Here is a 144,179-nt window from a genome sequence, read left to right as displayed (position 1 = left end):
AATGACAGACACAATAGAATAATCTTGCAACTCTAAAATCTGTACTTTAAGCAAATACTGAAATAATATGCCATACTAATACAATGCTCAATACCCAAAACACAGCCTATCATTTGTCAAACTAGTACAACTGAAGTCTATTCTATACTTTTGTGGACTACGCTTCAAGAAAAAACGAAAGGTGTTTCTGTAGTGCCTACAAGTAGGCTAATCATTACCTGAAACACATGCTGTTTTGATAGCAAAGCGGATTTTGGGTATCCTTGCACACACCTTACTTCAAAAAGGCTGGCTTACATTGTTGAATATGCTCCATTAAAATGTTTGGTTTGCAAGTTGAACCAGGCATGCACTGGATAAATGCTAACTGACTACTTACAGGCAATGACGTCCTTGTTCAATGCCAGATACACAATAGATCAAATAAACATGTGTCCTCTGCCTTATGTTTGTGTTTTATACTGACCAGAACAACACGCAATCACAACATCTTCATAGCTACAAAGAGTGGTGGAATTACCAACTAAGCTTTCTCAATGCACTGTTGAGAGGAAGTTTGCAAAGTAAGCATTTCATTGTACAATTTACAATCTGTATCCTGTGCATATGACCAAGAAACTTTGACTTGACAATGTGCAGTTGTTGCATTGTTAACATGGATATGCTGAAACTGTATATGCTGAATACAACCAAAACCAATTAAGTAAGTAATTGGTTAACTACTTCTTAAAGTTACATAACGGAGACAGGATTTTTTTTTCCATTGGCAGCACCTGAGTGAGTTAGATGCAACTGACATCACCAAATACCCCCACAAACACCGCAAACAAAAAAGGAAAGGGGGGTGGGTAGAGGGACACCTTCAATTTCAGATGTGTACCTCCAACAATGGACACCCTCCGGCATCCTGTGCAGGTGTGACCTGGATTTGATAAAAAAAAAGAAGAAAAAAAACGTAACTTCTTACCCAGTGTAAATAACGCCAAAGCTGCCCAGGTGCACCTTTTGTTTGTGTGTGACTTTTGGCAGCGGAGTGACTTTCGCAACAGGGCCGGGGAAGAAAAAGCACAATGCAGGCCAGGCAGAAGGCTTTAGAAGCTCAGCTGATGAGAAAGATAATGCAAGGCTCAGGAGTTGTTCAAACAGCCCAAAGGCCGGGTGTTCAATAAAAAAAAAAGAAAAAGAAAAACAGTTAACTTGAGTGGAGTTATTATTTTGCTCCCAATTTGGAAGGCATGCGGCCTCTGGCCTCCCTTCAGTTCCCGGGCCAGCCAGTTTCGCCCTGCCTCTGTCCTGGGGGGTAGAATAAGAGGGGCTGGGGGTTAGACTGCACACAAAGGGAAGATGGGCCGTTCATTAGGACCCATGTCTACTATCAATCTTTGTAATGTCTTTTGTGGAGGGACAGAACGATGGAGTCACCAGAACGTGTATTAACTGACAGGTGTAATTTCAACCCCTCACTTCAAAGGTTGAGCGTGGCATAAAAGAAAGATAAAAGGGTGACCCCCCCCTGATGAATGGGGAAGATGATGACATACAATATACATTTTTGCTCTATTATGCGTCCGTTTGAAAGACTATAAATCACCCCCAATGTTTTCTTTTTCCCCTCTTTTCCTGTTTTTTTTTTTGAACATCTCAAAATGGTTTGAATAGTACTGTATCATTACTTTCACAACAGTGATGAATGCCTCATGATGAATTAGCTTAGTAATGTCTGTAAAGTTTGCACTGTTTGGGGCGAGTTCACAGTAATGATAGGAGACTATTCAAACATGGCTGGACAAAATGTGAAAATTAGAGCCTTAAGGGCCAACAACTTGACGTGAAATAGAAATACTGAGAAGGCGTTACATATCTGATTACTCTATGATCTTGTTTGCCTAAGATTTGGATTCCGGGAACATACAGGGTTTCACAAAACAGTGAATGTGTGAACACTGTAGGTACAATATAGACATTGGCCTGGATTCAATCTAGCTAACATGGCAGTGGCTTTCCAATTGGAGAGAAAAAGAGCACAAGATAAATGCTCCACACACTATTTCTATATAGTGGTCACTGAGAACATTCAATAGAATAATGAATTGAGCAACCGCGTTCTAATGACATACTACTTGACATCTTTCAGGGGGTTAGGCTAGCCTATATGCATTCCGTAAAAAAGTAATAAATTGCACTTTGGGGGATGCTTTGCGATGCTGTGGTTACTTATGTCATCCAGCCTGATAAAAACATCCTGCAAGTCTGTGTGACAGATCCTGTGAGAGCAGACAACGCAATTTGCATAGGAATGATGACCAACCGAGGAGTTGTCCTTTCAGGGTGATTTCACATGCCAGCACAGACATGCTGTATGGATCTGACTCAATGGAGACAACAGCTAATGTCGCCTAAATGTGAGTAAATCACTGTTTCATGTATATCTGTCATTACAATGTGTTGTTATTCTGCAAAAAAAAAGAAGTATGCATGTCAGAGTCAATGACTTGACAATTGCCAGTCTATGGAGCGCTGTGTTTAAAATTCTACTTTTCGTTTTCCTCCCAGATTCTAATGCTGCTGCAGTATACCTTAGAGTAACCCAGATAGAAAGTATACAAAAAATGAATAACAAGTGTAAAATGAGAGCTGTTTTCCTTCGAGTGTGCGGGAAAGCCTGGTAATTGGCAGAGGGGACGTGAGGACCTGGAATGTGTTACTGGGGCTGATCCTCAGGCCTAAGGAGCAGGGCGAAGTTCCTCCCATTGCACTCCTAGAGCCATGTGTTTCAACAGCTCATCAGGAGAGCTCAAAGGGAGTGCTGTGCAGTATACCTTACACCACTGGGTGGTCTTATTATTGAACCTTATCAAAGATTAAGGTTTGTAATGGGACTCTTTCATGAAGTGGATTTCAGGCCTACATGAGAAAGAAGGGCTACATGAAGTAAAAAAACAAACCGTGTTTTGTTGAAACCGAGAGACGTAACTTCAGTTCCGTTGCCGCTGACTCTTGGTTCATACAACTCTTTGGATCTGAGCATTTCAGTTGGGCTAGAATCAAAGGCTTGAATATCTAATCGTGAAAAAAAACAGAAAAGAACTCCTCTGTGTTGGACAAACTACTTTTTGTCAAAGCAACAAAAGCCTGTCAAACAACAGTTTTTCATCCCTTTATGCTATGCCATTTCTCCCACATGCAGGGAAGGGGAAAATACACAGAGGAATTAAGATATTGGTTGTATATGAACAACCGTGATACTGTAGGTGGTCTCGTCAAATGGTGCTTACTCTCTCTATACCATGTGACACCATGAGAAATTCCACGTGTAAGACCAGATGAATAGCTAGTCTAGGTACTTATCGGGGTGACTATTGTAGCCATTCTATTTCCATCACATTAACAGCCCACTATTAGCCATTGTAATGTCAAGCCTTTATACAGCCAGCTGCTTGTTTAAGGCACACATTCATGTGTATATTCAGCATAGTGGAAATAAGCACAGGTCATTGCAGAAAATAACTGGGGGCACCATTTAGACTCAAACAGAGTAGTCAATAGAGCATTTAATGTCGAGTGTAAGCCTATTTAATGTTACCACATTTCAAATCCACAAGTCAATGCCAGGAAGAGGTTTACACCTGATATGGTTCGTTGGTCATTATATTCAGTGAAATGGTGTAAATTCTATTCATACCAGGAGTATTTGACAGGTATAATAAGAGGCCTATTTTTATAATGACTCAGGGAGTAGTTAAACCAAAACTGTGGACGTTTGATATACTCTCTTACCTGTGTAAGAGCTGCTGATGTCTATTAACCATTTAGTAGCCAAATACTATGAACTTGTATTCAAACATGCGACTAATTTTTTTTTATTATAAAAAGTTGTAAGCATAAACACATATTGCCATTAAAAAACACATTACGTTTTCCAAGGCTGGTAAAAAATGATAATAATCCATAATGTGAATGTATGGGCCTTTATAAAGAAACAGACAGTATATCTTGCATATGCCCACACATGGGTAAATGTTGGCTGGAATACATTTAAGTAACATAAACATACCGAAGAGGTCAAGCTTCGTCAAACTGTATTAAGATTACCTGTTACTCAAACAGTTTCCAAGAGAAGAGGTATTAAGTGCTCAAATGTGGGTTCGATTTTAAACAGAGAGGGGGGGTGGAGGAAAATAAACATTTTCCCAGCACAATTTTTCATCAGAGGAAGCACTTTAGTGGGGGAAAAAATAGAAAGGAGGGAAAAGATCATGTCAGCATAATATTGTTGGTGATACACAACACTATATTTTGTTCCGTCGTTTTTTTTCTCTCTCTTTTCTAAACACAGGAAGAGGTATATTAGACACTGCTTGATTCACAGCTTTTTTTTTTTCGGAGTCAGCTACAGTGGTTTCTTTGAATATCTGTGAAAGGAACAAGCTGTAACTGAGTCTTTATGCCGGCTTCAGTAACGCAGGTCTGAAAAGCCAGAAAGGGGGCTTCTGCATGTGACTGTTTACACAGTCAACATCCAGTGGGAAAAAAATCTGTGTCTGGTGGTTCTGCCTCTGCTCCCTCGTTGCACCTCATGTGATCTTATAATTGCAAATCCCACAGGGGCAGGTAAAGGGAGGTCAAAAAATGAAACCCCTCCTTTTTTTTTTTTCGGCACTCTTACCGGGGTCCGGGGGTGATTCGTTCCGAACCTATTGCCGCCGCTAGCCGACCCTGCGAAACAATGCCTCGCACAGTCCCTCCCTTTTACCCCTCGCTTTTTTGGGGACTGTGATTTCACATTTCATTTCTCGAAAAGCGCTCGTATTCTAACCATGTGGAGTGGCCGGAGCATGGCTGATGTGAAACATAATGCTAGCAGTCATAATAAACAGTTAGCCTGACATTAGAGGTTATCCTCTCCCAGGTTCCCTTTTCATCCTGGTTGCATTACAGAGAGCAGGGTTCCCCTAGAAGGGAAGCTCATCTATCACTGCGGCTAACAGGTTCCCCTGCTGCCTTTCAGGCCCACTCAAACAGCTGGGCCTGACTAAAGCCACCACACTGCTACAGCAGCGAGCAGCAACAGCAGGACGACATACTGTTGAACAGCCCCTTACAGATCTTACCAACTTGGGAGCCTCTTGCTTTTAGTATAACCAAACAGCCTGGACTCGGATAATGAAAATTCATACATCAGATTTGTACTACTTAGTGTACTATAGGAATAGTAGGAATAGCAATCTTGGGGCCGGATTCAATCAAACAGGTTTGCCTTACAACAGGCTTAACACAGTAGCTTTGTTACAGATGTAAGCCTATGTTAAATACTTTTCTGTGTACATCTTGCACTGTGGGTTTGTACTGCATAACATTAGCAGTTAAGAGTTAAATCATATCCTGTAACACAAAAGGATTACCTCAATCGCTTATTTTCTTATTGACAATGCTTTGTGGCATGCAATTAAAACAGCCATAAGTAACAGCTAGCACTGGTGAATATGTGAGTGGAGAATAGGTGCTGTTTTTTAAGGATAGGGGTACAATGATACATATCTTTAGATATCTTTGTTTTTATACACATTTTTCCCCATCTGATTTATGTATGTAACTGCAAAGACAACATTGGAACGACGTATGGAGCACCAAGGCATTTGACAATTGTCTATTTTTACAATATCTTGACCCTTTGATGTGTTAATGCATTAGTATCAAGGATTAATGTCTGAACAGAACTGTAAATAAACCTTGTGACAAGGTTCATGGGCAGTGGAGGTGATAAGTAAACCCAGTGGTAAAGACATAAATAAATACATTCCCATATATACAGTATACAATAGCAAACGTACACTTGTAATTCTAAGCTGTTGGAGGACCCTGAGGAAACAGACAGACTAAATGAAGACATGAACTGGATGTTCAATTCACCCAGTTGCGATATGATTGCTGTGTTGCAGGGTTAAGATAGTGAAACAATAACAACGTAAAGCATCGCTCTGTTTGTTTTAAGCTTGCTATACTGAAGCTCGCCAGGGAGGTACAGGTAGTTGGCGTTGGCGTTGGCACTCAGTAGAGCTAACTGGGTGGTGGATGGAACCAGGGCAGGCGGCTGGCTCCATAGGAATTGGGAGGGGGCATTTCCACTCAACCTGACACAGTGTAGATTTTGTTCCCGTCCTAATGGAATTGCAGAAATATTTGGGGGGAATCCCATTACGTAGCAATTGGAGTGCTGTAATAATGTACTCACAGTCATTTTCCCACTGCGGTTGGCCTCCTCTCGCTCTGCCAGGGCTTTCAGGAAGTTATCTTTGAGTTCTTTTCCTACACTTGCCAGTGTCCTGGAAAAGACAACATTGAAATAGTTTGAAATGTTTCTTTAAATCCAAAAATGTTTCGTAGAGCCTTAAAGGTTCTTTACTGACGTTTTTTACAATCTTGCATAGCTGCATGCTGCTTTCTCCATCTCTACAGTCATTATTAATAATTAGGCTACCACTATTCTGCATTAAGCTTAACTGGGTGAAACTTGGCAAACAGTATATATGAAATGTGTCTACACTTTTCCATGGGCCTCTATAAGTCAGTGCTTTGAACCAGATTTTTTACCTTTTTTCTTTCCACAGCAAGCAGTAAAAGACTAAAGTACAAAACAATTTAAATTTAAATAAAGTACATAAGAAATTAGGTATACATTCTTCAATCAGATAGTGAAATAGAGCAATAGATCCATAATGGAATGCTGTAGCTGTTTGTTTTAATCAATTGTCCAACTTGAATATGAATGAACTCACACACTGTTTCATTATAGACATTTGATATTTATTTATACAAGTTGTATTCTTTTTTTATTCTGGAAATCCAGCAAACACACAGGCCCTGTCAAATGTGTTCCCTGAGTTTTGTTAATCAATCACACTGACCGTTTGGAGAACTGCCGGGGCTATAAGATTAATTATTTCAAGGATTAGTCTAAATTATTTTGTATCATATTATGACAGCTTTTTACACTGTAGTTGGCCGGTTTCCATGGAAACAACGTTTTGGCATACATTGAAGCCTCCACACCTGACAAAATATTGGCACTGATGTTTCAAACAGTTAACAGTTCAGTACCAGCAATAGAACCTTGTCACTCATCCAAAATTCACTGTGCGAAAACTTCAGGCTCACAAACATCAGGCTCACACCAAGTTTGCAGAATCATCCTCAAGGCAGTAAACAAGTAATTGAGAACATTTTGCTGTGGTTTAGACAGTTTGCAGTCAAGATAAAGTTTTGGTAGAAAGGATGTTTATTTTTATACGGGTGAGGTACAGTTTTAGAGGTATAAGAGTTCAAAATACTTTTGTTGGATCATTTTATGTAAGTGATAGCCTAAATGTGTCTTTCAACAATTTCGCAGATAAATGAGTTATCTTTTTTTAGTTTTAGTTTTTTTATTTGTAAAAATAGAAAGACGGTTTGTACAGTTAAAAAACAACAACAGTATATTGCCCCCACCCCCCCACCCCCCAGAATAAAATCTAGATAAAAAAAGGGTGTAAAATAAAATGAAATCTTGATTAAAAAGTAATGCTACTGGTGGTGTAGAGCTGTGATGGACAGTAGGTGTTTCTTGAATTTTTTATTAAACAATGATGTGCCCCAACTTGAAAATGTGAATTCCCTATAATGCACCATAACAAACATTATTTCTGTAGGTCTAAAAAGTCAAATGTGCTGTTGCCTATATAATCTATGCAAAATAAAGCCACTCTATGTAAACTGTAGATGTCTGAAACAGTGTAGATGCTTAAAAGGAAGTGAATCCTCACGGTTAAACATACCATGTGCTTTGGGTAAATAAATGACAGCTTATAAATGAACCAAAGAACATTTGTTCTGCCATAATAATTATATTGTTATCTCATCATTCAGCACATGGTGAGAGTGGTCTGCTATGCCAAATATGTGGTCAAAAGCCTGTGTGAGTATTTTCATTGAAATAAACCAAATCAAACATTCAGACAACTTATCCCCTATTCATCCAAGCCAAATATCAATGTTAACAGACAGTTGTATATCAAGCAGAATGGACAAGCAAATAGCCATGCAGGAAGTTCTTTGAACAAAGTTACTTCACTATGAGCGGTCTCACTCTAGCCAAATGTTTCCTTTGGGTTTAATTGGATAGACATTAAATTGTCAAACTCAAACAATCAGTTTTATCCAAATAAATCTTGTAAGCTCATTCTGAAACAATGCTGTGATATCACAAGGACCTTCATGATAACTCTCACACTATGGGGCTAGACTAGAGTATTGTGCAAGGTAAATCATTCTATGCTTTTCCATTCAAGTCAGGGCAGAGATGATCAATTTATGTAGCTCTGAAGAGGGCCTGAGTTGAAAGTCCAGTTCCCAAATACTTTGCATTTTCATTCTTCCATCATGGAGAGATCACAGAGTATGTCACATGATTAGGCGGGTAAATGCGGTACATTGGAAACCTTACTTCCACATACAGTCCCTTTGGAAAGTATTCAGACCCCTTCACTTTTTCCACATTTTGTTGTGTTATAGACTCAATTTAAAATGGATTAAATTAAAAGAATTTGCCATCAATCCACACACAATACCCCAGAATGACAAACCGAAAACAGGTTTTTAGAATTTCAGTAAATTTATTAAAATTGAAATACAGAAATACCTCATGTACCTACGTATTCAGTCAAGGGGTCAAGTCAAGGGGTCTGAATACTTTCCGAAGGCACTGTATCTTACTCTATCAAATCAGTTTTGGTTTCTAGAGTGGAAAGAAGAGTGGATATATCTCTAATATAAGTATTCAAACTGGACCAAAGACAATAATGTCTTCCACACTTTGGTCCAGTCCAGGTGTGTCGCAGAATGAGTCCTACAATGAGAGCCTGTTTGAGAAGGGGGCAAGATGATGAATTCTCAGGAGGGGAGGAGTGTGATTGAGAAACAATTGCCTCATCTCTGTGTGCAATCAGTTGACCATTAAGGGCTTCCATTGACTATCTGCCATTATGCAAATGAGGGAGACACCAGAAGTCATGCACCTGCATTTGCCGGAAGATTTAATATTCTTAACGAGTCCCTAAAACCCCTCTCTGTGGTAACAGGCATACACTGTTGCTCAACTCAGGTTACAGAGGGCAGGTGGAGCCCTTTACAAACAGTCCCACTGCTTGGAAAGGATTTAGCGGACCATGACGTGCTTGGGGCCTTCATCTTTTTTGTTCTGGATGTTCAAAATAGAATGTGTGTGTAGGGTAGTGGAGGGGGTACTAAATATATGGAACACACACACGCCATTTACTTTGGTTCAGGTATATGCTAAAACCAAAATGTTGCAAAACTACAGAATGTAGGGTTTCAAAGTGTCTTCACCAAACAGTTCCTAAAGTAGGACTGACAGAATTGCACTGTAACGAATGGCACGCAAAGCACTCTTAAACTCTCAAATATTTTTTTGATATTGATTCAACACTACTGCCATCCTTGCCATATCTAATTTGAATCTCAATCACTGTATGGGGAGGTACTTATTATTAACTTTTTGTGAACACATTCACAACAATTCTATTGGTCTATGAAAATCACCTGCCGTTTTTTTCACATCTGTTGTAACACCAGATGATGAAAGGGGCACAGTCTTACTCAACTTAATGAATAGCAAAGATCAGACAAACCATTAGACAGCCATTTCAAATGAAGCCTAGAGTCAACAAGCAGAGGTGTGAACTGTTAAACATGATTAGATTAGTTCCATTTGAGAACACTTCTCAAAACATGTCCGCCTAATCTGTTTCAAGCATGTGCTCCGTAGAGATTTGAGGTGCATACATAGCCATTCTTCAGAGCCTTTGGTTTGGACATTGGTTCACTGAGAATACGTTAACATGTTGTGGTGGACGAGTCCAACTGTGATGCCGTGCAGCCGGGTTGAATTACACTGAGATTACATCAACACCTACAGAATTTCTAACAGGGTGTCTTTTCCAGTTGTGTTTCCTTACTGAATATGCATGCAGGGCTCCTCGACCAGGCAGGTGGTTGCCATCTTCTGTGACAGCATCTAAATGTCAATCATCCCAGGACCAGATGTGAAAAACTGCAGATATGGGACCAGTAAAGCTTGTGAACCTGAAAAGGTGCATTGCTCCAATGGACTTTTATCCTCCTCGGTGTTGAGTCTTGTGCAATTTGAGTGGGGTCAGACTTGCCAAAGCCATCCTCTGCCACTCAAGCTTGAGACCTATTCAATTAACTCCCAGAGACCCCTTAGGTTATTGAGGAAATCTGGTACATTTGAAGGTTTTGAGGGGTGTAACAGGTTGATCTCTTGAGGCAGGAGTATCTAACCCAAGTTGTTAAGAACTAAAGGTAATCACAGTAATAATGTCTTATAGCTTTGTCGCATATGGAAACCAACTTTTAGTCATCCTTTGTAACTTTCAGCCCATTTAGGGAAAATATCAAAAGGCCACAGATGCACAGTGGTAAGTGTCGAGGAGGTAAGATCTTATTTCCTGTGTACTCAAGCACTCTGCTCCAAGGCCCACTGAACAAACCAATACTGTGGCTTCCGTTGGTATCTTATTTACGAGTGGAGAGATACAATCTTACATCTGTGTGGTGTTTAGAGGCTGATGTGAGTGTCAAACAGATGTGATTTAGGCACATACTCAATCAGTTGCCAGAAGCCACACAACGACAACAAAAAAAGACTTCCGAGAAATCTTTGCATTCTAAAACTGACCATTACTCCCTAAAGAATTTGGCACCTAGAAACTGCAATGCTGGTATCTAAAATAGTAGCAGTAAGTGTGGTAGCATTGGTTATGTTGTCCGACTGCCTACCAAAAGTGTCACATGTTCACATATCACTGTATATAGAAGCGCAACCGTAAACATGCCTTTCAAATGTGTTCTCTTTGACTGCTTCCGGAACATGGTGCTCTCCTCTAAATGACCTGTGTCATAGAATGTAACGACCCCTGAAATAGTGTATTTTTCAAGAAGAGGACGCTGACTAATCTTGATTGAAACCAGGCAAGGGTAAGGACTTACCTCCTGCTCAGGGAGGATCACTTTATACGACTGCTTTAAGGATTTGGCTTGGGTAATGATATGGTTGTGGTAGCATTATACAACACAGAGTGTATCAGCCATTTAAACTCACGTAGTAAAGATGTTTTACTTACAGGCGTATCGCGTTTGTTTGACTTTCACTTACAGTAGATCTGAGCAGTGTGGTGGTGCCTAGAAACTACAGAATGTGGATGACTTCTAAGCTGCTGAGCCATGTCACAATGGTCTCCTTAAGGGTCGCCTTATTATTGGTCTTTGATGGCCCTCAGAAAACAACCCTGTGTGCCCTTGAAAACATTGTGTTGATGCTCATAAAGTCCGATTATTTACATTCAATTTGAGGGTGTTTTGGACATAAGCCACACTTAAGATGTAAGCGCCTTTATTGTTTTAAAGAGATTCCAGTGGATGATGTAAAGATTCAGTCAGAGGTTACGAGGTGGGGGGAGATTGAAGGGTAAACATGCACTTAATTATGTTCTGTGTAGATAGAAACTGAACCGGTGTTCTTTGCCACACTAACTTTGTTACTCTGAATATACAAGCTTTTTCAAATGGATTCTCTTCACTTGTGTGCCAATTGTCATTCAGTGGTCGTTTATATACCCTTATTCTTTGGTGAAGAGGAAAGCAAAAGTATAGCCTACAGTATTAATAAATACAATTATACTATCACTTACTATATAAAAAGGCAAATATATTTACATTGATGAAGCCAGTCATGTGTGTGTGTGTGTGCATGCGTTTTTGTGTATGTGTGTTTGCACATGTGCATGTCTGTGTGTGTGCGCATATGTGTGTGCGCATATGTGTGTGTGTGCGTGTGTGTGTGTGTGTGTGTGTGTGTGTGTGTGCGCGCATGTGTGTGTGTGTGTGTGTGTGTGTGTGTGCTCACATGCGTGTGTTGGTCAACATGAACCATGACCACAATACAGAGGAATCATCAGGACCAGCCCAGAGCCCACAGCAGTAATTAATCCCGCCAGGGGGATAATAAAAAGCATGTTTTATCAAAATGGATTTCAGATGGCCTCAAGTGCTTGATATACAACCCTCCAGTGTAACTGTGTCAATAACTAAAGGGAAGCTGTTAAACAGCTCAAATTCTGACACTTTTATATGGACACTGAGTCCACAAGGCAAAAAAATGTCTTCATCAGACATGCTGAAGGAAACAATAACAAGAGTGAAAGAAACTACCAAGTCTTAAATTACCCACAAGCACTGTAATTCACAAGATTCTGTTCATTCCACTCAAAAGGTTCATGATGTGCTCTTCTGTTACAGTTTTTTTAATTTTTTTTTATCAGTAACCGGCCCCTGTCATGAATTTATCAGCCATGTCAAACCCCACCAGCCCTGGGATTTACCAGATGTTTTGTGTTCCCACATTGGTATAAAGGAGAGGAAGGACTTTGTGTTTTTTTAAGTTCTATTGCACTGGGACATCTTTAGTAACTTACAGGTCTTTGGCATACAACCCTTCCAAAATGTCTTTTGAAAGGTCTCAAAACCAGAGGTAAATGTTCTAGACAGACATTTCAACAGGCTATCCCCTATACTGCCTACCGCAAAGCTTGGGCTTTTCATGCATATTGCAAATGAGATGTGTTTTCTGTTTTGTTGCGGGAAAAGAGGAATATTCCGATACAGGCAACCATCCTCTTCAGGAGTTTGTAAAAGTGCTGCAAGACTTCCATAAATGTTTGCTTCCGTGTCTGAAGATATTTGTATTTTTATATTGTATGATTTTAGGAGAGAATCAGAGGTGTGTTGCATATTATAACAATCATTAGTCAATGTATTAGGCCAAGTTTAGGAGCAACATTTTTATTAAGTTATGGTAACACAACATATTTAGATATGTTAAAAAAGTGTTTGTAAAGTGTTTTTTAAATAAGTTATTGATGATAAACTATCTATCTAGTTATTGATGATAAACTATACTTTATACAATGGGTGGTTTGGAATTCCCATTGTTAGAGCCTATCCTGCCCATGACATATAAGACAACATACACATGGCCACGTCCATTCATAAAAAGTACCTTTGTTTCTGTTGTTAGCAATGCACACTACTATAACTACGACTACTAATCCTACTCCTCCTACTACTACTACTATTACTACTACTACTAGTACAACTACTCCTACTACTACTCCTAATCCTACTACTCCTACTCCTACTACTACTACAGGCTACTTTTACGACTACTACTACAGTACTAGCCATGCCACCAACATTTAGGTTAGTTGGCTAGCTAGCTATCAAACCACATGAGCTGTAGAAATGATGTAAATCATGTCGGGTACCTCAACACTTTTAATCCAGCTCGTAGCCAGCCAGCTAGCTACTGTAGTTGCTAGCCAGCCAGACTTAATGAACGCAACATTGTGCCGATCACTGCCAAGCACAAGCCACTATGTGTGCGGCGCAGACTGCAGGCAACATATACGTGCCATCTAGTTTTGATCGCATTCCCATTCCCCCTTGGTATACAATGTTAAGTCAGAGCACAAGATGCCAGCATCTTGACAGTTGACATTGTTGATGAACTAGTGCCATCATTTTAGAGTTTGATATGTTCACAATGTTGTTAGCAGCAAATAATGTCACTTCCATTGAAGTGCCTGGCAACACTAAAGTAATCTTATCAAATCTGGATCTGTTTCCTCTGGAACCTGGAACCTCTCCTAGTTATAAAATATAATCCAACCACACGACCTTCAGATACATTGCACCTTGACAGGTTTGGGTATGGCAGAAACAGAATCTCACCATCTTTTTAACGATACGCATTCCAGCAGTCCGCTGCAATCCCCAGGACAGTTATAATACCTCCCAGGTCTCACAGCAATCATCGGTGAATAAATAATGAGCTGTAATAGGCCCGCTATTCGTCGTAAACTCCACATGACCTCCTCCAACTTAACAAAGAGGGACACTTGAAGCAGCGGGATGCAGGCCGCATTGAGGGTGACAGTTGAGTTCATGGAGGATGGGGGAAAAAAACTAAACCTGGCTACATTCAGATTCACAGGTCCCATTTCCTTCTGCTGCACTAGTCAGGGGGAGGTTGTTCACCTACTGCCAGTATAATGGCTCATTGAATCTGCCCTCCACCCACAGAGCTTTGCACTGCGCCTGCCAGCGCAACTCCTGTTGAAAAACGTCCCTTTCCCGCTCCTTACTTTGCTTAAATTACAATAATAGAGAACAGGATCTGCATTTTTCTTTTTCTTTTTGTGTTCAAATATACTAGAATTTGAAAAAGGAATGTAATTTATACTAGTCTTTGGCCCATGCCCCATAATGAAAGTCTTAGAGGAATCACATAGTGGTGAAAGTGCAGGGCCAGCACATATTTGGAGGCTAGGAGCTCACTCCATCTCCTGAGTGAGTGAAGGATTGCTGCTGGGTCATGGAGGCCGAGGCCCCAAAGTAAACACAGGTGTTGAGGAGGCAAGTGACTGGGGTTACCCCATCCAGTAGCTAAAGAAACACACACAGTCACGCTTGGAGGGAAAATAATACCTTGGCAAATAATATAGAAGAGCGTGTTTCAGTTTCCCTCCGTCGACAAATCTCTTATCAAGCCTCATTTGAGAGAATTAACAAGACTTTGGCCATTACGCTGTGGTTATTAGAACTAATGACTGGGTGTCAATCTAGCAGTGATTCTGGAGTGTTTTGGAATTACTGCTTGTGGGTGTCTCACGTTGGTCTTTGACCTTGTGGTGCAAGTAGGCCCTGACATTCACAGGAAATGAAGATAATGACGCTTATCACCTGGCTTTATGAAGCCAGCATATTAACCAGCATCTTACTCCCATGTGACAAAATGCAATAGGGTAAGTCAGACAAGCAGGCCGTTGCGCTGAACTTGTATGGCTTTTCCTTGACCTGCATAGGCCTTCATTATCTTAATGTGACTCAAAGAGATCTAGCTGTCCGAGGCAAAACATAGCAGAATCACTCACTCGGAAAGTAAGAGTGAATGTGAAAACACGCAGGCAGTGAACAAGGTTAACTCCGGAGAGGTAACATATGAGCTCACCGATCCCTAAGAAGAGAGAACTGAAAGTGTTTTCCTGGAGTGGAATAAACCACCAAGCTCCAAGCCGTCTCTGCAGGGGGTGAACAGCTGTCACTGCTGAACGACTATCCACCAGTGTGTTTACAGACATATAAACACCGCATTAGTGTGAAGGATGCTCATCCAAGGCCGGATCCAAGGGCCATTCGTTGGACCTTCCTTCTCCCCAGATGATCTTTCAAACAATTTATTTAGCAAATGGGTTCAGCGTCTCTCATGCGATACCTACAATCTGCAACCCCCATGGCAGTTGTTTTGAAAAGCACCTACATAATGTCTTTTGGCCCAATTGGTTTCACCGCATAGCCGTAGCCCATTCAAATAAGCAACGTTTAAATATGAAATTCTGTGGAGAAGGCACCTGATGAATGAGGGAATGTGTGACAAATTGGATGTTATTTCTTAACCTTGCTCCTCACCAAAAAGCTCAACATGGGGTCCACCGTAATAATAAAAGTTAAAACAGCTTAACAAAAGATTTCTTATTAGAAATTCTGTAAGAAAGGCTAATAGAGAGGTTAGTGAATAATCAACAGTTGGTCGCAAATGTATGATTGTGTCTCTTGGAGGAACTTTGCGTTTTACTGGTTAAAGTTGGCAGTCAGTGTATTCCCGGTCAGATTTTTTCTCCCTCTCTCTTGGTCTCTTAAAAGCACAAGAAAAACAGGATTCAAGGGGAGCTGCTTGCTTTGGACAGATGACCACTGGCATGAGTAGGCTCTGATACCACAGGCAGAGGTCTCACTGTAATTTTCAAAAGCAAGATGGGGCTTCAAACTAAACAAGGTTGTCATCTGAAACATGGGGAGAGGTGAAATAGAGGGGGATGTTGTATGGCAACTGGCCGAGCCCATCACCTGAGGAGAACTGTGTTTTGTATATGAGGCCTATCCCTGCTCTGAAACGCCTCTAAGTTGAGCTGATGTTTAAACTGGATGTTTTTTGTGTGCCAAGAACACTATGCACCATGAGTAAAAATAACGGGGCTACAGTAAACACAAATTAGCCATAAAACAAATAAATAAGGCTATGTAGCCTAAATAAAGAAATGGTGAAATACCCTTGTGCCCCCTCTGTTGTGGGCGGGATGTTTGACTTAAACAAGCGCTTGAGTTACTTAATCAAATAAGCTATGGTGGATGATAAATAATCTGGGTCTGTGAAATACTTGATATAGCTAATTCAAAATAAACAGATTGGATTTTTTTCAAATTCGTATCCATCAAAAGCTTGGTTCTTTTGGAATGCTATTGTAGTAACTTACTCTGAACACTATGTTGTGAATAAAATGAACTACCATCAAACATAAACACACACACACACACACACACACACACACACACACACACACACACACACACACACGACTACCGTGCATGAGCTTACCCTCCAAAACACCCCTCTTTTTTAACTTAAAGTGTTCCCACTTGTGCTCACCTAACTATGCACTGACCTGCACTCTCAATAATGATTTATCTCCCAACTGGTCTCCAAGTCAATTTTACTATCTGTTTGCACAGCTGAAAGGAACAGCAATGTTTACTGCAGGGAATGCCGAAGAAATTCAATACAGCACATTGCCCTGAGCTCTAACTTTGTGCTATTCTATCACGTTTGCCAAACAAATTTGATCCGTACCAACCCCTAATTATCATTAAATAGCTGATGTCTCCTTTTCCAAAAAAGCCAAAATTTGTTTCAGCAAAAAAAAGTCACCCATAATTAATGGCATGTCATTAAAAAGTTTAAGGAGCTTAACATTCCTCCTTAACTCTTGGCTTTGCCTAAATTTTGCAAATAAATACTCAGCAATTGGCTAGACATTTGTGAGGAAGACATACGTTGACATAAGACAATTTACCTCAAAGAGCAACAGATGTTATGAGATTATTTAATCTTTTATTCTTGAGACAGATTAGGGTTTCAATGGTTTGGGGGTTTCAATAGCCTGGCAGATGGGAACTTTCAATAATACAGTGATTTCTTGAAAATCAACACGTACTGTACTTGGCATATTTTTCCTGAGAGTACTTGGGAAAAATAATCTTATGGAAAATATTATTTTGGGCTGGTGGACGTCAAGGGAAATTCCGCACAGCATGACAATTTACTTTATTTGGGGCTTTTTTTAAATCCTCTGTCACCTCTGATTACAATGAGCTGAATGTATCAGTTACACATGTGCTGCACACGATATTCTACCTGAGCCCCTCATTGTGCTTTGTGGCCACCCTTGCTAATAGGAGGGGTTATACTTACATTCCAGCATGAATGTGTAAAAAATACAACAAATCCATTTTCATGTTTTTGGATATGTATCAACAGAATCAAAGACACATTGTCAGCAATCTATAAACATTCAATTCATCAATATGACAAAATCATACACATAAGCTGTTATCATTAACTTAAAAACACAAGCCAAAAAATATAAATTCACCTAAAACCAGTTGAGAAAGTTATAAGTTCTTTACTGTAATTGTCAGTGTACTTACACACTTTCAATTCAGTAAATTCAGGGCATGAATTGACATTAATTTGAATTAACCTCAGCCAACATAAACCTTTATCATTCATGTTTTTGGCCACCTCACTTCTTCCACCATTGTGTTCGGCCTACAAAGTAATGCATGTTAGTCAAGAGCAAAAAATAGTTAGGCATAAGGTCTTGGAAATGATGATACAGTATAGCTCAGGAACACTGTTTCCTTAAACATAATGACCAGTAATAGCCTTGCAGCACAGTCACGATGGACATTTTCTCTGGATGAAATTGCTAGGCCTAGGTTCTTCACAGATCGCCAGGGATTGGAACGCTTGTTCATCCCTATCGCCCAACGGGTGTGAGCACAGTTTGGCAACGAATCGGGCGATGAAGATCTCCCTGTTAACAGCCCATTGGTAAAGTCACATTTCAAACAGAGTAAATAAAGAACAGAATGTTTGTTCTGAAACAAACCAATGCGTTTGCAGATGTATGTCGCAGAGACCGATTTTTTTTCTTTAAAACGTACGCAGCCCTAGATATAAGCATTTACAATATTGGCTCTGCATAGGGCACAAGCAGTTCGTGAGGAAGTGAAGCAAGAATGTCCAGGAAGGCGAAATCATCGGCTGATGCACTCTTGAGAAGATTCCATTGAAATCAAAAAGGAGAGGCCATTATAGCTTCGTCTAGGAATACAAGTCTATGTTGTTTATGAAGTTTTAAACAAGTAGCTACATCCCTAATTTGCGACAGCAAGACCCCCTCCCCCGTGTCTATCTGGTTTGCACATGTTGGCTATGTGGTTTCAGTCTCATCAGTTTGTAGTAGCTTTTAATTATATCTTAATGCAAAAGTAACTTAACCACAGGGCAACATGTTGTGCATCATCTAAACTCCTCATGACAATAATTTACTCTGAATACACTTTATTTGTGACTTCTGAAGCATTTCCTTTACACACTCAGAAGTGTATGAACATACAGGTGCCAAAAAATATAAAACTTCACATAGGCCTATGGGCTCTGTAGTCTTTTGAATCCATATTCAACAGGTCGGGGGGGGGGGGGGATTTAATTTGACTCTTCCGGAACTACAGTAAAGTTCCCCCTCCTACTGTATGTAAACTAGGCGGTGAAAATCAACCAATGTGTTGGTGGTCCTTGGCCAGGATCCAGTGAGCCAGCAAGCGTTGCACCAGGGACGGACCTCTGCTCGCCATAATACCTACAGTTCGCTGCAGAACCCATCATATACATCCGCCATTTACAGGACCCCAAACTACAAAGCAGATGATGACAGTGCTGTCTATTAGCTTTATGGCAAGGGCTATATAATGTGAAAACCACTTCCACTCCTGCACCTGGGGTATTGGGAGGAGGAGGAGAACGGCGGGGGGGGGGGTTCGATCGCGAGTAATCAAACATCAGAGACCTTTGAGCCCGAGGTAAAGGATGTGAGGGATAAAGCTGAACACATCCCAACCTCCGCAAGTCGCTAACCGCTGTAACAGCTCATAATAAAAACCTCTTTTTACACGGCAGTGGAGCGGCTGACCTGGAGAGCAGCAGTACATCCACTGGATGGGAGCCCCTTTGGATACGGTGGGAGCGCTGCTTACAAGACAAATGGCATGTGAAGAGGAAATGGCGGCCGAAAACAACAAGCAAACACATGTTTCCATTAAAAGAGGAAAGGAGACACCATACCAAGTGCTTCTTTTGGTTTAGCTAGCATTAGCTCAGTACATAGCTCTCAACCACTTTAAAGGGCAGCAAGGCTAAGCCACCTCAACCATGACAAATCCTCTAATCCGCCGTGTTGCTATTAATTTTGAGAGGTACAATGAATGACAAGGAGACTAAACAAAAGCCTTGATTTATGGCCATTTCAATTTGAAATGAACAACAGGTTCATTAGATAGGCTAAACAAAGTGATCAAAAGAGCTATGCCTAAATCTAAAAAAAATGCTTTTTAAAGGTCCAGTACAATAGGTTGTAATGACTATGTTTAATCAGTAGTGATCAGGGAATGAGATCTCTTGAAAGAAATATTTTATTTATCGACACCATTTTGGTACTGTGAAAGCGTTTTCTTCACTTGGTTTGTATACAAACATGTTGTTACTGGCCTGGGGCCTTCTAGGTGAGTTCTACCAATTTTTGCCTTTCTATCTCTGGTGGCAGCTGCAAGTCCATTTCGTGGGTTTATATTATTATTAGGGAGGATGTTGTTGTTTGGAACATCAAACTGAATTTCGTTGTGGTGGCCAAAGGAGGGAGATTTCTAACAAACTTATGCCCTGCATAAGGATTAAAGGCTGGTCACCCAACAATCCTCTTTGTCACTAAATCAAAAGCATGATTCATTTGACTCACTGAGCAAGCCTTTTAAAAAGAAATCAATCATGGATTGAGCAATGACAACCCATTACCCATTGCAATCTTTTGGTTTTGACTGACTGATCTGATGAAACCATTGAATGCTTCAAGATGTTCTTGAACTTACAGTATGGTGATACAGCTACTGTACATATAAGTGGCTCCACTTCTTAAAAAAAAGTTTGGAGTAACAGAAACAAAATCAATGGAAACTATCTTGCCCCACGCATCAATGTGATTGAATGCGTTACTCATGCTTACACTATACCAAAACAAAAATCATTAGGCCTAGGTTACTCATTATCGGGTCTAAGCTGAGAATTGAAAGAAACAAACAAATGGAATGAAATGGGAATCAACAGTAATCTCGCTATCAAGCATTAAAATGGATATTATAATGAATAAACTGAGTTCCAGTTATGACTTTTAATATAACTCACTCAATGCCTATAGGTCATAATAAACAAAACTCTGGAAACAATGGAGATGAAAGCCCTGTCCTCCAAGCCTAATGAAACCGGCACTGGTGAATATCATTAGTGTCAGGGTTTTTTATTACACATCTTTGCTTACACATAATTGCTCACATCCTAATGTTGTGGTTGTTTTCCTGGGGAGCTCCCATTCTCCCCATGCTGACTTGAGACACAAAGATCATAGTCATGCCTGGCTTGATGCAACCATGAATAAAAGTGCGGGAGAAAAAGGAGAAAAGATGTCTATCTTCAAAGACTTTCGGTCGGCCATCAAAGTGCAACCCTCTCCTGCTCCTAGCGCTGAGCGTCCCAGGCAGACGACCCCTCTGCACAACAGCTCTCAGCAACACAGCCTTTGCACTCACAGCCAGGGAGCTTGTCAACATGAGCAGCATCTTTGCTCCACCACAAACGCACATGGTGCAAGCAGGCCTACGCTGAAGCGGCAAAGTGGAATAGGCTGTTACTCTCTCCAAGGCTCCAAACTGAAAAATAATGTTCATCCAGTGTTTTGCAAGGTGACATTATGTCTAATATTTTGGTACAATATTCAGGCCTGTTTTTGCCAAGTCAGGTTTTATTCAAAACCATTTGGAACATACCAAAGTCTCAAGGAAGAACATGCAAGTATATTGTTAAAAGAACATAAGATCCAGATTGCATTGATCCATCGGAAATCTCTATTGAGGAAATTGAAATAGGAGGGTCTTACCTCTGCTCAATCCAAACTCTATTCATTCGTAAATGAGTCTAACAAGGAGCTTGACGTTGAAGCTCTATGCCCTGAATCCAGATGTTTACTCAGCTGATTTTAATATAGCCCATTTCCATGCTGAAACATAATACTTTAAAGTAGCAGATAAATCTGCTCCAACACATGTTGTAAACTACTAACGTTTGGTTACAAAAAAATGTAAAGCATACATGGCTAATACATACTACATTTAGAGAAACGGCCATCAGATTTATGTAACTACATGGATCTTATGTGGCACAAGTTGTGCTTGTGTTAGCCAACAAAGCAAATATTCCTTGACACGTGTTTGTTTTCACGAGACAATGCTATTACAAAATGTTTTACGAAAGACGTTGCTACATTTCTTTGCAGTGCATGCGTACATTTTACAAGATCAAACAGCACACAGCCATATGGCCATAAGTTTGCTGAACATTTTTTGTTAGACCAGAACAAAGTCCCAACTTTACAGCACTCAAATGTATTTTCAGTTTCATTCTTCAGTCTGGTTAACCGTTTTTAATTGGCTTGCTTAATATTTAATCAATGCATTGTGGATAAACAAGCTTGGTGTTTTTTCTCTTGATCAAAAAGACTACTAGCAAATGGTTCATTATGGTCACCGTTTTTTTTTCTTCTCTTCCTTACCACATCAAAAACAAAACAAATTGTGCTTCTTTCTTGCAGCAATCTGTTATTATGAATGAGTCTTAAAATGTATACAAATTACGCATTAGCTACGGAATGGTCTGCACCTGCCCATGCTAACTTTACCATGCAACGTCCGGCGTCAAATGATTTTCTTCCTTATTTCGAAGGACACAAATTTGTGAACAAATTACGAACTGGACAGTACTAAGAATAGATTTGAGAAGCTGTATATTTTTTGGAAAAGACATATCAAGTAAAGTATTGAATAACAACCTTTTGAGTAGGCACATTTGGGACTTGACTCTTAAGATACACTAAACGAGGCAGATATTGTGCAAATCATCTTATTACTGTGAAATATGCGATGACTTCTGAGACCTTAAGATCCGGGTCCACGTTGACAGCTCTTCACACAATCACTGCCGCCCTGCGGAGTCCAAATGTGGCATAAACCGATCCGTGTGCTGCGTGGATGGGAGGGATGTGGTGGTTGGCCTGGGCCTGACAGGATGTGTGTCTCTGGACGGAGCTGGCAGGGAGAGCTCTGCAGTTGAACACTCATCCAAAAGCACAGAGTGCAGGGGAGGCAATTGGCCTGACAGCACATGTAATGGAGCCTGCAAAACCTCATAGCCTCAGGCCAGTGCCAGACTAGTGGAGTGGCAGGGGTTTGCTTGCTGAAAACCAGCCCAGGACCCGTTCGTGAGACTTCTTGTATCAGTAACATCCACAACCTTATTTTAGCTGAGCAACTGGGGGTTGGATTAGCACTGGAGTGCATTTACTGTACGTGTACATGTTCACGGCATTGGTTTTACTTGGCGTGCTGAGTGATGGCTCTCTTTAACGTAGAGGAGAGTGGAGAATTCTCGAGGCGGATTGTAAAATGTAGCAGCACAATGGACAAAGAGCATGGCTGTGGTTAGACACCGGGGGCGGCAGGGGAGCCTGTGGAGGCCTCTGAGGCCTGTCACGAGCACGCGAGGTCAAGACATCTGCTGACATGAACTGCTGGGCCAGAGCCAGGGCTGGAGCCAGGAACTGTAGGTTCATATCTCCTCAACACTCCTCCTCTGCTCTTCTACCCCGTTTCCACAGGCCCTTTAGAGCCACGCCAGATTTGTGCCAACCTGGATTAGGAGAGTTTCAAATGTACAAATATTCGCCCAGAACCGGCAAGAGCCGCTCCAAAACTTGCCCGGTTTCTCATCTGGTGCTGGCTCATTAGAATCGTGCTGGTGGCACTGTAACTGAGCAACCAGCTATAACATCCACTGCTAGCAAGAAAATAGCTAGCCAGATTGAGTTTTGTGAGGATAGTAGTAATAAAAAAAATCACTTTAAACAATGTCCAAGTGCAGTTACATAGAAACCTGGTATTTGTGTGTGTCTGAGCTGATCTTCTTCTTAGCTGGTGGGTAAAAGGATTCTCTGCATCCGCATCATTGTTAAAGCACACAATAAGCATTACATGCAAACTGAAATTTCAAAGATGACGATTAACTATGTTAATTAAATACTGTACTGAAATGACAAGTCTGTACTAAATGTACTGAAATGACAAGTCTGTACTAAATGTACTGAAATGACAACTCTGTACTAAATGTACTGAAATGACAACTCTGTACTAAATGTACTGAAATGACAATTTGCTCACCTATGATCACTGACCCTCCTCCTCTGGTAAGTCAAACGTCTTAGCATTTAAGAGGGATAAATGGACCAGAAATGTAATATAAAATCAAAGCTGGACAGTTATGTCCTGTTTAAATTAAAGAAAACATGTTTCTATTGCTTTCCAAAGATCTTGTGATATGAGACATACTTAATATAAGGTTTTGAAAAGAGTTAAACAATTCTGACAAAACATGCTTTGTATTCTTCCTATGACATGAACAGAACAAAAAATTGTTGTTGATTTTGACTCGATTTTTGGCACAGGTCTCACACTAACCCAACAACCACACAACTGACTAAGCATCTCTTTCATTCAGTTTTCTTTTTCAATCATATATTGAATTTCACTAATGTCTGACGAGAGCACAGTTCCTTTGTTTGTTCTTTTGTGAAGTGCTGGCCAGGCCCCCATTTCACAGCCGACCTGTCAAGAGGAGCATGTTATCCTCCAGAATGTAACAGGGCAACAACAGGGCAACATCTGATTAGCATTCGCAGCGCTATCTCCACTCCCTTGGTATTTTATTACCACAGGTGCAGGGGCATTCATTGATCAGATGCACGCTACAGGCGAGGTTAGCCTTAATTGAAAACAGCTCTATTTATACACCTGCAGGCACTAAAGGTCTCAGAGAGCACAGGGAGGTTGAAAAGAAGAGAAAAGAAAGAGAAAAACACTGAGCAGTGACAGTGCACTGAAAAAAATACCTTGGGACACCTAGGCTTGGCCTATAGAGAGGGCAAAGGCATTCCCGAAACGGCTTGACTACCCATGGGATAACATGACGTCTCTGTAGACTCACAATGGGCTTTCAGGCCAGGCCCTCTCATTCTATAGAGAGAGGCCATGAAAAATGTCAATGCATTATGGATATTTGATAACTGTTATTGTCATACATATCATTACAGCCATATGCTACGTCTAAAGTAAATAGTCTTGCTCCCTGAACAAGTCACTCAGTCATGTTGTTTACTGAACTGCTGCCAATTGTGAGAGTAACACTGGCTTTTTAGAACACTACCATTATTGTGCTCAAGCCCTCTGCAGGTGGTACATTGCATCTTGGGGCTGTCTTTTCGCAGTGTGACCACAACAGGGGGTCAAAAGGTCAGGTTGGTTGAGATCCAATCAGAAAACCGCAAAGGAAAGGGAAGTCGATAGTTAAACAGCTAGAAGACAAAGCTCCAGCTTGCCACCTTTGACGGAAAAGGACTGTGGGTGTTGGTCTAAGGTATTTTTTTCAAGATGTCAAATGTTCATGGAAAGGAATATGCAGACTTTATCCAATTAATTGGCCAATAGAAAAAACATGGGAGGCATAGCCTACACTAATTGCAACTGCAACCCGAGGCTTCCATTATGGGTTGCACAAAAAGACAGACCAAAACCGTCGCACTCTATCGCTGAATAAAAACCTGCTTCAAGATGCTTGTCTGTTGTGCTGTTCTTTCTTGTGGAAAGTTGCTTGCATAAGCTGGCACCCACAATACACCACAGGAAAAACGGATCAATCATCTCTTCTGATGAGTATTTTGACTTCATTTCAACTTTTTGCAAGAAAGAACAACACAACAAACAAGTAGGATATATTGAAGCAGGTTTTTATTCAGTAATAGAGTGTGGTGGTGTGTTTTTCTGTTTTTGTCGGTCTTTTTGTGTAACCCATAGCGAAAGTCTTGGGTTGCAGTTGCAACTAAGCTTACACAAGCCAGTATCAACCTACATGATTTTTATATTTTGGGCAATGACCCATATTGGATACAAGATCAAGCATACAGTATACAAATTGCTTAACCACACTGGTCTCTCAGGTAACATTACGGGAGATGAAAGATTGTGACAAGCAAAATGCCTGAACATTAGAATCAGAAGCACTTTCCGGGATGAATTTCAATCTCACAAAATCTAAATAGATATCACTATTACTCAAGAGGTAGATATTATTTCCTGCCAAGGGTCTTTCTTAAATGTCAACCTCAACACTATAGGCTAGTTACCCTGGTGGGGATTCAAAAACCACTTGCCCGGGTCCTGCACAGAACAGACTGTAAAAGAGTTACAAGTGATGCCTTTCCCAGCAGGAGCCTCTTCTTATTAATAGAGTTTTTCCATCTCTGCGCTGCTGAACACCAATGAAAAGACAGACCGCGTTGAAATTGATCATGGGAAAATCGCTCAAACGTATATTGTACCAGGAAGGGCAAGGGCTTTGCTTTGTATCTGAACCAAATCCTTCATTTTTTCCTTTGCACTTTACGAACAGGTGTCTGGTAGTCCAAAGGAAAATGATTAAAATGCACTGACTGAAGAAGCTGCCAGGAGGGGGAAGACCAGGCTTACTTATAACACATGTGTTATGTTGACTATCATTTTCTTCTCTAGACTGAAAGTCTCCCCTCTATTCCGAGTTAGCTCGCATAACCCTTGGGGGTACCCCTACTATAATTTGGTAAGTACTATTTTGGTAAATAAGTCGAGATCACAGTGAAAAGGTCGTCATTAGTGGCCAATGGTCATGGGGTATCAAACTTCACAGGCTCGGCACTAGCAAGATTTCAGTGGTTCTTTCCTTATGCTCTTTGAGGGTGGAGCACTTTGCAAAAAATAAGTCAATACCCTGTGCTCTTGAACGTTCTCCACATAGACCTAAGAATAGAGGCTGACTAATATGTGCATTTGATAGGGAGCAGTTTGTTCCCCCTAAAAGAGCACAGATCCATTTCTTGTTGGGACAAGATGAAAGACTCTAGGCCTGATATCTCTGCCGGTAACTGCAGGTGTGGGGGCTCCCATTACACTAGTGTCACTGATGTTCAGCACTGCGTTTTGTTGCTGAAAAAAACAAAACACCTCAGACATCTGCACTTTTGGATAAGCATCTAAGAGTTCAATCAAATTCAACACTGGGCAGGTTCATGTTTGGATACCTCCAAAACCATGTGTGTGAGGGAACGTTTTTATCACAAGTCTGTATCTGCTTGTCATCAAACAAGGCATAACCACAAGGCTTTATCTAGGATTAGCACAATATCTCTGTGATGCTTTTCTCAGGAGCAGTTTGTCGTCATTTTATGATATTTGCATTGGTGATGTTGAGCCGTTAAACTGAACGTTTAGATAGAGGGCCAAACCCTGGTTACACAAGGGCATAGAGGGAATAGAAAGAGATAGGGAACCATACAACTGTTGAATCAAGTATGAACCAGAGTTCATTTGTTTGTTTCTTTAACCAACTACAGTACAAGTTTAAAGTTGTGTTAAAGTCATGGAACGTTTGATAGCATTGTCATCTCTTGGGTTGTCTACTCCTCAAAGGTGACAAGAATCATGTCACACAAACAGAGACAGACAGACAGACAGACAGACAGACAGACAGACAGACAGATGCCTTGGGGAACGTCCCTCTCTCACTGGTCATTTGCGAAGTGAACTTACTTCTGCTGGCTCCTCTTGGACAGCCTGGAGGCCTCTGCAGCTGCTTTTCTTGTCTCAAATTCCTCCCTCTTCAGGACCTCACCGCTGCCCCTGTAGCCCAGCTCCACCAGCTGGCGGGCCAACTCCTCATCCTGGAGGAGCAATGAAAAGGATTGAGTCAGGGAGGGGACCGCACTGCTGCCTGTAACCTACAGAATCATCCTTCTCATCGAACACCTCCATCCCATCCACTCTCCATCTCTTTAGGCGGGAAGCACTCCACCATGCACAAGAACTGAATATGTGTGTGTGTGTGTGTGTGTGTGTGAGAGTGTGTGTGTGTGTGTGTGTGTGTTGTGTGCGTGCATGTGTGTGAGGGGGATGGGGGGTTGTTAAAAGTGGGAAAAAACAAGATGTATATGGGCAAACTTGTCTTTAGGATCTATGCATATCATGACTAAGTCATCAAGACATCTGAACCGAACCATGGTGTCAACCCTATGGCTTGTTTTGCCATGACATATTATTCTTCCCATGCTTAGTCCTCGGATGGGCAGCCCTCAAGTGAGGGAAACTTCAATGTCTTTCAACTTTCATGTGGTGAACCGGCAATAAGTCTCATAGTTCTTTTATGGGTTTCAAAATGGCCTTTGTAGGCCTACTCATTGTCTTAATTTTCAAGGCTCATTGAGTCCCTTTGACTGTGAGATTTGCTCACAGTTGATTTCCTTGCTTAAATAAGTTTGCTGAACATCAATCAATCAACATTTCAGTTTTTTAATATTTGGATTGGTTGTTAGATTTTCTGCAATTTAATGTGTATGTGTTAATGTGTGGGTTATGTCATTTCTGATGTGTATTGAGGTGCTATACTAGCCTAATCCTGGTCAGATTTTTCAAAGTTTACACAAGTAAAGGAAAGCAAACAAGGGCAACAAGGAACGTTAGTTTATCGGTAGTAAAGCCATTGTTGGCAACAACACACTTGATCAATATCGACATGACTGTGCAAGCGAGATTACCTGGGTTGCACTGCATTGTGTACACAACACAGAGGTGACTATGTTTGATGATGTTTGACCTAAACTGATTATCAGGTAAGATAGGCCTACGTGTCACTTTTCAACTCTCTGTGGACACAGGTGTTCAAGCAGTGTGTGGCTGGGTTATGTCATTTCTGAGCAATAGTCCCATCTACTGGCTACACTGGAACTCAAGTACTGCCCATGTCTGAAATTCACAGTCAAACACCCTTGATCGTGGAAGGTTTTTGCAGTCAAACAAATGTAGACGGAATATATGATATTTGTAGACAAGGGAAGGTTTTCTCATGATCAAGCTGTTGAAGACAGCATATTATCAATTTGCGGTTCAATACGCAAAGTCCTCTAGAAAAGTCACATTGTCACCTTATGTCTGGATGTTTAGACTACTCAATGTTTATGAAGATGGCCAGTTCTGTCCGTTTGAAGCTCTCCCCCTGGGAGATAAGTTCAAACAAAGCACACATTGTACACATTATGTTGGGTAACTCCCTAGACCTAATGGTTGACTTGTTTACAGACCTCATCTCCTTAACACCACATTAACGAATTCCAAGTAAGCAAGCAGTCAGAGATATAAATGTTCTAGGCATTCCTATCAGGGGCCAGTCAAACTACTTACCGGTATTCATGGGGGTCACTTTAGAATAGGCACAAGCAACAGCATTGGTTGGCCTATAGGCGTACATGATTTGAATGAATAAGAGGTTGTGTAGCCTGCCCTACTGCATTTGTTCTCAACTGAAACCTCTCTCTTTTGAACAGTTTCAATGTGGGTGGATGAGAACGTTTTTTTCTTATATTAAACGTCAAGTGGACAACTTTAGTTGATATTCTTAACCTGCATCTCATGATTAGAACTGCTTTTTGATGGCACTTTAAAATAGGACAAAATAATTGTTGAGAATGTTTTGATGAAGATGCAGTTGAAATGTAGGCGTAGGCTAGCTAACTGTTTTATTTATACTTTACTTTTAAACTTTTGGTTTAGGCAAACCTATAACTGACTAAATTAGAGCATTACTTAAACTAGCACACAGAGAGACAGCTCCCCACCATGTAGTCGTCAAGCCAGGCCCAGAGTGGTATATTAGAACTGGCCAGGTCTATACCACCCCCTAGCTCATGCGAATATTTACTACAACAAATAGGTTTTGCTCCACTTCAAGCACAGAAATAGGCAAAAGTTGTTCCATCTTCAATTTGCAATAAGAGGAGCATGGAAGACGCAAAATACATATTGATAATTAGATGCAATAAAGCTTGCGTAAAGGAAGATTATCTGACTATCTGCCAACTTTAACCTGCGTTATCACTGTACCAGCACATGCCTGCAGTCCTGGATCAACATGTCGTGTGGTTTTTGAGACACTGTAGCTGCTTTACATCATTGCAACAACAGTATCAAAAGTTACCTCAAGGTAATACAAATCCAAAGATGTGATTTGGGAGTCAAGAAAATCCTCGTAGGTATGAAATTCTGTCACAATATTATCGAGTGCGGCGGCAGCATTATCCTCCTCCATCTTGAAAGCTGTACAGTGTTGTATCTTGAGCGATTACCATAGCAACAAGTAAACACTTGTCTTTTGGACGGACCTACACTCACCGGCCACTTTATTAGATACACTTGTTCAACTGCTCGTTAACGGAAATATCTAATGGTGTGGGGGATATTTTGGCACACTTTGGGCCCCTTAGTACCAACTGAGCATCGTTTAAACGCCACAGCCTACCGGAGTATGCTGACCATGTCCATCCATTTATGACCACAGTGTACCCATCTTCTAATGGCTACTTCCAGCAGGATAACGCGTCAGCTCACATCATCTCAAACTGGTTTCTTGAACATGACAATGAGTTCACTATAGCCTACTCCAATGGCCTCCACAGTCACCAGATCCCAATCCAATAGAGCACCTTTGGGATGTGGTGGAACGGGAGATTCGCATCATGGATGTGCAGCCGACAAATCTGTAGCAATGATGCTATCATGTCAGTATGGACCAAAATCTCTGAGCATTGTTTCCAGCACCTTGTTGAATCTATGCCACAAAGAATTAAAGCAGTTCTGAAGACAAAAGGGGGTCCAACCCGGTACTAGCAAGGTGTACCTAATAAAGTGGTCGGTGAGTGTATATGTATATACGGTTGTTTCATCCATTAATGATTCATATATGTCTTCCTTTCCCAGAGCACGTATTATGGCATGCCTTAGATTATGTGTTCTAGATGTTTTACACATGTGAAGTTTATTACTGTTACTCTGGATTGGAAGTGTAGTCTCCCTGGTCATGTAGATGTGAGAGCAGCTAAACTCAAGATTAAGTCCCTTTCTTGTGTATTGTCTAGCTTTCCTGTGTACATTTGAATTATGGAAAATAATGTATCAAATTGTAATGCCAATCAGTCCTCCACTAGTGACGGGCTAAGTCTGCCAGGGGTAGGATCCAGGAAACGGGGCACATCCGAGGGCATTCCCTCATCTGGGTAAAGTCAGACTGAGCAGAACGTGGTTGATCTTGTGAACCTTTGTTTTCCTACTACAGCTGGGCCCATCCTCATCATCCTCTGTATCATATTCATCACGACAGCGTTTTGACACAGAAGGCAGCGTTGTAGATGTGCTGTGGCTGTGGGCAGCCAGTTTAGGGAAGAATATAGATTCAGAGTGATGTTCTGCATGCAGTCTGAGGAATCCTGTAGCTGTGTCATCAAAACCTGTGTGTAGGTAGGTAACAGCTGGTGGACTGTTCTCCATCAGGGGGCTGTGGGCAATACCTCCACTGTAGAAAGCTACCTCATCGTTCTCTTCATCGCGCTCATCATCTGTGTCATCATATCCCACCACCTGCATGTTCGACTGAAATAGTGAAGACCCAAATCCGGAATATTCCTTGGTGTTATCAGGGAGGTGTGTAGTTTCACCTTCATCACTATCCTCCTCCTCATCCTCGTCTTCAACATACTCTGGGCTGGGGTATGGCGTCCCCCTTCACTTTCAGCAGCAGTTTTCAATGAAAACGTGTATTAGATTAATAACAGCAAGGCAAAACAGCTTTAGTATTAGACCAGAGAACCCAAGATTTTAAATGGATTACGCAATAATAGACATTCCAAACTGAAAAGATTCTGTGGCTGTACTTACTTGGGCAAGCCACACGGTGAAGCCGAATGACGGGAATCATTCTAGAAGAGTTGGGTCCCTCAATCTTTAGTTCTTCTTACTTTTACTTTGAACCTCTCAAAACATTCTTGCAAATAGCCAAAAAGTGAAGTGATGATATCCTTGGTTAAAGTAGATCACACGCTTGCATAGCTTCACCTCACCTCAAGTGTATTTTACTGAAATGAAGGCTGCGCTCAAGTGTAGTTTAATGATTCACCACTAGAGATCCTCATTCACACAGAACATAAGCAGGAAAGGCCCTTTACAGCTTCATATACTGCATATATATGCTTTTCCCAGCCACTGAATGGGTAAGAATTAATGCACATTAATGTGTGCAATAAAGGAATAGTTCAGCCAAATTACAAAATGACCTATTTGGTTCCTTCCCTGAATGGAGTTTATATGGTCAAGGACAGACTTCAATCCGCATGTTGATTTTGTTTATCTGGGCACTGTCAATCATGCTAAATTAGGTACCATTGACTTCCATTGGTTTTTGGATAAAAATGCTAACCATTAGAGGTTAGTGACAATGCCCAGATAAACAGAACCAAAGCATGGATTGAAGTCTGACCTTGTCGATAGACTCCTTTCAGGCTAAGAAACCAAATATGTGATTTTGTAATTTATTTAACTACCTTTAACAATATCCGCACACTACAGGCAGTGTGACACCGCAGGAGACCGCAAGTTACTGGACTGGAGGTTTCCTTTGCTTCAGAATTGCAAATTGAGGAGGTTTCCCATGTATCTGGTGTTACAGGATTTAAGGAGTGTCAACTCAACTTGCATTCAGAGATTAACTAATGATAAGATATAGACTAGGGCCTATGCTAGGATTTTGCATATGTGCACACTTGATATCTAAAGTGCTAACATCTTGTTCTCAAGTATAGGCCTACATGTAGGCCAAATCATTTGTGTTATTGTTGTGCATCAGAAACAGACACATTTATAGTTCGGCATTACAATTCCATAGGGCTCCTTAAGGGAATATCATGAAGCACATGGCCACCACCACATGTCCAAGACTGTAAACTATAGAATGAATTTTCACTGGGAATGTTCCAGACCTTCTTTCAAGTTTACGCTGTTACTGTGTGACTCTTGGCTGTCTTTATTGTTTTTTTTTATTGTCATTTTGTTTAATTTCCCACACGCTATGACTTCCCACACGCTATTTTAATGTTTTTAATGGCTGTGCTATGACTTGCAAAGAAAATGATGTTATGGTGTTATGAATATGCCCTCACTCAAGAGTTATCTAACTTTCAACATGGTCATACCATACCTAATATAAATGCAAACAAACGGAAAGAACAAGAATAGAATCAGACCCACTGGAATTAATTTCAGATGCATCTAGGTTGAGGTTGTGTAAGGAGGGTATTGTGAGTTGTGTTATAACTCAGTTAACTCAGTTCATGGGGGAGTATGGCTAGTTCCTTCAAGATCAAATGAAAACAAAGACACTGTCACGCAAACTGAACCTACAGTATACTCTTGAGCTTTTGTCATATTTTCTTACCTAGACATAAAGACTCCCTTCATTATTAACAACAAGCATGAATTATGTATGCGTAACTTCTGTTGTTCATATTCAGCATATTCAGCTTTGAGAATATTCTACCTTGTAGAGAGAGAAAACAAATTGAGAATCTCTTTTCTAATGTCTTATGTTCATCTCATGTAAAGTTGCAGTATAGAATAGATTTCCCATAAAAAAAAATCTCAGTTTTTAAACATCATTTGATGCTTTCTCTTCCCTCAGGTGTGCTTGCTTCCCATACCACAGGTGCAGCCTAGAGGAGTCAAGCTTCACTGGACCAAGCATTTCCAGTTGAGATAAGGTGCAGTACCAAATTTTCATATTCCATGTTGTGGATTGAAAATACACAAGGTTAACCTCCCAACAGTGTGTCAATCCAAAAACTATTATATTATATGATGACTACAGAGGTCTCTAGTTAGCCTTTGTGGATAATATCCCCCTGTTCTCAGTGGATTTCTATCCTCCCCTAACCTCAACTGACCTCACCTCGCTGAGCTGAACTTCTACAATCCACACAGTATTCAGAAACCATGAAAATAGTTAATCTCACCAATTTTGCCAGCTAAGATTAACTATTAAGCAACTCTGATCCTAAAACACTGCCCTAACTGAAATAAACCTATGAAAAAGATGGAAGGAAAAACTGTTTGGCACTTCCAAAATCCCCAGGAATTCTCCCTAATGCTCAATACTGTACATACTCATTATGATCTGATATCCCATAATGCACCCCTGGGTCCCACAGGTGTAGAGATTTAATTTAAATGTGTTGAATTGTTTGTTGGAACAGCTAGTTGGCTTGGCAGCGTGCTTCAGTAAGCCTTTATGAATATAATTGTCTGTGGCTGGTTAAGTACCGATAAAGCATCCCAGTGGAAAATTAATTCCCCGCGTTTTCTTCTTTAGAGGAAACTTAAATGCCTCAAATAAATGTGTCTCGTAATACAGGGGAATGTGACATAAATCATCTTATTTAGCCACCATATTGTTCCCGTCAATGGTATGGTGTTGAACATAATTACAATACATGCTGAATGGGGAAGCAGTTGATGAAACATTCATGCCACTTAGAATAGATTAGCATTGCTTCAGTGATTGAGTTAGCTGGACAAGGAGGGACAGCTTGTGCAGTTGTATTTGGCCTGTTGGGGTTTCAACTTCTTTCACTGCATTAGTATTGAAGCTAAATTTGGTAGGTATGGTACAGAATAGGCAGGTTGTATAATGCTCCGGTAAAACATCACTTAAAGCCATCTGATATAAGACCTTTACCTAATGACAAGTATTTTGATGAATAAAGCACAGGATGGGAAGAAATTAAGGATTAAGAATGAATGTTTACATTCTGTCTGCTGAAAAAGTTTGGATTTTAGACTTCCTAAGCCTGTAGTTATTTGTTGAAATGTATACATACTGTACTGTACAGGTTTCAGTTTCCCAATGTGAAAACACCACATTGACCCTTTACATGTGTATGTATATCCCAATCAACCCTAGAGCTCCAACACTGAAAAGCTCCTCCAACATTGTAATTGGATAATGAAATCCTTTTTTTATCTAAATGATTACCCCTGACTTGATTCTGATTGGCCCATTCTAACAAGCCCTGCAGGCGAATGGCAGAGGCCAGATGTGGTCCTGTTGATTGGGCTTCCTCTTCAGTGCTGGACAGCTTCCTGACATGATGAGGCACAAGGGGGAGAGAGCCGAGATGGAGGGTTTCATGGTGGATACTGATCCATGAATGCGGCAGGGCCAAGAATCCCACCCTCGCTTACTTCTAAAGAAGCTGAGCATCACTCAAGTTGAGCTTGACCAAAGTAACTTCACCTGGTTTGGTTGGAGCACACAATCTAATTCCCTCACAGGATTAAGTGTGTTAGATTATTTTTTACTGAATCAATTTCAGAACCTACTACATAGCCTAGAATTTGTCTAGATTTTTTTCAGAGAGTTTTCAGAGTGACACTTTAAAATCTAAAATGCATTATTATGAGGCTGGAGGCTTCAACCGTACTCGCGTAATCTGAACAATAAGCAGGTATCTCAGGTATGTCAATACAATGCAGTGTAATTCAATTCATCATGTACAACAAATATTAGGTACAAATACATTTGCATTATCAAATATGACAAGAAGACCTCAACCGCTTTATCGTGTCCTCAATGTGTAATAATACTGTATGACTTTCAATGCATTTGAATTGTTTTGTTATTACTGTACTGATAGTAAAATATAGCTACAGTACATACATACACATAGCAGTGAATAAATTCACATTTTATCACATTCTATATAACGTACAGTATTTATATTTGATATAATGTCTTATAAAATCAATAGAAAAATCTCTTTGGGACTTGTTTTAAGAAGATTGATATACAGTAGGACATCATTGAAAAATAGAAATAAAATGTAAAACATAGAAAAATGACAAAACAAACAACAACAACAACACAGAACCAAAAATAGAGTATACTGCCATTTGTAGGTAATCTGATATCATATTGCCTAAAATAATGATGATGACATGTATTGTAGAACATGTGACGGTAAATTTGATTGCCTTACAAAACCAAATGTATAGATAAGGCCAATTTGAGTAATTAACTCTAATTAATTATTTAGCATCATCACAGGAAAGAAAAACCATGCCAGAGGCAGTGGTGACATGATCCCTCCACTGGCCTGAGTTACATGTTCTTTAGGCTGAGCATTCAACACCATTTTAAATGTTTTAAACATTTCAGTGTACTTATCTATTCCCAATATGCATGTCCATTTGATACATTTTCTGTTTGACAATGGTTGTTCCCATTTGGACATAACAATTACAAACAAGCGTGAGCAATTTTTGACAAGATTCATATTCCAAGGCTTCCATTCTACCCATGTTCTGAGGGGGACGCTAGCGCCATGCTAGCCATGCTCTTCTTCAGAGATGCCAGTGTTTTCGTTCTGGGCCATACGGCGGCTGTCTGCTATCTGATACACCTATGGCTTGAGTCTTCTCCAAAACATGGGCTGGTCTTGCTCGGCATCTTTATCCCTGTGGAGCAGTCCTCCTGGGAGGAATGCTATGGGGTCATGACAGGGGATTTTTTGGGGTGACAGCCGGCAGCTAAAATGATAGTTTTGATGGACAGTTTTCTCCTTGATCCTACAGCTGTCCAAGAAGAGAACCTGGGTGCTGAGCTCAATCAACTATTCCCCAATTTGTGTTTTTAATCTGTTAGCCAATTGGCAGGGTGGTTTTTGTTTATATTTCAACAGTGTTTTCAGACATAAGGTTGTTATAATGGAAAAATAATTGTCACAGAAGTAGAATAGAAATAGTCTAACAACAGGATTTTTAAACATATATTTATATAAACTGCAATGTAAAGGAGGTGATTCTGTTTGAAAGTTTATAGATACTGTATAGAAGAGAACAAAAACTGAAAAGTGCATCAATGTCTTCTCAAGTGGGAAGTGGGACTCCTTTGTACAGTAAGCATTTTCAATCCCAACTATTATCATAGCTTTAAGATCACAAAGCTCAATCGTTGGATTCTATAAAGCCTTTGGTTTTTATACACACTTTCACTGTTCTCTAGAATGCTTTGAATGTTGAAAATGTTCAAAAGTGAATGCCCCTTTCTCAGGGCAACATAAGTCTACATGTACCCAATATGACCCTTTACCACAAATCCTTAGGATTTACGTATCCCTTGTCAGGCTACCCAAATCGAAACTTGGGCCAGTACTTGACTGTTTGCGTGCGCTTCTGTATGCCAGTGTTGACGTTGGCCTTTGGCAAGGGCGGTTTGGGCGGAGGCGGCACCGGAGGTTTCCTCCTCTCTTTGCTTCTGTCCGTGATGGTGAAGCCGCGTTCACTCTTCTCGTGAATGTTGAGCCTGGGCAGGAAATGCGTGGAAACGTGTTGTGATTTCACCCGCGGGCTGGAGCCCATTTTGGCCTTGCCCCTCTTGTTGAGGGCGACCAACCAATCACGGCCAGTCCTGTGATTCCTGTGCACCACCGAGGTGTAGGTGTTGTAGCTGTTCTCCTGGAAGCGCTCCCGGAACATACAGTCGTCTGTGAATCGCTCCTAGGAAAGAACACAAAGATAAGAACAGCTGACAAGTTAGTAGTAGTAGTACTAGTAGTACTAGTAGTAGTAGTAGTAGTAGAAGTAGTAGTAGTAGTAATAATAGAAAACTATATTATCCCTCATGGGGAAATTGGTTTTGTGTATCCATCACCTGATCTAGGTCTGAGATGATCATGTGCTATGATGTATGTATAATAATGACATAGTGACATAATAATAACAATCTGGGGGCAGAAGTACTCCCCAACACAGACACGGGCCATGAGAAGAATTGGATTTGAAAGACATTGAGAGTTACACACTGTTTAGTTAGAACTGCACTTAACACACTAAATAAGTGACCCACGTGAATAATACAGGATTTCTGTGATAATAGCGATGTAAACACAGCTTAGCTGGTTCACATCTGGGAATCTGTTTACATACTGGTACCATGTTACTTAAGCCATGTTTCTCCTCCAGGTCTCTGATTAGATAATTGCCTTTATGTCAGAGAAAAATAAATCACCACTGCCTTATCCTTTTACAGGAAGTTTCTCATCAAACAAGCATCTCAAAGTGATGCGGTCTACCAAACTCTTGAATGTTGACATTATTTCCTTGAGAATCCTGACCAATCATCGATGGTGCAGTTGCTGTGTACGCACACTCGCAAGCACGTACACACACACACACACACACACACACTCACACACACACAGAGAACCTCTGGATGTTACTCATCTGCTTTTACATGATAGTAATGGATAACATTCAGCAGAGAGGTTGCCTTCCTATTGGCTGGCCAAGTAGTTAATCGGCAGGGAAATGTGAGTTGATACAGTCATGGAGCAGGAAACACAGAGAGTACTGGGACTATAAAAGACAGTGTGAATGTCTCCCTTCCTCAATGTAAATTCTGTGATATCCGTAAGCACTGGGGACTCTTGAGCCTACCCAACCAGCACATACACTCACCGAGCACTTTATTAGGAAAACCTGTACACCTTCTCATGGTGGAGGTGGCGTAATGGTGTGGGGAATGTTTTCTTGGCACACTTTGGGCCTGTTAATACCAATCAATCATCGCTTGAATGCCACAGCCTTTTTTAGTATTGTTGCTGACCATGTGCATCCCTTCATGGTGACAATTTACCCATCTTCTAATGGCTACTTCCAGCATGATAATGCACCTTGTCACAAAGCAAAAGTCATCTCAAACTGGTTTCATGAACATGACAAGTTCAGTGTTCTTCAGTGGCCTTCCCAGTCACCGGATCTGAATCCAGTAGAACACCTTTGGGATGTGGTAGAACGGGAGATTCACAGCTTGAAAGTGCACCTGAAAAATCTGCAGGAATTGCGTGATGCAGTCATGTCACCATGGACCTGAATCTCAAAGGAATGTTTCCAACATCTTGTGGAATCATTGCCACGAAGAATTGAGGCTGTTTTGAGATGGAGGCCCTACCCAGTATTAGTATACTGTTCCTAATAAAGTGTTCGGTGAGTGTACAGTAACCACAGCTCAATCTTGCAATTCAATACCCATTCCTACACCTCTACATTGAGCTTGGACTTTCTTTAAGAGATTAGTGGGTAGTCCATGTGCCATCAATCATCAGGAGAATATTCTTAGAACTACATACTGTACCAACCGTGTCTCTCTTCCATATTATGCTCAGTCTTTTTTTTTTAATACATTCAAAGTAATATTTTGTTAACAGTTACAGATATCTTAACAATTATCTGGTATAGATTCTGTTTTAGGACATGAACACCATTTAATCCCTTCCAGCTATACGCTACATGTAATGCACTTGGAATATATCACTCCTGAAGTTTCACTGAGAGCAAGCAAATAGCAATATTAATTGCTTTACTTTACTATAATTACTAATTTTCTCCCACAGCAATTACGTAAGAAGACACAGTAAATTGTCCATAGAATTGCCAAGGTGGAACTGCCAATTCCTGTGCTGTAATGAACAACATTACAACACCCCCGTCCCTCCCCACCCCAACCCAACCCCCAGACCAAAGTCCCTTCAGCACCTTGAGGAATTCTGGATTCTGTAGTAATTGCCATTATTGTATCATATTTCAACATATAAACAGAGAGGAGTTGAGACAGAGAGACATGACCACTGTGGCAATCTGTAATTGCTGTGTGCACCTAATTGTACAGCATCGTATTAGCAGCTGGTGGAACTGAACCGCTATGTGGTTTGACTGTGTTAGTGCCCACAAAGCTAACTAATGAAAAGCTCCAAGCAGATAATAGACACAGACCCACAGACTGGGCCGATGAGGGGGTTACAAAATAATTGCGAAGACTTACTTTCATCTGGGGCCCTGGCTCAAAGTCATCTTTTCTATCAAAGAGATACATTGACTGACGTGAAGCAGAGCCTCCTTTGTACAGCCCCAAAACTCATTAGAGCCACAAAATAACTTTATCCAACTACGGCTCTGAGAAAAGAGACAGATGCTCTCCAATCGTGATGTTTATCATACTGAGGTGGCTCCATAATGCTGGTGTTTCAGTCTGTACATGGGGCCTTGCAACACTTAGGTTTCAGTGGGCACAAGAGAATAGAGAAACATTTGACCTGCAGTTAAGTTTTCAACATAAATGAAAATCTTCACTGTTAAGATTTCTGCTGGAATGTCTACTACACAGGGCACTCAAGAGCAAGGCATAATGATTATTTTAATTGATTCGGCTATACAGTAGATCATTTTTCTATTTTACACCGATAATGATATGCCTTCCATTCCTTTTTTGTACTGACCTTACAGATTACATGAAATGGTCTGCCTATGTTTTGATACATGCGTTGGATTGAATGAGTACAATAGTCCTTATTAAATGTAATCCCATTACTCAATGTGCAGCAATAATCATAGGCTCAGTTAGACAGCTAAAAATACCATTGGTGGGAAACTATAACATGTACCCAAGTATGCCAATCCACTCAATATGATGCCTTATATAACCTCTGTGATTCTGAAATAATACAAACTGTTATGCTTTGTTGAAGAGTGCAGCATAGCAGAAAATGATGCCATTACAGCATTTTGTAAACATGCCAGTCAGAAGTTGACCTGCCATAACAGCAAGAGAAGTACATAAACTTTTAAGTTGTTCTAAATCACACACTTTGCCTCCGGCTATTGCTTTGAATAATAATTTGAGAATTGTATGGATACCCTGGCAACTGTGGATAGCTCCCAATGATTCTAAACTCTACCAACATACTGTTAGCATTTGATCATAGATAGTTATACACCATCGAAAGGTGGGGGTGGGATATAATGTACTGCTGTTCACTGTCCCAACAAGATTCAAGATTTCATTTTGCAAATGGACATTCTTTTGTGGTTGGGGAGGTATGACAGGATAGCCAGAATAAAACTATGTTTATGGAGGTTTAACAACTGAGACCAGATAGCAGACGTTTTATTGTCTAAAATCATAATGCTTGCACAGCTGCTTAACCTGCTCTCGCCCTGACAGATTTGTTACACTCTTTTAAAAGGGCCCTTTCCCATGATCCTTAGGGTTAGTGGTGTCAGACTTTAGTCAAATGTAAAAACAACTCTTGTGCATAAGATAAGTGGGCTAGCTGTTTAGTTAGATTAGTCATCATCACTAGCTCACAGATTTATATAATCCTCAGAGCTGACCAACACACTTTTGGGATTCGGTCCAATGTTAATGTTGGTCAAGAGATGCATTTTTAAAAGCAGTAGTTATAGTTGCCTTGTCTTTGATCGTTGTTTCTACAATAGGATTCACCAGGCCAAGGTTGAGTGGAACTGTGTGGTTTAAGGCTTAGGGCCAACCGCGGGAACATGTTTTATTTGACTCTAAAGATAAGATCTTTACCTTGGCTTAAGCAAAACATTGCAAAACACTGGAATCATGGAATATGCAGTTCATTATCAATTATAGCACCGTCCTGTAAACACCCAGCCTGGACAGAGGAATAGACAAATTGGAGCCTCTCTCCCTCTCTCTCTCTATCCCCCTCTCTCCCTACCTCCATCACTCACTGCACTGTTTGTTCAATAAATCCAGGTGACCCTTTCACCTTTGAAAAGATTATGTTTGTAATGGCTTGCTGGGTAGGTCACACAGTGTAATACACATCTGTCTTCTTGCCCATTATTCGGGCAATAAATTGCCACTGTGAAAACATCTAAATATTAAATATGACAGACGGCGCAACAACATAAAGACAGTGTGTCATCCGATACCCCGGCGCGAGACCCCAGCTCGTCTGTGAAGTGCCATGCCCCGGGTTTAAGTCCCCAAGTTGACAGAGCCATTAAATAAGCCCATGCAACTGTAGCCGCCGCGAGGAAAATCAAACCTAATTCAACACTGATGGATCCAGTGCAGCTGCCCTAATTGCAGCCTGTGTCGGCTGCAGCTTAGGGGCTCATCTTCAGATTTATCCTTTGTTTTCCCTTATTCGCTTGTTCTACGTTGTGCCTCAATTCTCAAATCAAGGTCGATAAATAGTTCTGGTCTGATGGTATCAACTTGTTCAGACTGTTTTCATTTGGGGATGTTATGCAGACAACAAAGTCAGGAGCAATGAGCAACGATGAACTGTCTGACCCTTGGGGAGATACTACAGGAGAGGATCTGATTAGGTGAAAGATGCACTTGTAAAAAAAACCTATAGTCATGGCTGTCCTTGACTAGCCCTAGTCCAAATGGTGGACAAGCTTTCACCTTGGTTTCAGTATGCGATGACATTGTCCTACCCTTTCAGAGGCTGTATCAATCTCTACGGGTGTGACATTCAGTTGTATGCAGTTGCAGGAGTAGAGCCCTCTAAGCCTTGCTGAAAATGCACTTCAACGCGGGACTAGGAACTGTGACGCTAACCGTTAATAACGCCACGTCTCTCCCACTGCTACGTTTCATGAAACAATAATGGAGTTTCAAGGCATAAATCACCAGGGCGGCGCGGACAGAGTGCATCCCATCTTCACAGCTAGCTGGATGCTGAGTGCGACTTCCATCACATTCTGCAGCTGTCCAGCTTTGTTTACCCAACATATTGATTTTTTTCTCCCACCCCGTCCTCTCTCTCTTTCTCACTCTTCTGTATATTATCAGCAATCCCAGACTGGCTTTAATCTGCACTTCCCATTAACACATGCTAATAGGGACCCGGCCTCTCCTCTATCTATCTGCCAGCCAAGGCCCCCTCAGATGTCAGTGGGGCTGGCTGGCTGGCCTGCTTACACGCAGCAGTATGGAAGCCTGGCTGCTGTGTGCAGATTTGAAGTCATTCCCAGCAAGGGGAATGATGACAGTCTCAAGAAATGTCACATTTTCTCAGCACACAAATGCCATGACTTTCTGGTGTGGAAAAAAGTCCATCTCTGGGCAATCAATTAACAATAGAGTTTTACTGTAGTACCCTGAAGATTAGAAGACTGTGGGATACTTACAATGGCATGCAGCCTTCCCCTTTTATTCATGGCCAGAAATCTGTTACTGTAGACTCCTCGGATGCCTATGACGCCTTGAGAAACGGCAAAGAGCTCCAGAACACCTGAAAAGACAAACAAATGTTCTGATGATTGATGGACGTTCCATTAACTGGGCTTCAGTTGGCAGCCATGCTGAAAGAACTGGTAGTTTACACCTTTGCCCTCGATGAAAGGTCTTTAATTTGAGTCACTTCAATATATGGCACGTCTAATGCCTTTTGAAAATAGCAATGAGGACGCCTGCTCCAGTGTGAAACTCAAGAATTTAGATGGCAGATGATATAGTATTTATTTTCTATTTTGTTTTACTTTACAATTATTGTCCAATTATTGTAGAAAAGATTATAACTTATTTGGTTACAGTTGAATAACATTTATATTATGCAATTAAAGTATTGTCCTACTATAAAATAAAATTCTGACTGATATAACTCATGCTCTGGACTACTCACTGATAAAAGTTAAGACTCTCTCTCTATGAGAAAAATGTGTGTTTAGTTATTAAAATATACTTTACAACAGTTCATTCCTCTGTGTAATCAATATGAAGTACAATTCATTATGATAATGTGAGAGTCATCACGTTATCAATCAAAGACACACTGTCTCTCTGCTGTCTCCAATACTGGCATGTTGGAACTAAGGACCCTTGAGGATCGCTATGGCTGCCATGTAATCTGACAGCTCTTCTAAAGGGGACCATGAAATGGGGGAGAAAGTGCATTTTCATGGTCGGCTTCAACAGTTTTGTAAATAAATGAGAGAAGAGACATCTGAGTTGTACAATCGCCCAACAGTCTACATTCTGATTCATACCTGTAGATACTTTTCAGATTCTTGTTACAAAATTAACAAAGTTAATTAGTTTGTTTCTTTGACCTTAAGTAAATTGAACTTGACTGTTCGGTCAACAGTTTTAGACGATCTGTATATACAATTGCATTTAAAACTCTACCACTTTTTCATCTACTCTCACTCAGTAGATTGCGTCAACAAAGAAAAACATGTACATCTATATATATTATTTACAAGTCTAGTCAAATACAAAAGAGATCTCATTATATTTTTATTATACTCTGTAACAGTTTTGGATGTGAGGAAACAGAAGCAGAAAATTGGCATGTCCCAGTCAATGACAACCATCTTGTGCATTACATTGTTGTGATGACAATCATAGTGATTTCCAATCCAAAACATCCTAGCTCCCTCTGTTGCACCTGTTACTCACACAAACCTGCCAACATCCAAAACAAGAAGCACAAAACAAGATATATAAGCCAGATGGTCTACCTAAGTCAACAATTCCCCAGGGCCACAAGTACCCTAAGCACATAGGTGCTGGAATGGCATTGCACTATATCTGTGACTGTTCTGTGTATAGGCTACACTGAAACTCGGAACCCTATCCTGTAAAGTTATTTATTACTAAACTACAAAGACAATCCTTCCTCAGCTACATATATATGTACAGTCATCTATCCTAAAAGCATGTCATGGATATTTTAGTTTAGGCCCATTTGTGCCATAATACAATAGGCCTAAATGCTAAATCCAAAAAGGGGGTGAAAATATGAGTGACAGTAGATGTTTGATGCACACATGTAATCTAGCAGAGGCAACTGCATTTTGTATGCACAAATGTGGACAAGCACGATGATATGTGTAGACTAAACCATTTAAGCTTCTCTCTATTCCCACTTTATGAATCATTTAACCACTTGAGAGGTCCATAGCAAAACACTGGTTAATAACTTACTCAACTGATTGGGTTCATGGCTGCCGTTGACTCTGCCGTCGGGATGAATCTGAAGATGGAACCCAATGCCAACCCTACAGTACAGCCTGCAAGTCCTGCGTCCCGAACTGATATCCTCTTCCAGAAGTTGGTCCTCCAAAGAAACGTATTCAGATCCAGTCACTGCAGCGACAGCGCAAATCAGTAGAGCGAAGGTAAAAAGGCAGAGAGGAACATTCATTCTTCCAAAAAGGGACTGTCTGTGTCTCTGCTAGGCCAGTTCTAGCATTTTGTTGTTGCTCCTGAGCTCTATGCACGAGGAGCCGTGCGCACGCTCATGCAGATCCAGCGCTCGTGGGCATTACCCCGGTTGCAGTAGCTGGAGTTGTTCTGCTGGCAAGGAGATATTTATAACACGAATGATCTCACTGCTTGATGCATGCCTGAGTTCTGAAGGACGTGTTCTCATCCGGATTTTCTCGCTGAAAGACCAGTCCTGCTCAATATCGATCCACACCAGCGAGGCACAAAGAGGAAGAATCTGACAGCGCACAATTTCCAAGGACTCCGTGCCAGGACGCAGTATGCGCGGCATTTTACGCACGAGGAGACATAGTTTTAATAGATCAGCGGGTTGCACACTAATAATTCATAACTGAAAGAGAGAGAGGTATCCCTTGACAGTGACTCAAGCCTTCTTTCGTAATCGGAGATTTGCTGTGGGAAAGTTCAAACTTTGCTGTGCGACCGACGAGAAAGAACCGTAGGGGACAGTGGGTTTAAAATAGATAGGATACAGTTCCTCAGGTGGCGCTTGAGAGTTTTAACATTCGCATTGGTCGCCTCATGCACGCGTATTTATATAGCCTACCTTATTTATTTACCGACCTGTGAGACCTGTTCACATGGTTATAAGAGTGTAGTCAGAGTAACCTTTGAATATAAGATGCCTTTTGGTGAGATATATACAGTATTGTTATGGATTGGCACTATAATTGATATGACACTTGTTTTTGCCTGAGGTTTTTAGTAAAGTTAGGCATTTAAATTTTTACCTTTTATAAACTATCATTATCCCCAGAGTTCGTAAGTTATCCGTCTTTAACAGCACATACGAAATATTATCACTCATAAACGATTGAATAGCTTATTTAATTTATGAGAAACCCCCTTTTACTAGAGAAATATTATCCTTTGGTGGGCTTTTGAATAGTCTCTTATTACTTTTATGGTTCTCAACCAGGCAGTGTTGTTGTCCAAACCAGTCCTTTCCACTTAATGTTCTGCTGTGCAGTGAAGGGGTTAAGGTGAACATCATATGCCATGTTGCATGTCCTTCTCAGTGGGAAATCCACTTTTGCTTTGTAATGGTGTCTGGATCATATGGGAAAACACTCAAGTGGAGTAGATCAGCGTGAACTATATGGCTGCACACAGAGACAAACCACTTGGTATATTCATACACACACTGGCACAGTAAATTTCGGCTAGGGAATATTTATCCCTCGTGTTGAAGGACACTCAAAATATTTTAAGACTATTTTGCCATCTAATATTTAGACATTTGTTTTGACCAATGGGTAACTCATCATGTTGGACAACAACAGTCATCTAGTTCATAGTGATTAAAAAATATGAAACACCACACTAAAAATAATTTCTGTAAGTCGATGTTCAAAATGCTCTCAAATCTACCACACGAGAGTGGGCTAATCGTATTAATTTTTCACCGTTGTAATCCCGGCCTTCATTGTTTTCAGAGCAGGCCGCTATGTTTGAATTTGATTATCTCACACACACTGTGGATTAAGGGTGGGTGCGGGTTGTAGGGCTGGCCTAATTGTCTCACACATAGCAAAGACCCTAGCCTGCATTACCTTTTATGTAAACAATGAGGCAGTGTTTAGTCCCACTGTTGTAAGGGCCATTCATTCCTGTGAGGCATTCCAGTAACAGTGAGGTAATCCTCTTGAGTTGTATAAACATGGATGATCCTGATTGATTTCTCCACCCAATTGATCCCAGCTTTTAGAAGCTTTTTAGTCTAAGCAAAGAGCCAGACATCAGTTCTGGATAGTCTGGCCCCCACTAGACTATGATGAGATGTCAGACCTAGGTATTTGAGGCATATATTCAGACATTCTATCATCCGAGAGACGATTGATCATTTTGATCGGGCGCATTGGCAGCAATGTCTTAGGGACCGGTAATGCAGCACTGTAGGGGGGTTACTGTGAGTCCCTGTACCGTACTGACCTAAAGTCAGAATACCTCATTCAAGGTCCCACATACTGTACCTTCTCAATAATGTAGGCTGTTTGGAGCAGCTTTGCTAAGACATCAGTTATGGTTGAAAAGGTAACCAAAGTTAATGCCTTCATTTGTCAACAACTCTGTTCAACTGCCATTCAGTAAAGTATATGATGATGCTCTTGTTCATGTAGCATGTTGCATAAATACAGTTGTGTCCCGGAGTGTGAAAAGGCCAGCTCTATATACAAACACCAACACATTAGAGCTCCCTGCTTGTATTTACTCTGGCCAATTCAGATGAAAATGTTGCCTACACTGCATAATTGAATCCACAAATGAGTCAATATCTGTGGTAATCCCTGAGAGCACTTCCCATCCTCCGGAACCCTGTGAACGTGTCTTCTGTAGTGTTCTAACATTCCGCTATGGCACAGAGCAGAACGCGGACATGTTTTTCTCAGAACACTGACGCCTCTTAGAGTGGACACAGTCACAGATCCCCCCCCCCCCCCACCCCCACCCTCACCCAACCACTCGAAAAACATTTTTGGAGAATTCTGCCTAAGGGGGTTCAAAGACAGCGCCCCTCTGAAACGAGTCAGACAAATGAGAGGGGTGACGAAGGGTAGGTTTAGGGTTGGGTAAAGGGTGGGGGGAGGGGGGGGGGGCTGGGTGTTTAGAACCCATGCATTTCAAACCCAACCCCCTAGATCAGCCGAGGCATTTAATCATCGCGTACCATCTAAAACGTTTGCCTAGATGCAAGCGCTCGCCGACAATTGGTGGGAAAAGGACCACGTTGTTTTTTGGCCCTGTTCTCTTTTCATTGGCTGAGAAACAAAGAAACACCTGTTCACTTGTTGCAGACACAGCCACCTGTCAATGAGGAAGGGGGGGGGGGGGGGAGGGGGATTGGCCTCTGACAGGCGACTGTCAATATGTGGCCTTGACGGCCACCAAGACTTTGCATCTAAATGGACAGGCACCTGGTCCCCCAACACTGAGGACCCAATGACAGCTCATGTAAATGGACAGGCACCTGGTCCCCCAACACTGAGGACCCAATGACAGCTCAATCCCTGTGTGCCTGTCCTCTTAAGAGTGTCAATTGTAGGTATTTCTCCCGGATATTTCAATGGGGGAACCATGAATCAGCCATCAGACACCTGCTAAGAGTTGAATGACCATGCCCAGGCTACCTTCAAGGTCCAGTTTCATCTGACGATTAATACATAACTTTCATGCTGTTAAAAGGGAAGTTGTCATGCACATTTGACAACTGGCGTGGGGCGCAGTGTGTTTTGATCCTTGTAATACTGTTTGGTGAAGGAAGCCATGGTTTGTGCTTTTGCTAAAACTGGGTGTATAGACAGTGTTTGTCTCTATATAGACTTGTCTTCATTCTGTTATTAATTATATTCACCTCACGATTATTGTGCCATATTACATGTTGGCTTGCAATTGTTTTCCAATTCCTAATCCCTAATACCATTTCCTAATGGTGTATCACCCATTTGGGATAGAAAATAGCATCACATTTGCACACCATTGTCTATTTTGAAGATATGAAGCATACTCTTCATGAAAAGTCCTTGGGTGGTGATAGAGATAAGTGCATCAAATAAATCCAGTCATTTTTTTTTTCTACAGGATACAGCAGGACTGATCTGAACAACAGCTCTATCCCCATGCAATCCATTATCTCTTTGCACATCTGGCCTTCCCTGGGGGGCCATACATCTTCATTTGGTCCGCCAGCCGTGTGTGTGTGTGTGTGTGTGTGTGTGTGTGTGTGTGTGTGTGTGTGTGTGTGTGTGTGTGTGTGTGTGTGTGTGTGTGTGTGTGTGTGTGTGTGAGTGTGTGTGTGTGTGTCCTCCAGTTCAGAGTTGATGCTTGGATATGGCTGCTCTCACCCTGATGTATAACCCTAACAGTGGAATCCTTCGCTTTGAAATAACTCTCCTAGAAGCTTTTTATCTTCTTTTCCTCTTTGGTCCTGTCCAGCAAAAAGCAACAAACAGTCACTAATTTTTCTTCACTCCGTAGGGGGGGGGACAGGGTTTCCTGTTCCTGTCTACTTCCCATCTCCATTAATCCCTCTAGATCCCCTACCTGCCCGCACTTGTTTTTAGGGCGCGTAACTAGAGCGCACTTTGACCGAAATCCTCCCTCGGCAGGGAAAGATTAGTTCCGTCTCGTTTTACCCTGGATTTCCTATGTCTATATTTTGACCTCTGGAGGGGGGAGGCTTAAAGCGGGACGCGGTAGTAAATAAGAAAGTGTCCTTTGCTGTGAGAGAGTTGACCTGGGAGATGGACACACAGCTAACTCAATCTGAGCCGTGTTAAAGTTTTGCGCCCCGAGAGGTGGCAAGTGACTGCGGTCCTGTCATTGCTGTGGGCACTGAAGCTGGGTTGCCTTTCATGACGTGAAGGGCTCAACCTACCTCCACGCCCAGGGTGCAGTGCTATATTATAGTGTTGTTCTGCTTCAAAGGGAAAGACGTGTGGAATGTGCAATGTGTTAGAATTTGTGTTATGCAGTACAGTTGACTCCTGATAAATCTGATTTTTTTAGAACCCTTTACCAAAAGGGTTCTACATTTAACCCAAAAGTGGGAAGGTGCACAGGTAAACTTGGAGAATGCGGATATCAGGATGAATGAATAAAAATTGGTTTATATTGGCACTTCTGAACTACACTGCACTGGATTTGACTGTAATTGAAAATGCAATGAAAAGGACTGAAATTACAACAATGACTGTCCTGTTTGAGCTTCAATAAACACTCTTCGAAAAAATGTTCTAGTTAGTACCAAAAAAAGTATTAGTACCAAAAGGGTTCTACATTTAACCCAAAAGTGTTCCTTTACAGATACAAATTAAGAACCTTTTTTTTTTCGTAGGCCCCTGTGTATAGTGAATGAGCTTTGTCTGGAACACAGACATGAGTGTCCAAGGGATGGGAATGTGAGGGGGTCGGACACGCAAAAGCAGCTCCATAAACTAATGGAGAGGAATCAGTCACGCCCGAGCTTCCCAACACCTGCTCAGTCAAACTGGCCCTGCGGACCCCTGAGTTTATATGGTCCTTTAACCTGAGAGAGAGGGAGGGAGGAAGGGAGAGGAAAGAGAGAGAGAAAGAGGGAGAGAAACGTGTGTGTGTGTGCGTGCGTGTGTGTGTGTGTGTGTGTGTGTGTGTGTGTGTGTGTGTGTGTGCGTGTATGTGAACATGCGTGCGTGTGCGTGCGTGTGTGTGTGTGTGTATGTGTATGTGTGTGTGACTATGTGAGGTACTATAGTCTGTCATTCCTTCACTGCTGACCGCTGCCAGCTCACACATAACCTCTCACCACCACTAAATCTGACATTGCTGACCAGTGAGCGTATCCGGCTTGATCTGTCAGATGACCACCACAACAGCTAACGACCTCTGATAGCTCCAATTCCAATGCAATAATGCAACAACGCTGAGTATGGCAAAACGGTTGAGTAGCAGCACACTTGTTGCATGTGATTGAGCCGCACTCCATTTTAGTCACTCCAATCATTTAAACGAGAGCATTTCACAAGCCCACCCTACACCAGATGAAATAAAACAGTTTGAGGCAAAGAAACAGGTGTAACCTAAATAGCTAACCTCCTCTTGGGTCTTTCTTTCTCTGTAATGCCGAGAATTCAAAGAGGCGGCGTGTACATAAGACAGGTACAATCCCCCTACAAAGAGAGAGCGGGGGGGGGGGGGGGGGGGGGACATTGCACAGGCATGTAAATACACAGGGATTGTCTTTAAAGTGGACAGTAAGTGTAAATTTGTCCCTGTCAGCGAGGGAGAAGATTGAATGCTTAGTGCTTGAAAATAGTGCAAGGGGTGCTGTTGTTCAGCACTGCTTCTATATATGTCGCTTTTTTTCAGTCACTACATAATGTGACACAGATATCCTAATCAGCGGACGGAAGGTGGAACTGGCTTGCGTGCCCTGGCTTAATGACAGTATAAAATAGATTCGATTTGTGGTGTGAAGCTTGCGCAACCGGGAGGGCTTTTGAAACGGATACGTTTGAACCTAGCTTTCCTTTCAGAGCCTTGTTAGCTCATTTAACTCTACGTACGTTTGCGCCACTATGCAATGTCTGTAAACGTCTCAACTATGGACTATTAAAAACGTTGTTTATTATTCCGTCCAAATCTACTGTATTAACATCCATTTATGTTCATGGTGATTCCTTGTTGTCTGGAGGCATGTAGGTCTCACACACATGTACTAATGTAATAGCTGTGAAATATACTGTATTAATACTCACCTGTAAAAAACATTTTTGATCAAATGTTTTAATCAAATCAAATCAAACTTTATTTATAAAGCACATTCGTACATAAATGCATGTCAATTAGACATACATGTTAGGCCTGGTCATATCGCATACAGCAGACGGGCTCCATTAGGCCTTTTGCCAGCATGTCAGCCCAAAAAAAACACTTGGGACCAAGTTCATCATAGGACACGTCGCGTGTAAATGAAACCCCCTAGGTCAGGTGGGTTTGGTTTGGCCTAGTAGGATATATAAACTGTTCTTGACTGGAGCGCGCTGAGTGATGTAGTGACAAATGTGACAGGGGGGGCTCACGAAGGGGACGATGACACCAGCAGCCAAGCATGGGGGGCAATAAATATCACAGGGAGAGAGGGGGGTAACAGATAGCAACCCACCTGACCATCAATGTCTCACTCAACAGTGTCGATCCACTCTCCCTGCCAAATTGACCTGATTGACCTATTTGCTCTATTTGCTCTATTGACTAATGATAGGTTACTGTTTCTTAGAGTAGATGAAGTCATATGTAATGATGGCCGTATGAGTGTGTAGTATGAGCCGGAACAACAGAGGTATGTACCAGAATGGCAGAGGATTGATCATTATCTATCATTTTGATCTATACGCTAAAGAGAGGATTTGTTGATGTCTGTGGCTTACTGAATGTCCACCTGGTCTAGTGAGTGATTGCTAGACGAGATGTAAATTCATCTGTCACCATCCGGGGGCTCTGAGGACAATAGACTACAATAACTTATTTGGAATAGGCCGTAGTTTACATTGTCTCCACTTGATGTCACTGTTGAACTATTTTCGATGTTTCATGGTTTATCAGGCGTTTGATTGTGCGTCTACATCACTGGAACAACTGTAAATGTAATCAATAATGCACAATAACGACATCTTGTTTTTTATTTCCACATAATTTAATTATTTTTGGACATCCGTTTTTTTATTTTTATTTTTAAATGTTTTGTATTCTTGGCTCTATGGATTTCAAAAAGAAATGTAGCCTATTATTTTAGTAGCCTATTTAAATTTGTTTGAACAGCAGGCATGTGTTGTTTCTACTCACTTTCAGTTAAGAAAACACACAGTCGCTGTTATGCATGGTCACTCCCAAAACACGAGGTTTGTGGTCTCACATGGAATAATAGTTTTAGTCAATTCTTTAGTAAATGCAGTGTCTGTGATATTGTACTCATGTAGGTCTACAGCCTACGTTGCTTCATCGCAAGGTTTAAAGGGATCATTCAATTTTAAATAGTAGTGAAATGAATTAGTTTTTTTCTTTTGTGTACACCAGACTGTTGATAAATCATTTTATAGGCCTAAACGTAATGACTTGCGCAGTCAGTGTGCCCACAATTTCTCTTTTAATTAAAATGTATGTATTGGTAAAAACAATTACAAATGTGGGTGCTGATCTGCTTTGGATTTAACAAAATGTCCTCTGTGAACGGTGAATATAGTAAGCAATGTTCATGGATGAATTTGATATCTTTCTAATTAGAAATATTGCAGCCGTATTTTCTGCTTGGTCGAATAAGCACTGACTAGGCTCTTGCAGGTGCTGCAGTTCAGAAAGGTTAGAATACGGTGTCAACCTTTTTGTTCTCATTTATTGAGAAGTGATGTAGTGTTTGAAGTTCTCAAGGACGACAGGAATACTTCAACCCCGTAACTTCAACACATTGTCTGGTGCTACCAGATGATAAAGGAAAATGTTTGGATGCGATTTCGTTTAGCTCGGCCATTTATTAAGATATTTAGTGATTGTTTGTGTGGTAAAGACAAACTATGTAGCCTACTTCTGACAACAATATGAATGATGATAATAATAATAATAATAATAATAATAATAATAATAACAACAATGATTATTATTATTAGTAGTAGTAGTAGTAGTGGTATAGTAGTATTATTATAATTATAATTATTTTCTTATTTTCTCCACCGAGTATAATAATAATATGTATACCTATAATATGTTTTTGTCCTTTTTTGGCGGAGAAAAATCCTACAATGCAGCTAATACTTAGCTGCAAAACAATGTAGGCCTAATAGAATGTATGCCTACAGTACTGTAGGCGCAGGTACCAACTGAAAACATGATTTTGAATATTCGAAGATTATATCTCTTATACTATATATTTTATTAGCCCACCTGTGTATCTGTACGAAATTATATTCCTACGTTGTTCACACTATTGGCCAAACGACAACATGCATGTGACATTATGATGACCCGACCTACTACTGTATATTTGAGAGAATGTTTTGACCATTTTGTGCCGAAATCAGTCAACTATATTCCAAAGCATTACAATTAATGCGCTAATTTGAACCACGTTTCAATAAAGTCACGTGTAAATGCATTCTGTAGCCTACAAAGACTAACATTCTAACATTAGGCCTTTGTACTTAAAAACTCTTCAACAACATTATGATTCGTTCAATGGCTGTTCCATTGTTTAGTAGATGGCCTTGCGTAAATGTTATTTGTCCTACAGTCACACGTAAGTTGCCCCTGTAGCCCTACCTGTGTAATAACATAGTATTGTTAGTATTGCTAATATGGTGTTAGTACATTTAGTTAACATTAACCGTTCAACTCCATGTACTATACAATTGCTATGTAATTAACACAATTTGGTTGGTTGAGTAATTACAGCATTACAACACAGCTATAGGGGCACCTTTATGTTTTAGTTTATCCTGTATTGAAATATTGGGTAAACACAGGTTCCACACATCATGATGAAAATAAAGCTATTTTATTGTCAAAGCATTCAACATGATTAGATAAACTATCAAGTAGTAAATTTCAGGAAAAGGAAGAAACACTGAAACTATTCCCCACTGACACAAAATATTACACTTTGTATTTCAAACAAAACAGATATTTACATTGTACTATATAGACTGCATCTTAAATCAATATCTATTTAATAATACATGCACTCTGAAATATAGTGACATAATATCCCAATTTGTGTCAATAGTTCAACTTTTCATTGCAGACATGAAAAACTCATTGAAACCATGAAATGTAACTACATTTTTATTCATTTTCTATATATGTATTTATATAATATAAAATACAACTTACTGTACATTTACACATATTCTTATCTTCCCTTATTTCCCAATGTTAAGTGCTTCATATGATAAATAGATTAATTTTCAAGTGAAAATGCATTTGCACACCAAAAACATGACATTTGAAGAAAGAGAAAAAAAGGACCAAAATAAATGTCAATGTCCTTGTCGATGAAAGTGAAAACAAGTGCACAAGTTTAAGTGGTGTATTTCCAGTTAGTCATTAAATCCCAGTCTGAATCAGACAGTTAAAAAAAGTGTTTCTTCCCCTAGTTTTCTGTAAGAGTCAGTTGTGGGAGGTCATGTGACGTGAGAGGTGATGTCGCTCCCGGAACGACTCGTTACAGATGGGGCACTTGAGTTTCTCCTCACGCCTCCTCTTGACCATGGGCTCCATGGCAAACTCCTTTTTGTGGTGGGACCTCATGTGATAGACCAGGTCCGAGGTCATTCTGAAGGAGGCGTTGCATTTGGCACACCAGTTCTGGGCCGGCAGGCAGAGCGAGGTGAAGGATGGGGGCAGGAGGGTGAGCGCCGATGGCATTTGCAGCTGGATAGGTCCTGTGCTCTTGGGCCAGAAGGTGGTGGCGTAAACGAAAGGGCTCTGCTTGGCCATGCTGCCCGGCACAGGGCAGTTGGCACCCAGCTCAGCGCTCTGTAGCTTGGCGGCCAGGTGGTCAGCCTGGTAGAGTCTGCTGGAGGAGATGGCGTCCCCCACTGCCGGGTGGCAGTCCAATAGCTTGGGCGTCATCACCAAGGGAGAGATCTGGGAGAAGGAGGAGCGCGATGGCTGGCTGAAGGCGCTTTTCCTCTCACCGTTCCCAGGTCCACCCTGCTGGCCCACAGAGGTAAAGGCGCTGCCCATGGACGAGGCCTCCATACGCGACTGAGGGGGCTGCGTCTCCGACAGCACCTGCCTGATGTTGAGGTGCTTCTCCGGGGGGTTGCTGCTGGGCCGGCCCCCTTCCTTGTTCTCGGCATTGGAGCTCTGGAGGTTTTTGGTGCTGCTGTGTTGCTTTAAGCTCTGGGGTGACTTCTTGACCTCTGTGAATGCACTGCGCTTGCCCTCTCCTGAGTCGGTGGATCCTGGTGGGGAGAAGGCTCTCCGGTTCTCCTCTAGACCGTAGATTCCCCGGTAGTTCTGCGCCGAGCTAGCTAGCTCCTCCTTGGACTTGGACTGAGTCAGGCTGGGGCCCCTGCTCTCTCTATCCTCCATCTCTGAGAACTTCCTCTTCCCAGAGCTCTCGCTGCGGATCTCGGCCTCCTTGTCGCTGGGCGGGCTGGTCCGGCTGTTCTCCAGGTCCCGGGCCAAGTTGTGAAAGTCTGTGGAGGGTTTGCTGCTGTCCTGGGGGCTGGAGAAGCCCTCTGGGCGGCCCAGTTTGGGGCTGGCTCTAGTAGGGGTGGGGTTGGAGCGCTCACTACTACTGTCCTTGTTGTTTGTTGACTCCTCATCGGCGCCTGTGATGCTCTGTAGTCTCTTGGTGCAACGGAACCTCAGATGGGACAGGAAAGGGAACTCAAACTGGAAGCGTTGGTTGCAGTCAGGGCATGAGTGGGGAGACGATCCTGGAAAGGAAGAGGGAGATGAGATTAATCACAAAGTAGCTCTATTATATTTTTCTGGAAAAACAATAGGCTTTACGGTAGGCTTATACTGTTTGTTTATAGCTTCTACAATGTGACAAGGCATTTAGCTGTTTATTTACTATATCTTAAACAATGAAATGTAATGTTTTCAGTGATGTCTGCACAAGAATAGTCAATATATACAGAATAGATCAATTTAATGTATTTTTTTGCACATTTATCATGAAAACATTGATTTTGTTTTGGTGATAATCACAGGATGTAATGACTCTTTACAGCATGTGTCTGTTTTGATCAATTTACTGGTTTACCATTGGGAACTATGGGATTGGGCAGGACAATAAATGGAGTATGAGCTACAAATTAGATTGTATTAAATAATTAATTGCTAACTAATTCAGCAAGTGTTATTTCTAGATAGATGATGATCAAATAAGAAAAGTCAACAAAACAGGCAGCTGAATTAAATTATTTTTCTCAACGGCCTAGGCTTACTTACCCTTGCTTTTGGCTGGCGCCCTGCTCGAATTTAGGAGGAGCAGCTCGATGAGGTCCTTCCCGTACCACACCAGCAGCTCCTCGTCTTTCTCAATCCTCCGGAGGGACCGGTAGAACAGCTGGCCGTTCTTCACGTAGGCCTCTAGGTTCTGCTCGTCCCTGTCCCGGGCAGACTGCACCAGCCGCAGCCACATCAAACCCTCCGAAGTGCTGTTGGCCGCCGAGGTGTCCACCTGCGCATCAAGAAGCGACAGCAAGCACACAACCGTTAGATCAAACGCCACATAAGCCGGTGCATCAGCTCATTCATTCAGCCCTTGTGCATAGGTTAATATAACATGCTGCCTTGCCAAAATAATAATATTTTTTCATGTGTTTTGCTATATCACTATACGTGCATGATCCTAGCGATCTCATGTTAAATTGGCTTACATGCAATAGCTTATAGGGTCATGTGAAATGCAAAACCATTTTCATCCCCGTGCTGTGTGAGCATTACTGATAAATCAAACGTGTCATACAATTTAATTTAGATAAATACAAATACATATTATCATTCTAGAAAATCATGGTTCCTTACCCTGAATATATAAGGTGCAGTTCGCTTGTCCGTTGTTTTGAGGGCTATGAAGGCAATGCTGTCATACAAGGACGTGTGGCTCAATACACAAGGCCCGAAAATGGCATTTTCTGGAATGTCACACGTGGTGTAGACGCTAGTGAAAATATCCGTTAGACACTGCTGGACTGCTTTCGCGTCGCCGTCCCACACCAACTTCTGGGAGCTGGATTCCTCCATCGTTGGCTGTTGCGAAAAGACAAAGAGAACGTGAAATAATGAATGAATAAGACATAGCCTCTGTAAGGTAAAATACATCTCCACTCCATGAGAGGTTGGCTAAATAGATGTAACCAGCTGTCAAGGGCGGTTAAGTGAGGCCTTTTTTGTCCAGGCTCTTTAATTAATTGAAAGTCCTAGTTAAGTGGCATTTCAGATAGCATGGTAGTCTATTTTCTTCGATATGCAGATGAAATAAGTGAATTGTTAATTGCTGTGAAAATAAATTATTAGAATTATACTTACAATAATAATAATAATTATTATTATTATTATTGTTGTTGTTGTTATTAATAATAATAATAATAATAATAATATGGTTGTTGTTGTTTTTATTGTAGGCTCTGGACTAATTATGATTTCATCTAGTCACTGGAAGTGTAATTGTTGTTATTATTACCATTAGGCCTACTTCTATTTAATCATAACAAATAATTAAATTATAAATATTTAACACGAATATTAGTCTAGTACTGTTAAGTGCATTATTGGAGGTTCTAAATTAGTTTTATTCAATATAGGCCATGTCCATATCCATACTTCTGAAAGTGTCCAATCTTGATTATTTAGCCAGCCTTTCGAAAAAATGAGAAACCGTGAGATCCGTGTAAAATCGAAAGAGCATATCGAATGGATTTCAAGTGGACTGTCAAAGTCACTGATTTCATGTCAGCTAACCTTTCGCTCCATTCTACAAGCGGAACGTATGTCTCCTCATTACCATAATCCACCACTTTCCCTCTGAGACTGTAATTAAGGCAGCACGCGGAGTTAATTATGTGTTTTCTCTTTACGTCTGAATACGTGTTTACGGGTGAAGACCAGTCTCTCTTATCGCATGCAGGCCGGTAAACATTACGATTGAGCATTCGTTTTTAAACACATTCAGCAATAGGCGATGAAGTGCAATATTAGAAATGTCAGTTTGTGTTGCCTAATGCTTTTGGTGCAACTTCGTATAGGCCCATTTTATTCACTGTTCTTATTATCTTCCTTCACTTGATGTAGATTTAATTTGAATTATTCCACTGAAAATATTTGTTTTATTCGTATATGAGGCTCTTGAATATAGGCATAATGTGTAAACTCTCTGAAGACATAATATAGGCTGATGAAAAGAGAAATTATTGCATGTGGGCCCATGACAATTTCCTTGTCCTTATAACATTGGCATGTTTATATTATTGCAGTCCTACAGATTAGGCCTATACTATTTCAGGAGATATTGCTCCTCCATTTCTGTTGAGTGTGATGGTTAATTTGTTTGCACTACATGTAGTTCTATATAGGGTGAGCATCATTCCTCAAAATTAATTGTGGGTTAATCAAAATGATCCAGATGAATAAGGGAAACATTATCATTCTAGAAACGAGCTTCCTCGAACAAAAGTAACTTTTCCTTGAGCAAAATCGCTCGGAAGAACGTGTCAAGGTTTGCCTGTTATTTATTTTATATTACTCACTTCAGCAACATGAAAACGTTGAACTATGCTACTGCTTTCAGAAAAGCAATTTTTCGCTCCATCCTCTATAAAGCCTGTTCTTTTGTGACTAAAAAGGTCGTTCTCTCACAAGGGAAAACCACACAAAAGGTCCAATGAATATGCATCTCAAGTAAATGAGAGAATAGAACTCGGAATGTATGCGCATCCATAAAATGGATGAGGCGAACCCATTCAACCCACTGCCTATTTCGGGGTGTATTTTACTCGTATCCGGCAGCCTTGTCAGTATAAAAGTATCCTAAATCAGTGCTTGACTGAATTGCCGTTTGTCTGCGCTCACATCTGCGGTCTCCCTATACCCTACACGATGTCCCTTATTTCAATGCTTGCAGGATGCTGCTTTGTGGTGGTGCATGTCTTTCGGCGCAAAATACATCCCCCTTTCAGCGTAATAAAATGTAAAATGTAGCCAACGTACCTCTTTGTTGAAAATAAATAATAATCCACAAAGTTCCGGGGATGCTCGAAATCAATATGTCGCCAAAAGCGGAGTTAGATGCGTCCTCCTCTGTCCGTTATGTCAGTACATTTCCCTGTGTGGTGAAAGTGACAGTGCTGCCGATATCGCCCTCCGCTGAGTGTGTGGAGAAAGAGGCGTGCAGATGGGGCTCGATGCACTGGCTGACTGGCACACAGACACACACTTTTTGTTTGCAGCACATAATCTGCCCAATGAGGCGTGTCACTCTCCGTCTCCTCCCTTTAACTCTTCACTGGCCGACTGTCATTTGGTGCGATTTATAGACATACATAGTGGGGGTACCATGAAGGTTAGAGTGCCCCTTTTTTTTAATATTATTATATCATAGTTTCCGGTTGCGGCAGCACAATATCGACCCATTCGTTGGATGTAACTTTAGAATTTGGGATTTTTGCACCAACTGGCCGTCAAAGCAGGTTTGTGCTTTCCCCATCACTTTCACACCATTTCAATTAGTAGAATAGATTGAATGTACATTTGCTGGCCAATGATATTATTGTTATTATTATTATTATTATTATTATTATTATTATTATTATTATTAGTAGTAGTAGTAGTAGTAGTAGTAGTAGTAGTATTATTAGTATTATTATTATTGTCATTATTTTATCATGTAATTCTACATTATTATTATTATTGTTGTTATTGCTATTGTTATTGTTATTAGCCTATTATTATTATTATTAGCCTATTATTATTAATTTATAATGATATCATTAGACCATATCACGTAACATTTGATGTCATGCAAAATATTATTAGTCCAAGGAAGCTATATGACTTAAAGACAGACCTCTGAAAGCTGGGGAAGTGTAAGAATTGGCTTAAGCTTTGTGTGTAATATTTATCCTTGTCAAATGTCATATCGTGTCCGCTATATGGTGACCTGTATGTCCAATTATTCAAGTCTAACGAGAGGATGCAGATGCTTTGCTGGGTCCTCACTTCTCCGGCAACTGAAGTGTTATTTTCACAGCGACATGGTGCCGCTCCAAAACCAACTCGAAGCGTGCCCACACGAGACGTGCGCAGCAGGCGGGAGGCGTGTGGACACCTGGATGGGCACAGTGTCTCGAGGAGAGGGCATCATCATTAGAAACACCGAGAGGAGCCGCTCGACCGCTGTGCGAACCGGACTCATGATCTCTGTTAAACAACATCTGTTTAAGGGGTATAGTGAGTGAGTACTCCACTGTGAGGTGATTTACACCGCTATCTGTTGTCATGTCCTGGTTCATTTAGGGGGCGCCAACGTGTAATTTGCATTCGCTTAGCTGTTGATTTTGACCTACCGAATTGAGAAATAGAGTAGCAGAACTGTTGATATGAGTGTAGGCGTTCTATTTTCCAAATGCAATATAACAGAAGTGTTATCACCATAAATGAGACTAAGTGACAGAGAACCTCATAACCAAAGTTTATTTTCCAGTAGGTCCACAGTTATAGACAGCAAATTGAGAGATTCAGTAAATTCCTTTACCCTTGATGCAAATAGTTCAGAAGTTGCCTGACCTCACTGATGAGAATCCATTTCTTATCTGAACAGCCTTCTTAAGGTGGGTAACAGGGTTTGGGGTTAACCTCTGTTGCATGTAGAAGTAGACTTGCCCCACCATTTTCAGTCGCTTGTATTACAAGACAATGGTCGTAGTTGTTAGGAAATGATCTTACATGACTGTACATTTCAATCCTATGTGTACATAGCAGTACTGGTGCAGCACTGTGGTGTTAACTGGACTGTGGTTTGCTGGATTTTAAAGTTGTTATGATTCTGTATTCTCAGAGGATTGTGTTTCAATCTACAGGTTCTAAACAGGAAGGATTCAGGCATTCAGGACAAGTACTGCATTGATATGTGGTCACTTTACAGTACCTGATTCCCCCTACAGTAGATGAGACAAAGGTGGCAGTATCATCCAGCAAATGTGACATCTGAACATTATTGTGTTTTATCAGTATGAAGGTAGGAGAGAAAGAATTGGTGCACATACAGTTATATGTAAACAATAATATATCACTGAAAAGTAACAAACACAAAAATCTGTAATACATTTAAAAGGAAAGCCTGAGTGTCCATTCAAGGACTTATTGCAGTTCTTTTCCTTGAACTTTTTGGAGATAACTCATCGGATGCTTTACTCTTAGATTATCATCGATCTACCAAACTATTCGTGTTTCATGAATGATTCATGAATCAATTGTCAAGTCATGTCAAAGTTTATTTCTCATACTGTATGCACGCATGTAAATTGTACAATGAAATGCTTACTTTGCCAGCTTCCTCTCAACAGTGCAAATATTAGGATGTAAGAATAAAAACACCATTATAACACAATAGACAATATGTGTAAATAAGCCAATACGTGTAAGATGAGTGAACAGTACAAGACAATCATTAAATAATAGTAATTATGTAAGTAAGCTGGCCATGGCATCATTGTGAGGATACATTATGTTGTGTTTTATATCTGGTCTCACAGTTGCTGCACTTCAGCCTTTGTTTTGCCCTGTTAACATTACATAAGAAAATCCCATCTGACAAACAAATAAATAAAAACAAAAGAAAACATTCTGAATGGAACATACTGTCATATATTTCTATCGTCTTTTTATGATAGTTCCAAGCTTGTGACCCTTCCAGGCCTAATCAGATACCTGATTATGGACTGCGTTGTGTGTTATACGCAATAATAGAAATGTGTGTGTGTGTGTGTGTGTGTGTGTGTGTGTGTGTGTACGCGCGCGCATACACAACAACACTCAATTGAAATGGCTTTCATTTTCAAAATCTCTGCAGTGTTAGTTTTTGGGGTATCTTATGTTACCTCGAACAACTGCTCTCATATTCTGTCATTCTGAAGTCTGAATTGTAAGATGCAACAGAGGGACCACATATGCAGATAGATGTCCCTCTTTGTCGCTGGTCATTTGAATAAGTTGACAGCTATGTTATTTACTGAGCACCACCCCATTCATTTCATATTCAAATGTCTCCTTTTTTGTCTGCTTCTCTGTCCAAATCATGACAATGAATAGCTTGATTTAGAATTCTGGGAACATCTGAGCTAACTAGAGAGTCAAAATTGTAAGAGATAAGCGCATCTTTAAAATCAGCTTTTCTTTGGATCCAGCTTTAGATTAAGCGACAATTGTGTGATCAGACATATTAGTAGCTTTGTGTCCAAAGAAAGTCGTAGATTGCATATCATGCACTGGTAGACAACGTTATCGTAAACTGATTGCATTGACGAATTAATCTCACATTATATAGTTCTCTCGATTTGTCTCGAATCTCTCCTAATTATCATAATTGCCATTATTTTATTATCATGATTGTTAGCCAATTTATTGGACCTCTGGTGAATTATAACAAGTGTCAACTGAGCATTAAAGTGGAAATAAATGCTGAAATTCATTCAGCATTATATGCTGAATCTCATTGCTTTGAAAAAAAACTGTATATGGCTCACTGTGTTCTATTCCTTGTTTGTTTAGTTTTCTATGTGTTTGTACCCACAGAGATGAATACACAGAGACAGCCATCTTAGAACATAACTACACCTTAGAAAAAACGGCATGAGGGTTTCAGTAAAAACAATGCAATATGTAGTGACGATTTCAAATCATTATTTTTTACTCTTTTGTTTTAGAATGAAGTTCAAGTTGATTTTCTTTATTATAGTGCTCTTAGCTCTTAAATCTCCTCCTGCTCCACTCTTGCTTAGCCAAGCACGATAAGGCCCTTTTTCCATACAGTACCCTGAATTAAAGCCACAAAGCTTGCCCAATCAGTAGCCATCTGCTTGGCTTGGAACAGTGGCCCGTGGTGGTAGGCAAGGGGCCGGCCTGGACAGAATGGGCCTCCCCCTACCCCCCTTCTCATTGTTTTACGACAAATGGCCCCGTTAATACTAGTGTTTTAAGAGCACCGGCTGCCTCCTCTGCACACACACACACACACACACACACACACGCATGTGTGCACGCACACACACACACACACACACGCATGCACGCACGCACACACACACACACACACACACACACACACACACACACACACACTCCTGTATCAAATGAAGCATGGCCTACTCAAGGAGAAAAAAACAGGAGCATCGTAAAGGCTAATTGCGCAATTTGAGGTCAGTTGTGTCAAGTGGCAAGTGCCATGTCAAAAGAATGATGTCAACAAAATATATGAATAAACATCATGCAAAAAATAATAATAATTTGAATCTTGTATTAATTGGAAAATCTGCCATTAAAACGATTTATTCCTCCTTAATACCTTTACTGTCTTAGGTCATCCAGTTTGATTTGTGTAAACAGTAATTGGTGACGCTGGTCTTGTAATCCCAGTGCAAGACAAAAAGCTCTCATGAGAATCTGTTCAGTGGATGAAATCCTGGACCACCGTGTCCACTCCCTTTGTGTACCCACACTGACAGCTCCTTCTTCTGTGACAGAGCTGACATTTCCACATTTTCCCGTCATGCACAGACTGTCAGCTCCTGTGACAATTAACGCCTGCCTTATAACCAACTGGGACCTGTTTGTTTACAGCAAGACATTGCAACACTACACAGATTTTCATCTTGGAGATTATCAAGGCGGACATTGCATCCTACACTGGCTGTCATAATTACAATAGGGATTAGGATGAAGATGAGTGAAGCATGGTCCACCTTTGAATCCCACAACTGCTTTGATGACTGTTTACAAGGTGGAATGGCATGCTTCATATTTTTTATATTCATATTTACAGGACGGATGTTGCAGTGTAGATAAACATGATGAGTCATGAAGGCAGGTAGACTGGTTCACATCTGTTGGTCAGGTCAACCTGCATTAATAGAGTTTTACTCAACCCGTCAATGTCGATGGTCTTTTGATTTTACACTGCAATATATTGATTGTTCTGTCATCATTTTATATGTGATGACCTAGCTATGAATTAACTTAGTAGTTGATGATGTCATTAAATGATGACTAAGTCATGTTAGTTCATGTTAATAACAGTTATATAAACACTGAACAGCCTTTTCTGTCATTTCTGTGATGACAGTGGCAATGCAAATGTGATGCTGCAGATGGGTCTCGTTGAGCTGTATAACACTTGTCAACATGAGCACTTTATACTTATCCACTTATCCACTGCAAATATGACATGTCTCAGCTATAATATTCCATTTATTGGCTGTTGATGTTGACATTCGTATATTTGGCATAATCCAAATAAACAGCTTTCTAACAGATAAGGTCTTTGCAAATCTTTGAGACAAGGGGAGACATCAACTGTTGTTTTATAACTTCAAACTCTTGGCTAGGCGTTGTGAGAATGTGGATGAGGTGAAAGGGATGAGAGACTGAGGGGTCATTGAGAGGGGGCTCTGGAGGATGGGGGGGCGAGACCTCTTGACTGACACCCAGGAAAGGCCTAGCACAGGTCAGCGGTCTGTGAGCTGGTAGCGGTGGGGGTCTAGGGGAAGCTCTGGATAAAAAATGAATCAAAGTCCATAAATCAGCTGTAAGGTATAACAGGCTAGGCTACTTGCACTGTGGAGCTGTGCACCGTCTGCCTGTAAGAGCAGATCGCACTGTAGACTTTCCATTCTCTTTCCAATGGAGGGCAGAAGAGGGAAGGGAAGAAGGAAGCTGTGCCTCTGATGCAGAGGAGGAAGACAGAGGGCGTGTGTGTGTGTGTGTGTGTGTGTGTGTGTGTGTGTGTGTGTGTGTGTGTGTGTGTGTGTGTTTGAGTGAGAGAGAGAGATGGGGGGGGGGGAGTGAGAAAAAGCCTCCGTCCCTCTCTCTCTCTTTCTTTCAACACTACTCTACAGATGGCCTCTCTACCTGGGCCCTCTGTTAGCATAACTTCAGACATCGAGGATCTTAACCAGGTTGCTGCCTTGCTAATTCCGACTTTAAATTAACTTACCACACCAGGTGGAGGCATCAAATGGGTCTTTTGGAAAACCAGCACAAATAAAAAAACAAGGGAAAGAAAAAAAAAAAAAACGAGGAACGAATAAATTAATAATGAGCCACTTTTATACCGGATCCAGCGATTATACAAATGGAAGAAACAGCCAAAAAATATTCTGTATGGCATATGGCACTTCAGCTGCCATATGTGCCAGTTTTCACAAAAATTGGCACCAAGGCACATGATGGTCAGTTGTAACTGCCAAAAACACAGCAAGGGCTGAGCAGAGAGAGAGAGAGAGAGAGAGGGAGGGAGAGAGAGAGAGAGAGGGAGGGAGAGAGAGAGAGAGAGGGAGGGAGAGAGAGAGAGAGAGAGGGGGGGGGGGGGGGGCAACGCTTCAATGGCTCCTTCAGCTGCACTGATGTCCCCAGTTCCTGCTCCCGGTGCACAATCAGTGAGAGGGGACGCAGAATACAGGAGTGCAGATTTGGGCGAGATCAAACACACTGGGACTTGGGTCTTGTGCATTCAGATTGGCTTCTTCCCCCGTCTGTAGTACAGTATGTGTGTTACCTCATTGTTATTTGATTTTACCCTGGGCAGGCTGACAGCAATGGTTGCTTTCATATCCTCTACTGTGAAGTGGAGGGGAAACTTAATGTGGACTCACAGAGGCTGTGAAATTGGTTTGGCCACTGATAGTCCTCATGGTCGTGATCATGATTTCTAATCAAACGGTCCCATCGCTCTGTGTTGGAGGCCTCCCCGTTTGTGCTGAAATGAAAAGCTGCTGCACTGCTCGTAAAGGCAACTGACCTTGCGCTCCTTTGAAATGTGAAATTATCTCTCATGCAAATGTGTTTCGTTGTTGTTGTTGTTGTTGTTGTTATTGTTGTTTTTCTTCATCCCCCCGGCCAGAGAATACCTGACATCTGTCAGAATGGTGGGGGTCTTTTTTTGGTAAAGCTGTCAAGGGGGACTAATTTTTCCTCTGACAGGTTGTCTGAAGAATATAACCTGTTGACCTGCATGAGAATGTAGCCTGTTTGATGTTTAAAATGTTAGTTCGTTGCTCCAACGAGTGCTCTAAATCCAGTGCTGCCTCATACCATGTCCAAAAAGGCTCATTATTCAATCAAACCAGGTATCTGGGAGTTGATTTGATTGAATACTCACTACTATATCGATCCAAAATCTATGAATCAAAGGATAAATTCTCACCGCGCAAACAGAATGTTTGTGTTTTTGTCTCATTTGTCGCATTCTGGTTGTAATTGAATAGGTGTCCCAGGTGTCTGTCCCTATGGTCTGGGATGGGGATGAGCTATATGGGCCTGGTCCCAGCCTCACCCCCCTCACCCACTTCCCTTCCCACTCCCTCTACCCTTCCCACCCGGTCTGCCAGATTCACTCAGGGCTCAGGCCTGTGCTGAGCCACCATGGCAAGACTTAATGTTCCAGGTCCCTCTGCCCTCAGGGCATTCCCCCGCCCCCCCCAGCCCCCCCTCACACCCCCTCACCCCCACTTCGGGGAGAGGGACCCACGTCTGGCTCTGCCGGACCCAGACCCCTCTCTTCCCCTCTCTTCCCCTCTCTTCTTCTCCTCCTCTCTTACGGGCCCTGGCTTGCACCCTAATGTGACAGGAGGAGTGTCTGACAGACCCTTATGACCCGACACACCACACACACACACACACACACACACACACACACACACACACACACACACACACACAGACAAACACACACACAGACACACACGCACACACACACACACACACACACACACACACACTCATGCTGCTGTGCCGTGCCACTATGGCGATTACAAGCAGAACAAACAAACAATTAAACATAAACCATTATTACACTATCAGGTAAATCAATATTACTATTATTAAAAACAATAGTGTTAATGTTCCTATCACATCTACATATACAGTTATCACACCTATACTGTATAAAAACAGTAAAAAAAACCTAAACAATATCATGGCTTTTGAGTGCTGAAGTAGATTTCAGGAATGATTTTGTACACCCTTATAACCAGAGTTTGCATTGTTTTTCATCACAAACCCCAGAGTATACATTGCATTTCATCACAAAGTAGTGATAGTCATGTAGTTTGTATTATTTTCCAACGTCCTCAAAAACAATTCAAGTTGTGTATATCACCAAAGGACAACAACAAGTTTTGTCCATTTTAAGCAGTTGTTTTTTCGTTGGAGATGTTTTTGATGTAGTGTGGGAGGGTGGGGGGGAGTGAGAGTGAGAGATAGAGAGGTTCGCAGATGACAAGTGATGTGGAATGCCTTGAGGAGGGGCTGTCAGCACTGCCGCTTACCTCCCAAACCCTGGTGGCCCGAGACGACCACAGGACGGCGCGGAAACCATGAATCAAAGCCAGCCACAAACACACAGCCAGGCCCCGGTGGGCACCACCGTCCTGGCACAGACAGGGAGGGGAGCAGGGGGTGAGTGGGGGGGGGGGGGGGGGGCAGTGGGCTTTAAAAAAAAAAAAAAGAGAGAGAGACTGCGGTGCACAGCTGTAGAGCGGGGGCTTTTGAGAGTGTGTATGTATGTGTGTGTGTGCGCGTGTGTGCATGTGTGTGTGTGTTATAGGGAGTGTGTGGCCCTGCTCAGAATCCCAGTGCAGGGAGAGCCCTGCGCTCCATAAGTGCATCAAAGTTTCATCTCAAAGAGAAAGAGAAACAAAGAGACCCATAACAAAGGGAGGCACACAGTCGTGGAAATGGTGTGTTTAGCCAGAAGACAGGTTCTGAGAGTTTGATGATAAATACTTTGTTGGGGGACTATCTAGAGAGGTTTATTTTCAAAAAGTGAATATACAAAGTGTTTAATTCTAAAAGGAGAGCTAATGAGATGTTTTGACAGCGACTCGGCATGGGCCTATTATACAAGCTTGTTCAGTGGTAACTGAACAACAGGGGGCATAAATAGTATAAAATCATTCATTGCTAATATGCATACAGTACAATACATTATTTAAAGCTATAGTACAAATAGCTAAACATGAAGGGCATCACGTAAAAGCATCAGTGTATTCTTCAATGAGCAAGACTTGAGACATCTTAACTGTTTGTTCTATATTCCATAGTCCTGAAAGGGATGATGCGATGATATAAATGTCATCCTAATGAGTTTCAGATACACCATTTGTTTTGTTATGATAAATGAGATATCAGTTATCACAGATATGTCATTTGATATCAGAGACATGGCAGAGAAATTACTCATGAACCACTGTCATGAACAACAGTCATGAATGACTGTTTATGTGATTATTATGTTATGCAAGTCAGTCAGTGTGATCAGTGGTTGTGTTAAACTGAGAATAAAAATGTGCTTGCCCATTAACAAAACGCACCTTGATAAATAGAGCTTCAAGTGATGCATTTTGAGCTCACATACTGGACACTGCAATGCCTCAGGTTACTGAGGATCTGTTAGCGTACTGACCTTGGTCAGCAAAGATAACCACGGCCGACTGTAATTGTTTTGAAGGAGCTCCTCTCCTTAAAGACATGTAAGACATCAGCTCAAGGGGACCACTCAGACCATGCTACCATTATGGCCCTGGACCTTTTTTTTTTTTTAACAAAGCACTTGGTATGGCCCGAAGTGGGGCGGGGGGGTTCATTCCTCAGGCTCACTTAGGGGTCACGCACTCTTTGAGTATCGACCTTGTTATTGTGGCGTTAGGGATAAGCAGAGGACATCATCCCGTGCACTTCGCAAGCAGAGATTTCACAGCAGATTTACCTCATGACAACCCAAACCATCACCCCCCCACCCCCCCCACCCCTCACCTCATTTTCTCCTCGATTTCCCAAGGAACACAGGAACCCTCCCTAATTCCCACCGTCGCCTCCATTCGCCATTGTTGTTGTTTTCAAACAGTTGAGATTTGACACAAGCTCCAAGCCGCCCGTCTCATTTGTTTTATGTGGTTTTGGGAGACACTGAAATAATGCAGGCCTTTTGGGCAAAAGAATGTGCGACGTGTTACCGGGGAGGCTAGCCAGAAGTGCTGGCGGCCCCTGCCTGAGTTTTAATCTATCCCACACACTTGGCCTTAAGGAGATAGGGAGAGATAGAGAGAGAGACAGAGAGAGGGAGAGAGAGATAGAGAGAGAGAGAGGGAGAGAGAGAGAGAGAGAGAGAGAGAGAGGGAGAGAGGGAGAGAGAGAGAGAGAGAGAGAGAGGGAGAGAGAGAGAGAGAGAGGGAGAGAGAGATAGAGAGAGAGAGAGGGAGAGAGAGAGAGAGAGAGGAGAGAGAGAGAGAGAGAGAGAGAGAGAGAGAGAGAGAGATAGAGACAGAAAGAGGGAGGGGGTCAAATTCTTTACCCAACACTGGGGAGGCCTGTCGTGAGAAAAGACGGTCCTGCAAACGAGCAGCAAATTTTCCTTTGAAATGTTGCGCAGTAGTCTGTCCTCGGTTACAACCCCAACTTTTAATGGAAGACCCAGGTCTGGGTCCGGCCCCTGATATCCCTCTAGTTGAGTGGCACTTCGCATTAGGTTAACACGGGCTGAGGTTCAGGCACTGCAGCTCAATGTCCAGCTAAATATTGCTGAGATTGGCCAGAGTTTACTGGTATCGTAAGTGTTCCCATTTAATCCCTGAGCCACGGACCACACATCCCCAGTGCTCATTACTGTCAGAGCCCTTTAATATTAGATTAGTGACCCTTTGGAAATTAAACGATGACTGCGAAGGGGGCAGCAGCAGCAGCGGGATAGCCAGGAGGGATTTGCAAGGACATTGCCCATCATCCATCCAAACCTCTTATGTTTGCTTTGGGAAAACGGACGCCCGGACCGGACTCATGTCACCCTATACAGTCGGTAATCGTATTAAAAGTTCACACAGAGCAAGAGAGAATAAACTGTGTCACACTGTGGCCATACTTGAAGGGATCACATGTGAGGAAGAGGATGTGGTAAAGCAGTGGTAAAGCAGTGGTGTACATTACAGGGACATGGCTGCAGGGTTAAATGGACATTTTCAGCTGATGGTCCCATGAATGCCCCACACAACACTGTGAGGACCCGTTGTGGACTTTTTGGCAGGGTCTTTGACAGTAATAACAATTGAAAAGGCAAGCAAAGACATGATTTATTTAGTTTTTTCAAACAATGTACTGGCAAATAATGAGGACACAATGTTAAGACCAAAAACTGAGTCACTTCAAGGGTTCAGTTAAGGAACTCACTTCAGTTTATGTGAAGGGGGGAAAGTCGCTCAAAAAGTAATACCAAATTTTTTTTTTTACGATACAATGGTATAACAACAACCATACAATTTAATTGTGGTTGTATGATTCCTTCAGCAACAATGTGCTTGGTATGCTTGAGAGATTGGAGGCAGCAGACACAGGTCTATGGGAATTTGGAAATTAATCCTGCTTTGTTTTGTATTTGTTTTGCTGTGTTCTAGGTTACAAGAGCTGGATGTGGATGAAAAACCCCTTGTTGTATTTTCTGTGGAATTTGTTTGCTGAACAAATGAAATCATTTGGGTCTGTCCCACATTTCTCCAAGATTATGTTCTTCAAGTTCCAAATGACTTTTTATTTGCAAGGAGGCACAAATATCAATCAATCAAACAAACTGTATTTATATAGCACATTTTATACATAAATGCAATGCAATGTGCTTCACCCAAAGATAAAAACAGTTCAAATAAAGCACGTACAGTATGGCAAAGTATAAAGGTCTTATAACTGGATGCCACTGAGTTAGTGCCTCCTGATTCATTATACTCCCTACCATAATTAAATAATTAAAACACTGTAACTTCACTTGTAAAGCACTGTAACTGTAATCTATTCTAGGACCCAAAAAAACAGTTGGAAGCCTAAAAGCATAGTCATGTCACCTAACAGAGCTCCCTCCTCACCTCACCGCCACTCAAAACTCCTCTGAAAGTTGAGCCTGTTTTTCTTCTTCTTCTTCTTCTTTTTCTGCTATCACCCCGCGGCGTGGGCGAAGCTGGCTCGCCCTCCGGCACCCTCGTCGCTAATCTCCAGTGACATGGCGCCGTTTCCCCCCTCGCTGTCGAAGTCTCCATCCTGTAAAACCTGAGCGGGAGAAGGCGGAGAGAGAACAAAAGTTGATGGGGACTTGGCAGCGGACGGGGAGGCGCGCTGCTTGGTACTGAAAATGGCAGCTGTCAGGGTACGTGATGCTGAGGCGAGCGGGCGAGGCGAGGGCCTCCTCCGTCTGAGGGCCACGTCACATGCGGTAGATACTCTGGGTCGTCAGAGTAAATGCGGGGCGGCAAGCTTGTCAAGTTGAGTGAGGAGGTATGCCCAGCGCGTGAACTCATGTGTGACTGGTTAGGTAAATCCATTAAAGCGAGTGAGAGAGAGAGAGAGAGAGGACATTTTTTCATCGATTCTGGACGTATTCAACCTCAGCAAGGGGAACCGTGATACATGGGAGGGTAATGGGGGAGTGAGGAGGGGCCACTTTGAGGGTGAAGCACCTCGTCTAACTGTATAAGGTACCGGTTGGCCTACTGTGCTGGGCTGGGTAGAGTCATCCTGATGTCTACACAGCACAAGGACACTGAGAGATCCAGTCCTTCCTCATCATGAGTGCATGCAAGAGAGCAAAAGCTAAGTGGAAGTCAGGTTCTTTAAACATACAGTAAAAGGATACCTATGAGTGTTTACTGAGGTTCATGTTATTCAATGCTTTCACAGTTAGCTGAACTGTTTGCGGATCATTTTGGGCTATAATGAACACGGTAGCAGACATAGTGATCCTTCAACCTGATAGAGTCTCTCTCAGCGGGGCTTACCACGTAATCGCAAGGTTCTTGGTTCGAATCTGACCCTCGACCTATCTTGCATGTCATCCCTTCTCTCTCTCTCCCATCCTTCCTGTCAATCTCTACCGTCTCTATCCCAATAAAGCAGATGTGCTCCTGTCAAGAGTCAAATGTATTGTGATAATCAGGTACACTCATGATGTACTGTGCTATAACATTCCCGTGTCAAATTCCAATCATTGTGTTTTAGTAGAGGTACTGTGCTGTAGATGTAACCTGTTTTGAATATTGACTGATACTTATTTCATTGATCAGTGATATTTTTTTTTACTATTTCTATTTTCTTGACAACATGCTACCAACAGATGCCAACAACAGATGTGTCTGTTCCTGGAATGGTCACGCATGATCAAAAGTGCCATAAGGGACACTTATCCACAGTGCATGCATGAGATCCTTACATATTTACACATACATATTTTATGCACCTATTTAAATGCATTTTGCTTTAAATGCACATGTCAATACCAGGACCAACAGCATGTAGAGGTTAAACCAGTTCACTTGATTTCTTTGATTGGATGAAAACCAATACCATGAAAATCAACTTTGTTTGAGTAAGTTTTCTTCTACACTCAGAAGCAAAATGAAAAATGTTTTTTACTTTATTTGTCCTTGTAGGGGAACCCACTGAAAACCCTTTTGGGTTCCAATGTAGAACCCTTTCCACAGAGCATTCTAAATGCAACTCAAAAGGGTTCTCGTGTAGTTCTGGAACGTCCATGATTAAGTCTATCATGACAAGCTGAAAAAACATCACCAAGATGAACGCTGAACATAGCAATTGTCTTCCGCTCTCTAAAGTGCCCCAGGCAATCTGAACCAGGGTGGGCAGGATGAGGGACGGGGGGGGGGGGGGGGGGGGGGGTTGTGGGTCGTACAGGAAATGGCAGTGGATACCAGATTATGTGTTGCACATTAAGCAACAGTAAGTGTCATGGACTTCTTTCTTTAAAAGTGTGTTTCCCCTCAAGGGATAGGGCACTGCATAACAGTCATCAAACTGTAGAGTAATGCCCCTCTCCAATCAGCCCATGTCAACGTTTAGCGCTCAGAAGGAAGGAATCTGAAGCAACAGCCACTTCCAATGGCTTCCACTTTGATTTAACTTCAGCTGGCGAGTCCTAATGGTTGCACTCTTGCTGTCTCTCTCTCTCTCTCTCTCTCTCTCTCTCTCTCTCTCTCTCTCTCTCTCTCTCTCTTCTGTGTGTGAGTTTTGGTGGATGTGAGTCAGGTGTGTGTGTGTGTGTGGTCTGTGTGTGTGTGTATATGTGCTGTGTGTTTTAGGAAAGTGTTTGCACTTAGCACTGTTATTGTGTGTGTGTGTGGGGGGGGGGGTTATGCTCGCATGTTGCATTAGCATGAAGGATGTAGTAATAAATAATACCAAATACATAAAGGTGGGTAAACTCTGAATGCCAGTGGAGATGAAGGGCAATATAGTGTCATACTGTAGTAAACGCTAATGCTAGACATGTTATTGTACAGTAACATCATTCGTGGGTATCCACACATGCAATAAAAGGCGTGTAAATGATACGTGTTTGCTCCCCACTACACCCCTGGTTAGCAGCGCTTGTGTTTATCTGTGCATGTCAATGTGTGTGTATACCTGTGTGAGTGTACACACACACACACACACACGCACACGCACACGCACACACACACACGCACACACACACACACACACACACACACACACAAAGTGTGTATACACTTTGCTTTCCTATAGCACTGAGAAATGCATGTTCCAGTATTGCACAGAGCTGCTGTTTACACAATCGGGCCCAACCTCTCAGGGGCCTGGCTGTGAGACATTTCATCAGAGGGGAAAAAACAAAGATGGTTGGAGCAACAACACTGACACTAATCTACACAGCTCTGGACAGGAAGTTGAGCAAACAATCAGGAGGAGCAGGTGCCATTTGATGGACAAAGCTGCCAGCGCTAGGCTGCTTGTCAGGCAAGTAAATAGAAAGGAGAAACAAGAGCCAGTGAGGGAGGGAGTGGGGGAGAGAGGGAGAGAGGGAGAGAGAAAGAAGAGGGTGGGGAGAGAGAGAGAGAGAGAGAGAGAGAGAGAGAGAGAGAGAGAGAGACAGACAGGGAGAGGGAGAGGGAGGGAGAGAGAGAGAGAGAGACAGACAGGGAGAGGGAGAGGGAGGTTGAACAAAACATTCATAGGCTCAGCACATGACAGATTGACGCTAGAGGGGAATGTTTTCGGAGAGGTAGTGTATCATGTCTCTTGAGCAGGTCTGTTTGTGTGTGTGCTAAGACTGAGGTTGTTTTAGGGAAGTCCAAGGCAGGCCATACTACCACATTTTGCATGGATTCATGGAATTTATGCTTGGCATCTAAAAATGGTCTAAACCTCATCTCTATGCCTTCTATAGAGAGGATGCGGCTTATGATGAACTGTACCTCCCTGTTCCATTCCCTCTACCACACTGGCTGTATGTATGTGTGTGTGTGAGAGAGAGAGAGAGAGAGAGGGAGAGAGAGGGTGCCACTGCCACACACCAATCAAACAGAAGCCATGCTAACTGCTCTGATTGACTCCTCTTTACAGGTCAATCTTCTCAAACACAGCCCCTGTCCACTTTGATTTCCACTAGGGCCCGTCTGTGTGTGTGTGTGTGTGTGTGTGTGTTTAGAAAGGGGGGTGGATGGAGAAGAAGACCCTGTTTGTGTGTGTGTACATGTAAAGTGTGTGTGCGTGCGTGTATGCTTGGGTGCGTGGGTGTGTGTGTGTGTGTGTGTGTGTGTGTGTGTCTAGGGAGGGGACAAGGTGAAGGAGAAGACTGTGTGTGTGGAATACTCACATTAAGCCTGACAGACTGAGCAACAGCAACAATTAACTCCATTCAGCCAGGATTCGTTCCCTCTCTCCGCCAGAGAAAGAGAAGGATGATGAAAGGAGACGTGGAGGGTCGACTTCACTGAAGAGTTGCCTGTTTAGGAGGAGGTTGCCTGTCCATATTCACCATGTCTTGGATGAAGCTAATGTCCCATACAGTACAATTGGTTGCTACATGAGTGAATGGCCTTGACTGTGAAACGTTCAGGGATCAAAGACTTGAAGAGGACTTCTGTACTATTAGTTGTCATCATCACAGCAGTGATGTACATTTGCCTGTCATCAATTGGGGCATTTCGACTTTCATCAGCATCCAAATACGTCTAAAATGTTCCAAAGTAGGCCTCCTCACTCACAAAGAGTTAAGAAACCTTGCGTTGCCATACTTTGGGCTGTCACTTCTGCTCCAGGACAAGTGGTGACGATTAAAATTTGGGAGACTCTTGCATATTCCTTGACAATAATCTCTTCTGCCTAACCGACGTTTCCCTACATTAAATTGCACACTATACACACACTCCCTCGTTCTCTGATGATACTGCTTGTCACTGAAATTATTAACAACTCAAACAGCGCTGCAATGGAAAGAAGTTAAAAAGGTATTTGAAATGACTTCATCACCTGCTTTTGGGCCCCTCATCGCATTTGAGAGTTCATTAATCCCGACTTTAATTTAATCCAATTAAACATCGGAGCGGAGGTCCTGTCAATGCGAAACATGTTTCCACGAGGCAAACTGAAAAAAAACCTCCAAACAGATTAATTTTTGCAGATCTTTAATTCCTTAATCGCTGATCTCTGCTGTCACTGTTAGGGAGAGCAAACACGTCTTTCTTGAGCTCTTAATCTGGGCAGGAGTGACACGCATAAAACACAAAGGAGGAATCAGAAACAATCAAAACCCTTTTTTTATTTTTTTACCATGGAATCATTCTCTAAACAGGGAAATGCTGTTCTGTGTATTCCATTTCTTTTTTAAAGCCTCCAGTCGTTATACATCGAATCTGAATCTTGAATTTGTTTCATATGGTTGTAATAGTGTTTTCGCTCTATTACTAATGGTCAAAACATGTAGAAAAAGCATCAGAATCATAACAAATGTATTTCAGTACAATCAATAGTTTTCATCAAAAACCATGTCCACACCTCTTTGAATGACACAAAAATGAAAAAGCATTATGGCTTATCAGACCCCTGTACGTCCTTAACCGCGCCAGCAGCAATCAAACTCACTCTTCCACACTTATAGCAGAGATTCTGCCAATAGCAGAGGTTCTAGTCCTCTCCGAGTGGCCACTGGAACAAAGTGTGGAGTGCAACATGGTAAAGGATAATGCCTTAAAACGGCTGTGTCCCAATAATCTTGAATACCTTCTCTTTTTTTCTCTCCTCATACAGGTATTTATCACAACTGATATGTGCAATCTATTCACTATTCAGCCATATGAGGTCATGAGAAAAGGTGCAGTTTCCTGTGCCAATGATGACACACAGAGGACAATTCAGCAAAACACGCACGTACGCACACACGCACGCACGCACACACACACACACACACACACACACACACACACACACACACACACACACACACACACACACACACACAGGTCCACACACATCGCACACTTCTTTAGTGCAGTTTGACACATGGTCACAAGTCCTGATTGATAGATGCTGTTTGCATCTGGACAAGACACTCAATTTCAACTTAGGATGCCACTCATGACAAACCACACTTTCTCAAAGGAAGGAAAACAAGCTAAAATAACAGTTATTAAGGTAATTATGAATTATAGATGCAATTAGTGGACGATGAATCATTGTTATTGTGACTAATATTTATTTGGTTCTCTTTCTTGAGGCTGCTTGATTTCCTGACGCCTCTCCAATTATCAATAATGAGGCTTTTCTCCCATTTGACAATGTTGTAATCAATATTCTGTACATTGAAACTTCAAGGTTGAGAAAGTTGAGAGTGAGAAGACAATGTCAAATGTACATCAATTCATCCATTTCCCACTGATTTAAGAAAATCATTAAAATCCACTTACTAAAATGAATGGAATTCCCCTGGAACTTCCCTTTGGGTTGGGTTAGTCATTGACGAGTACAGTTCTGTGGCATTTATTAACCCTATATCCATTCATGAGTCACGCTAGGTATGCAGACCCAGTCATGGTTTAATCATTAATGCCCATGTTTGCTATGTGGATAGAACTGATTAGGCTAAGCTATGATAAGCAAAGGGTGTGTCAGACACAAACATTGGTTGTCATTATATGGTCTACTTCTTTCTTTGATCTGTTATCAATAACATTATTATTCTGTTTTCTTCATAACTGTTGGAAATCTTGGGTTGTAATAATACCTTCATATTTCGTCATGGGTCTATTTCCTGATGACTTTCAACACCTCAGTGCATTTAGCAATTAGCTGTATTGTTTTAACTGTCACCTTTGATTACGTTTCTTACTTTAAAGTCCATGACAAATCACTAGAATACAACTTTTCCTCAAACCAATGGGTTGTCAAATACATCACTGTAACCATAGACATTTGAAAAATAGACTTGTTGTTTACAACGCAACACCGTTCAGAATCCATTGTGGTGAGTATACCATATATGTAAACCAAGTAGCATGCAAAATAATTAACATTCTTCCCACCCTTCAATTAAAATGTAATTCAGCTTTGATCCACCAGATAATTATACTCATGCATTGCTGTTATATGAGATATTCAGATTTGATGAGGTATGTTTATGGTAATTACTTTGTTGTTATTTGGTATGTCTGGATGATTTTTTTGTCACACAGAATCAAGACAAAAATGAAAAAATAGATGATTGTGGTATGTGATGGACAGGTAGAAAATATCATATATGTTATGGCTTTCATTCAGTAAACAGAAATAGAGTATATGAAATACTAATAAACGGCAAAAGACCCAGCACCAGTATGGCATTATGCAAGCATGGCCTTTACAAATCCATGAGTTTTCAATATATGGTTCTCCCACTTCCATAGCTTAGAGCCACATTCCAAACCACTGTATGAGTAACTGACCTTGTTCAAACAAGAGTAGCAGGTAGATGATGTCTGACTACATGGACATCCCTCTCTGTCACGGAAAATGCCAAGTAGTCTTGTTTAGATGCCTGGAGGCAGCAAATGGGATAGATACACTACAGTCATTATGAGTTACATGAAGTTACATTACAGACAATAGAGATTTCTAAACTCCCTATGTATTTTCTATAACGCATAGTTTCAAAGTTTGTTTTCAACTAGACTCACAGCTATTTTGTGTAAGACCAATGTCCTCTCAAGGGCCAGTGAAGTATCTGTATCTATTTCTCAATGAAAATGTAAACCCTAAGACATAGATTCCATACTTAAAGTATATACTAAGTCCCAATCATATAACAACGTATGAATCAAAGCAAGCTGCTTCATACATATGGTCTAAACATCTGCATCGTCTTCCTGTTCTTTTTGTCACCAGACGTTTCCACTTCCTCCCCAAAAGATATTTGTTATAATGTGTCTCAGTCAAAAGAGGGAAAATCCAGTTTGATTTGTGATTTGTGATCTTATTAAACTGTATGCCGATTGTTGTTAATGCGGGATACACATTTTCACCACAAATTGTGGGGTGTGATAGCAGTTGTGGCAGGATATGGTCTTTCATATTGATATTTATTCAGAAACTGCTTCATAGTTTTCAAGTTTCCTTGATGGCATAGGCAGCTCCACCCAACTCCACCCAAACTGACTTTTTGAAGCAAACCTAAAGACACAGTTCTCTCCTTACAATTATATTTAAAAAAATATTGAGTATTTGTGAATATGAGTGAACTGTTGCTGTAGCCTTCTACTAACCCTAAAAGACTGCAGCTGTTGGGTGTGTGCTCTGACACCACTGCGACCTCGAAACCCACTATACTTCACCACATCTGGTTTTACCTAACGCATGCGCACTTTGTATAATAACGTTAACTTTCGTTGGACTGTGTTTATCCGACGAACTTTAATGGAATATTTCTGCGACTCAGTCCCGTTCACTTTACAAGGAAGAGCACTCAAATTGGCAATATTGGGAATAGCGGACATGCAGGAGTCATATCGTTGACGTCAGCGCTGTGATTTCCTCTATTTCGCAGGAAGCACAGCGACTTTATTGTTTTGCTCTAACTTTGACATGTTGCTCCAGACCTGGAGGTGTTGTAGCTGTGTCCCGTCAGTGCTTGATTGACAGCTGAATGTATTAGAATTCGAAGTGTCCCATTTCGTCTGAAAAGTTTGCTTCGCGAGCCATTCGTATCATATAAGATGTTTGAACAATTGTCACTGTTGACAATGAAGGATAAACAACTTCGCCTAAAGAACCTCTGGACTTCAGCAACAGCTGCAATAATTCTCGTAACTTTGTTTTCATCGTCCTGTCATGCAGAAGAAGCATCTTGTCACGGCGCGTATGACTTGTACTTTGTGTTAGATAGGTAAGTAAAAATATATACTTTGCTTCACAGCACTAACATCCTCAAAGATGCAAATGTGCTTCAGGGATAAATACCGTAACAAGAACAATGTAAATAATGTCACATTACAAACATTTGAGGATACAGTATGTTAGAACCCATGCCCCTATCAGCAGCGAAAGGGTTACATTCTGCCGTCGAATGGCCTTGGATGTCAGGCTTAATTAAATTAGCGGGAAGTTTAATACATCATCATCATCATCATCATCATCATCATCATCATCATCATCATCATCATCATCATTGAAATGGGTCGATGTCAGTGGCATGCATGGTCAAGTTCAACTCAGAGCAGGGTGGAGATATGAGCACATGCATGGCAACACAGCCTGCTTAACTGCTTTCCCATGAATATAACCTCTGAGTTCATATAATGATGATATGCCACTAAATGATAGCAGCTATATTGACAGTAGGCACATACTAGGCCTGTTTAGCCATGGGATACACAAAGCTGAGAGTCCTTTATCTAACCCTCACTTTGACTCAAATGTTGTTGCTATGCTAGATGATGATTTACTACTTGAAAATATTCTGGTGTCTTCCTTGTTCACTGAAGGTTCAGAAAATGCATGCATATAATACTGTAACAGGAAGCCTCATACTAACAAAGGTTTTTTTTGTCTTCCAAATTGGCAAAATGCCACATTTGTCTTAGCCTGTTGAGTGTCTGAACCTCCCTGCCCCAGATTCAAGCCCTCCACCCTGATATAAATTGCAAAATGACAGGATGATACAGTATACTGTTGATACAACTGACAAAGAAAATTATCCTTTTTCTGTTTGACTGTCTCTGTGGGTCCAACTGTAACAAAACACCATAGCCCTAAGCCTGTCTAGAGAATATTGAGCTCTTTTAGCTATGTTTCAAGTATCACTTTGTAGCTGGCCCTGCAACTGAACATTGATTATCCACTGTAGTGTAATGTCTATGTCTAGGGTTGGCTGAGCAATACAGCATACAGTTGGTCACATATTGAAAAGGGCAGGTACCTGTTGAGGCACTTAAATCACATGTTTGATGTGTAATACATCATTATACTGTAGGTAGCCAAGAGCCAACTGTGCGTGCACGCACACACACACACACACACACACACACACACACACACACACACACACACACACACACACACACACACACAGTCCTAATGACTCAGCCTAGTTACAATATTGTCAAAGTGCAGTGGAACTTTGTTTCACCCTCATCACCATTTCGAATCCCCCCACTCTATCCAAGAGACATTGACCTTGTCTTGGGAGATGGGGGAGGAGAGAACCTGTGTGAAAGATGGGCATCCTAATGGTCTAACTCTCCTTTTATGTTCTCTGCACATACATTGAATTGTAATTATTAGTTTAATTACCTCTCTGTCATTACATCAAGGGCAAATTTTACACACTGTGTTCATATTGGTCACTTTGAGTTATAGAGGCGACGATAGGCCAAGGGCTGAGATTTGACACACTCCCAACATCACTTGCCCTTGGTTGTAATAGCACATTTATGCTGTATCTACATTGCTGATTACAAAATTGTAACTTTCCCATCAGTTTATCTAATGAAACCACAGAGTTGGTATTGCAGTGAGGAAATGGTTGGAGTTGACCATACCACATGAATCTACAATTGTCTTTCCTCTGTAAACTTACCTAACCTAGGATATGATATTCAAATGATTTTGGCACAGAGCCACCATTACCACAACAATAATTGCTGTTGTAGGGTACAGTAACTTGTCTAAAGAGAGATGATGTAATACATCTGTAATAAATCCAAATTGTGGAGGGGAGTAAAGTTCATATCTATTCATGAACTCAATGACTCAATCTACACATTCACTTCAAAGTAAATGTGGTTCTCTTTCATCCTTTTTTGAAAGCATCGGTCTAGAACACATTTAGCCGACTCATCCAAATGCTCAATTAACTGCACAATTCAGAGTTAACCACATGGTGTGATAGAGACTGCAGACCATACTCTTTGTCATTTCTACTATCACGGAAAGACAATTATGTTTTCTTTATTTGCAGGTCTGGAAGTGTTGCTAATGACTGGAGTGAAATTTACGCCTTTGTCAAGAATCTTACGGACCGATTTGTGAGGTGAGTTGTTTGTATGAGCTGGGAATAGATTATTTGTGGCCTGGCAAAGGGACAAGTGGATGTGTTTCTTAACTTGGAATCTAAGCCCCCTAGACATCTGAGGATCTGTTTGGTGTGTATCACCGTCCCTTATTCTAGTGTGACAGGGAATCTGAGTTCCTAAAGTATTTTTTTTTCAAACAATAATTTAATCAAATTCATTGGAATCTTCAAATTCATATTCCAATAACCAGTATATTACACATTAGCTGAAAGACTAGTCACACATCCACCCCATGATAAATGAATAAAAGTCGCCAACATTTTTAGGCTGAACGTTGAGCTTGCGTAACGTTTGACTCAATGGTACGTGCCAGTACAGACGGTAGCGACCCAGCCAAAATGAAGCGGTTTGTTGAAGAAAATAGCAAAGACACCAGGTGGGAGTGGGTGGCAGAGTGGATCAGTCTTCTGGGCTGTGAGAATGGCCATTTGTACTGGGGGGAGGGGGGTCCAGATCCACACATATCCCCTCTGCCACATGATGCTGCTGGAGGAGAGGCCGAGAATGTACAGTAAGGCAAAAGAACACAGGAAGGCGAGGACAATCTGCTACACAATGCCCATTTACCAAGAGCACTTCTGTTCCACCATGTGGAGCATGCTGGATGTTTTTTTTTTCTTTTTCGTTTTTCTTTCTGGCATTGTACGCTTTTTTTTGTGCAGCGTTAGACGGGATAATTGAAAAATTTAAAAAATGATTCATCCTTAGACACAAATTTGCAACATGAAGACCATGATTTTACCATGATTGGCCATGATGTTACTCTATAAAGGTCCAACTTAATACATTTATATGTTTATATATGTTATAAACATATGTTATATATGTTTTCACAGTTGCTCATTCATGACTACATAGAATTTGACCCCTCTGAAGTAACACATCCTCAGGCTCTAAAAAGTTGAATCTGCAGAATGGGCTTGATCTATACGGCTGCTATTTCAACTTGCCAAATCTGGCCGTGTGGCTTAAAGATTGTGCTATGAATGTGGGGGAGGATCGCGACTAGGCCATGTGTCATGTGGGTGACAAAAAGCAGCACCTCTCCTTATGTTGTGATCGCTATGAATCTCTGAGGGCCACTCCAAGAAATACTTTGTACTTCCCTGCTCTACTCGCTTTCTTCCTTTATATGCAAGTTTCATATCTACATTATGGTTGAGTACTATCATTTTGTAATATGATTGTACCTCATTAGTTATCTTTCTATCTCATTATCTTACTCATCAGATGTAACCATATTACTAATGGGATTACTCAACCACATACATTATGTAAGACAAACTTTCTCACGGTTTACAAAAGCTGTTCTCAGCTCTGTGTAGCTAAATATTTCTATGTAGCTAAATATTTATTCCCATGTACAGCTGTATTTATACAATGAAACCCTAAAAAGTTTGTAATACATTATACATTTTTTAAATGGCAGACCCTACATACATTACATATTTACCTCACAAATGAAAGAAGAGCAAAGTATTAGTGGAGATATACAGATCGAAGCTAAATGTTGAATCTAAATGTCCACATAGAAAAAAGTAGATGGTCGCCAATTTCATGCGTCTGGGAACCAACACATTTGAGTGTCCATTGCTTCTTCACACCCTCATAAAGTGACAGGTACAAAAATATATTGTGTGACAGGATGTGTGTCTGTGTAGGGGATGAGTCATGCTCACGTCAACCTGTTTCCTGCCTGGGTATCAATTAATCACTTCCTCCCTTCCCAGGAAAGCAGACTGTTCACCCTAAAGTCACATGCTATAATTAGGTGACATTAATAAAGTGTGGTCTGTGTCTTCTTGAATATCAAATTCACATGTACTTTACTTTTAGTAGAACAGTATAGTCCAGTTCAGAGTAATGGAAAATCACACCACATTTTTACAGCCAATTTCAATGAGAAAAAATATTGTTCTGTGTACAGTGTATACTATTTTCCCCTTACAGACTTGTACCTAATATCGCTCTTTTTCCATTCTAGCCCAAGCATGAGGGTATCCTTCATAGTTTTCTCATCCAATGCACAAGTCCTCTTGCCTCTCACTGGAGACAGGTACTGTATGCTATGACAGAATTGCAGAACTAGCTCATTTGGTTGAGTTTCGTATCAATGGGTAACTGATAGTTGAACTGGTATCTATCCTGTGTTTAGTTACCAAATAGAGGAAGGCCTCCAGCGCCTGAAAGAAATTAAACCAGCAGGGGAAACGTACATGCATGAGGGCATTCATGAGGTATGTCACCACTTCACCACTTTATCTTTTCAGAGAAGTCTTTAGTACTGTATTGCATATTTTCTTCCTCTTATTCACTGACTTAATTATCATCTTACAGCACTTTGTTCATTTGACGGCAGTCCATCAGCTATTGACCAGTTGCTAGTCTACTCTCCCTGTGCTCTTCAAAGTGTCTCTTATCTGATTGCCACTGCAATCTGTTTAGGTTAGAGAGCAATTCAGACATGCATTCTGGAAATGCTCCAATTGACCTACTTGGAAAGCATTTAAATCTGAATTCTCTCTCTCTGCAGATTTATCAGGTGTGTATTCACTGATAATGACTTTGCTCTGTTCTCTCCCCCTACCAACCCCCTTGTCTATGAACCTAAAGGCCTCAGAGCAAATTAAAAAAGCACAAACGACCAAATCGTCCTCCAGCATCATACTGGCTTTGACTGATGGAAAGCTTGCAGTCTACGTTCATGAGCTCACAATTAAGGCGGTGAGTTCGATTTTTGAAATAAAACATCCTATGTCCTCAATTTCAAGTGTGTATGTATGGTACATAGAGTGTTATCTTTCTGTTGCAATTTAAAACCTATACTGTTTGTCTTATGCAGGCTGACCAAGCAAGGCTCTACGGTGCTCGAGTGTACTGTGTTGGTATTAAGGACTTCGATGAGCAGCAGGTAAGAAGACACCAAGATAAGCTTTGTGAAATATAGTGTACTGTATCAGGCTTACATTATGTCAGAAGCAGTGGAGGCTGGTGGAGGTAGAAATCTGAGGACAGTCTCATTGTAATGCATGGAACAGAATGAAGAACGGTATCAAACACACTCCTCAGAGTGTGTTTGATACCGTTCCTCATTCTGTTCCATGCTTTGAAATGTGTTTGATACCATTCCTTATTCCGTTTCTTGCATTACAATGAGCCTGTCCTCCGATTTCTGCTTCCACCAGCCCCTGGTCAGAAAGGCCGGATATAGAACCATGGAAATATTCTCTCCAATACTGTGTTTGCTTAAAACCGAGTGTTATCTAATTGTCATCTAATTACTGTTCTCACAACAACCGCCTGCTCATCCTGTCCCTGATGTGATTAAAGTCAAGAAAATAGTACGATATTCAGCAAGACTGTATAGAGAGACAGTTGGAGGAAAAAAAGCTTTGAAGTTAGCTATTTGATGATACAGATATTGTTTGTGATTACCATCAGCTTGCTGAAGTTGCCGATACACAGGACCAAGTGTTCCCTGTAAAAGATGGCTTCCATGCACTCAAAGGCATTGTGAATTCAGTAAGTTTGTCTTCTTTTCCTTTTTTTGGAATACATCTATATTGCATTTATTTCACATGAGAGATGTATGAGTTCCTGATGTAAAATCACCATTGTCAAGAGGGTCACTTTCGAATGAAGGAAAATGACATAAATAACCACTATGTCTGAAGAGTGGTTACATGAAGGTGAATGCATGGAAAGAGGACATGGAAATAACTGGTTGGTTTTCTCCACGCTGGTATGCAGTGTAGGAAATGTACTCCCCACACAGTACTAGGGAGCACCGTGGCTGTCTACTCATTGTGCTCATGATGGAATTCTTCAGAATTTTCGGAGAAGCATCCCTATTGTGTCCAATTACAAGTCAGCTTCCCCTTTGTTGCAGTGTTACCATGCTGAACATATTATCGGCAACATGTTGATGGGAAATGGGAAATGAACCAACTGTGGTTGCTCAATTTCCTTAGTTACCAGTATTTAATTAATAAATCCTATTAGTTTACATAGAAAAACTGTACAGCAGAGCATGCATTACCGCCCACAGTGTAGCATTGTGTGGATAAGTTCTACAGTAATGTTTACCCAATAAGGAATGACACATTGACACTTGCTTCAGTCTCAGCAGAAAGCATGGAGATAAAGGGCTCTCTCAAACACAGGGTTTATGATGGAATTGCCTGAGCCGCCACTTCTTATATCAGAGGCCAGCCAATTAGTTACTTTCCATTTTCTGAAGCGCTTCTAAGTAAACTGGCAACTGCCAAGATGGGTTTCTGCACAGTAATGCTTTCACATTCAGCCCCCTAACTCAGTGAAAAATCAAGCCCAGCTGGAACATAGATGCTTGGTTGTATTGAGGTTAGAACTGTTAGAACAGTGGCCATAGGCAGGAGACACATTGTTCTGCAATAAGTAAACATTTGCCCATGAAACAAGTATTAGGTCAATGTTTATATGGGTTGTTTTTATGGGTTGTATGGGACTGTTCCTAATGGTTGTTTATATGTTGTCTCTCAAACCAACTGATTAGCAAAACATGCTATAGAAAAGCATGTGATTAATGGTTTTTTTCTTGTCAGAAAATAACAGACGTACTGTAGAAAAGCAACCTCTCAAACTCATTGCTCTAACGCATTGAGCAGAGTGACTTTTTCGTATCCAAATGAAACACAGAACATTCTCCAGTGATTACTTATCCTGGATGCCGGGGCTAGTTGGCTTCGTTGCTCCTCACTCGGATTTCTAGGATTTTAGATAATCTGTGCAGCCTTTTGGTGCTAGATCTGCTGTGATTTCACAACAAATGTTACAGAAATTGCCAGAAGAACAAGTCAAAAGTTTTGTTTATGATTAAAAGTTTTTGTTAATCAAAGTTTTGCCAGCTGAGGAGTGACGTGATTGGTCAGATGTTTTGCGTGTGAAATACAGCAGAGTGGTCGTTCTGCAGTCCTGTGCGTATAATTTCTTTCATAATAGCCAGTGAGGTCTTTTGGTATGAATAAGCCTGAATATGTTGCTGGGAAAGCCCCAAATAGCCCTCTTACTACAACTTAAGAGGAAGCTTCCTGGCCCCTCCAAAAATACAGTACTGTTCTGAGGAAACGTTGGGTTTAACTATGAGGCATCTTATGTCATATGACATCGACCTCAAATTTGATGACCTACACGTATGACCCTAATTATCTTAACCTAACTTCACTTAATAGTCTCTACAAATGGACTCATCTAAGTGTCTCTCTCACAGATCTTACCACAAATGATAACTTTGGCTAAGATGCTTGGATGACGGCTCCCCCAAGCCTTTAAGCAATGTGTCAGAAGAGGCTCAGAGAAATGAATAGCTCCCATTGAGTCCAGCCAAGCCAGGACCTCTGCTCTGTAATTACACTGGGGGAATAATAGTGGTTAATAGTAGCAGATCCTTTGCCTTTAACCGGTGCCTAGCCCTTCTCCTCTCCTTTAACGATTCCATATCAGACCCATCAGATTTAATAAGCCCGCTGTAAACGTTCCCTCCACTTCAGATTGAAGTTTCGCTGAAACGTCAATGAAAGGTCCAAGTGCCATATATTGTGGTTAATATGCTCCTTTTTACAGATTGTGTACGTGGATTTGCATAGTTTGTCCTTTGTTGATTTATTGGATCATAGAAGATAGTGCGCTCGTATGACAGTGGGCTCACATAGGCCTTTTTATATGATAATGTAGGCTTGGGAGTTTTAATAGAACTGAGGAATGTAATAGTCTTGCATAATTTTCCCATAAAGGCTGACAAAGCTTCCTCTCCCCTGCTCTCCTCTCGACTGATATTCTGCTCGGCCTTTTAAGCAGGCCGATTCCGCTCGGCCCAGATCAAACATGAGACATTTCTCAGGTGTTGCATCCTAATCTGTTTCCCGAGAGTCGACAAGGCTGATACGAGCAGGGCCGTGATGTATTCATTCACGGCGGCGCACAATAACGCCTCGTATCCATTCCGTTTTGCAGATATTAAAGCAATCGTGCACAGAGATCCTGAGAGTGGAGCCTTCGAGTGTGTGCGTGAACGGTAAGTGTTGTGTCGCCAGCACTCACACCCAGAGAGCCGTGTTTCTGTTGTAGTTCCTGTTCATCCCCCCCCCGCCTCTCCTCACTATCTTCTCATCATGTTTACCTCAGAGACCTTCGACATCGTCCTCAGAGGAAATGGCTTCACTGCGGGACGAGCCAACGAGGGGGTTGTCTGCAGTTTCATAGTCAACCAGCAGACCTTCAGTAAGTACAGTTCCCCACCAGATTATTTCATGTGACCTGAACCAGGAAAAACTATGGGCTGCCAGAGTTTTCCTGGTCAGCCAGGGTCCACAGGTTTTCCTGGTAAATTTACTTGGTCATAATAAACTCTGGGCCCTAGCTGTCATTGGTCGTCTCAAATTTCCAACTGTCATTTGTTGAAGAACAAAAGGAAATGCTGCAATTTAGAGGAGGATGTGATGAAAATCTTGACCCTGCTACATGTGGTACAGTACACTTCTTATCCCACATCTTAACATCAACATCATTAAGTCTGATTTTGGTAGGGCTATGTAGGTCATTTATTTTCTTATTTTAAGCCTGCAGTCTGTTCTGTCAAGAATTTTTTTTTTTGGAAGAAAGCTGGATTTGGCACTTCAAGCCAATCCTTTCAAGCCTCCATTTGGCTCGAGGAAGTTATTTAGTTAGATTGATGGCTGCCAATGACAACTTTGTCTCTCAAGTTATTTTTGATATTTCAACAGTGGAACCAAAATAGTTTAAAAACTGTGATTTATTTTTAAAACAAGCTTATTCTGAACCAGGAAAATGGCAGTTAACAGATGTCATCCGGTTGGTCCCTTAAAGTTGTAGCTCTTTCAAAGTCACCCACTTTGGTGCTATTTATTCCCACATGAGCATTTGCAAGAGTTTTCCCCTGGACCTTTTTAGCAGGAGGGCACCTTATAATTATGGACAGTCATGATCACAACAGGGAAACATATGCCACATATGGAGAACAGATGCTACCATCAGCTCCATCTTCAAGCTAGTAGGAGTCCTTAGCAGTCTTGAATCTAATCCTCAATGCCTCAGAGGGTGAGGATGGGTTAGCTTCACCCACCCACAGACACACATTCACACACACACACACACACACACACACACACACACACACACACACACACACACACACACACAAACAGATCCTGACCCAGGTCAATTTCTAATCTCCACTGCACACATCAGTAGCCTACACGCTCACGACTCCCGCTCGTCCCCTTTTTCCTCACGAGATGACAAATGGCTGCCTATTACACATCTGGAAACACATCTGGAAAGTTTAATCTCCAGGTCACTGTGACTTGCGTGTGTGAGGCAGGGTCTGCAGGGAGCTCATACTAGTGTCTTATTTTCCAGATCAGAAGCCAAGCACGGTGCGCAACGATTATCTTCTGTGTCCTGCGCCTGTGCTGTACGAGGTCGGACAGTAAGTACCCACAAGGGAAGTCGTGTAATACCAAAGTGGTGGCATGTACTATATAGGGATGCTGTGGAGTCTGTGGTGAGTATCTGTTCTCATATCATGTTTCATAGCCCTCTGTCTTGTACTCTAAGTCAGGAGACCTGTTTGTATAGTGTAGGGGTACTCAATTGCAGGCTAGGAGGCTGCAGTGCCCTAAACCTAACCCTAACCCTAGCTCAAACCCTAACACCAGCTCAAACCATAACACCAGCTCAAACCATAACGCTAAACATAGCCCTAAACTTCACTTGGCTCTTGAATTTCAACAGTTATGCCTAGGCCCGTGATGGTCATGGAATTTTGGGTAGCAGTTGATCTTCATGCAAATAATCGTTATCACCGTCGTAACCGTTCATGTTCCAACTTTTTATATTTAAATAGGCTATCTGAGGCTGACCCTCCCCTCTGATTGGTGTCTCTCTGAAATACATTTTACAGGCCACTATTGAAGAGAGGATCATTTCAGTGTTTTAGCAATAGCAATACTATGTTCCAACACCCAAAATTAAGCATGTGAAGCTCATTTTATCAGAGTATTGAGAAAAACGTATTTCTGAAGGCACTCGCGATGTGTGAATTGCGGTGATCCACAAGTAAAAATGTGTCTGGCAAAATGTGGTTAAATATCCTTTTGTTTAATTAAAACACAGGTGAAATCTATGAAAACCCCATTTTTTTTTAAAGCTAATGCGACCCCTGATAGACACAACATTACTCATGACAAAGCCGGAATAACCTTGTGGTGGACTGCTTTTGCTAGTACTGAATAACTAATGAATAGTCATACACATCCAACGTTTTTAAGTAGAAAATATACTGTATTTGTTTAATCAACAGAAAGCAAGGACATCGGGCATAAAAGAAGGTGCACACATCAAATGCAAAAGTTACCAATAGTGAAAGTGAAATTGCGCTCCCTTTGGAAGGAGATGGAGACAGTTTCATTAAGATAGCAAAACAACTGTTAATAATCATTAATTTACACTCCTGCTATTGGGTAAAGTATATCTATAGTATATATATCTAAACTATATAAAAAGTCTATGTATTGAAACAGTCATCCTCATATAACCGTGTAACTGTCACAGCCCGACAGTAGTTATGTGCTGTAACTTGCTCAATATCAGGTGGATTTCAAAAATCCCCAAAGTGTTTTCATTCATTGACAAATGTTACATATATCAGCATAGTGCTTTGTGTATTATTTTCTATGGGAAAGCGATTCTTTCTCTCAGACGTCATTGATTTAATCCCCAAAGCACAACAGATGATCACTAAGACATTCCGATAGAACACCAGATTTTAATGTCCTCTCCGACAACAATCCAATCTAAAAAAATGATTGTGAGTGGGACAATTTGGTCCTGAAGGTGTCTCAAAAATCAGCCCAGCGAGATTAGAGCTCTCTACGAGGCTCTACGTTTTTATCTACTCAAGATCAACATTAACACCATCAAAAGTAATCCACTCAATCCTAATCCAAACTGCTGCTGATTTGTACCATTGTTCCCCTAAGATTTTAACACTGAAATATGGATGTACTACAGTTATAATTCAACTCTAGCATATATTGTATTCATACAGCTGAAATCTAGATTACTATGTTATTGTTATTCAGTATGAGTGAATCACAATTGATTTTCAGATTGGTCATGTGACATCAATATTCCATCTACATGAAGCGTGTTGCAAGACGAGCCACCCAGCACACAGCCGCAAGCCCCAAGCCCCAAGCCCCAAGCCCCAGCCCCAAGCCCCAAGCCCCAAGCCCCTGATAGAGCCTCAACTCATCCTCCATGCCTGCCATTTGAAAAAGCCTTGCTTAATTAACTCTTGGCTGGCAATGGTGACGCATTAAGTAGTTAGCTGGTACGGGCAGCGAGTAAACACATCTGGTGGAAGGCTTTAAAAGGATGTGCGACAGATGCAGCCATTCCCTTTTCCACGCTCTCCATTTAAATAATTCACCATGCACTGGCAATCCCCATGCCCTGGACCACCTGCACGTTGCCGAGGAGCCGGGAAAGTTCTGTCTCCTGTCCATCTGTCTGCTTCTGCTCCATCACCAGTGACGACGCTGGGGGCACTCGGTTAGCATCGGCGCTAGCAGGGGGAAACCTTCTCACACGCCACTGAAGAGAGGAGAATATCCTTCATTTTACTTTTTGGTTTTCTCCCTTTCCCTTTGTAGGCCTCATCCCTAGGCGGATATGTGCTCATGCGCTGGGCTAACAAACAGATTTGGGGCCTAAAGGAGAGGATCACTTGTGGACATACTTCAGTTAGGCTAGCTCCACCACTCTCTGGATGGTGAAACACTCAAGGCCGAGTGCTTAGCTGGAGCTGAGCCGCCACCATTGGGGAGTTGGAGTGGGCCTTGGACTCCTAAGGATGTCCAGGAATCAGAGTCGGTCGGCGATTCGGTCGGTGACGTAGTGGGCGCTAGTGGCACGGGCATCATCTGTGGTGACAGCTGCGGCGTCAGGCATGGAACACGGGCATCTGTTAGCTACCCCCCCACCCCCCCCACCCCCCCCCCCTCCAGCCCTCCACCTCCTCCTGTATCCATCACCCATTAGGGGACCCCACCCCCCACCCCCACCTGCCCTATACCCCCCTGTGAGCGGGTGATACAAGGGCTAAGTGGCTCTGGTCTTGCACCGGTGTGTCCTCACCTGGTGTTTTCACAACAACGGTGGAGGGCAAAAGATAACTGAGGGGCCGGGCCGACACCTGCCTACAGAGCAGGTAGCTAATGCAGCGGGGCCTCATCAATAATCCAGCGGCTTATCCGAAGGCTCCGATTGCAACTGTAGTTGCATCTGCTACGATAGGGAAGAGGTAGCACACTTTAGATAACGTTGTGTGTCTGTGGTGAGATTATTGTACATGAAGTGTCATAGAAACTATATATATGTATTCTTGTAAACCTTCAATGTAAAACAAAAATGCTAGTGAAGATACTCACTATGCTCTGAAATATATTCATATTTAAAAACCCTCCATCATAGTAATCTATTGAATGGAGTAACAGTAGAATTAAAAAAAGATATTTATTTTCAGTAAAGTGGTGATGTTGTTACACCCCATGAAAAAACATAAGGAATACATCCGAAACTAAATTGAAACAGGTGTTGAACTATTGATAATCCACTCCACTCCTGACCTTGGCAACACAATCCCTCTCTCTTCAGAAAAGTTTCCCCTATTCTGTCAGAACCGCTGCCAGACATACTTCTGCAGAGTGATGTTTCCAGGACTCCGAGTGACATTCTTTGCATATGCTAAACCCTGAATTATTCAGCTTCCTCAATTTTCACATCTTTAAGGAAAGTTTGAAAGCCATTAGCGACACCAGTGTCAGCTAGTCCAGCTGTATCACATCACCAATGCTTATCGTCATGGCAAGCTTTCTGACAAGAAGAGACCTGAGTGTAGAGAGAGAGGAAAGTTTCCACATTCGGTGCTCCGAGATCTCCAGTGACACAAGGAAAGACCCGTCTGTCTGCCACGCAGCCATGTCCCTGGGAACTCTTGTCAGTTTTTTTTACACTACTTTGAGTGATCTCCTGCCCATTATACTCTTGCCATGACAATGTCTCCCTCTCATCTCTCAATGTATTCATACAATACCCAATACAATACCACCAAGCAGCTGTAACTCTCTCTTCAACTAACACTCACACGGTGGTGCAGTGTAGAGGTTACGAGAAGGGACAGAGAGACATGCTATCAATTATTCACCTGTTTTTGCACAGAAACTAATGTTAAGACTTATGCTTTTCTTATATTTTCTTTTCCAATTTGTGACAGCATGTCCTGCAATGGCCTTTGAGCTGGAATTGCAAAACCGAAAATTGATAAAAATGTACTGTCGTTGCAATGATGTGTTGTGATAATAGGTAATATTGTAGCTGATGTGAATGGGAATGTGTGCTCTTAGGTTTGTGGTCCAAAGTGACTACTCATATAGCTGTGTACAGAATCCATACAAGAAATATAAATTAATGGAAGAATATAAGATGAAATATGACTTATGTTTCTTACCAGAGCAGATTTGGTCTGCTTAAAAGTACTCTCACCAATTTGTATCTTTCACAAAAAAAAGCTCCAGTCCTACCTACCGACTTTGGTTGGGTTGTGATGCGTTAAGGATGTCCGGCGATGTCAAGGGAAAAGGCAAGCGTTTGTCAGTGTAACTCGCTTGGGAGCGTTCCCCTTCACATTGCGGGGTCCACAACTCCAGCTTGATTAAGAACCTGCCTACCATTATCATGTATTGAGGATGTCAGCTAAATTAGCCTCTCCCCTCATCCATTCAGCAGAAGCACTTAGTTAACATGCAAGAACCTGCAACTGCTTTCCGCAACTGCCGACAAAGCTCAATATTTTAAATCCTATACAGCCCATATACAGGAAACAGAGTTATATATGTAACTCAGCAACACTGCTAAAAAAGTAAATATCTAATGTCTCCTTCACAAAGAAAAACAGACATCCTAACAGACATTAGACAGACAAATGTGTGCCAGTTTTTAAACCTGTGTAAAACTCATTTAAATATTCAATGTGAAAAAAGGAAAGGTGGAGGAGTCAATTTGGAAACTGTTTAAAATACACTGCACAGTAAAGGGACACATGGTCTTGGGTTGCTCATCTGTTTGGTGCCCACTGGAGAATAGGTGGCCCAAGGCAAAGCCCAAGGCAAAATCCAAAGCAAAGAGAGCTCTCTTGTTATTATTCCAGGGCAATACCTTTTCATCCTAGACTCCCCTGTACGCTACCACACACTCACAGCCCAGCCGGCCCTACTCAGACAATAGCGCTTTACATATTTCTTTTTTTTTTTTAGGCAAGGGGGCGATTTTTCAGGCGTTTCAATCATTCCATTTCTTGCACTTGGGATTCTCATTAAACCCATGGTAATTGGATGTGTGGCGTAATGGACATATGGAAATTGCTGTGCCGTTCATCATTAGGGTTTTAATTGTGCCCATTTTGGGCCTTCCTTTCTCTCGATAAATAAGTCATAGCAGCCCTCTAGATCTTGTTGTCGTTGGCTGAAAATAACGACGGGCCCTTAGTGACAGCTGCAATCATGAACTCACTTCAATTATGATTAGTGTTTTTATCTATTTGACAATGATTTTATTAGTCTTTTTGTAATGGTGTTCAGTTACTATTCTTCACTGGCATATATAGGTACTGTAACGATTAGTGGGGCTCTGTATTCATATTGATTATGGTTGACTGAACTCATTTTGCGGTGTTTGCATCATCTGTTTTTCTGTCTTGATAGGTCAATGGAAGTTCTGATCAGCTTGAACCATGGCAAGTCCTTCATCTCCAGTGCTTTCATCATCTCTGCCTCATCATGTGTGAGTTTGAATCATCATCTTATGACCTCCTACAGTCTTTAGCAAAGCAACAACCAAGGTTTTACCCATACATTCCTGGATGAATGCTTTATAACAATTGTATAGCACTTGTCATAAGCTAATACAACATCTGTTTGACATTTGACATGATTGCTAACTGAGATGTATCGATTGACATAGTTATGCATGCTTATGACAAGCATTACAACTTTCTATGTTGCTTTTGGCTTGAGGGCTTTACAAGTGTCTATGTACACACACCCATATGTTCTGGTATGTCTTTCTGCTGGAATGAAGCTGAGCTGGGCTCCCACTGTCAATTCATCCACATGGGACTGTGGCGTTGATCATTTCAACGTGTGTGTCTGTCTGACTTGTGTATCATTCCAACGTTTGTGTGTCTGACTTGTGTATCATTCCAACGCGTGTCTGTCTGACCGTATCAGCCAAGCGTGTGTACGGTATCTCTGACTTATCTGTTGTGTCTATTGCTCTCTCTCCCCTGGCAGTCGGACGGGACAGTGGTGGCTATCGTGTTCCTGGTGCTCCTGTTGCTCCTGGCCTTGGTTCTCATGTGGTGGTTCTGGCCCCTCTGCTGCACTATCGTGAGTGTTCATACCACAATCATAACACATGCATAAGACAGACACACTGTAGAATCACTAACCACCCCCATAGCCGTGCTTCTTTAAGATCATGTGCGGCGGACGTGGAAGAGCCAAGCGTCTATGGCGTCTATGGCGACATTTGAGGGCAGAGCTACCTCATCACAAAAGCCTGATTTCAAATCCCCTCCGCTACACATGTGTTCGATTGGAGGACATGACTAAAAGCACCTCTTTGTTCTGGAAGTCAAGCTCCTTTTTATATTGAGGATATTCTCTAAATCTTTTCAATTTGCCCAACATGCGCCAACAATCTGCACGATAAGCCACCTGCCTTCTTCTTAAGCAATCGTTGTAAATGGTAATGCTCCCTCTAAGTAAAGCTCCTCCTTTTAAGTATAAACACAAGCCCGCCTGCTCTGGAAACGGTCCAAGGTGGGCATAAAAATGTGTCAGCCAAGAGCCAAAAGCTATAACTATATCCCAGCAGCAGTCCCTATGGGCCAGTGCCAGGTAAACTCAGCGCCCATGGACTGTCAGCCAGTCATACCCGGCAGGCTCGGCATTGCTGGAGAGCTCAGCAGAGGTGAAGCGGTGGCCAGCCGCAGTTCAACTCCTCACCCGAGTTTGCTATGACTCGTATGCACTGCTGGGTGGAGCCGCACCTCTGCGGTAGAGATTCACAGTCGAGATTTCAAACAGGAAGAGGAAACCACATCCGGTGTATGTTATTTTTCTGTTGAGCGTTGAAGGAGTTGGAGTGTGAAAGAGTGTTGCTGGTGCAGGGAGAGAAGTGCTCTCCTGTCTGTGTGTCTGTTTTGGGTTTCATTTGTCTTTTCATAGATTTGAATGTTTGATTTGTTTAAAGCTCATTGTCATATCAGCAATCAAATGAGCATCATGTTGTTTGACTAATCTTGTATATATTTTGTGTTAGGGGAGCTTATGGAATCTGAATTGAATGCCCCCTCCCTAAAAACGTGTATTTCTCTCCCTCCACTTAACCGTTTAGAAAAACCCACAAACAGATTTAGTTTCAGGCCATAAGAGAGGGGCCACAGATGGTGCAACCCTGAGTCCTCCTCTGCTTTTTGGGAAACCTGACAAACAAGCAGAAAAAAATATACCATCAGCCTCTGTAGCAGCGCCCCGAAATAATATGCATCACCTCTCTTTGAGGGACCTGCCGATGGGAGCCCATCCAGGATGAGATGGAAGCATATTTTGGAAAACCAACAAAGGCATTAAAATGTAAACCCCCTGCAGCATGTCTGGCTGCGGCCGTGTTTGTCTTGGTGGAGGAGCTGCTGTTCCCCTCCATCGGGGGACACAGCACAAGAGGAGGGCCATGTGTGGCTTGTTAATATTTAAACCCCAGTCTGCCAGTTTTCAGCGATCAGGATGGAGGCTATACGCCGGGATGAGCCATACAGAGATACACCCCCCCCCTCCCCCCCCCCCCCCCTCTCTCTCTCTTCTCTCCCAGTCCCACACGGAATGTTGCCACGTGCGAGGTCATACAAACGGCATCGTGATTTAAGTCTTTATTTATGATTGGAGGAGAATTAGCGCCCAGAGAACACCCATCAGTAATGTATTGTCCTTCTATAGTCGTGATGTTTGTTGTTCTACTAGATTGCATTATCACAATTTTGTTTCTCATTGATTTAGAGTATGCCCATGCTGTAATTTAGATACATTTCTCTGAAACACTGCACAAGCCATGAAGATTGAATATTGAGATTTGAATATTCTCTCACCTGGGGTGTCTTAACAGTGGTTTCAACTGATGTTTCACCCATTCTGTTTTTAGATGGTCGTTTTCCACATTTCATGTTGGGTAGTGCTAAACATCCAGTGTGGAATCACAGTAAAATCCCATTATGTGTAATTACTCGCAATGTGGCCTCCTTTAGGATCATTACTTTCACAATTCCTCGCAAATAGGTTAATTTGTCCGTAATGAAAGTGCATCATTTTAATTTGCAAATATGCTATCTGCCACTGATCCACTATCACGATAAGCCACAAAACAGCTTGACGCAACATGGGGAGAGTTTAGGGGGTGAAATTAATGGATTATCAACTCCAATTGGACAATTATGGAGTAGGCCATATGGGGATGGTGCCCCGAGCGGCTCTGATTGGTCAGGTCCCCTGGTGTTGGTGTTGCAGCTCTGAGATGCTCAGGCTAATGTCAGATGGTTAAGTATCCCGCGATTTAGTTTTTTAATTACTACGCACCATGCTTCCACCACATTTGCGTGTGGTTCCTCGTTGCCACATCTGCCTGTCAGGTAGTTAGGAAACGTAACAGCCGAGGCAGAGTCATTTGTATAATGCTTTATTTATCCCACAATATGTCCAGGAAATCTGCTGCATAATTACTTAATAAAAGAGGTAATCCTTTAGCGTAAGGTCTGCCTAAAATGATGTTAATCATCGCACGTGGAGCCTACCAATTGACATTACTGGATTTGCTTACAGCCAGTTATAAGTCAAAGCAATTAATTAACTCTAATTGATTCTTTTTCATTATTATAATAACAGTGCATTGGAAGTGTAATGGTGTCCATGTACGTAAAAAGTGAATGAAACAGCTGTTCAACCTATGATATGCGATAATTACACTGTATTTTTTGAAAAACTAATTTAGTAAAAGCATAACCTGCACTGGTGGCATATCCATCTCTGATGAATAATGGACAAAGGTCTGCCTCTCACTCTGGAGTGCTTCCTCCTGAGGAGATATTGAATGTTGGCAGTAATACATTCATATCCAAGGCACTTGTGCAGATTGTCGAAGTCTGCTATTGTGTAAGTCATATACTGTACGTTTTACAGTAAGTGTGCTGCTGAGCTTTTTTTTTAAATGAGTAATGTTACCATTCAGGCATCCATTTGAACTCTTTAAATCAAGACACCAAACTGAAGTGAGAGCCAGAGTCATTCCCTCACTAGTTCCTTGTTATCCTGTCTTTCCTACATATCAATGTCTGGAGGTGCTGTTCTGAGCCAGTGTCCTATATCTGAACTGACTAAATGTCCTTTTCTGACTGACAACTGACAAACGTCACTGTCTGGGGACTGCTTGGTTTGCAGATCTAAAAAAGGTGAAGGCATCTTGTCCTTGAGTGGAATCACATGTGGAAAACCTGCTACTCAGTTGACATGTCACACTTGCTGTCACAGACAGTGCTGCCAGGCAGGTCACTTGTGTGTGTGGTGTGTGTGTGGTGTGTGTGGTGTGTGTGGTGTGTGTGTGTGTGTCTGTGTTTTAGGACCAAAGCACTCCTCTTCCAGTCGCGGTCTGGAGCCAAGCCCAAGCTTCCCCCTCTGCATCTCATTCAAGCTAATTAACTCCTTAGGACTTTATGATTGGGGGATTGCTTGGGAGCGCTGAACCCCATCCAATTAATTAAGAGCTAAATGGGCGGCCACGCTCACCCCAAAGACTTCCCTGTCAACAAGTTGATTTTGAGCTTTTCTTTATTTTGCACTAGGGGCCCCCCGATGTTGGTTTACAAGCAGAATCTTGTAATCAGTAGTCAGGAGGGGTGATGGAGGCCGCTAGTTGCTAAACTATGACACACACAGGCCCGTAGAGGCCCCCTTGTAAGACAGACACGGGCACATTGCTGACTGAGTCACTGTCACCTGCCACGCATCACCTCCGCCAGCCCCCCGCCTGCGCTCGCCGTGACATGTGTGTCCGTCCGTTCCCCTGACAGCTTTTCGCTGATGGCTTTCGCTGTTTGTTTTTGCTTTTTTTTGTTTCAGGTCATCAAAGACCCGCCTCCTCCTCCTCCTCCCGCCCGGCCGCCGCCACCCGTGAGTACATCAGAACCTCGTCCCCTGCAGGATACAGCCAAGCTTCTTTTTGTTCTCAGTCTTCTGTCCATGTCAAACTCCTGAAACGGAGTTCGCTGGAAGAATAACAATGTCTCTTGCCAAACAGTGCTTTCAGTCAAACAAAGCCGGCCATTCATCTCTATGTCCTGGTTTTTCATAAACTTACACTTAGACAGACCCAACCGATGACAGTTGAAGTGGCATTTGTTGTCCACAGAGAGAGCTGCTATAAACTATAAATCAGTCCCCCATTTCAACACTGGGTGTACATCATTCTCACAGGCATTATTTCATAATGAATCATTATTTTCATTGTGTTTCATATTTTTCATAATGCAGCATTACAGTCTAGGCCCTCTCAGTCTTCAACATTGTGTTCATGTTTTTCCATGTGTGTGTTCGTATTTGTGTGTGTGTGTGTGTGTCCTGTGGTTTATGTAAACACTCTCTCTCTGTTTGTTACTCAAGGAGCCAGAGGAGGACCTGCTGCCAAAGATGAAATGGCCCACCGTGGATGCCTCCTACTATGGAGGACGAGGAGCTGGGGGAATCAAACGCATGGAGGTGAAACACTCAACTTTTAAACTGTACTCTCTCTCTCTGTCTCTGTCTGTCTCTGTCTGTCCCTTTCTCTTACCCTATCTATATTTGGTCTATTTCTTCTTTTCTGTTTTTGTTACAATAGGTTATTGATGGTGTACCATAAACTTATTCTATCATCCTACAGTATTCTACTGTATTTCAGGTGTAAAAACTACTCTTGGCCTTCCAAACTGAATTACAAAACAGTGTAATGCCTTGGCTGGTTCATATTCATACCCAACGGTCCCCAGAGTCAAATCAAACTGGCACACAAGGGGACACTGTAATCATTTAAATCTGAAAGGCCACCTAGCAGTTTGCCTTGCCCAGAAAAGCCAGCCAGCAGACTTCTATTCTTACGCTTCCATCCAGATCAGAACAAACACAAACCTTCAGTAACCATGCCTACAGTAGCTACTCTTCCAAGGCTTGGAAGTTTGCAGAGTCTTCTCGTGTGTGTGTGTGTGTGTGTGTGTGTGTGTGTGTGTGTGTGTGTGTGTGTGTGTGTGTGTGTGTGTGTGTGTGGTGTGTGTGGTGTGTCTGGTGTGTCTGGTGTGTGTGTGTGTGTGTATGTGTGTGTGTGTGTGTGTGTGTGTGTGTGTGTGTGTGTGTGTGCGTGTGTGTGGTGTGTGTGGTGTGTCTGGTGTGTCTGGTGTGTGTGTGTGTGTGTGTGTGTGTGTGTGTGTGTGTGTGTGTGTGTGTGTGTGTGTGTGTACTGGTGTGTACGGTAAGGTACAGAGAGGCGGCTGGGCCTGGCGTCGTCCTCCTCCTCATCATGTGTCTGACGGCTCAAACATGACAGGCCCTGCCATCTCGCCCTTCACCGTTGGAGCCTGATTATCTTAAGTCACCGTGAGGATGAAGGATTGAGTGCCGCTGTCGGCTTAACGTATCCATCTTCCCATCTTCCATCTCCCCCCCTCCTTCCCTCCAACTTCCAAACCTCGGAAGGTTCCTTTGTTCAGGCCCTCTGCGCTCCCCTGCCTCCCCTGCCTCCACCGCTACTTCTTGTCCGAAGGGAATGGGTTTTTAAAACTAGCCCGCATCCTTGGCCTCGCCTGCTACCCCCTGCTTCCCAGCCCCGAGGTAGTTGGTGGCGATGCACGGATTTCCGAGAACATCAGGGAGCGATATGTACCTCAGACTTTTCCCACGAGTGCTGGGGGGGGGCTTTGACTAAGCTACTACTCCCATCTCTCCTGTCCTAGTCCCCCCCCCCCCCGCCCCCCCCCACACACACACCCACACCCCATCCTCTCTTCATATAGAGCAGGTTTATTTTCCCAGACAGCCCATCTCCATTTCTGAGGCTCCCTCTGTGGATCAGGGAAAAGGTGTTGTTAAGATCAACCTGTCCTGTCTTCTTTTTACGTTTAAAGGCAAAACATTGACACCCCGAACGCATAGACACAACCTGCGGTGACGGCCAATCTTTTATTCATCAGGACTTCCTTCCTTTGACTGTGGGGATATCCCAGAGATGATTCTGAAAAGCTGTTCTATATTGTAGCGGGCTTAACCTACAGCTTGAAGACTTGTGTCGCTAATTAATCACCTCGCCTATTCATGTGCCGGTTGGATTTTTCCCGGGCAACAGATGTGATGAATTCAATTAAAAAATGTGACAGCTTAGCACACACAAAAGGGCACTTGTTTGGAAAAATGTAGAAAAGGTAAAAAAAAAAAAAAAAAAAAAAAAGAGAGTTGGCCTTTAGAATTTATAATCTTTCATTTACAACCAAATGCCATGCCATACGCCTTTTTGTTTTGTTTATTGAATGAGTGTACGGTCTGTATGCTCTTAGGTTGTGGTAGATGATACTGGCCTACATGTATGTATGGTCTTGTGTGGCTCAGAGTATAGCACTAGCAATGCTAGTTGTTTGTCATGGGTTTGATTACAGCTCGGACCATAACAAATGTGTGCACTCTCTGTCCTGTATGTTGGGATAACAGCATCTGCTAAATAACATTATGAAAAGTAGACACCATCATGTGATGTGACCTCCCCCTTTTGAATACCCTGTCCGTGGTGACCTCACTCAAGGTTCGCTGGGGAGAGAAGGGCTCTACAGAGGAAGGAGCTCGACTGGAGAAGGCCAAGAACGCTGTGGTCTCAGTGCCTGAGGAGGTGGATGAGCCCATCGTCAGACGGCCCCCCAAGCCCACACCAGTCTACCACCAACACCAGGAGTCCAAATGGTATACCCCGATAAAGGTGAGCTCAAACTTCCTCCATTTACCTGTTAGGGGCTTTACACATTACTTGGCCAACCCAAACTATACTGTGCTGGCTTGGATATTTTCCTTTTCAGAATGTCTTTTCCAGCACGGTTTCAGCATCTATGGTGAATGCGTAACCAGGCCAGCCCAGTACAGCTCAGCTTGGTTAGGCCTGGTTGGGCTCTATAGTATGAATTTGGTTTAGTGACAGTATATATTTTCACTGTGTCACACACTATAAATGTGAATATATTGATAGCTTGCTTCTCACTATTTGTGACTGTAAATTAGTTCAAGCGAAGGTGTTATGGTACAATATGTTTGACGATTGATGATTTAATATGTCAATATCTTCATAGCGTCATTGTATTGTCCCTTTCAGATAAACTATCAGATGAAATGAATTCAATAATATGATATGCAGCCATGAAAGAATCTTAACTAACTGCCAAAGAATTCCACCTAAAAAATTCCTCATAAAGTGTTTTATGTGGTATTTACCTAGCAACAATACTTTGATTGGCTACAAAATGAAGCATCATAATGTATGCATTTTTGGTGAATAAAGTCACCCTTGGCACTCTAGAATGTTGACAATCTGGGCAACTTTATTCACCCTCTGCGCTCAATGTGATAAAACACAGCCGTCCCCAACATCGTCACTGTCCAACCGTCTCACTTATCTTGCACTATGTCACTTATTGTCTTGTCCTTACCTCATTGCACTACTGTGTATTTGTATTATTTGTATTATTTGTATTGTATGTTGCATTGTCAAGGAACCGAGCCGAAGAATTTTACTCCCTGCACTCGTGTATGAGACGTAACAAATAAAACTTGAACTTAAACTTGAACTTGTGTGTTTCAGGGCCGTCTTGATGCGCTGTGGGCTTTACTGCGGCGGCAGTACGACCGAGTCTCTCTTATGCGCCCGACCACTGCGGACAAGGTAAGCCACTGAAACTCCCAAACGCTGGGGTTAGATCCCAAACCCAATACCCCAAACCACAGGAGACCACAACCAAACATTCTATCTACATCCATTATTATCAGTCATAATGATCTCCTGGCTTTTTGCCTGGTCTCATTCATTTGACTGTGTATTGAGATACCAGTAAGCAAGCCAGGGCAGCTCTAAGACATTGTAAGCATGTTAGTTTGTGAGCACAGAGGAAGTTGCCGGAACGTGTTTAGTTTTTTTGTTGTCGTTACCTAATGGAGACTGCAGCTGCAGAGCCTCACAGAAGGATGTGTGTGTGTGTGTGTGTGTGTGTGTGTGTGTGTGTGTGTGTGTGTGTGTGTGTGTGTGTGTGTGTGTGTGTATGTGTGTGTGTATGTGTGTGTGTGTGTGTGTGTGTGTGTGTGTGTGTGTGTGTGTGTGTGTGTTTGACAGGCATGGCCTAATATGGCCAACTCTCTCAGAGCTCAGAAAGCCCATCTCTCTCTCTCAGCCTCTAAATCAGGGAGAGGGAACATCTCATTCTTTAACACAGGCCCACTGCCCAGAGGGGTTTAAGTTGAAGCAAGTTTTCCTCTCATAAACGTACCTCTCCCCATCAGCTTGGGTTTCTACTACTCTGAACATCTTCATTAAACCTAGTTATGATTAAAACATAGATGTTGGTCTTTTATTATGCAGTATTGGTACGGGTTGGTCCTGTACAGTAGACAGTGCATGCTGAGACTGGGGCTTTAAGAGTACAGTAATGGTTTATAACATGACGTCAGATTGTAAACATTCAAGTGGAATAATGTTCTCTCTCTTTGTGCATAAGAACATGGAAAACTAAGCCAGTAGCTGGCCAGCTGTGAGGCAGCCAATAGAAGTGTCATTCTGTTAAAATAAAACTTTTTTTTTTTTTCGGTTAAAATAAAACTTTGCAGAATATACTGTACTTCATAGACAAGGAGGTGCAGAGTTTATCAGCCCCGACACACACACACACACACACACACACACACACACACACACACACACACACACACACACACACACACACTCACACACACAGATACGACAAGCATGTTTGCAATTTTTGCTTGAAATCTTTCTCTTTCGACGGCCAGTGTTGTTCAGCAAATGAGCTCATTCAGGCTGATAAATACAAGCACATTTTGCTCAGATGAACCGGCAGCGGTTGTGGTCAAGTGGTTGATGCAGCGGAAATGACGCTGTAAAATGCATATGCATTTCTCATCCTCATCGTGTTCACATACGAAAGAGGAACAAAGCGTTTTTTTCTAACCACATCCTGGTGACAGTGTGATTGCTATGAGTAACTTGGAGATCCAGGTCTACTTAACCATGCAAACAGGAGAGGAGAGGACTGGGAGGAGAGAACCCAGCAGCCAGTCAGCCCCAGTCCACCCAACCCCACCCCTATCCCCGGCACCCCTCATTCAGACCCCTGGTACCAGACCCCCGGTGCCAAGCCCACTTTCAAGTCCTTGATCAAGTCAGTGCGACGGTGCGGGCAGGAGGTATCAAAGCCTGAGGAGTCCCCGTCGGCCGGTGACAGGCGAGCGGAGAGAGGCAGGGTGGGCCGCCGTGGCACGCAGAGGAGGAGAGGAGAGGAGACGAGAGCGGAGGGGAAGGAGGGGAGAGAGAGAGGGAGGGGAGGCGGAGGAGTGTGAGGCGGTCTTTGATGGCGGACAGCAAACCTCCGGGGTCATGAATTTTTCAGCGGGCCACATATTCCGCGGGGTTACAAGGACTCGTACAGGTGTAAGGAAGCAGGTTGTCGCGGACATCTGTTCAGCACGGGTACCCAGGGGTCCCCTCCCTCCCCACCCTCCTCTCCTCCTACCCCACCCTCCCCCTCTCCCCTCTCCCAAGCCAAGGGGGCCAAGCCAAACTGCTGGATTGTCAGCAGATGCAGAGAGAGAGAGAGAGAGAGAGAGAGTGAGCAGAGTGAGTGGAACAGTTTTTTTGTCTCACATTTAGCGCCCGAGGGCCTTCAACACCAAAGGTAGAGCGGGGGTGGACACAGCTGCAGTGCCGAACTTGCCCCAGGCACAAATAAAGAGATCTAATGTGGTTTGACTGTGTTGTCGGGGAGACCGGGGAGCCGGGGAGGCACTTCAGAGCCAACTTAGCGCTGCAACATCTGCCGCCAAGTTTTGCCGGGGAGCGGCTGGGGACAGCAGGTAGGGGAAGGTGGCAGGGTAGAGAGAGGATAGGCTGGCCTTATTATGGTGCCGGAGCTCTTTTGAACGTGGCGGCTCCTCTGTCGTCGTAGCCGTCTGACACACACACACACACACACACACACACCTTCACCCTCACCAGGACCTGGTATTGTTTTCCAAAAGCAGCCGTCTGCAAAATGAACAAACAAGTTGTGGTATGAATGATGCATTACCAATACATTAACCCTCTGTGTCAGAAATGCAAATCCCAGAGACAGGGACAGACAGAGAGGTGTTCCTACTGGTCTGTGTGGATTTCAAATTGGATTTCCGTTTGTTCCTGCTGCTCAGTTCCTCATGGGGGGATGGATGTGTGGGTTGAGTATGTGTTTGTGTGGGGGGTGATGGTATTATCTGATGGAGTTGAGCACCAGATTATTGCTAAAGCATGTTTGTTTTCCACTTAGTCTCGCCATAAAATATTTTTAGAGCTTATTTTGGGCTCTGAAGAGATGATATGATATTTTGTATCAATACTTTACTTTATTAGATTTAGTTTTACAGAGACAATGCACATGAATCATAATTTCTGTAAATGTGACCGTTTTTTTGCCAGACGGCTAATTTCCAACTGTAGCCCCTAGGCAGGTGTTTAAAAACATTTAAAATGACAGTTCAAACAAACATAGAGCACATAAAAAGCAGCTTTTTTTTATTTATTTTTAAAGCAACTGATTATAGCGGACAACGATACACAATGAACACGTAGCAGCACATGACAAGCAACACGTAGCAAACAGTCAGACAAAAAGGAACACAACGAAATAAAATAGACACAACCCTTCACTAGACATCACTGGTCTTCATTGATTTTTCATACACACTGTTACTGTAGAACTCTTATACATGCCATGTATCATTTCCTTGCAGAAACAGTTCAATCCAGATGTAGTGATATCTGGAATATAGATGTTTGAAATGGAAGGGAGGGGAAAAGGGAGCAGCACAAATATTTTAGGCTACACACACCCCCCTACGATCTCTCTGGCCATTGTTCAAGACTACTGTGTAATGTAATGTCACTTTAGTGTAGCAGCTGAATACATTAAACCCTATTAAAATCACTGCACTGATAACACACACCTTATTAGTGGACACAGACGGCCTGCCTCCTTAGGGCAGCTCTGTAATGAGGTGGCGTGTATTTTTAAATGGTGGAAATTCCCAACCACAGACAAAGAAAACATGTCACACAGCAACATGCAGTCCTGAGGCTGCCCTCTCTCTCCTCGTCTGTTTAACTTTCGCCTTGCTAACATACAATATAGGGCCTACAGTCTCTGGTCTCTACACTGTGAAAGCATCTTAATTTAATAGCCATCGGTCACATTATAAACAGTGCTGTGGGAATGTTTAATTAAGTGACTGTGTGTGAGCACAGGGACTCCGAGAGGCCAGCTCTTGAAGAATGCCATCAGAGGGAGGGAGGATATATAGAGAGAGAGAAACGAATGAGAAGAAGGAGGAAGAAGCGGAGGAGGACAGGGTGGTATGTTGGCACAGGCTAAGGGGGCACTGGGGTGGGGGTGGGGGTTGGGGGGGTTAGGAGGGGAGATGACAGCCTGGCATACAGTAGCCTGGCATCATGGCATGGCATCGCAGAGAGTCCCCGGGGTTGAAGACATACATGCCCGGGCTTATCGCCTGCCACTCGGCTGCCCAATGTGACACATCTTTCTTGGGCAGGACTGGATCAGGACTGAAACAGTCCGATTTTGAACTGTTTGTGCTCTGAGAGCCAAGTGACTTAATAGCAGACTGGCTGATTGACTGGAGTATCAGCATGCCATGGGGCCAGTAGGTCACCAGGAGGAGATCTGATTGCTTCATGTTAACAAAAACAGTTTTGATTAGGTCTCATAAGTAATGCCCTATGTGGCTGTGGTTCATAAAAAGTGCACTACAAAAGATTACGATAGAGTATCATTTGAGATACAGCCTTTTTCTTTTTTTGTCTTTAATAATTGGGTAAATTATTAAAGGGATAGTTTTAAAGAAATATGTGATTTTCTTTGTGCTGGCAAACTGTAACCTCTCCTGTTTGTAGTTTGGATCTTGTTGTGTTCAGATGCCAGTTGTCACATTCATACATTGACTGTGAAGACTTGGATGTGTAAGCAAATTATCTTAATTCACCCCTAGCTTAGCTAAATTCACCCCTTACAGTCTAAGCATAGCCTATATTACAGATCATATATTATTATACTCATAATCACTTGTTGTCTGTAGTGCGTTATATAACAACAGTGAAGTCAAATGCAGTGGTTTACAGAAAGTATGAGTGCGCTTTGAACACAGGTTAGATATTGCCCTGGAAATAAGCACACTGTCAAAAGTCCTGTTAAATCTAAATGTCATACACCATTTCACAATAAAAGGCCTAGATGGAGAGTAAACAATCTGGCAAACAATATTAAGTTGAAACGAACCCCAGGATCAGAGAGCATGAGATTTCTAATTAACAGGGTAATTGGAATTAAACCAAAGCGTCACAAATAATGAAGCGTTTGAAACACAAGAGAGCCTCCATTGGAAAGGGCTCAGAGGTGACGGGGGAAACAAAGGCCCACAATAACAATCGCCCATTAGCCACACATGACGTTTATCCCCTCATTTACCCGTCACTTCACCCCGTCTCAGTGATACCACCGCTTGTCATTAGTCTCCATTTTAAGAACAAGAAGCATTGCTTTTTTGTTCATAAGGACACTACTCCCGTTGCTTGGTGGCATGGGGTGCTTGGGGTAAGAATTTGGAATGCCACGAGGCAGGGAGGGAAAGGGGGGGGGGGTGGATGGAGGGAGGGAATGGGAGGGGAGGGGAGGGGACAAAAGGTGTTACGTTAGCCATAGCGTGGACCAGCGGTCGCGGTTGTGTTGGCTCTCTCATGAACAACCCCGGACCTCATTAGTCTTATCAGTGGACGGCCTTGTTACCCCTAACAAGCAGTAAGTAGAAGGCTGACAGTTCCATTCAGCCGGCGCTCCCCTCAGAAGAGATGTGACAGCTTTAACCGTGGCGGAGAGGGAGCGAGAGCTCCACAGATTTATGAGCCGGCCCCTGCTCTCTTAACCAGATTAGTTCCTTTTACATTAACCGAGGAAAAGTAGGGCAGATGTCCGTGCGGCTGGTTGTAAATTCGATAATGGCCGCCACGTTAATCTGCCCGGGCTACCCCCCAAACAGCCAGCCATGCAGCCAGGGCCCCGGCTGGTAACAGGATTACCAACGGGACGAGGGGGGACCCCCGTGTGTGTTTGTGTGTGTGTGTGTGTGTGTGTGTGTGTGTGTGTATGTCTGTGTGTGTCTGTGTGTGTGTGTGTGTGTGTGTGTGTGTGTATGTCTGTGTATGTCTGTGTATGTCTGTGTGTGTGTGTGTGTGTGTGTGTGTGTGTGTGTGTGTGTGTGTGTGTGTGTGTGTGTGTGTGTGTGTGTGTGTGTGTGTGTGTGTTGGAGTTGGTCTGGCAGGGTGGTGCAGGGAGGTGAGGGGTTAGTGGCCTTGGGTGGGTTAAAAGAGAAGGAGGTGGACTGAGAGAGAGGTGAGAGAGAAAGATGAGATCTAGAAATTGAATACATTTTCATTTGGCCACCCTGTGTCATTAGGTAGTTATTGTAAAGCTCTGACCTCTATGATTAGCATCAGTTGCAAAACAGCTGATGCTTTGATTATCTGTTTCTACTCATTTTAAGACCCTTTTTAGGGTTAGGGTTATATGATAAATAAAATAATTTCCAGTGAAGAAATAATTTCTTGTTAACTCTGCAAACAATGTAGAAAAGTAAAATATTCCCTATAAATTAAACTGAGCACAATAAGCTGTTAATCAGATTTGTAGCTCACAGACAATGTTAATATCTTTTATCTGCTTTTTAAGATTTCAACTCCGCTTCTTGTCCCAAATAAATTTCAGTCAGGATTAACGCATTTTTTTTATTAATCTTTTTCCAAAATACAATCTATTACCAACATATAGTATTTTAATATTCTTATGTATTGAATTATTTTGTTTTTCCAGATGATTGTAGTGTGTTTTTGTTGTTGTGGTGGACTCTCTCGTCCATGTGGTTAAAAAAACAACCTTTTTCCTTTCCATGTGTCCACACCATTTTGATTGGTTTGTGAAAGGCTGGTACCTGCACCCCAAACAGGGGGCTATTTGTTCGTCCCTGTTTGGCGTCCCTCCACTGCCTGATTGAATTTAAACTGATGTCCTGCCGGTGCCTTTTCCCCCCCCCAGAACCCTTCAGATTGGCTAGCACAGTGGCTATGTCACCGTTCCCCAGCGTTTTCTTCATCACCTATTAAAATCAAATTCCCTTGTTGGCGACGAACGCTGGAATCCTGGCTTTAATTAAATTACATTATTGTTAATGTCAGCTTTGCGGAGGGCGGCTCTGTCGCATGCATTTGGTCCCTCCCTGACAGACGTATAGGGGAATCACACATAGATGAAGTAATGTATTCTAATTCTCCCCTCCTCTAGTCCCATTGATTTGAATTTTTAAAAAGATGGAACGGCCTATTTGTGTTACGGGGGGAATATGTTCTCAGTGAATATTCAATTACATATATTTTGTATACATAAATATAATGCTGTGCTAACAGCGGCTAATATGTTTTGAAGGTCCCTCTTATTTGCGACTATACTTATTGTGATCCTTCCCAAATGATGCATCTTTAATGGTCACAAATATATGAATAAAACATTTTTGCTTCTTCAAACCCATATGTAGATTTTATTTTGAATTGATATTGTTGCCCAGAAATGTGACATTAATCTTAATCAGAATGGTTCTTGCTTTAAGAGGAGGACATTTTGTAGTTTTTGCAAGAAATTAATGAATACATATAATCTCTCTTTTGTACATTTTTGTTTGGTTGTCATCACAATACATAGATGGTCATTTAAAATAAAGAATTACTTCAAATTCTTAGTGACATATAAAATGTATACTAAGTAATGTTGCTCTTTTAAGTTTTTAATTTTGTTCTCCTAATATTCAGTGTTGGCTCCTCACACTTCTACATTCTAAGAGCACCCTAAATATGTACCCAACAGAGGTTGCTCCCATTGTGACTAGACCCCAGATCAGCGGAGTGGCACAAATGTGGCTCTATTCATTGGTTTGGAGACCGGGGTCATTTCCCCCAACCCCCCCTCATCCCCTCCCCTTCCCAGCTGCATCAGTGTCTCCACCAGAAGAGATGGGGGATTATATAACTCCTATGGGCTACCCAGAGTGGATCATTGGTAAACTGGGAGTATCAGCTTCTCAATGGCCACTGACGTGAATTAGCAACGTACCCGTCACTGGCTGCGAAAGGGTCACTCCTCGTCCAATTACTGGCTGCACGTCGTTAACTCCTTCACCACTGGCCGATTCTTTTAAATTAGCTTGATTATGCAAATTAGCTTTATCATGCAAATGGTCGAGACCTCTTTTATCTTTTAAACTGTAGCCTCAACAGCTATTAAAAGCAGTTTTTATTTATATTTGACACTAATTAATTGCACTCATTAAAGCATGACTGTTGCTGCTCACGCTAAGTGATCTCAAGCGAGAATTTATCCGTCAAGCGCAAAAGTGCGTCTGGCTCGTCGGTGCAATAAAACGCCTCTGAGAGTTGGGCTTGCTGATCTGAGGCCAGGGGATGTTGTACGTAACGTGGTTAGTAGTATATCTTAAGTGTAAAATGGCCTTTCCCTGGGTCTGATGCTCAACAGTACAGGCCTGTGATTCAAACAGATGTCGTTGTTAAGGACGTTAGTGAAGGCATTCTTTTGTCGCTCTCGGGTTTGAATTCCTTCATCACTGGAACCCTGGATTCAGCCATGAATAAATTACAGATTGTGCTTCATTATTTATTGAGAGAAGAGATGCAGATGTGGCAGTAGTTGGCAGGAACTTCGAGCTGTGAAGTTAAAGTATCCCTTTTAAAGAGGAGGCCGATTCACTCATTCATTGACCCTCTTGTTATTAGTTTGTTTGTATGTGTTTGTTCGGTATAAATGGCAGTTGTAGTTAACCTCTCCTTATACTAACCAACATACTTATACGATATACTGTATTTTAATTCTGTGCCTGACATTGTACAGTCATTTATAAGATACAAATCTAAGAGGCATCAGCTACTTCTTAAGCTGCTTCATCTTTGGTCTCACCTAAACTGTCCCCTTGTTTGTCCCATCTCAAATATTATGCCATCTTGGAAAAAGACACCTCATATTTTATCAATATGCCATTTATCACCATAATGGATGTTTCTGTTGCTAATGATAATAGTTTGTAAACCAGCTTATTAACCTCAATGACAATGTGATCTTTTATAATTGATAGGTTGTCTCACCTTAAATTATACTGAGTGATGATAATACAGATTTAATTAATTATCAGTGAATCTAATGGATATTAAATTGTTTCAGAGCATTAAAGGCCCTGTTCAAAACTGTTCCCATGTGAATATATATTCAGACACTACTACATACTGTATATTGAAAATGAAGAATTAGAATAAGCTGGTTTTAATACAAAACTCAACAAAGGACATCAGTGAAGAATCATTGAAAGAACTCAATCAATACATCTGTTGTAGCTCCCTTTGTATTCTATGCAGTCCGTCTGTCTATGGTATCTGTTCCTCAGAGTGAATGCCTGTAAGCGTCACTCAATCCCAGTCTTTGTGAGCACAGATGTAGATTCAGTCTCATGCTCTCCTCTGTCTTAATAGCGTTAACCCCTCAGATGTCCCACCCAGGGACAAGCATCTCCACTGTCTTCCCCACTAAGCCTTTAAGGCTTTTCTCTCTCACACCAGTAGCCAACAGAACTTCGCTCTCTTTCTCCTTGTACTGTAAGTTATCCCCCCCCCCCCCCCCCTCTGTTCATCCTCACTTTATCTCTTCTTTCTTGAATGTATTTCTCTCCCCCTCCCTTCCTCCCTTTATCTCCCTCACTGTATCTCTTCTTCACTGCTCCTTCCCGTTGACTCTCTTTCTGTCTCTCTCTTTGTCTGCTTGACTGTCTCCCTCTCCCTGTTTTTCACACATCTCTCCCTCTCTACCTCTCCATCCCTCTCTGTCTGTGTCTGTTCGACTGTCGCCCCGTTCTTCTCTCTGTCTGTCTTTCACACTCTCTCCCTCTCCATCTCTCTTTGTCTGTTCACATTGAGACCGGGGGGGACTCTGCGGTGGTGACAGTGGTCCTAATTAAGACATAAAACTGTGGGCAGCAGGTTTCTGAAGGTTACACTGTCTATACTGGAGGAAGTGATAAAGAATGAAGTCACTGATGACATGTGACGTTTTCACCAGGGATGATGCAAACTACTGCTAATGAAGCCAGGGAGCGCAGAGACGAGCAGGCACGGAGGGGGGGGGGGGGGGGGGGGGGGCAAGGGGACAAGGGTGTGTGCGTGTGTGTGTGTGTGTGTGTGTGTGCGTGTGTGTGTGTGTGTGTGTGTGTGTGTGTGTGTGTGTGTGTGTGCGCGTGTGTGTGTGTGTGTGTGTGCGTGCGTGCGTGCGTGCGTGTGTTTGCAAGCACCCGCGCTTGTGGCTCTGTATGTGTGTCAGGGCAGTGTTCCTCCAGAGACAGTTGGAGTATCGGGGCAGAATATTACAGTTAATTAAATGGATAGGGTACATGAGAGACGTAGCACTGCCCTAATCAGCGGACACATCATCATCCTAACCCTGGGATCTCAATCTGTCTGAATGATGAAGGAGTGAGTGTGCTGGAATGGCTGGGAGTCTGTTGCTAGTCTTTAAAGCATAGGATAGCTGATGGATTTATTTGTATATATTGCCTGCTCACCTTGGTATTACATCAGCATGTTGACTCACAAAGCGGAGATATTTGTTAGAAAATAACAGAGAAAGTGGGGAAAAAAAAGTGAATATGTCCCTTTAAATGGTGTAGATACAGTCTATTTTTAGCGTGCCTCCATATAATTCCCGGCAAAATAAAAGATTTGATCTCGTCCCCATTTCTGAAGAAAAAAATAGCTATTTTGTCACAATCACGCTGACTAGATAAAGATTAAATTAAGCCACACGTTCTTGGCCCAATGATGCGCCGGTGTCATATTTCATCATCCCTGCATGGTGTCTAGTTTCCTGGCAAGTGATCAAAGAGTAAGCATCTGCAGTAAATGTATGAAGGCTGTACACTGTAAAATATGAAAGCTGAAACACCAGTCAACCTGCATTTAACCGTCCAAAAGTGATAGAGAAATTAAACTGAGTCGTGCATGCATAGAACATGACAGCCAAAATTGTCCTTTAAAGAATATATTCTTGACATCCTGTGTTGGAAAATATAAGTACATATTCAAAGAATATGGAAAAAAGCACAATAATTAAGATATATCTCACCCTTTTGACTTCCCAAAAACCACCTATTTTTTCATGTTGAGAAAAATGTCACTTTTGCCTGTTGACATGGTTTCACCAGTGTGAGCTTCTCTTATGAATTATGCTACGAGGTATATATGTAAATAATGATGACTTTCCATAAACCTTGCCACTGGGAATCTACTGATATGATGTTGTAAAATGTAAGGAAATAGAGCACTTTACTCCTCTCCATTGCAGCATAAATTTGATTTAATACTCACTACCCAAGTCTCAGACTACAGGCTTGAGGCAACCCTGAATATCAAGAGTTAGAACATATGCAAATATATTAGCATACCCGGTCCTCATTGAGTGTTAGCCATTCATGAGATCTAAGCAGAATTAAGAAGATGGGGTAATTATGATATAATTGCTTTGGCAAAACACAGCTTTCTGCTATTCGAGAATGTTTTTTAATGGTGCAATGCAGGTGATTGCCGTGTTCTTCAACCTGTTGAGGAAGAGGATATGTTGTCAGGGAAGTGTTGCCAAGCTTGCTTTGCTGTCTTGTCATTCAGGTTGGGAAGATATTAGATATCATGGAATATCGTGACATTTGGAGCATATCGTGATATTGTTCTCTTACAGAAAATAGTCTGGGTACAGTATGGAGCACAAAAAGACACTTCAAGTGATATACCTGCCTAACTCTTGATAACACATGATTGAATTGAACTTCAATTCAGAACTTTGTTCTGTAACACCCGCCCCCCCCACCCCAATCCATCCACAATATGGAACATCACCGCCCTCCCTTTTGATTCCAGACACACACAGGCACACAGTCACAGAGGCAGGTTAACAAGAGTGCAGCCGTCACCCAGTGTACAACATCCACACCCGTGGCCCGGTTTGCCTCACCATTCCCCAGACGTTACGGACCCCGTCCCCACTGTGGCGGGGAGAGAGCGCCGGTACGCGGCGGCGCGGGGTCAGCCCACCTGGGGGCCAGACAGCTGCCGAGGCCCGCTCCAGCCCCTGTCAGCATTAATGACTCGCATCTGACACCTCCGCCTCAGCCACTCCTGTTTAGTCTGGGACGGATCGCATTAGAATAATTACTCCTTGTCATCCTCCATTTAATAGGCCTACCTCCCCCCCTCCCCCAATACAAGCACGCGCGCGCACACACACACACACACACACACACACACACACTGTCATCTGTCTGGGCCATCAAAGCCAGTGCCAGTACCATGCACCCCCTCGTCATTTGCCCACAGTGGAATAAATTGTGTTTGCTCTCCACACACTGAGAGAGAGAGAGAGAGGGAGGAGAGAGAGAGAGAGAGAGAGAGAGAGAGAGAGGGAGGGAGGAGAGAGAGAGGACTCATGCCCTGTTTGCATTTGGTTGGAGGAGCAATAGCAAGACAACACATATGCACGCACAGACAGAGACATAGTAGAAGAGTCACAGTAAAGCCAGTACGGGCGATGCTCTTGACTCATTAGCATGACATCTGCATAACCACATACATGCATCTGATGCTGGAGGGACAGCCATACAGCAGCTACTGCGGCCAGATTGGCCAGTCCCCTCTCTCTGTGTGCATGCACTTGATGCCATGCTGCTCTCAGTTATATATATATATATATATATATTTATATATATATATATGCCATTTAGCAGACACTTTTATCCCAAGCGAATATTACTGTACAGTACAGTGAGTGCATACAATCATGGAGGCGGTTTCAGAAAGTGACCATGCGGTATACTGTAGACTACCCAGATCGGTTGATAAAAGTTACGGTCCCCGTTTTGTCATACGCAGTGTTATGGAAAATACATTCATAGAACTATTTTCAGGTTATACACTTCCACCACAGCAGGCATTTAACCCCGCCTGGATACCTCCCACGTCTCAGCACTTAACGCGTGGAAAAGGCTACGGTCTGTGTGCTACAGCAACGATTTCAACCAGGGCCCAAAAGTGACACAGTGGCTCCCTCCATATGCAGCTTTTCCCTGCCTCTGCTTGTACTGATGTTTGAGCAGCACGCCGTTCATGAGTGTTGGCTGCAGTAATGCTCTGACTCATAACAACCCCCTCACAAACCGTTCAGCCAAGTCCCTCAGCCCGGGCCAAGGCGAGGCTCTCGCCCTGAGACCCTAATTGATTTGATGGACTTTCAGTGCAGTTCACACCCGTTCTCAAAACAAACAGCCGCCCTAAGATTTTTCTCCGTGGAGACAAAGAGGCAGCACCGCCCTCTTGCAGCCACGCACGGCTCAGCCTGAAAGGACAGTCTTCGCCCTGCCAGACTTGTTAATTTCACCGATGGGCCTCAGGGAGGTCACGCCGTTGCGTAGATTCTATGAGCTATCCTAACCAACTCCCAGGTCAGAGAGTTGATTCAAGGTTCATAGTTGCTGTGTGTGTGTGTGTGTGTGTGTGTGTGTGTGTGTGTGTGTGTGTGTGCGTGTGCGTGTGCGTGTGCGTGTGTCTGTGTATTAACTTACATTAATCAGGACAGCGTTGGCTCACGCTCCCCAAGTTGCTCATGGAAAGAGCAGTGAGGCCTGAAGAGGGTGATCAATGAAAGCAGATGGTGAGGTAGGCGGGAGTTGTGTGTTTTCAGGAAGGATTTGGGTGTGACACACCACCCTGAGCCCTTCTCCTCCACCTCTATGCCGCCTTGTCATCGTTTGTGTCTCTTCCCCGAGGAGGTCAATGGTGCCAACTTCGTAAAGGTCACAGGCTTCTCATCTGAACTTGTTTTTGAGGTGAAAGTGGACTTGAGGTGAGAACGGCTTCATAAGCTGAGGACTGACTATCTGATGGTGTGAGGTAGCCACTGTACCGTAGTAAGCTACAGTAGGAACATGGTCAGATAAGGTTTTTCCCTGTGGGCAAGAGTGTTGGTTTTACTGGACAACCAGTTGCTCAGATCAATTAGTTTGGTGGGAGGTAAGGGAAAGGAAATGTAATGTAACGGTTGATGTTTTCTTTATAGTTTGTTGGTGCAACAGTGTTGACCTTGGCTCAAAATAATGTCCCACTGAAGAATGTTTAATCTCCGTCCTCTCGTCTGTGTACCTGTAAAGACATGTAAGAGTAAACTGTGAGTAAATGAAACAAGTGTGTGTGTGTGTGTGTGTGTGTGTGTGTGTGTGTGTGTGTGTGTGTGTGTGTGTGTGTGTGTGTATGTGTGTGTGTATGTGTGTGTGTATGTGTGTGTGTGTGTGTGTGTGTGTGTGTGTGTATGTGCATGCATTTGTGTGTACAGTAGGTACAGTATGTATGTACATTACATACATTAGTTGTTGCACTATGTGTGTTAGTGTGTGTTCTTTGACCAGACCATGTCTGTCCAGCTCAGGTCACATTAACCCAATTCTCACAGTTGTAGAAAAAAAACCCAGCCACTCTTAATCTACTGTACTGTGGCCTGAAGCTGCTTCATGCTGTTATAGTACCACCATCGCTGCACCACGATCATGTTATTTACTGCTTACATTAACATGCGGCTTGATAAGCATATTTTCCTCAGTAGACATAACAAGATGTTTTATCACCGAGGCATTCCACCAAATATAGCAGGGTGTGCTGCTTGTTCATATTTATATCCTGGTATTTTACAGCCTTGCATAAATAAACCTTTTTTTTCTGTGGTGGAATTTAAGGCCGAAAATGTGCAATAAAAATTGACTTTACTTGAACATTAAGACAGACTGGGATTGTAAATTAAAGCCCTTCCCCTGTAAACATGAATCAAATATTTATTTGCAAAATAAGCATACCCATTTGGAACATACCATAGCATAAGCATACAGGTAAAAGTTATGTATGGGTAATGTCATGTGACTATGAGGTTTCTATTTCATCGTAGAGGATTCTACCATATAGCAATAGCATAACCACTTTGAGTTGAGGTCATAGTGGTTAAAACAAGAACATAGTAATAGATATGTTTTAATAAGAGTCAATATAGATAACATCAATTACTATGAACAGTCAATTACTACAGTCAATTACTTTGAAGTATGACATACAGTACATGTGCTATAGATAGTCACTTTAAAATAAATCCATTGGCGATATGCACTTTTTATGCTGTGGGTTGTTGTTTTCAGTGGATATTTATCAGATGAAGTCTGCTCTAGATACAGATGTTCACATATAAACAAAGAGATCATATTTCTAGGAATGAAATGAACAGCTAATTATTTCCATTGTGGCTGTGATTACTCGTAATTGCACATTACTTCTTTTGTTTTACCTTTCTAATTGTAGTTAATCTTGTCAACTGTATGACAACGTTGCATGTTTTTAGCAAACCATGTTGGCACATCATTAGCTGGGAAATCTGCATTTTGAATAATTTCTTGATTAACCGTTAAATCCAAATTAGATCTTTATTTCACTAATTGCATGTTAAGGAGTTTACAGTATCAACGGATAGGCTGATATATGAAACTCGAGGTGTTCCAATTTTTGATTTGTGGAACAGGAACCCATTTTCTCAGTCATTAGGTAAATGGGGAAATATGAATATTCATAACAAATTAAAAACATTAAAACCATTAAAAACATTCAACCATCCAAAGTAACTTTGAGGATACACAAACAGGACCCCACCAAGTCAACCTCCATGGTTAGTCCCACCTCAGTCCCAGTGCTCTACTTTCAGGTTGGGGGGGTGCTCCACTGCTCCCTAAACCACGTTACCCTTTGACCTCTTTATTTGGCTCCGTGCCAAAGCCATTTCTTCCTGCATTAGTCTCATCATAGGCTTTAATATGTGCCACCCCGTGGGAGGGCAGCCGCCCTGGCACGTGCACGGCGCTGTGTCCAAATGGCAGTGTCTCAGACACACACACGCCGCGCTGCGTCTTGACAGCTCACTCCAATTACTGGCCTCCCTGTCGCATGCCCCGCATCTCCCCTCAGCACAGATCGCATGTGACCCCATCCGGCACCGCGCGATCGCTGGTGGAGGGAAAACGGGGAACCACGCAGGGAATAAGCACACGCGCCCACACACACACACCCACACACACACACACACACACACACACCCACACATACACACTTGCGCACACACATACTCTACAGTACAGTATACACTTGCACATAGGAAAGTCACAGGCGCATGCTCTCTCTCTCTCTCTCTCTCTCTCTCTCTCTCTCTCTCTCTCTCTCATAGTGTGTTTGTGCAATATCTTCCTCCTTATCATAATACCATTTTGCATTTCTTGTCTGTTATCAAATTAATCTGTATACTTAAAACGACATACATCCAATTAGATGGGGTAATGTAGCATGGTGGCTTACTGGGGAACTCTTTTTTGTTGATCATCTGCTTTTGCAGTAGATAGTTGCTTATATAATGGAGTCTAGTCATGTGCACACATACAGTACTGTCACAAAACACTGACATGAAGACAGTATCTTTAACACTTGAAGCCCCAGGCCCTCATTATTAACCAAAGTACCCAGAGTGACGCCATTTGTTGACATTAGTGTAACAGTGTAATAATTGAATTAGGTCAATACCATGCAGAATAATGAACTGGTTGTGTTTAGTCAGGACATAAGAATCATTAGAATATCACATTTTCTATTTTAAAGAGCTTACATATTGAATATAACATATTGATGGACATAATTGGTGTAACTCTACTGTAAAAAAAAAACAAAAAAAAACATGCAGTCAATTGTGAAGCTCCAATGCTTGATAACAAGTAAAACAGAAACATGACTGTCAATACACCAGTCATTTGCTAAAGTTAAAAAAAGTAAAAGTGGACACAAAAAAACGCCTTCTTTCAGTGGCTATGCAATTTAAGCAAATGCGTCAGTAAAGTCCACAGACAAATCCATCAGATTTTATGCTCCACCATACAAACCACATTCCAAAACAAATATTGATATTGAAGTGTTCCAAATGTCTGTAATCAGGGCGAATTTGTCTGTCTACCTGCATATAGATATCGTGCCCTTATCATCAATCAGACACACATGGCTCCTGTAGCCTAAATTTTCATACAGGTAGAAAAAATATGGTGGTTGTAATAGACCACATCATTACGCATTGACTGCCCACTTTCAGTATTGTTATCAACATCACCGGGCCTTACGCAAACACACATACTGTAGCCTATATACAGACAACAGAGGAGATATCATAGGATGCTCATTAAAACAAGGTCTAAATAGACTGAGAGAAAAAGTGTGTTTCAGCATATGGGGGTCTCTTCTTCTGCTGGCTTCTATTCACATGTAATTGAGCATTAATTATGCAAATAACTGTTATTGTCTTTCTGTCTATGTGTGGGATTCATTACGGTTGAAATGGGTAAGCCAATCATAACTGTACGGTCAGTTTCGATTCGCCATGATGAGGGTAAAAGCTACGGTGAGGAGCTTTGGGAGCAGGTGTGCAGGTGCACTTCAGGACATGCTTGGAAGTCATGAAAATGCTTCCAGATTTTTTTCTATGTGTGATTTTGAAACTCTAACAATGCTATTATGTTAAAAGCAGACATTTACCAAACGTCAGAGAAGGAGGAGGGCATGGGTTTCACAACGGCAGAGTTATTTTATAATAGTGTCACAGCACGCCCGTGGACGTCCATTTGGGACGACTAGTGTTCAGTTCAGTTCATCTAATTTACTCTTTTAAATTTGCATTTACAGGAAATAATGCTGGAAAATATATTTTGTCTCGGATGATGAAACATTACATCTGCATATTTTCCCTGTATATATCAACATTATGCAAATGCCATGGACAGAGGTAATGCGGCCAGGTTAAAATTCGCTGTTTGTTGGTGGTTGGGGTGGGACTGCGAGGCATTATGTAACCTTATGGTTTTTGTGTTGCCATGTCTCAGTGTAACGTGTCTCTGGGCTTTTCTGGGGGAGAGCTGTGGAGACGACAACACATGAATTAAAAGTACAGATGAGCCCAGTGGGCCTTTGTGGAGGCTCATCTGCTGTGGCACCGGAAAGGAAAAACTCATCAGGAATGTGACTGAGAGAGACAGCATTTAGTTTGTGTTAGTTTAGGTCTGTGTATTGGGCTACTGCTGTAGGAGTGTGATAGGTTACACTGGTCCAATATGGGGCATCATAGTGATGTAGTTCAGTGATTTGTGTTTTCAGCTCTTTCCAGGGCAAGGGAGGCTGGTGGACGTGCTCATTTTAATGCATGGAATGGAATGAGGAATCCCTCATTCCATTCCATGCATTACAATTAGCATTCCTAATTCCATAATATATATATTTTTTAATGTATTTACAGTAGAGAAACTGTACAGGGGGGTAGTGGGGATGAAGAACCTGGGCGCCAGGACAGTGAAAAGCTGTGACCAAGTAGCGCAACTGCTGCATCCACATAGAGGCGGTGGCACCAGGCGGCCAGCCGAAGTGGATGATCGGGCAGGGGTTTGCGGGCTGACCATTGCTTGCAAGTTGGGAGGGGCTGTTCCCTTTGCCGCCCGGTAGGCGAGCATCAGGGTCTTGAATCTGATGCGAGCTGCTACCGGGAGCCAGTGAAGGGTGCAAAGAAGGGTGGTGACATGGGAGAATTTGGAGAGATTGAACACCAGACGCCCGGCAGCATTCTGGATGAGCTGCAGAGGTCTGATGGCGGAGGCAGGGAGACGGCTAAGAGTGTGTTGCAGTAGTCAAGGCGAGAGATCTGGACCAAGAGTTGTGCTGCTTCTTTGGTGAGGAATGGTCATATTCTTCTGATGTTGTAGAGATAGAATCTACAGGAGCGTGCTGTCGCTGTGATGTTCGCCGCACAGGATGGTGACTGTCAAGGATCACCACAAGATTCTTGGCTGTCTGGGAGGAGGTCACAGTACAGTTCTCTACTATGATGGAGAAGTCTTGGAGAGGGCAGGCTTTCCCCGGGAGGAAGAGCAGCTCAGTCTTGTTAAAGTTGAGCTTGAAGTGGTGGGTTGACATCCAAGTGGAAATGTCTGCAAGACACGCAGAGACACGTGTTGCCACCTGTGAGTCAGAGGGGGGGAAAGAGAGAAAGAGTTGAGTGTCATCTGCGTAGCAGTGGTAGGAGAAACCATGTAAGGAAATTACTGAGCCAAAATATGTGGTATAGAAGGAGAACAGTAAGGGCCCTATGACAGAGCTCTGGGTGACCCCAGTGGTGGGGGCTTGTGGAGAGGACAGCGATCCTCTCCATGTCACCTGGTAAGAGCGATCGGCCAGGTAGGATGTAAACCAAGAGAGTGCAGAGATAGAGATGCCCAGTTCTGAGAGGATGGAGAGAAGGATCGGGTGGTTTACTGTGTTGAATGCAGCAGACAGGTCCAGAGAATGAGAACAGAGGAGAGGGAGGAAGCTCGAGCAGAGTGGAGGGCCTCCGTGACAGCAAAGAGAGCAGTCTCAGTAGTGCCCAGCCTTAAAGCCGGATTGGTGAGGGTCATGGAGGTTGTTCTGAAGGAGATAGTGAGACAGTTAGTTAGAGACAGCACATTCAAGGGTTTTAGATAAGAAGGAGAGAAGGGATACCGGTCTGTAGTTGGACAGCAGACGGGTCAAGAGTTGGTTTCTTAAGAAGAGGCTTGACTCTGGCTGTCTTAAAGGCAGCTGGGACAGATCCTGTGGATAAAGAGGAATTGATTATGGTGGTAAGGAACGTAAGGAGGTCTTTGGAGATGGATTGGAGAAAAGGGGAGGGGATAGGATCGAGGGGGCAGATGGTTGCCTGCTTGGAGGTGAACAGTTTTAGAATATCATCAGGGGAGAGGGGGGAAAGAGCTGATAAACCAGAGACCAAGTGTAGCGTAGTGGGTTTGGGAGGAGTGGTAGCAGTGTTGGCGAGAGGTATAGAGAAAGAGCTGCTAATGTCATCAACCTTCTTTTCAAAGTAGGTAACAAAGTCATCCGCAGACAGGGAGGAGGGAGGAGGGGGAGGATGTGGGTTGTGGAGTAAGGAAAATGTGGAGAACAGTTTCTTTAGTTTGACTAGGAGGCGGTAGATTTGAGGGGAAGGGAGAAGGATACAAAATGATGACCAGAAACTGAAAGAAGGGTAACAGTAAGGTTGGAGGTATGGGAGGATCTGGTGAAGACAAGGTCAAGCCGATTACCCCCTTTATGAATCGGAAGAGAGTGGGACAGGGTAAGGCCGAATGAGGAGAGAAGGTCAAGTACTCCAGACGAGTGAAGCTTCTCTGACTGGATGTTGAAGTCACCCAGTAGTGAGAGCGGTGTACCGTCCTCAGGGAAGAAGCTGAGAAGGACATCTATCTCATCTAAGAAGTTGCCAAGCTGACCTGGTGGACGATAGATAACGACAATGTGAAGTTTGACGGGGGAGGTGACAGAAACAGCATGGAATTCAAAGGTGGATATGGACAGGTGTGACAGGGGAAGGACATTATGTGGCCACTTAGGTGAGATGAGGAGTCCTGTGCCTCCCCCTCGACCAGAGAGTCTAGGGGAATGAGAAAAGGAGTAATTGCTGATGACTAGCAGGGTTGCAACCCCTCCCACCTAACGATCAGTTTACGACCAGACAGGTTTCACCACTCAATTCCAAATATATTTAGTCCTAGTCCAAGGTGAGTAGGAGTTAAATGCTTGCAGAATAGTTTCAGGCCCTCCCACTGGAGATTGACAGCAATTGGCTTCAAACAGATAGCTTTCAACAGAAACTAGGTCCCAGAGCTTAAGGCAGGCTAGCCACAGCAAAACACAGCAAAACTACCAGCAACACACTGACTTTAAACAAGATTAAATTAACTTACTTAGTCTAGAGAACAGGCTTCACCACTCAATTCCAAATGTATACAATGAGCCCATCCACACATGTTTGATACCTTTCCTCATTCCATTCCATGCATTACAGTGAGCCCATCCTCCAATTTCTGCCTCCACCAGCCTCCCCTGGTATAGGGGCAACTTCATGTTAAGTATCACTGATTACAGTGCGTTGCACACTATGGCTCTGTTCAAATATGAGGTCCTCAGTCAGTCAATTACAAGCCAACCCAAAGTTGCATGGCGGGAAGAGGGGGCGAATGAATCCCTGTTGTTTGTGAATTTGGACTTGTATGTATGTATTCATATCTACCCAAGAACAATCCCTTATCCATCTGATCCTTTTGGCTTATTTCCAAGCAGATATCCCCCTCTCCACATGCAACTCCCCTCTCCTCTTATGATTATTTTATCATTTTAAATTCTTTATGCTGGAGTGCTATGGCATTAACCTTGGTAGAGCAGAGCCCAGTTGGGCATACAGTACACACACACACACACACACACACACACACTACAGTTATTTGGACGAGGCTCCGGCATGGCTCTGTCCCGGTCCCTCGGTTGGATTCCGCTCGTCCATTAGTGCCATCTGTGCCTTCCTGCGCCCGTCTGTGAGGGCCCCGCCGACGCCAAAACGTCTGGCATTTCTCTGGAACAACCAGGGGATGGTGCCCAGAGCTTTTAGCTGGCAATGATGTGCACTTACTCTGACAAAACCAGGGGAGAAGAAGAGAGCGAGCAGGAAGCTGGGCAGGAAACAGCTGCACCTACAGTGCTATGGTGTTGTGTGCTTACTGTGCAGGATTCAGGAGACAGCAGTTATGCTCAGGCCAGCAAACAGACAGAGTTGGGTTGAGGATGCTATACTCTTGAAAACATTTTTTTTAGTTAATACCAAAAAAAGGTTCTTCATCTGTCCCAGTAGGGACACCCTTTGAAGAACCCTTTTGGGTTCCATGTTAAACCCTTTCCACAGACGGTTCTAAATGGAACCCAAAACGGTCTAAATTGTACCCAAAAGGGTTCTTTCAATGGGACAAATGAAGAACCCTTTTTTCTAAGAGTGTAGGAATGAACCAGCATAACTTTGTATCTATCTGTCAGTATTTGTTCATGTTTCCGGGTTCTTGTGATAAGGCACACAATTCAAGGGGGTCTATAAGTGAACCAGATATCAGATGTGTTGACCTTTTAACCTCAGTCAGATAGCACTGTTCAACAACACTGTTACAATTGGAGAAGATCTCAAACCAAAAGTCTATTAAACGGAATATATTTAGACAAACCTTGGTTACTTTCTTGTTATGTTTCACTAACAATACTTACATTTTCTCTATTTCAGTTAGGGACATTTGACTAATCAGGTTGACAGTCAGGTCAAACTGAGTGAAGTATGTGTCTTTCTTGCTGCTCCGCAGTCAGAGAGAAGGTGTGTAAACAAAAAGCTGTGAAGATTGGCTGTATGCTGCTGTAACCTCAAACCTTACTATAATTTAAGGACCATCGCCTAGCAAAACTGTCTCGGTTACTTTTACAAGCTTTTACAGACCAGGAAGTTCCCTTTTGTCCTTTCCCTTTTTTTGAGAAACACAGAGACACAAACAACGTCACCACTGAGGAGACCAAACAGACTCTCGAGCCAGCTTCTGCACTCTGTCTGTGTCATGCTTTGCTCCCATTCTGCAGTGGACATGCGCGAAACCTCCCATTGACGTCAACTGTAAATGCTGCTGCTGTGGTTTTGGCCTGTCTACCCAACCTGTGACAATATGTCAGTGCTCACTGTTGGACTGGTAGTGCTAGTAGGGCTGTCCTGTGTGATACATAGGATGCGGTGGTCAGTTGGATCGCACTGGCTTTTCCCTTCTTCCTTCCAGTAAAAACATCCCCTTGTCATGGAAAAAAATGCAAGCCAATGATGAACAATCTGTAAACAGTATGTCACCAGCCTGCCAGCGAGCGTGAATGTTTTTTACTGTTGGCTCTAGATTAAAAGGCATCCCTCACTCCCTCACTCCCTCCCTCCCTCCCTCCCTCCATCCCTCGCTCTTTTTTCTCTTTCTTTCACTCCATCCCTCAGGTCAATCAGGGAGTCATCAATGCTTGATTGCTGATCATATGCCACTTTATTTACACAGAAGAACTCAATTGGAGCCAGCATTGCTCTCTGAAAGACCTCAGCTGTAAATATGGTGTCATCACCGGTGAGATTTTATGTCCTTGTAAATTACGACAGCAAAGCTCTCATGAAAGGGCTGCTCATCATGACAGGGGATCTGAATTACAGGGATCACCACCGTGTCTAAATCAATGTTAACATCCTAGCATTCCTACAGTATACAGTATATGTTGGTATCTTATAGGGCTTAGTTAAACTGATACCTCACAGCTGTCTCTGAAGTCACTCCATTGATTAGACCCCATTTTGAAAAAAGGTTAAGGAATTTCAACCTGATGGCCTCCGTGAGGACTTTCCATCCCTCTTTCCATCCCTCTCCAGATTATCCTGGAAAATTCCGGGATTCGGTGGAGACACTGGAGACATACTGTATCTTCCATGTACCTTGCGCTTGTATAATTTTTATTTATGTATTATATGACAAGAAGAAATGCCCAAGTTGTCAGTGAGCATCATGTTGTTGGCCGGGCCTCGGGCGGCTCTGATTTCCCAGCAGGCCAGATGGCAGTTCTATGTGGGCAGTGTGTGTGTGTGTGTGTGTGTGTGTGTGTGTGTGTGTGTGTGTGTGTGTGTGTGTGTGTGTGTGTGTGTGTGTGTGTGTGTGTGTGTTGTGTTTGGAAAAGGGGCTGTGGGATGAGGGCCTGTCTTGAGTATGGAGGATTGCTCACACTCTGGCACTCCTGCCGTCCCCTTGCAGCTGCGCTTCTCCCTCCATTTTGAACTTCTTAATGTGTTCAATATGTAGCAGAGGAGAGGATACAGGATAAAGCAGAACACATGTCTCATATGTGAGAGACTCTGCAGTCAGGGGCATCCAACGTGTCTTTGGCTCAAGTTTTATTTTCCAATAAATGCCATTGGTACCCCCAGAAAGAGGAACTGGGTTAGATTTACTATGAGAATTATGGAGAAGAGGATGTTTGATTTTTGCATTTCTTCTGCCAGATAAGGATGTTTTTTTACTTGATTTATGTGAGTGGTGGCTCAAAAGCTCAAATGTCAGCGTCAAAAATATTCCCTCATTGCTTTAGGAATCTCTCATGTCTGTCCAAACAACTATTTAATTATTGTTTATGATGTCTTATTTCAAATAAAACATTTCAAATATGTTTTATTGAAGCGTTTTATCAAAGATAAGGACCACAAAATGGCGTCGGCCAGGGACCAAGCTCTACAGTAGGTTCCACCCCGGTTTTTTTTCCTTCTGGATCTCACTCCTTCATGTACTGTAGGAACTGGAGAGTGCAAGACAGCTCCTTGGGGAGTCGTAGCGTTGGGGGAATCAAGCTGTTCAGAGTATGAATAGCAAGAGATGAGATGCAAAATCACACGCGGACTCCACTTCTGGAGAGCTGCCCAAGTACAAGCCAGAAATCAGAGCACAAACATGTTCTCTGAAACCTGGCCGAGTGTGGACCTCTGCAGCTCTAGTAAACTTGGAGGGGCTGAGACCGAACCAGTATGGTTTTACCTCACCAGGTTAAAGCTACGGTCAGATTAAACAAAATAGGGTGCCATTTTGACAGAGACGTCGCCAAAAAAACGACTGTGTCATTTTTGAAATACTTGCCGTAGCATGCTGCTTGTTTCATAACAAATGTAGAATACTGCACATTGCATTTGGGTTATTGCATATGCACACTATTGAAATAAATTATCGCCGCCTTCTCGTGGACATTGCACAAGGAGAGGTTGCGAAATAAATGCTGGTGAAAGAACAGTGAGTAATTTTGGCAACATCTCTGCATTTTTTGGCTGTCTAACTGGAGCCCTATTGTCTGATTCAAGTGTGTTTGTTGAGTATGAAGAAGCATTGAGTTGTTTCTGGGTCTCTTATTACCCCCACTGATTAGTTTGGCATTTCCAAATGACAGAGGAGGAGGTACTGTACCTTTGCTGACATCTATGCATTACTGTACATGACTGTATGAATACTACATAATCAGTCCAAACATCCCTCATTTGATACTGAAAACTCCCAGTCTACACAATGCTATTAGAATGGTGTATCTTGTTTTTAACAGCCTTGAGTTATAAATAGACATCTGAATGTTGCTGGAATTATTGGATTTGAGAAACCAGGTGTCTTTTTTTATGTAATGCATTTGGATTAGCTGCTGCATTGCTTCACCATGGACCTTTTCAATGTATCAGAAGTTTTCATTTGAAACTTCACTACTCAATGTATTTCAATTTATTTTAATACAAACCTAATGGAGTGATTTTAATGGAGCCTATTAATCATAGCTTGCATTTTGGATCTGTGCTCCACTCCCAAGTATGAGAAGAAGAAGGAAAAAAAACAACCTCCCTTGTCTCTTCACTTATCCATCGACCCCACCTCAGTCATCATCCATGCACCCATCCATCCAGTTATCCACCTGTCCATCTGATGAAATTTCACTGACATTCCATGCTGACATGTAGACTATTGTCCTCTCCCTCTGGTGGCACAGGTGGGCAGCGCCCGTCATTCCTCCCTTTCCCTCTGTCTCTGTGCAACATGGCCCAGTTACAACACACACACACTGCCAAGTCAGGGCTCAGTCGTCCGGGAACAGGGGAGCTGGAATGCGTTTGACCGTATTGTGCTGCACCTGCTTAGCCCTCTCTCACCAGAGCCCCACCACTTGCCTGCCGTTCTGTGCCGGGGACCAGCATTTTCACAAAGTCCCCCCCCCCCCCCGCCTTAAACCCCCGAAAATCCACTGAACTTAGCCGCTCTGGTGGCCACGGCCAAAACAGCATCTGATGCGCCTTATTTGTTGACTGTGTGAGATTAGATGCAGAGGGTACACGTCGAAGGGCTTATGATGCAGAGACGGAGCAAAGCCTCCCTTGCTCTGAAGCAAAAAAAAATGGAAGAATGCACTATTCTGTCCAAAACCTAGAGCCGCCAGTCCACGCACAACTAGCACAGCATAACCTAATTGTGTAGGTGCAAACTTCTGTGGATGCCCCCCTATGATGGAATCATGCATCTCATACAAGTCAAGTCAAGGTAGCTGTGGCAGTCAGTAGTTGAAGCACAGTAAGTACTCGGTGGAATCAGGACTGTGCTTTTGTGAGAGAGAGAGAGAGAGAGAGAGAGAGAGAGAGACATAGAGAGAGCGACAGAGAGAGAGAGCGACAGAGAGAAACTGCTGGGGTTGTTGGCTGGTGTGGATATTAGCTGTGCTAGAGCTCCCTCTTGGTGCCAGTGCGCCCACTATTCCCCAGTAGGGGACCCAGCAGTGAGAGTGGCTCAGACAGCTGGCCGGCTGCGTCTCCTGGTCACTGCCAGTACAGGACCCCCAGTGTGTGATCAGCCCACCACTGTACAAGGCATACATTGAGTCTGTCGGGATATCCAGTAAAGGGACAAAAATTGTGTGGGAGAGGAAGAGAGTGCATTTTTTATCCACATGTCTGTGTGTAAAGCATTCCTTTGGAGGAGGATAGGATGTGCCAGAGTTCAATGTATTCATTGCACATCTTGTAAGAAGATTGCATATTGCTGACAGATATTCTGACATTATATTCTGATAATATATACAAATTTAGTCTTCTTTTGAGGTAAAATAAAAAAGGGTCTGATTTTCTATAGATTTATTTTGCATAATAATTTGATTCGTTTAATTTATTTATCTTTTCAGTAATTGATTAAACCAAGTATTTTCCTAAATCGTCTAAATACAACGTGCATTTTTGTAGATTTAGAAAGATTCAGATTAGATTCAGCATATCAAATATTTCAACTCATGGTGGTGGCATTTTAATTAGATACATTTTGCATTCATTTTGTGGTGGAAATATTACAGTTAAAGCTTGAATGTGTTGCTTTGTTACAGCTATGAAATGATGTATAAATTGTTACTTTAGAAATAACTTTTTTCATTGGTTGAATATGAATGTAATTTTGAGGTGCCATTTTTTATCCAAGTCTAATAGCTTATCTTTTTCTCTCATTTCAGGGGCGGTGTATGAATTTCAACCGAGTGCAGAATCATTAGAAGAAAAAGACCTCCATCGTTGGAATACAAGAATTACTACTCTCTGTGGATAGCAAAACTATTTCAAGTTTCTGAACATCCTTTATTCATTTGACCCATGTCCAAAATCACTGTCCATTTGCTTCTATCCGTTTTGTGCACAAAAGGGACACTTCTTTCCATGAGATTTTCTGCCTCTGAAACTGTGTCTTACATTTAAACATTTCCTAATGGCCACAGTAGGGATATCATTTTTATTTTTCTACTTGTCTTTTTTATTTTACAAGAGCCAAAGCAAACAAACAGTGCGGCACAAAATGTGCCGTTCGGATTCGGTTAGCTTTTTGTGCGCACCAAAGGCTTAACATATTCTGACCATATTGTGCCTTCTGTGGAAAACCTAATTTCATGGACACAGACGGAAGCTATCTTAAAAAAAAAAAGAAAAGAAAAACACAGAGCAAAAGAGGCTGTTTGCCGTTGGCTTGGAAGTAGAAATAATCCCAGTGGGCCTTGCAAGTGCAGAAGTCCATTGCCTTTTGGCAATGTCTCGTCACAAAACCTCTCCAACTCCACTATCATTGAATGCCTGGCGGGAGCCCCTTTTGACTGGAGATCTTGTCATTTTAACACTGAGAAGTGCACACGCATGACAAATTGTAGACAGGACGCCCTAAGGTATTGGAAGCCCAAGACTTTGCCCTCTCGTTTTTTGAAGACACCTTTCTTTCATTATGCACCCGGGACAAGAAAATTAATAGAGCGTTATTCCACCGCAGGACACCCCGTGACCGAAAACCATCTCCGGCTACGTTTGAGGGATGGATGCCTCCAGACCTTGACATGGTGCTTGGGTGTTTTTCCCCCCCCTGTTTTTTGCAGTCTGCTGTATGCTCAGCTAGGCGTAGCACATCACAATCCATAAACATGCCTATCAGTTAAGAGTTTTAAGATATAGATACAGCTGTCTCCACACTGTGATCCCCACCGTCTCAATTCTCCGAGGGCCCCCTCGCGTCACAACTCAGTAGTTCCCTCAGCGCCAGAATATCAAAGTTTAATTAAAATAATTAAAGGCAACAGCAAGCAGCAGCCTGTGAAAGAGTTGGTCATCTTTTTTTATGCCTTTTGACATTGAATGACCTATTACTGTACTGGCATTATTTGGAGATAAAGAGGGCACCATGCCTTGGCGACGGTGCACCATGTCCAAAACGTAAAGCCAAAGCAACGGATGCGACGGACGGATAAGTATTGCTCATCTCCAGAAAGCCATACACCCGGGCCCCCCACCCCAAAAAAAGCGAGATATATATTTGTTGTAGATTTCTCAAGCGTGCTGTCATGACGCCAATCCCAAATGATGTTAGTGTGAGCGGAAACACTGTGGGGGAGGAGAGGGGGCAGCAGCTGAAGAAAAGGGCTCCAACGATCCAGTCACTTTGGATACGGTACTTCAGATGCAAAATGGATATTCGAGTCGAAACCTGACAAAGCGTGCCCGCTTTGATGGGAACCGGTATAGACAATGACCAGTGGCTGGGTCAGTGGGATGTCTCTGTGCAAGCAGGGAAGCTTATCAAATGACACTAAAAATAAGTTCAACAACCATCAAGTTTGAGGGGGAATGGGCGAACATTTCACATTTGGTGGGCATGCAAGTGCGCGAGACGGGTTGGGCGCGCACGTTGTCCCTAATTATTCCTTTGTTGTCTTGGCGGGGATTGTAAGGGACATAAATAATCCTGATGGTCAACAACCAAACCCATGGGGTGCTGTGATATTTATTTCCAACTTAAACACACATTTAGCCTCTTGCGTAATCTTCAGCATGACATTTTAATAGGCTAATCAGCTTCTTTTGAGATGGACAGAGAGGATATTTAGCAGTTATATATTATCTTTTTTTATGTTACATCTGAGAGCACAGGACTGTTATTAACCCATACTAATGAGATATTTACATACCAGTCAAAACACAGCTATCCATCCTAATAACACATCACATTGAATTTAGGAGCCTTCCCCTTTCCTGTGCCATCTCCAAATTCTCCATGGAGAGGTTTTATTTTTTGTATTTTATAAGTAAATAGATTTTTAAGAATGTATTTGTTAACACTTTTGGAAAATGTCATTAGCCAAAGATGCCTTTCTAAAAATAATTGCTATGTAATTGTGCAGTTTTAATTTAGTTATGTGCATGGAATTTAGTGTGATATTTTAATGTGAGATGCCCAAAATGCCGAACAATGCTTTTTTGCACAAGCTAAGAGTTGATTTGAGTGTGGCTATGTCATGTTTTTTTATTGTTTGTTTTTTAAAATTTTGTTTTGAAATGCATACATCTTTAAAGCCCTTATTACTGTTTTGTTTAATTTGTAATGTTGTGAATTATATATACTTTTATACATTTATATTGCACGTTACAACAAAATCAATCGGGTTATTGCAAAAAGTGTTCAGCTGTGCATAAAATATTGTAATTTGATATGATTTCATTCAAGAGGTTTTCGGTTTCTCTTTCTCTTGGAGGGCAATGACAGTTAATTGAAAGATCCATGAAAGCATGTTCTTAATTCATTCATGCAATATATTTTCTCTGAATTACCATTACCAAAAAACATATTGTGCAAAATACAGTATTAAATTATGTTTTTTGTAAGTTGCCCTTTGATTGTACAATGTCTGTCCTCAAGTCTGCATTTTGAATACTAATAATGTAACACCTTTGATTCAATCATCCAGGGTCATGTTATGCTAGATGCTTTGTAAGTAAGATACAATGTGTATCTAGATACCATGTGTACAACTTAGTTTTTCTTTGCACTGTATGTTTTTTTTGTGTGTGTTTTGCTTCCTAATTTCATTTTTATGTTATTGTTTCGCACTTATGTGTAATGTGTCAAATGTATTATTAAATCTTTAAATGGAAATTGGACATGCTCCCTTTTTACACTCTGTCCCCAGCTAGCAAAGACATGCTAAAGGCTATGTTTAATTGGGCCCATACAGATTTATACGGCCCGACAGGGAATGTGATTATATGTTGTATGTGGACAGAGGAGTGGACAGTGGGCAGCCTCTCCCCCTGTGAAGTCTAACACCGGAGGCACTCCGCACACACACTCATAAATGCACACATACACACACACACACACACACACACACACACACAAATCCCTCTGAGGTCCATGAAGCCCCCGAAAAAGAGGTCTTCCATTTAGGAAAAAATATGCGCTTGTACACCTTCTGTTTCTCAACATTTACATGCTGTGATGAGATGTCTGCTCTGTGTGTGTGTGTGTGTGTGTGTGTGTGTGTGTGTGTGTGTGTGTGTGTGTGTGTGTGTGTGTGTGTGTGTGTGTGTGTGTGCGTTAAACCCAAGGAACAAAACCCGTTCCCTCTTTGTTATGAAGGGGAGAGACAGCGATGCTTCTCTAACTAGGTAATGCAGAGAGGACAGAAGGAGTGTGAGGGTAGTCTGTGACTGTGGCAGATACACAACACGCATGGCTATACTAACAGCATACACAACATTTTTGTTGTACCTCAACTTCCACCTCTTTTCAAAAACATTAACATTGATCAGCTCATTCTACAGCCTTCTTTATCAACTCAAGCTTTACATTGTATGATTATACTGTATATTATGTGTGACCCATATGATTTTAAACAGATATGGTCACAGTGTGTGCAGCTGGTCTATGAGCTTTAATAATAATAATAATAATAATTATTATTATTATTATTATTATTATAATATAATAATATATTGCTGTTGATTCCCTTTGTACAGTATGTGTTCTCTGACCATGCTCCCCCCCCCCCCCAGCACACATACGGTATCACTTGACACTAACTAAATCATCACCATCACCACATAAGAAGATTACTTTGCTCAGCTGACCATTTCACACAGCTTAGAATGCAAAAAATGGTTACTGTAGATATTACAAGCCATATTCTCATATGCTTTTTAAATCTGTGAGTTTGATAAACTGCTTTACCAAAATATCTGCTTATCTGTCTATTTACCTATTTGCTTATCCACAGCAGCAGTAACCGGATGGACTGAGCTCCTTTAAACACAGTGCATCGCTGATAGTGTGATAATCCACTTTGAAATATCCATGCTGTGAAATGACATGGCCAGTCTGCCCAGTGAAATCCTTGTTCACAGCTAGTGTTCGTCCTTCATAAATAACCAGAACATTTGCATTCTCTACATGTAACAGAATGTTTGTCCTGTGATGAAAACTGATGTTACATGATAGTAAAGGGTACCTTAAGTGTAGTATACTGTTTGGTGGGGGTGGGGTTGCTCCCTATTCAGATCTCCTTGGTATGTCAAACCGTTTTCCACATGGAAAACATCATGCCCTAAAAGTAAAGTTCCAGTCACTTCCGGTCGGAGGAGGATATGACCATAACTGCGTAGGAATGATACCACCTGTCGGACACAGAAAAATTCAACACATGTCCAAATTGTTATGTGGCCATAATGCCAGTGCCAGTGAAACGACTGAGTCATTGGACACAAACAGTTTAGAGCAACAAACATCTGAATAAATGCACAGTGAATTTATTGGTATTATCTGTATATATAGACACACACACCCGCACTCCCGCACATTTACACCACCTTGCTTCCAAGCTGGTTAACAATTTCCTCTATCCACAATTGTTCTATCATGCAGAACTGATCTACCATGCAGAACCAGTGCAATTTAAGTTTGACTAAGACTCGGTGAAGTGGCAAACACCTGGCCACTGTTGCCAGGTTAATAAAAGTTGATATTCTAAAGCAGTAAGGCAAGCCTCTAATCCCTGGATCACGACTTTGCAATGTGCATACCAAGTTAACTATTTATTTTGTGTTTAAAATCAGGCAAAGTTCTGCAAATGACATGCTTCATAACGACAATATTCTGTCTGTTGTGGGTGTGCATTAAGCCGGATATGTCCATTTGCATTTTACATAATTTATGTTGTGTTATAAACTGGTGTATTCATACTTATTTTTTGTTATAACTGATATAGCCTAACTTACAACTTTGAGGTCTGAACAAATATTGTTGTGTATGGTTTGATTATTTGGTTTGAAAGATTATGAACAAAGATAGTTTTATGAAGACATTTCTCAATAGTTAATTTTCATCTTTATCTATCATGTTTCATACACATTTCATGCACACTTTACACAATAAAATTAGCCATTCAAAATAGGAAGCACACCCTCCTTTAAAATATATTTAGTACCATGACAATTAATTTAAAACTTTATGCTCATATGTTCAAGTCTTGCTACAGTACTAAATACAAAGGAAACTCATAAATCATAGAACACAAGTTCCTGTTTTCTCAATTTAATGGGGGGTCTTAGCCATCATAAAATCAAACCCCTAACTTCCCTGAGAGTTTCATGGCGAGCAGCGAACGGACTCAAGCAGCTGTTGCCCCCCTAAGCCTGTCTGGCTTCATAGGTTATCCCCAATTTTCACAGTTGTCTCTGAAATTTGGGTAACTACAGGATCAAATGCTTCAGCTAGACTAACCTTTCAAAGAAAGGGCCTACCCAACGGATGCCCACAATGGACCATCCATCCTGAGAGCAGCTTGTTAGAGTTGACACTTGATTTTATGCATTGTATTTCAAAGAGCATTAAAGTAAATCCCCTCTCATGTTGTAAGGAAGGCTGCCATTCAGACACGCATGTGGAGATTGGAGAATGCAGGTGGGGGGATTATAGTGCTGGATGGTTTAGGCTTTTCCATGCTTTATTCTGGATGTTCTTTTCCAGATTGTTGCCTGTGAGTCTTAAAGGCCAAATCCGGGATCCCTGCAACTCGAAAGGCCGCCCACCAGCTTGAGTTGTGGAAGGTAAACATTGCATCTTAAACCAAAACACGAGGGCTGGCCTTGTTTTGGCCAAGGTGTGTCCTTGTGAAAATTCCACCCACACAAGCTTTCAATTCAAACCAAAACAAAACATTGTTTCCCCTACGTTACTGTTTGCACAGCAGTTGTGTCAGTAAGAGATTCTCATTCTGTTTTCCAAGCTGCAACAAAATAAATATGTTGATTACATTAGCTAAAAGAGCGACTACAAATGTAAGCTAAATTACGATGCCTGTTGGTACCTATCAATTTGTCATCAATCATATCCATGTCACACAAATATGTTTCTTTTGGAATTCAGTAATTGGAACAAACCTGACGTTAGCTAGACAAATAATATAGCTTATAAATTACATAATTATATCCTGCTGCTTGCACACACACTTCCACAGTAGTCAGACCAACTACAAACTACTCGTTAGCTTCTAGCTATTATCTAAGGGAGGTCTATCCAATTGCGTGACATTTTCGACCTTACATTAAAGTTATCAAAGGGGAAGCTAGCTAGATGGCTAGCCAAAATATCAGGCACTTGCTTATCAGAGTGCCTTAGATAGCTAGCTAGGTACATTCACAAGTGAAAGTAGCTAGCTATCAGTCAGGTATGTGTATCATGCCAGCATCAAGATACAGAGTGGCAACCACAGTTACTGGATGACAAGGAAAGAGGATACCGGATCACAGACAGGATTTTTTTCTTTTTAATGATGTTCCAAACTGTTGATTTTGGCAAGCCTAATGTTTTGGTTATGTTTATGACCTTTTTTTTATATTTGTCAGAGTAATAATAGCCTCCTTGACTTTCATTGACACCCCTTTGATCCTCATGTTGACAGACACCAATAGCAGACTCCAAAGGCAAACACTAGAATCAATACCATCAAATAAAAGCTGAGAATCTATAGTTTAAACCTCACAGTAATTGTTTGATTTCAAATCCAAACTTTTGGCGTATAGAGCCAAAAGAAGAAAAAAATGCTTCACTGTACCATTACTTACTCAGGGTACTGTATAGTACAGTGCATTCTGTAAGGATTCACCCCCCTGGACTTTTTCCACATTTTGTTGTGTTACAACCAGACTTTAAAATACATTGAAATTGGTCTACACAAAATATACCATAATGTCAAATTGAACATTTAAAATTAATTAAAAATGAAAAGCCGTAATGTCCATAAGTACTCACAATAAAATTAGCTCAAATGGAAAAATCTCTTCAACAAGTTACTCAATAAGTTCCCTCGAGTCCATCTGAGTGCAAGGATAATAGTTTAATGTAGGATAGGATAATGTGATTTTGGAATTAATATCTTTGTTTTTATAGGGTCTCTGATTTGCACACTGTGTGTAATGGGACAGTGAAGCAAAAGTCCAGGGGGTGAATACTTACTGAAGGCACTGTATATGTACTGTATATAATTACCCAGAATGTACATATAATCTAAAGAAACTAATGTTGTGTTGTTGTTTGTGATTATCACAACACGTTATCTGATGAACAGATAGACAACCAGACAGATCCAGAGAATGTATGTCCAGTCCTGTTATCCTCAGGATGTGGTCATCATCATGTTTTTTTTTTGTTTTTTTTACAGTTTTTTATGTTGTTCATAACAGCTCAAAGACATTTTTCACGGCAGTCTGGTTCACATATCACCTCAATCTGTGCAGCACTCCAGTGCTGGAAAGTCCATCCTGATAGGTATGAAATAATGATAGCACAATATGTGCAGCCAAATACCATGGGGCCAAGTGTTGCGTCAGACCCACTAACACACTCACCTTCCCGCTGGAGGGTCAATGGGCCGTCTGGAGCCTGCTAATGATAAAAAAAAACATACGACTGTCAGTTCATGCAAGGTCTATCCGCGAGAGCTGAAATATTGTTGAGGCAGCCGGGACTTCTGCTGGGTGTCTGAACCGATATCACCTGGCACCCAAAGCAGACTGACACGCCTCTGAGCCAATCGGATGCGGGCATCGCGCTCTGGAGGGGAGGCCTTCCCATTGGAGGCGGGGCCACAGCCAAGGTAGGGTGGAGTCACCTTGCCGGCAGCAGTCTGCGTTCCTGCCTAATGAACGTGGAGGGTAACAATGTCTGGAGGTGTTTGTTATTGTGTCACATTCCAAAGACTCGTAGGCAGGAGCGGCATCAAATTGCTTCTGACTTCTCCAGCAGATGTTAGGAAATTGTGCTAATGTAGCAGATTCTATCCACATCCGCTAAAATGTGTTGTTGTCCTCGTTGTTTTGGAACTGAGACCTTCTATGAAGAGAGCTTGACACACTGTACATGTACTGTAATGAACCTGGTTCAATGTGACATACTTTACAGGGAGGTTTCTATTGAGGAAACTGGCCATTTAGCATTAGAAACATGCTTGACAGACAGATGGAGCACACTGTAGCAATGTGTGATATACTGTAGGTGAGATCACCTGTTGATTCGGTTAAAAGAAGCATAACCACTGATATCATGGTTCAGCTGAACAATCCTGTCTCTCTAGTTTTGCCATATACCACTGTTCCCATCCAATGGCTCTGGGTATGGCAACAACCCTCTCTTTCTTACTCTCTGTTCTTCACCCCCCTCCTTTCTTTTCATTCTCCCTTGCCCCATCTTCCTCTTTTCCCCTCTTTCTGTCTCCCGGCCCTATCCATCTCTCTGTTTGTCTCCCTCTCTCCTCCCCACCCTCTCTATCCCTGATCTCACTTTCTCTCTTCCTCCCTCTGTCTCTCTTCATCTCTCTCTCGGTCTCTCTCTCTCCCTCTTGCTCCATCTCTTCCTCTCCCAGATCAGTCCGGCTCAGACCAGCCCTTCCAGCGCCAATCCCTAATCCAGCCCAGGCCACAGGAGAGCAGGGGGGGGATCCAAAACGTCGTTTACAACCTCAGCTGCCGCCACTCCGCAGAGCAAACAGAACCCTCCCACACGCCCAGTGCCACTTCTCTCCGTAGCTGGCATCGTTTAACATTACGATATTTTTTTCCTGTGTTTGCCCACGGATGATGAGGTCCTCATTGCTATGCATGTGCCAGATGAATCATAAACCTATACCATATGCCATCGCAATTTGCTGATGGGCCCAAGCTGTTTTGGTGGATATAAAATCCAGGGATTATAGAGGCTTGATCCTCAGTGAATGGAGAGAGAGGGAGAGGCACAAGCTGGAATGGATGCCCCTCTCTCCTCTCTTCAATCAATGTGAGAAATATAAGTGAGAGTGGAAAGGCAGAGATACAGCAAAGACATGACAAGGGTGCTGGACTGCACCTCCCCAACGGTCTAATCTCCCAAAGGGTGAGGTATTAATCCAACCTGGTGGCTTAAAAACAAACAAATAGAAAAACAGACAACATGTTTGTCCCCCTTTTCCAATGTCATACGGCAGTAATTGGAATAGCTGTCAACACAGAGGCACAAAGGATTTGGGGAATTGATGTTATTGTATATTCCCCCACAATTTGGAGTATTGTGTATTAATAAAATTAGATTTTCTGCTAATGCTAAGGCGCTTGTTTTTAGAAAAACGCACAGATTTACGCACTGTTTACGCACAGATAGGTAAGTCACTTATCAACCCATTGTGATAATTCTGATTGTTGAATAACAGGAATTAAGAGTTTATTGACGGGTTTAATGGGTTGATGGGTTTTAATGTTTTTTTTTCTAGGGAAGCCTGTACATGTAAATGATAAACAACTCAGATACAATAATGGTGGTACGCTAGTCCAAAGTAACCTTCTTTATAACATCTCTTACCTGAATATATATAAGAGTAGTGAATAGTTATCAGTCTACATGTACATGTACTATCTATTCCACCTGTATCTTAGTTGTATCTAGTCAAATGATGTCTTTCTTTTGTCACTTGAGGATGTTTTAAAGTCAGACTGAAATGGAAATCACTAAATGACGCTCATAGTAATGTCCTAACTAGTTTGACTTGACTTTCAAAGGGTACATTTCATATCAAAGTTGTCTCCGAAATAATGACACTTGAAGATAGTTCATGCTTGGATACCTGCCTAGTCAGTCCTGAAGCAGTCTGAGCAGACGAACATCTATAAATGAATTAAAGCTGATTTAATGAACTTTACTTTGAAAGTGAACTTCGAAATGTGACTTTGTGCTACAGTACATAGTTGTTCCTCTGACATAACAAAAGCATAACAAATAATAATTTCAGTCCGACTTTAAAGTGTCCACACCTTTTGTAAATCTAAAGTCCTGTATCTTCTGGACTATAAATCTAGAATATATGGTCAATAAGTGGGTTTATTTAAGTTTCAGCTGTAGAAGAGGCATACATAGGGAACTCCATCACCAATAACCAAGTACTAAAGGTGCCAATTCTAACCATGCGACAATGCTGATTGTAAATTCCTATTGTGCAAAAGGTCAGAAAAACAACTGACAAACAACTAGAGGCTTTACCTAAATTCATTTCAGGTTTTGATTAATATCAACCTTTGGCTTAGGGGACCAAGAATTAAAGTCAAGCCACCTACGATGACAGAGGCTCAAAGATTATGAACATGTTTTCTGACAATATCTCAGCTTTGATTTGAGATTTATTCTTCAGAAATTCTGTAAACATGGTCATAATTGAGATTGTGATAATTGTGTGATTACTACAGGGCACTAGACTAATCCTAAACCATTTAAATGTACTCTAAACAACAGCCTGCTGAATCTATCCAAAACAGTGTAGAAACTAGAGGAATCTGCGGCACACCCAACAACATAGCGAAGGTCCAGGAAGCTAAGAGACTGAAGAAGAGTCTCTGCACACTTAGGATTAATGAAACAGATATTTAAGGTGCTTTTCTGTCAAAAAAGTGTCAGGGTTTAGAGATAAATAAGAATGGCAATTGACCTTTATCACACCCTGATGACACATTCTTTCTGTTATTGTTAGTGTATGCGTATCAACTATGAGTATGTTAACGTTTTTTTAAACCAGCCAGTGCTAGCTACATTAGCCCAGCACAGACACAAGTCACATAGCAAAAAGCATTTAACTCTTTTAATTATTTTGGTTGTGGACTAATGTTTTGTTGTCTCCACTGTTTACAGTGCGGTCCTAACAATAACAGTTAGTATGCAAACCAGTATGATAAATGCAATGTGGCCAACTATGGTGAGTCAGTGCAATTAGTAAAATACATGACACCTGAGTTCAATCAGGAGTGCTTGTTGGTTACATGTTACTTAAATCAAGTAGTAGTCATAGTTTATTTAAAAGGACCATGTACAATTAAAAACATACATTTCAGACAGTGACGTGTGAGGTTTGCACCAGTTAGCTAAACACAGCTAATTAGCATCCGCAGTCTAACTAAATACATAAACATAGCTCAATCACATACACATCACTCTCACACATCAATCTCACTGGATGGACTATTCTGTAAGGAGAGGAGGAGAAGAGGTGGTGGTGAGACACTGAAAACCGCTAACATGATAAAACAAGTACTTTTAAAACTCCCAAGTTTTAGCATGATCAACAGGCAAGGGGGCAACAGACATGAATTCATATCTCCTGAGCTTTGTATGCAAATATTGTACTGACTCCAAAACAAGTCCATTAGTGCAGGCTACAGGTATCATTGAAGAGTCAAGTTAGCTGTCATAACTCATGCTAACAGAGCTAGTGGGGAAGACATTATTCTGTACTTTTAATTGAGTGGGTTCGTATAGGAGCCCTAACTTCTTACTTTTACGAGTAGAAGGTCTTTTAATGGCTCTGCCACAGTAATTTGATAATCATTTTCATTGGGTAGAATGCTTGCGATCAATCTGATGGATGACTTCATCAATCGTGATAATATAGTTATATAGACCGCAGACCCTGAATATAAGTGGAAGGGCCATGAATTGTCTCATTATGAATCACATTTCAACTAAAACTTCATTAGCAAGCTAGCTCATAGCTGAAATACAGCTACACTTGATATTCATTAAGATTAGGTGTAGCAGCCCAGCATTACATGGTTTGTGACAATAAATTTTCCATTTACGTGAGAATGGACTTTGAAACTTAATGAAAAACGTTGTCGACTGTAGCTTTGCCAGTGGCCAGTGACATTATAGCTTACTTTTATGTGACTCAGATTTGATCATCTTACTCTTTTGTATAAGAATCATGCTCCTCTGATACTTGATTTTATGAGAGAACGCTACATAAGGCTCCTGTGTTCTCCAACCAATTAGTGTACATTGTTGGTATGAAGCTGCTCTTACTCTTACTCAATACCACTGCTCTTCTGTACATACCTGTCCATACTGTTCATACTGTTCATAATGCACATAATGCACATATCCTATATTTTCTTTAATACTACTGCACATACTGTACATACTTGTTTATACTGTTTATACGGCATTCCATATTTATATTTATTCTGCATCTACCTCATGTTACTGTTAATACATATATACTGCTATATATATATATATATATATATATATATATATATATATATATATATATATATATATATATATATATATATATATATACAGCTCATATGCTGCTACACTGCTCATACTGTAACTATTTATTCTGCTATAATGCTACTGCTACTCACATACTGCTATACTGCACTGCTATATATACTGCTTATACTATACTATATTATACTGCACTACTACTGATCATATATTGCACTACCTGTAAATACTGTTCATTGCACTTTCTGCTATTTTGCACTTCTGGTTAGACGCTAACTGCATTTCGTTGTCTCTGTACTTGTACTCTGCACAATGACAATAAAGTTGAATCTAATCTAATCTAATCTAAAAAGACTGAGAGGGAGAAATGTCATCTGCATCTTTGTTTTGCTACAGTGGTGTTCATCATCATGAATCAGTGGTCACACAATCATACAGGGCATTCTTGTGCATCAACGAGATTATCCCCTCCATATGATTATCCCACTGTGTGTTTTTCTAGCATACATTGGCGTCTAAACAATCAGATTAGGATGAATGAGTTTGAGGACTTACAGTTGGAAGTAAACATACAGTAGGTGGAACAAGCAATTTCCCGGAGTAGTGTAATCCTACTAAAATACAATATTGTTTCTGTTATAATTGAAATATTTCGGTTTTTTAATATAACGTTTCCCTGGCTTGAATTTTTTATACTGGTTGTCTAGGGCTAGAGTTGAGGACTAAAGCTAGGGTTGGAGTTAGAGCTTGGGTTAGGGCTAGTGTTAGGCCGAAGGCTAGTACTAGGTTTAGGGCTAGGGCTAAGGCTAGGCAGTTGTGTAAAGAAGGGGAACCCACGGGAAGTGAGCTTTGGGTGAGAACTTGTTAGTGGTGGCAATATACTGTAATTTCAGCATTCAGTTTGCCCCTGGACCCACCAGGGTTCCCCTAGTGAATTAATTCCATTTCCATGACTGCCAGTTGATGTCAGTTCAACCCACAACTACCCTTAAGCAGTACTGCTTATTTCAAATTATTACCACTAACCAACAACAACAAAATTAGCATGGCAACATCACTAGATATGTTATTGCATGGGTCACTATCAAAGCTCAACAATTCATCGTCCCCAGGTGACATAGTATCATTTATTTCCTTCCTTTCCCCTATGTCCCTTTTCAACACACTTGTTTATTCCCTTGAACATCAAATGGTGTCCGGCCGATCCGTTGGGACAGCCTCTAACATGTCATTGTGCTCTGGCGGATGGAGAGGATGACCTTCAGATAATGAGAGCCGTCCCTCAGGGCCCCGTCGCCTGCCAGTGAAGTACTCCACAGCTGTGGGTCGGAGTCTCTCTCTCACCTGGGATTGCCCCAGGGCAGCACCAGACCCCTCACTGTACAGTACACCCCAACCCCTCCCCCACACCTCAACGCTCAACAACCCCCCCGACTCACGCCCTCACCCTCCTCCCACCACATACAGTGACTTCGGAAAGTATTCAGACCCCTTCATTTTTCATTTTGTTGTGTTATAGACTCAATTTAAAATGGATTACATTTATAATTTGTTTTGCCATCAATCCACACACAATACCCCATAATAAAATAAAAAGCGAACACGTTTTTCGAAATTTCTGCAAATGTATTCAAATTGAAATACAGAAATACCTGATTTACATAAGTATTCACCCCCTTTGCTATGACACTCTTAAAATGAGCTCAAATGCAAAAATGTTGTCAACGAGTCACTCAATAAATTGAACTGAGTCCATCTTAATGCAAGGATAATAGTTCATGTGATTTTGGAGTTTTTTAAGGGTTTCTGATTTGCATAGAAATCAATTACACACATGTTGTGACTTGTTGAAGACATTTTTGCATTTGAGCACATTTTAAGAGTGTCATAGCAAAGGGTCTGAATACTTATGTAAATTAGGTATTTCTGTATTTCAATTTTAATAAATTTGCAAACATTTCTAAAAATGTGTTTTCGCTTTGGCATTGTGTATGGATTGATGGCAAAACTTTTTTTACATTTCATCAATTTTAAATTGAGTCTATAACACAACATAATGTGGAAAAAGTGAAGGAGTCTGAATACTTTCCGAAGCCACTGTATCTAGTGTACGAACAACACAAAGCCTTCACAAGAGTGAAGTGACTGTGTGACTGTACGAACACACTCTCCAAGAACTAAGGGATATGTAAGCAACGGTCTCTATTGTGTGAAAGTCTTGAAGTGGTGGGTGCCTATGCTGTACATCAAACTGAAAATATGTAGAACTATAGATGTTTAACTTTTATAATTAGTGGCTTTGTAAGTTGTGCACCCCAATTTGGAGAAGCACCCCTTCGGCTTACATTGAAAAAAAATCAGAATGTCAGTCAGAAATGAACTGCTTTATACCACCCCAAGGCGTTTGGATTAACTACTCCATTTTAGAGTTTTATAGAATGATGTTTCAATTAAAGATTAAAACACATGTCACAGAGATCATGTCGCACACAGTAGCAAATTACATGAAAAATGCCTTAATACAGTCACTGCATTCTGTCATTTGTTACGTTACATACATGTATGTCTTGTTATTTATGTCTTTTCTAATAAAGGTTGTGAAACTGAATACGTCATGTTTTTAATCTAAGATCAATAAAATGGTATATGATATATCTTTTCTCTAATTGTTTGAGCACAAAACCCTCTTCTACTACTCATTTGTAACGTTGTCAGAACATTGTGGCAATATTCTTAGCAACACTTACCCAAAGGAGAACCATACGCAAACCTTCTCAGATTCTCTGGCTCATGGATTCTTCAACATAAAAGCCTTACTTAACCAGAGATTATGTACCCTTTGATACTCATACGACATTACTAATTGAGGGCAAGTCATAAATGCAGTATTTATTTTCATCCAGGGTCTCTACCCTTCAACAGTCCCTTCATAGGATTCAGCCAACTAGCAATTAGCTTATAATTGATGCACTTTGAAATTCATTAACTTGCCTTCCATAGCCTTCGTTTTAATTAACTGTCTGCTTAGCATCTTGCATTTAGAGCTAAGATCATGTCAGTAATTGTGGTTTGATGCTACATGGCTAACGCTCGTAGTCTCTTGCTCACTACTGCCACCTCTGTCAAGGCAATAATGACTGGTGAATGGTTCTCAATGCACAGGCATCTTGACTTGATATG

General features: G+C 42.0%; 4 protein-coding genes across 4 annotated transcripts in view; 1 reads left to right on the top strand and 3 right to left on the bottom strand.

Moving 5' to 3' along the window:
- The window catches only part of cfap299 (cilia and flagella associated protein 299), a gene marked incomplete at both ends in the record, with an annotated part of 70,965 nt that extends 41,393 nt beyond the window's left edge, over nt 1-29,572 (bottom strand). The window contains 3 exons of the mRNA XM_083673120.1: nt 6,233-6,323; nt 27,025-27,155; nt 29,462-29,572. Coding sequence (XP_083529246.1) covers nt 6,233-6,323; nt 27,025-27,155; nt 29,462-29,572 — 333 coding nt within the window. The remainder of the gene's footprint in view (nt 1-6,232; nt 6,324-27,024; nt 27,156-29,461) is intronic.
- A 6,917-nt stretch (nt 29,573-36,489) lies between these two features.
- Nucleotides 36,490-44,336, bottom strand: fgf5 (fibroblast growth factor 5; the record flags this gene model as incomplete). The annotated part of the gene is made up of 3 exons (XM_083673153.1): nt 36,490-36,861; nt 42,319-42,422; nt 44,117-44,336. 3 exons carry the CDS (start codon nt 44,334-44,336, stop codon nt 36,490-36,492), a joined length of 696 nt encoding a protein of 231 aa, XP_083529279.1.
- Nucleotides 44,337-53,808: 9,472 nt separating this feature from the next.
- prdm8b (PR domain containing 8b) lies at nt 53,809-56,650 on the bottom strand (the record flags this gene model as incomplete). The annotated part of the gene is made up of 3 exons (XM_083673146.1): nt 53,809-55,332; nt 55,853-56,084; nt 56,432-56,650. 3 exons carry the CDS (start codon nt 56,648-56,650, stop codon nt 54,053-54,055), a joined length of 1,731 nt encoding a protein of 576 aa, XP_083529272.1. The 3' UTR covers nt 53,809-54,052.
- Nucleotides 56,651-78,545: 21,895 nt separating this feature from the next.
- Nucleotides 78,546-131,570, top strand: antxr2a (ANTXR cell adhesion molecule 2a). The gene is made up of 17 exons (XM_083673928.1): nt 78,546-78,818; nt 80,892-80,963; nt 82,991-83,062; nt 83,162-83,243; nt 83,620-83,730; nt 83,849-83,917; nt 84,448-84,528; nt 86,998-87,058; nt 87,169-87,264; nt 88,423-88,492; nt 93,828-93,906; nt 94,416-94,511; nt 98,292-98,342; nt 98,832-98,927; nt 100,993-101,163; nt 102,037-102,117; nt 128,626-131,570. The coding sequence occupies exons 1-17, from the start codon at nt 78,649-78,651 to the stop codon at nt 128,662-128,664; spliced, it is 1,497 nt and encodes a 498-aa protein (XP_083530054.1). The 5' UTR covers nt 78,546-78,648; the 3' UTR covers nt 128,665-131,570.
- The last annotated feature ends 12,609 nt before the right edge of the window (nt 131,571-144,179 follow it).

Source organism: Argentina silus (genome assembly GCF_951799395.1).
Source record: "Argentina silus genome assembly, chromosome: 7".
Lineage (NCBI taxonomy): Eukaryota > Metazoa > Chordata > Actinopteri > Argentiniformes > Argentinidae > Argentina > Argentina silus.
This window is presented reverse-complemented; position numbering and strand designations above follow the sequence as displayed.

Coding starts and splice junctions, on each gene's coding strand:
- antxr2a (XM_083673928.1), top strand. CDS start 78,649: ATGTTTGAACAATTGTCACTGTTGACAATGAAGGATAAACAACTTCGC. Junction 78,819..80,891: donor TTGTACTTTGTGTTAGATAG/GTAAGTAAAAAT, acceptor CTTTATTTGCAG/GTCTGGAAGTGTTGCTAATG. Junction 87,265..88,422: donor AGTCAACCAGCAGACCTTCA/GTAAGTACAGTT, acceptor CTTATTTTCCAG/ATCAGAAGCCAAGCACGGTG.